At 41.4% G+C, this 142930-nt stretch overlaps 4 protein-coding genes and 1 long non-coding RNA gene across 6 annotated transcripts; 2 read left to right on the top strand and 3 right to left on the bottom strand.

Annotated features, from left to right (window-relative positions):
- Positions 1–9283: 9283 nt before the first annotated feature.
- LOC137295374 (uncharacterized) lies at positions 9284–14692 on the bottom strand. The gene is made up of 2 exons (XR_010957562.1): positions 14621–14692; positions 9284–10385 (listed from the first exon to the last, which is right to left on the bottom strand). It is a non-coding gene; the product is annotated as an uncharacterized lncRNA (long non-coding RNA).
- A 26307-nt stretch (positions 14693–40999) lies between these two features.
- Positions 41000–75114, bottom strand: LOC137293789 (beta-1,4-glucuronyltransferase 1-like). The gene is made up of 2 exons (XM_067824526.1): positions 73392–75114; positions 41000–42142 (listed from the first exon to the last, which is right to left on the bottom strand). The coding sequence occupies exons 1-2, from the start codon at positions 74463–74465 to the stop codon at positions 41948–41950; spliced, it is 1269 nt and encodes a 422-aa protein (XP_067680627.1). The 5' UTR covers positions 74466–75114; the 3' UTR covers positions 41000–41947.
- A 27-nt stretch (positions 75115–75141) lies between these two features.
- Positions 75142–94987, top strand: LOC137293788 (sushi domain-containing protein 4-like). The gene is made up of 11 exons (XM_067824525.1): positions 75142–75323; positions 76226–76323; positions 77900–78088; positions 78945–79024; positions 79807–79909; positions 81094–81315; positions 86330–86515; positions 86833–87045; positions 87813–88046; positions 88288–88944; positions 89521–94987. Exons 2-11 carry the CDS (start codon positions 76251–76253, stop codon positions 89598–89600), a joined length of 2037 nt encoding a protein of 678 aa, XP_067680626.1. The 5' UTR covers positions 75142–75323; positions 76226–76250; the 3' UTR covers positions 89601–94987.
- A 4817-nt stretch (positions 94988–99804) lies between these two features.
- LOC137294344 (dynein axonemal assembly factor 10-like) lies at positions 99805–108006 on the top strand. The gene is made up of 8 exons (XM_067825348.1): positions 99805–100173; positions 101078–101178; positions 102226–102356; positions 103223–103324; positions 104357–104472; positions 105025–105159; positions 105959–106056; positions 106946–108006. The coding sequence occupies exons 1-8, from the start codon at positions 100000–100002 to the stop codon at positions 107151–107153; spliced, it is 1065 nt and encodes a 354-aa protein (XP_067681449.1). The 5' UTR covers positions 99805–99999; the 3' UTR covers positions 107154–108006.
- Positions 108007–108101: 95 nt separating this feature from the next.
- On the bottom strand, positions 108102–118966 carry LOC137294343 (uncharacterized). 2 transcript variants are annotated; one of them, XM_067825345.1, is made up of 10 exons: positions 118802–118966; positions 116628–116792; positions 116048–116179; positions 115628–115759; positions 114062–114307; positions 113618–113791; positions 111539–111697; positions 110823–110992; positions 110127–110362; positions 108102–109599 (listed from the first exon to the last, which is right to left on the bottom strand). In XM_067825345.1, the coding sequence occupies exons 2-10, from the start codon at positions 116659–116661 to the stop codon at positions 109266–109268; spliced, it is 1617 nt and encodes a 538-aa protein (XP_067681446.1). In that variant the 5' UTR covers positions 116662–116792; positions 118802–118966; the 3' UTR covers positions 108102–109265. The 2 variants fall into 2 exon arrangements, with proteins under 2 accessions (XP_067681446.1, XP_067681448.1); XM_067825347.1 differs by lacking the exon at positions 116628–116792 and having other exon boundaries at positions 118802–118937.
- Between the last annotated feature and the right edge of the window lie 23964 nt (positions 118967–142930).

Here is a 142930-nt window from a genome sequence, read left to right as displayed (position 1 = left end):
TATTACATATCTACCATACACAACAGTGCCATAGATATTAGATACCTACCATACACAACAGTGCCATAGATATTAGATACCTACCGTAGACAACAGTGCCATAGATATTAGATATCTACCATACACAACAGTGCCATAGATATTAGATATCTACCATACACAACAGTGCCATAGATATTACATATCTACCATACACAACAGTGCCATAGATATTAGATACCTACCGTAGACAACAGTGTCATAGATATTACATATCTACCATACACAACATTGTCATAGATATTAGATATCTACCATACACAACAGTGCCATAGATATTAGATACCTACCGTAGACAACAGTGCCATAGATATTAGATACCTACCGTAGACAACAGTGTCATAGATATTAGATACCTACCATACACAACAGTGCCATAGATATTACATATCTACCATACACAACAGTGCCATAGATATTACATATCTACCATACACAACAGTGCCATAGATATTACATATCTACCATACACAACAGTGCCATAGATATTAGATATCTACCATACACAACAGTGCCATAGATATTACATATCTACCATACACAACAGTGCCATAGATATTAGATACCTACCGTAGACAACAGTGTCATAGATATTAGATATCTACCATACACAACAGTGTCATAGATATTACATATCTACCATACACAACAGTGCCATAGATAGTAGATACCTACCATACACAACAGTGCCATAGATATTACATATCTACCATACACAACAGTGCCATAGATATTAGATACCTACCGTAGACAACAGTGCCATAGATATTAGATACCTACCATACACAACAGTGTCATAGATATTAGATATCTACCGTAGACAACAGTGTCATAAATACTAGATACCTACCATACACAACAGTGCCATAGATATTACATATCTACCATACACAACAGTGTCATAGATATTAGATACCTACCGTAGACAACAGTGTCATAGATATTAGATATCTACCATACACAACAGTGCCATAGATATTACATATCTACCATACACAACTGTGCCATAGATATTAGATACCTACCGTAGACAACAGTGCCATAGATATTACATATCTACCATACACAACAGTGCCATAGATAGTAGATACCTACCATACACAACAGTGCCATAGATATTACATATCTACCATACACAACAGTGCCATAGATATTAGATACCTACCGTAGACAACAGTGCCATAGATATTAGATACCTACCATACACAACAGTGTCATAGATATTAGATATCTACCGTAGACAACAGTGTCATAGATACTAGATACCTACCATACACAACAGTGCCATAGATATTACATATCTACCATACACAACAGTGTCATAGATATTAGATACCTACCGTAGACAACAGTGTCATAGATATTAGATATCTACCATACACAACAGTGCCATAGATATTAGATATCTACCATACACAACTGTGCCATAGATATTAGATACCTACCGTAGACAACAGTGCCATAGATATTACATATCTACCATACACAACAGTGCCATAGATATTAGATACCTACCATACACAACAGTGCCATAGATATTAGATACCTACCGTAGACAACAGTGCCATAGATATTAGATATCTACCATACACAACAGTGCCATAGATATTAGATATCTACCATACACAACAGTGCCATAGATATTACATATCTACCATACACAACAGTGCCATAGATATTACATATCTACCATACACAACAGTGCCATAGATATTACATATCTACCATACACAACAGTGCCATAGATATTATATACCTACCATACACAACAGTGCCATAGATATTAGATACCTACCGTAGACAACAGTGTCATAGATATTAAATACCTATCATACACAAGAGTGTCGTAGATGTGAGCGAGACACTTGATATATACAGCAGTGTCGTAGATGTGGATGAGACACTTGATATATACAGCAGTGTCGTAGATGTGGATGAGACACTTGATATATACAGCAGTGTCGTAGAGGTGGGTGAGACACTGATATATACAGCTGTGTCGTAGATGTGGGTGAGACACTTGATACAAACAGCAGTGTCATAGATGTCAGATGCCTGCTGTCTACAACGGTGTCATAGATTCTCTCACTCTCTCTCTCTCTCTGTGTCTTTCTGTCTCTCTCTCTCTCTCAGACATATACATTCACCCGCAGACACATGGGCTACATACGCAGAGACACACTAGCAGGCACACATACACACGCACACAGCTGGAATCAGAACACTCCTATTATTTCAATGTAGTTTGTGTTCCTCGTCACACATTTCATTTCTTTATTTAACCAGCCAGCATGTCCTTTTTAATCCCGGTCTATGCACTGCCTGAATATTCAAATGTTTGAACCAATCACGATGTGCACACTGTGTCTCAGGTATTCCTACAACAAACAAACACTGGTTGTTACCGTGATAATTACGACAGTCCATCGTGACGTCATCGAAAGAAAAAGGTTGTTGTCAGTTGGCGTCGACCTAAGAGTGGCAATGTGCGTTGAGAATACCCGAGTAGAGAAGCACATACCTTCCTGAGGGAAAGAAGGGAAAGGGGAAAGGTACACACCTGCAATTAACTCTTAGCACCTTGGTACAACGGCTTTACGCGCACTTGTTGGGATTATGAGGGTGGCGGTAAGGCTGGGTATTGTTCTTAACGTTTTGAATTAATCAGGGTGACCCGGTAGTGCCGCACGGAGCTTGTAGTGATTTACTTCTCCCAAGGCAAAGTGTCCATTGTCATGAAGAATTTATAAATAGAGTGTTAAGAAACTATTTCCATAAAGTAATAACGAAGAAACTCAACTTGTTGGGCTTAAAACTAAACCGCCTTCTGGAAAGTTAGAGGTGCAAGGGTTCCCGACCCGAACACTCGAGTGCAAATCAGATTCTGATCTATGTATACTCGGGGTCATTAATGAAGGGTCAAAGTATTGGTAACACTATTTCTTAAAGGTTGTAAAATCTTTTTTGCTTGGAAATATATACCACTGAGTGTTTCTTAACAGTATGGAAAAACACACCAAGCCGTTGAAATGTCATTTTTACGTTCTTTAACGTCCGATATATTATGTTGTAAATATGGAAATCCACCTGCCACTATAAATGTCAATAATTTGAACGTGCAAGTCGCTCTATGCATGGGAAACGCTGGTCAAAACCTATGCATTGATACTTTTCTCTGTCGTTCACTGTTAAGGTACTTTGAAATCGCAGCTTAAAATGAGACGTTCTGGACACTTGCTGAAGAGGAGTCATGCCAGCGGCCTTTTGAAATCTGGTCAAAGTAGTCAGAGGCAGATTGCTGTACACCTTAATGTGAGTCAGAGTAGTTGTGGTAGAGATTTCAAGCCAGTGGGTGAGTGGAATGTACACGTCGACCAGGTCTCCTCAGAGTAACGGCAGAGTTGATACACACATGATTAACACTACGTTATGTAACAGATCCCTTAAAGGTTACATGCAACGTAAAACACATCTTTGCAGATTCTGATAAATTTCGTTATGCATTTACCGAAACAAATCATCAAAAATGCCAATTCAACCTGTAAAGTTGAAAAAAAACGCGATGAAAAAAAGCCCGCGAAATCAGAGTTCAAACAATTCACTTATTTTCCCCGCACTGGTGGAAAACGTGGAAACAACAGCTGTGCTACGCTGCGCTCATACCCGGAGTATGGGGTCGTGAGCAGTAGTCTAATCTTGGTTTTGTACACAAGTAAATGATCTACTCGTTACATAAGAAAGAAAATCATGTTGATTGTGATATGCAGACTCAGAGAAAAAGTCAATGTCTGGTTTACTGACACCTATATGTCTGTCTGCCTGTCTGGGAATGACAATATGCAATCATTGACCACGTGCAATTTGAAATTGGGTGCACAGCCACCGGCTCTGACTGGGTTTGGTATCGCGGCTGCCTCGTTTCGAGGGAGGTGAACCCAAGTAGAAAATATTTCACTTCTGATATGCTTTTAAACGCTTATAAGTTTGTTTATTTGGGGTTTTTTCTCGATCAGCAATTCATTTTATGCATCATGAATATAAGTGATAACCGCGTTTTAATTATGTCCGAGTTTTTGGTTGTGACCTTTAACAGATCTTCCGATTGAACACTTCAATTAACAGTGCAAGGACATCAAGAAGCACCATTCGTCGACGTCTAAGGGTAGCCGGACACCGCTGCTGTAGGCGACCTGCTGTTGGTCTACCAGTAACGCAAAATGACAGGCAGGCGGTTTTGATATGGACTAGACATCATGGCCGCTGAAATCAACGTCAGTGGTTTCGTGTGCTCTTCTCACATAAAAGCAGATTCAATTTATCCTTCCATGATGGTCGGCAGAAGATTTATCGTAGCAATGGAGCGCGAATCATAGAAGCAACTCTGGCGAGGGGCTGGTCATGGTTTAGGCAGGGATAACTCCTACTATACGTACTCCACGGCACGTGGTCAACGGTAATCTTACCGGACAGCGGACGATATTCTGGCTCCTATAGCTGGTACAATTCTTGCATAGCTTTTATTGTCCACCCTCTTTACTTGCAAGAACACTACGCTTGACCTCAAGGGTCCACGACTGTCACGGAATTCATTAGGCAGCAGGCTGTAGAGCGGACGGAATGCCCTGCAGGCTGTAGAGCGGACGGAATGCCCTGCAGGCTGTAGAGCGGACGGAATGCCCTGCAAGCTAACCAGACCTCATCCCATGCCAACGATGAAGTCGGTCACCCGTCACCAGTGGATCTCCCTGGACTCCGCAGAGCTCTAGTAGAGGAAGGGAATGCAATTCCGCAAGCTTTCTTCATGAACTTGATGAGCATGAGAACAAAGGGCACCTGTGTCCTGGACGCTCGATGAGGGTACACAGGATGATGAATGACTGAGTGCTTGTCATTTTATTAACATAATATTTCATTAAACATCATGATGGTACTCTTAGTTGTATCATTTCTGAGAAACGTTTCTTTACATATGTTATATTTCATTTGATCCTTTATTAATGGCGCCTAGTACACTCAACTTGTACTCGAACAGCAACACTGTATACGACTTGCACGCCAGCAATGTGATGTCTCACAGTCTACACAGTCACAGACAACATAGATCGGTTCACTGACACCATGGACCTTAACTCTGATACCACAAAGTCTTTGACGCGATGGACTAGAGATCTAACAGTACAGTTCTTGACACCATGGACCGGATCTCTGACACCGCACAGTCTCTGACACCATACATAGACCAGAGATCTGACACTATGGACCGGATCTCTGACACCACGGAACGGAGATCTGACACCACACAGTCGTTGTAGTCATGATCAGTGTATGGAGAAGCAATGGGACGACAGCACCTCTCAGGTTTAGTTGGATCAATAGTTTTCACTTCACAATCGATAAAAAGCAATCTCGTGTTTCTAAAGAAGTAGAATGAACACACTGTCTAATTCCCATAATTCCGAAAGCTATACAAACATTGATTTTATCTTGGGACCGTCTGTCCAGTAATGTCATAGTGCCCCAGCAATATGGGAGTAACAGCGATATGTACATTTTGTGACCGTACAGTATGTGATAGAGCCATGCATGGACAGTGCACCGTACAGTATGTGATAGAGCCATGCATGGACAGTGCACCGTACAGTATGTGATAGAGCCATGCATGGACAGTGCCCCGTACAGTATGTGATAGAGCCATGCATGGGCAGTGCACCGTACAGTATGTGATAGAGCCATGCATGGACAGTGCCCCGTACAGTATGTGATAGAGCCATGCATGGACAGTGCTCCGTACAGTATGTGATAGAGCCATGCATGGACAGTGCTCCGTACAGTATGTGATAGAGCCATGCATGGACAGTGCCCCGTACAGTATGTGATAGAGCCATGCATGGACAGTGCTCCGTACAGTATGTGATAGAGCCATGCATGGACAGTGCCCCGTACAGTATGTGATAGAGCCATGCATGGACAGTGCCCCGTACAGTATGTGATAGAGCCATGCATGGACAGTGCCCCGTACAGTATGTGATAGAGCCATGCATGGACAGTGCCCCGTACAGTATGTGATAGAGCCATGCATGGACAGTGCCCCGTACAGTATGTGATAGAGCCATGCATGGACAGTGCTCCGTACAGTATGTGATAGAGCCATGCATGGACAGTGCCCCGTACAGTATGTGATAGAGCCATGCATGGACAGTGCCCCGTACAGTATGTGATAGAGCCATGCATGGACAGTGCCCCGTACAGTATGTGATAGAGCCATGCATGGACAGTGCCCCGTACAGTATGTGATAGAGCCATGCATGGACAGTGCTCCGTACAGTATGTGATAGAGCCATGCATGGACAGTGCTCCGTACAGTATGTGATAGAGCCATGCATGGACAGTGCCCCGTACAGTATGTGATAGAGCCATGCATGGACAGTGCTCCGTACAGTATGTGATAGAGCCATGCATGGACAGTGCCCCGTACAGTATGTGATAGAGCCATGCATGGACAGTGCTCCGTACAGTATGTGATAGAGCCATGCATGGACAGTGCTCCGTACAGTATGTGATAGAGCCATGCATGGACAGTGCCCCGTACAGTATGTGATAGAGCCATGCATGGACAGTGCTCCGTACAGTATGTGATAGAGCCATGCATGGACAGTGCTCCGTACAGTATGTGATAGAGCCATGCATGGACAGTGCCCCGTACAGTATGTGATAGAGCCATGCATGGACAGTGCCCCGTACAGTATGTGATAGAGCCATGCATGGACAGTGCCCCGTACCGTCAGTGCTCATCATGGTCAGTGGCCTAGGCAGAATGTGACATATCCCCTGATACATACAGGTAGACGGCCGAGACATGTCCTGTCTGAGAGACACCCCATACTGTGTGTAGATCATTGGAAGCACTTCCTCTGTGTAGATTTGACGCGAAGATATCCAGGGTAGCATGCAAAGTGAACTGTAGCATGTGCTCGTGTATCCGGATTAATATCGGGGAACACAAAGTGATTTGGGACAGGAGAATTGCCCGTCCAGGTGTTTAGCTTGACGTAGCATGAAACATTTGAAACTAGTAAGGCTGGTTCATATTGCAATGATAGGGTTTTACCAGTCATTTGTGATTGGTGCACATGTAAAACAAACGGGAATTAATGAGCTGTAACAGACTCTGAAGGCAAAACGTAAAGAACGGCTGTGATGCCACGGGTACCAGTCAGTTTGCTAATGTAGGGAGGATCAACAACGGTTTGTTAGAACGAACAAACTCGGAACATGGCACCATATAGTACAATTTACCCATGTGAGTGGTTGTTTGAGGGTACAATTAAAACTGTCTTTTAAAGATATTAATCTGGCAAGGGCAAATTTAAACACCTGTTATGTTTATGAATATGGCGTTTAATGAGAAACTAGTTTACTATCAACTGTTTTAAACACAGCATTATTTCAGACGTTTATAGGGTCCTCCGCATTGTTTTCCGAACAAAATTTAAAATATTAACAGTTACCATTTTCTTCTACATACGTCTTTCGTATTTCCTCATGTGTATCTCATCTCCAACCTGTAGCAGAAGAGGTCGGGCGTGTCAACAAAAACGTTTTTCATTGATCCCATTTATCCGTATCCCATTTTATGAAAATTTAAAATTCAACTCAGTTGGCATCAGTGTTAAATCTATGATGAGGGTGGCGTCGTTTTGCGTATTTTAATCTTATATTTTGTAAATATAGATGAAGAAAGATTAAACTGAGCTGTGTGAGGGTACAAGATATTCAGTCTCATCTGATCAGGGCATAAAGTCCCACATATCATACTAAAATACGGATGGAAAACCTTTCTTATATTTCACGTCGGAATGACAATTCTGAAAGGAGATAGGAAACACAAAACACTATGGACAGCCTCATGAATTGCTACCATAATCAAATTTGTAGTTTGCACGATGCCTGAGTGTTCCTGGTGTTGACATAGTGGAGCAGTGACGGTTCCAAACACTGGCGCCACAGGACGTCGTTACGCCTGAAATCACACGCACATTCTTTTCAAGTACTCTCTAAAGATAACATTAAATTAAGATCTAGTAAATGCACTGCAAGTGATTATTTGTGGTATTTGGTGCGCTAGTAATCATCTGATCCATTAAAATATAATCGACAAACTAGAGTTAAACGTATTTATCACAACTAGATATATCCCCAAATTACAGTATCTGCCGTGGTGGCTTTCAATATGAACACTAATGCCTATAAAATGATATCTTGAATTCAGGAAATATGGATATTTTTACGAAAAAAACGACCTGGATTCATTGGCCGAGTCTACCGGGATTCCTAGCGGTTTTGTCGTTTATACCTGCATACACACAAACAGTAGTGAAGTCAGTTCTTCACTAAAACAGGAGATATTACTTCGCACTACAAGTATCCCCTTTGATTATCATATAAATTGCATAAGATGTTCTATACGGCCTTATGAGTCACTCAATTGATGTTTAAGCAATTATCCCAGTCATGTGCGTGAACTACGCCAGTGTAATCCCGGATGTGTGGACGTCCCCTACACCGACGTCGTCCACGTGTAGTGCCAGTATAAGGACTATGACTCACAATCACAAGAGTTCGTGCTTAGAAAACTGACAGTTTCGGGACTGTGATTGCGGCCATTTCTCACTGAACCGATCTCAGCCCCAGAAGGCTACACAGCTCAACACTTCATTGTTCTCACTTTTCACTAACAATATACCGCTTAAATATGTCCATAGCCCTATGACCGAACACCCAATACCATCATACAAGTGAATTTGGTGTCACGCATGGACGTGAAGGAAAGATGAGTTTTTTGTTGTTAACATCATTATTGTAAACCCCACACAGAACTGATGGAACTTGTCACATGGCTCAGTCAGTCAGGACTCTTCATGAGTATTCATGAAACTATTTTAAACTAGACGTTACCCAACAGCACGACTATACACTAAACCAGCAATTAGTCTCTGATTCCAGTATACTATTAATCTACTCTCACATATACTGCCCATTCTTGAACGTAACTGCAAATTAATACCTATAATTTTCACAGACTATGTTATTAGTTGCTATCAATATATGTTGTTTTTGCGAAGTTTTAAACATCTGTTGGTGCTGCGTCATTGCCAATTCAACTAAAATCTATTTTTGAGTTAAATTGCACCAGCTCATGACGTGTGTGAGAGTGATCATACCATAAAACGACAAAACACTTATATTTACCTCAGTCACTGTGTTTTATTCTCAGATCATCAGCACACATTCTGCTAATATACATTCTTTAAAAAACGAAATGCATAAGCCATTTTAGAAGAATTTACAGTGTAAGAACAATTATTCCATATAGTTTCAATGGTAAAAGATGAATATTCACACGTCTATAGACAAAGCGTTCCCCAACACAACAGCGGTTGTTGTTCTTTTCACAAGATGGCGTCAGTACTTTGTATGGCCACCGTTGGCAGCAATTACTGATGGATATATCGACGAAGTCGCTCTTGCGGAATTCTTCCCCATCTACCTGCACTGCGATGGCCTGTTCTGGAAGTGTCTGACGCATGTTTTGACGTTGACGTACACGTCGATAGAGTTCATTCCATACCTGTTCTATAGGGCTTACACCTTGTGACCGGTAAGCTTGGCCACTGCAAGAAATTGACGTTAGAATTGGCAAGCTAGCGGACCGTGACGCGTGCTGTGTGTGACGTAGCGTTGTCATGCCACCTTGTCTTTGTTACGCGCAAGAGACTGCGTTGATGTATCGATTTGCCGTCAAATTCCCATGAACCACCACAAAACCAGACCATGATGTGCTGGATATTTCACCCCACACCATGACACTTACTTCACCGTGTAGGTCGACCTAGCGAATGCAAATAGTGGCAGAACGTTCATTTCTTCGACGGTAAACGCGATCTCGCAAGTGAAGGAGAAATCGTGATTTCATTTAAATCTCTCAAAACCGGGCCTTCTTGGACAAAACCCTACTACAGATTCCTGACAGTTTGGTTGGAAATTCTTCCCAACCAATGGATGCGTTGTGAAGAATGATGACACATGTGAGCAACCCGGATGTAGCGGTCCTGGACTTGCATGGGTGATAACTCTTGGATGGATGCTTCTCGAGCGACCTTTGGCGGAACTGGTCTCCAGGAAACGACCCCAAAGGCGAGATTTGGCACTGTGATGAACGTTGAAATGCCCTGCCTCTGTCGACGCATATCTTTTGCCCATTTATAGTGTTCGATACCGCATGCTCTTCCGCTAACTTACACGGGCATTTTGCTTTGCATGATTGGCAAATATATCTCCAAACGCTTCTGAAACAAGTAATAGTATATTTGTATAGTATAGTCCAATATCCCCTCTCTCTCTCTCTCTCTCTCTTTCTATATATATATATATATATATATATATACCTTGTGTAAAGTCTTCCCAAAGAATAGGACATTCGTCTTATTTGTCTTTGATCTGAATCATGATCTTAACCAAAGTTTTACCATAATCGTGGCTTCGAGTAATCATGCAGGCTATTGACTTTTTAACATCTTTTTAATAACAAAAATAGTGATCGACTATTTCGGTATTATAAAAGTCTAAACCTTATGAAATACAAGAATATATGGATGTATGATTAACATAAACTTAACTTTAATCCTCTATTAAGACAGTAAGACATGTTTACATACGTGGGATCTGGAATATTAACCGGAAATCAAGTAAAAAACGTCAACAAGCACAGAATAAATGAACGAGTATAGTTCTACGCTACTTTCAGCAATATTCCAGCAATATCACGGCTTGGGACACTAGAAATGAGATTCACATGTGGAGAGTGGAGAATCGAACCCCAGTCTTCAGCGTGACGAACGAACGCTTTAACCACTAGGCTACCACAATACGATGATTACAGCGTGGATGACAAATATTTTTAGATTGTAAACTCTGTTGACCGCCGATTGTCTTCATCCCCTTTCAGAGCGTTACATGAGCGTTTTGTATGCTGTCTTCATAACGTGACTATTTAGGAGACAATTGCGAATCTCGCCTCCATCTTGACAATATCGTGACGAGACTTATAATAGGTATTGAGAAACTCCGCACTATGTTTGTTACGGGTGGTGGGCTGCATTATCCCCGCGTGATCTCTGACGTCACACCCACTACACATCCGGATCTCATTCTTGGACAAGTACTCAACAGTGTGCCGCTGTTCTAAACCTTCGCCTTGGATTCACCCTCTACTGATGGTGACTCGTTCATGTATTTGTACAAAAACTTTTGAAGCTAAAGGTTTACAAAGTTAGCAAGGTCTCATGAAAGCATGAGCTATGTAATACGTTCATAAGCGATATTTTCTTTTTAAAAACCGTGTCCACGTGCTGCCCCGAATATACAAGAGATAATGTGTAAGTGGTTATGTCGACACCGCCCTTCAATCCACACACTTCAGATTTCATAGGCTAAACACATCATGAACATTCTCGGCCTGCACAGGCACAGTAAACAACTACAGCAGATTTTCACATACCAGGGGGTTCTTAACCTTAACATACTATGTGTTTGTATTGAAAAATAGATGGGCGAAGTTGTAAACGTTTTAAGTTTTGTTTTGAACATACACAATAGTGCATCATGGTGTAGATAATTTTGCACATTGTCAAAAACACTTTGCTTTTTTTAAACTCTACGACATTCTTATCACAGATATTTCTTCCTAATTCTGTTATAATAATTAGACCTAACAAGCCACAAGAAAGAGGAAACTGGCATTGTCTCACACATACCCACCCTTCAAAGCACTTGGTATGGGTTAGGTCACGTGACCAAAGCTTTACAAGTCATCTGTATTTAATGACAGTACTTGTCACCATGAGATCGTAATTGGTGTTGGATTCAAACTAGCATCTCTTTAATTATCGGCGGATGTTGTGTGCGCAGTATACATGTTGTCACCTTTTGCGACACTATCAGCGGATAGGGTGACGCACTGAATACGTAGTTATTACACATGGCAGATAGGTACAATCTGAAATCGATTTATGTTACATTCATATAATAGCATCGCCTCCATACCACTCGGAGAGACAACGCCAAACCTCATTCATATTCCTTGAGGTGTGTCACATTCCCTACGCGCATGGTGAGTCGTTTGTGATTTAAAAGAGATAGAGAGTTGAGTACGGTCTTGCGCCTAAGTTGCCAGTGTTCGGATTAGAATGAGGAACTCCGGCGTGGCTAGTGAACTCTCTAACCACTACAGTCTGTAGGCAATGTTAGTGAGTGAGTAGCGGCCATGGTAACAGAGAACACCAGCAATGGACACCAGTCTGCCTATATGGGGAACTGAACTTGAGAATATTGAATCCATAAGCCTATATATATACCCAGTCTCCGAATTTTTGCCATCCAGTCAAGCTACCTATGGATGAAAGTTATTAGCCAACAAATAATTCATTAGCGCGGAATTTTTAATGTTGACACGGGTTCTATCATGTCTTTGATTTTGATCAGGGAATAAATATTGCATGATTTAAAAGTGTTATAAATTAACAAGTCGGAGAGAGTGATATAGTTACAAAATTCCTCCTCCCCCACCCCCCAGTGACAGTGGATATTTACTAGCCCGACTGGAGTTTTAAGCCAAAGGCTAGCGGACCAGTGCACACTGTATATACCATTATACAGTAAGCTCCCCGTGTGTGACGTTGCCTGTCTCCACCGGTGTAGTCTAGTGGTCGTTGTGTAGCGATATGTTCACAGCATGCTGTGCAAGTGCCAAGCCAGTGATATCACACGCATGCATGGCGATCGAGTTAGGCCCGTTATGACATGTATTTCTCCCGCCATGTGTCAATATCACGCCGATAGCAATCACTGAGTGCAGCCAGGAACCTGTAGGTGTTGGAGGGTACAGTCCTCCACCTACCCAAACATCCTCCCCATCTAATGGAACATTCTAGTATCAATGAATCTGTTTGGGACAAAAGTTTCTAGTACTAAATGTTGCTCAAGAATGTGAGTATCTTAAGTCAGGGCCGTAGGTACCCCCTAGAAGAATTTTACAGATTATTGTTGTACATCAGGTTATTGACGTAACACTCTGTTGAGTGTCACATTCCTCCTCAACGGCACAGAAATCCACGTCCTAATTAATGATTGAGCAGCCATCACACAGATGATTGGTACCAGAAATATTACAATAACCGTTAATAAATATATCCCAGGGCAATGACACAGAATACCCGGAATCCTATATACTGCAGGCATAGTGTGCAATACCTAATGGTAATTAACAAACAAAAGACTTCATTAAAAACAGAACGCATTCAATCCATAAGACTCCAAATTATTGAACAATCCTGAAGACATCTGTATGTTTCTGACTTTTAACAAATCTTCATGCAGCATTCGTGGACACGATAATCAGTTTATCATGGTTAAACATTGGGAGTGTCGATACTTAGCATACACGGAAAGACAAAAGCTTACTGTTATGAACTACAGTGAGTATTTATAAACTCATACAGTTTCTCAAGTCAGACAAGGATATGAAATTAACACATGGAGGAAGTCTGCCCATACAGGTATTGTGAATGTGACAGCCTTATCGCTTCTACAAAATCTTAATCATATATTGAAAACTAAAGGTATTGGTGGCAACGTGAAACATGCCGCCAGGTGGCAACCGCATATCACACCGAGATCAAATTATAGTCAAAGGGAGGCAACTGATGCTTGTTCTATTGCTCTACAGATAAACATGATTTATTGCTACTTGTAGGAGACCTGGTCAGATAACATATCGGTGTTCAATCGAGATTGTTTAAACGCAGCTCGGGACAAACGATCACACAAAAAATTTACACGTTAATGAAAGATAAAATTGAATAAAACATGGAAAATACAACTGTTACAACAAATCAACCGACCCTGACAACGCAGTATCGATCAATTATTTGCTACCGGCAACAGTGCTACATGTAAAATGATTTTCATTGCTTTGTACATTTAACTATCAGACAGATTGCTATGTACTTGTCAAGGACAACTGGTAGATCTTATACTGTGAAATGGAAAAGCTAGAGGTATTATAATATAACTGCAGAAGTTTAGGTAATAGCTTCAAAAGGAAAAGGTATTTAACTTTGTAAAAAAGAAGAAAGGCAATAAAACTGTTTACAAGATGTGCACTTTACATCTAAGCAACTCAACCTAATAAAACAACAATGGGGTGACAGTGAATGTTGGGTAACACAGCTGCACCTCCAGTGCTTGAGAGTATATATCTCCAAACTCGATGAGGGTGGTAACTATGCGGCTTTAAAAATCTTAGTAGATGAAATTACACATGCAATTATTAATATATATAGACCAAATAACGATGCACCTGAATTCTACGATGAGAACACAAAATTGTTATGAACTTTGACAGTGATGAAATACGCCTTTGTGGCGATTGGAATCTGGTGATACACTAACGGTTAGACACATAGAATTCGAAGTATGAAAACAGTACAAGAGCTAGGAAAAAGGTACTGGAACTTATTGATACCTTTGATCTCAAGGATCCATGGCGAGAAGCACACTTCGAGTTTCGAGTACAAAAGATACTATACACATGTCGTCAACCAAACCGCTGAAACAGGCTAGACTAGATTTTTTCTTGATATCGCATGACTGGTTGCTATAAGTCAACAACGTTAACATTTTACCCAGTATAAACTCGGATCACTCAATAATAGAACTGTCACTCTCTACTTCCGGTTTACTTCGTGGAGCAGGCTTTTGGACATTTAATAACTTAATCTCTTACAGAACAGGATATACGTCGATCTTATAAAGAAAACTATTAAAACAATGCTCAATGATTATGTAGTAGCAGATGAAAACAGTCCTTCCATGTACTCCATTAAAGATCGGTTACTGTGGGAGACTTTACGTCTGACGATTCTAGGTACAACAATCTACTTTTCTTGTACACCCCCCCCCCCCCCCCCCCCAAAAAAAAAAAAAAAAAAAAAATACGCGCTAAAATATCGTTAGAGCATGAGTTAGAAAATCTTGAGGAAAGTTTAGATCTATCAAACAATCATGCTGAAAAACAAACCATACTGGAAAAATTAATAGTTAAACACGATTTGGACGATATTACAGATATTGAGATTACATGTACATGAATGGCGATAAGGTCAAAGCAAAATGGATTGAACACGGTGAAAAACAAAGCAAATATTTCCTCAAACTCGAGTCCAGACATTTTCTAGACAAGGCGACCACAGAAGTAGTAAAATCTGACTGAACAATAATTACATGCAATACAACACGAAACTAAACTTTTATGTGAAAAATTATATGCAGCCCAAAACAATAGTCAGGTAAACTTGATTGACCACTTCAAGGATGTTGATGTACCTAGACTAACAAAAGCAGAATCTGAGTGAGAGTCTTGAAGGAGAATTAACATTATCCGAAATGTCGATGGCATTACGAGCAATGAAATACGAAAAACGTCCTGGTCCTCATGGCTTTACTGTGGAATTTCAAAAATCTTCTGGAAAGATCTGTCCCTTTTCTGCTAAAATTACTAAATTACGGATGTAATAAAGGTAACTTGTCAATAACTCCAAAGCAAGGTCTCATAACGTGTATCCCTAAAGGAAATAAAGCAAAGACATTCCAGTACCCTTACTGAACATTTCGCATACAACTGGTTCAGCAGCAATAGCTAACTGATTTAAAATAGTTTTGCCGATTATTAGTAATGAAAATCAAAAAGGCTTTATTAAAGGGAGATTCATAGGTGAGGTTTCTCGATTGATTTATGATCTAAAGGAACACACAGTGACCTATCAGATACCAGGACTTTTATCAGTAGGCTTGAAAAAGCAAATTATTTGATACGGATACTATCGTTTTTAAACTTTGGTTCACGCATTATCAAATGGATTTAGACTTTATCTAATGATATAGAATCTAGGATTATGGTCAATGGTGCTGCTACAGAACCTTTAACTATTTGACGTGGGAGTCGCACTTGTTTATCTTTTGTGTGGAAACATTAGGTATAATGCTACGTAACAATGCTAAAATTACAGAACTAAATATGGGTAACATGAAATATATTCTGTCGCAATTTGCTGATAACAATACTCTTACCTTACAAACATGCCTCTATTCTGTTCCGAATGTCTTGCAAATATTTGCTCGCTTTCCTGGTTGAAAGGTGAACGTTGACATGACAAAACTTATTTTGATTGGTTCAAAAAAAGAGATCACGTTACAAACTTGATTGGTCTCAAACAGATTTTAGTCTTCTAGGAATTATCTTTAATAGTGATCTTGAAACCATGATAATTATAAGGACAAAACTGCAAAAATCGAAAAACAAATGAATATTTGGTCAACGCGTCCCTTATCTCCTTTTGGGAGAGATACTATTTTAAACCCTCCTTTTCTTTCACAGTTAATCATATATTCTCAGCCCTTCCCAATCCACCAAAACCACTCCTCGAGAAATTACAGAAAGCATGTTTTAGATTCATATGGAATATTAAGCTGCATAAAGGCAAAAAGAAACATAACCACTTTAAACCTAGAACTTAAATCGATAGATAGACTTACTACCTCAAATAATAAATGGGCCTATATTATTCTGAACAAAATACCTAAACCATATTCCATCTGGTCTGGTAACTCAAAGCAAATTAAAGAAATGTGTATTCCTAATTTATCCAACATATTTTGGAAAGATGTTTTTACTGTCTGTAAAGTCTTTCATGCAAAATATGAATCAAAACTTTTATCAGAAAAACAAATTGAAAGTCAAACTATCATTAGTAACTCCTACATAACTATTGATGACAAATCGATAATGTATGAAAACTGGAAGACTAGAGTTGTAGTTTTTGTTAATGATATTATACATGAGGAAGGTGGGTTATTAACATTAACAGTTTTAAAAAAGTATCAACTAAAAACCAGTTTTCTAACCTTTGGAGGAATCAAAGCAGCAGTAAGGTCACACGCACACAAACATAAAATTTACGAATTTTCAGAACCGCAGCCAAATCCCATCTTTCCCATCAATTATCAATTACCAAACATGAAATAATTCTGGGGGAAATTAACTTTTATATAGTACTCTTTTCAATTCATCCTTCATCGCGCTACCAATACTATTCCAAATGGGAACGTATTTCAGACAGACACTCCACTGACAAAGAATGGATGATTTACAACATTATCCCAAATAGATGTACTACAAGTACCGATCATAGGTGGATGCAATATAGGATTATCCACAACATTTTACCAACAAAATCTGGAAACCATTTGCCGGATATCAATTTTATTAAATAGGAAATTAAGTGTTATGATGCTACCAAATATCTCCATTTATCTAGTGGTACTGAACAAATGGTTTTTTTTCAATTCTGGTCAACGTTACACTTGTCGTTAGGCTAGATGTATATCAATCTTTAATTCTGTGTACGTTTTACATGTTGTGTAATTCAGATGAATCGCACTGTGCTCTTTAGCAGCCTGCTTGTCTGATCCTGTAATGTATGCCTGTAAACATTGTCGAAAAAAATGACTAGGTACCACACTCAGGCGGACACCCCCGAGAAGGCAAACACGTGCGTAACCTAACGTAGTTTAGGCTGCAGTCAGAAATTGAGATTCTCGACAAAAATCAGCGGTAGGTCCGCGAATCTAACGAACAGGTATTTCGATTAAACTTGCTCAAGTGCCACCGATCCTTATGCAACTGATGTATTTCTATTAATGGTTTCACTTTGGAAGTTTATTATCTATTTCTAGTGTAACAGATTAGACTGCCATGCCTTGTGAGCTAAATACTGGTGAACAGATAGGAACAACAATCCAACAGTACAGATGATAAAAATCTTGCCCGAATGACATCTTCTGAAGAGTGGGCTATGGTCTAAGGGAGATAACCCCCGCTTCCCCTCTAACATCACGTATATTTCGGAAAAGTATTTATCATGTTAAACGTCACAAAAACTCTCACATTTTAATTAACATTTCAGTACCTAAATATTAGTTTTACACTCACTTATTCTAGACATCTCCAACTTGGTTAATTACTGGAGATCGCTGCCATCGTTTGATTTCACTCCCACAAAAAGGCGACGCTATGTCAGTGTTACATTGAGCGCCTGGAACCTTACTTCGGTCGGCCAGGTCGTCTGGCTGCAACCTCCTTTACCAAATTTAAGGCGAGAAAGCGATGGCCCACATCAGCCACTATACTTCGAAGCCAAAAGCAAGCGTGCCTACACGGCATGCGTTCCGGATAGTGAAGCGCTAGTAAAATATACGCATTGCCGCACACATCTACACTTGCCGCATCTGCAGTAGGAGGGCATGCTGAGAAAGAGGGAACGAGGGCGGACATCCACGAATATAAGCAGGGGTGGATACAGCTTTCTGAGACAGTGGTGTACGTACGTGATTTCACGACTGTCAATGGTTCTCTAATAAACTTTCAGGACAAAATTTGGGTGTGTGCACCGTGCCATGTGGTGGTATTAGCTGATGGGCACGTTTGCGGTCACAAACAAATGATGTCGTTATATTTTCCATCTATAGGTAACTCAGATCACGGCACTGTCAGTAGATGGATTAGATGATTACAAAGTAGTGCGGCCTTAGGAAATGCACGTTCAAACTGACAGATGCGTGTTGCCGCGTAACTGATAATATATACTTGGGCGCCTGGTGCTGCAAACATGTCTACATACCTCGGCACCTAGTGTTGGATGGAGGTCAGTATACCCGGACATGTGGAGTTGGTTGGAGGTCTGCATACCTGGGTACCTGATGTTGGATGGGAAGCATGTATACCTGGGCACCTGTTTTGAAGTAGGTGTGTATACCTTAGTACATCATGTTGGATGGTGCTGAAAGCAGGTCTCTATACCTGGGTACGTGGTGTTGAAAGCGGGTCAGTATTCCTGGTTACCTGATGTTGGATGGAGGTCAGTATTCCTGGGTACCCGGTGCTGAAAGGAGATCTGTATACCTGGGTACCTGGTGTTGAAACTAGATCTGTATACCTGGGTAGCTGGTATTGAAAGGAGGTTTGTATGTTGAAACTTTATAGGCTTTCCTTACTGGTTTTACTGTTTTATTAGCGAGGTAATATGTGTATGTTTCTCTTTCTATTAATCTGGGCTTTTCGGTGTGTTTTGTTTCTGTACATTTGGAAAAATTTCTTTGGTAGGCTTGTTACACACGCTAATAGCTACAGGCGCTATTAGTTTAGCATTGTTACAGGTATCAATAGTTTAGCATGGTTACACGTGTCAATGGTTGGCCATGGCCACAGGTATCAATAGTTTAGCATGGTTACACGTGTCAATGGTTGGCCATGGCCACAGGTATCAATAGTTTAGCATGGTTACACGTGTCAGTGGTTGGCCATGGCCACAGGTATCAATAGTTTAGCATGGTTACACGTGTCAATGGTTGGCCATGGCCACAGGTATCAATAGTTTAGCATGGTTACACGTGTCAGTGGTTGGCCATGGCCACAGGTATCAATAGTTTAGCATGGTTACACGTGTCAGTGGTTGGCCATGGCCACAGGTATCAATAGTTTAGCATGGTTACACGTGTCAGTAGTTGGCCATGGCCACAGGTATCAATAGTTTAGCATGGTTACACGTGTCAGTGGTTGGCCATGGCCACAGGCGCCAATAGTTAGCATGGTTACACGTGTCAATGGTTGGCCATGGCCACAGGCGCCAATAGTTTAGCATGGTTACACGTGTCAGTGGTTGGCCATGGCCACAGGCGCCAATAGTTTAGCATGGTTACACGTGTCAATGGTTGAGCACGTCTACAGTAACCAAGGGTTTAGCATGGCTACAAGTGTCAGTAGTATAGCACGGCTGTACTCCCCAGTGGTTTAGCACGTCCACAGTAGCAAAAGGGTGAGCACGTCTACAGTAGCCAATGGTTGACCTCGTCTACAGTAGCCAGTGGTTAGGCACGTCCACAGTAGCTAATGGTTGAGCATGGTAACAGTCTGGCATGGTAACAACTGCCAATAGTCTACCATGGTTACAGGTGCCAGTACATCGGAGCGGCTACGCGAATTTTCAGTACGGGCTCACGTTCTCTTCCATCCCGACATCCGAAGGGATATTAGGAAATCTGCAACAACAGGATGTCGATTTCATATCAGACGTTGTTCCTTTCATACTTCCCTGATCAATATTCAGTAAAAGTAATTAAGTCAAACAGTAGTAGATTGGCGATGTCGGGATGAAGCAGTACTTGGTCCTCGTGCTCTGCACAATACATCACAGAGTTGGTTTGGCTAGCAGGCAGGCAATTTGCCGGCGCGACAATCTCTCCAAATACACGCGCCTCGGATTTTACAGCAAAACGTTGGCAAATCGTGTTGGTGTCGCCATCAGAAACAGATTGTGTTTGCAGATTTAATGTCGATGAAAATGAAAATAGCCACGAGTCTTTCATCAGGGACTTCTAACATGTGTCACTTACACTAATCTGTTTAGGACGGGAAGGAATATCAATATGGCGATTCCGTCTAAATAGATCAGTCGCGGGCAGGCGAGGGTCACTGCAGTTTTCTGTCTTACCTTATGTGTTTGAGAAGATCAGTTAACTATTACAGATCTGCAGTAAATTCAGCTTCTGTGTTCAACCGACATGTCCCGGTCACTTGCAGTAAATTGTGATCGCGTGTGACCAACTCCTGCTTTGATATCTTATTGTCCAGGCAGGAGAAGTAAAGAATGCCCTCTCCTGTCACTGATGTGGACACCCGTGCAAATACACGTTACAACTGATCTTAGGTGCCCATGCTTGTCGTAAGAGGCAGCTAACGAGATCAGGTGGTCAGGTTCAATCCTGACTTGGTTGATCGTATACCAGTTGCCATTTGTCATCGTATCCCAACTGTCTGAACCGATGCTCATGCTGCTGATCACTGGTTTGTCTAGACCAGACCGCCTTCATATTGCAGGACTACTGCTGAATAAAACTAAACTCACTCACTCACCACGCTGTGGCCTCACCTCTACTGCTCTGTGTGTCATGTAATAGATTGAGATCTTGGTCAATTCTAAAATTCTGTGCCATCATGCCGACATGCTCTTTCTGGAAGTGTAATTTGAATACCAGGAATCAAATGTAAATGGCTGGAGAAACAGAATGTTGCGTTATTCATCGTCTCCAGCTAAGGTTTTACTACCTGAACAACACTGAAAATAATGGAGAAATATAGGCACGATATTTAATAAGGGACACCTGAGGACAACGAGAATATCACGTCTCGGCTTCGGCCATATAAATCCCATCAGGTGTAACGTTGGTGAGGTAGCATAGTGGTTAAAGCGTTCGCTCGTCAAGCCGAAGACCCGGGTTCGATTCTCCACATAGGTACAACGTATGAAGCCAATTTCGGGTGTTCCCCGTGGTGTGTTTGCTGAAATATTGCTAAAATAGGCATAAAACCAGTCAGTCGTCAGTGTAAAAGGCAAAATGTCCATGGCAATTATAAATGATTGGATCACTGAAAATCAGTAATGACCCCAGGTGTTCACGAAACATGTCTTGCTTTCCCTTCCAGAATCTCACAACTTGATAAAGCACAGGTGTCTCGGCCATACTGATGTCATGTTGCTCAAAGCGTCCTAAATAATGTTAAGGCTATCCACATTTATGAATGAGTGAGGTTAGTTTTAAGCCGCACTCAGCAATATTCCAACTATATAGCGACAGTCTGTAAAGAAGTCCGGACATTCCATTGATCAACATCATGAGTATCGGGCTGCGCCATTGGGAACCGATGACATCCGGTTAGTCGCCTCTTATGACAAGCATGGCTTACTGAACATCAGCGGTCTACATTTCTGCGATAGGCCAAATCAGCTTCCAACCTTTCACACCCTCTACAATAATATACAAACATGCAGAAATGGTAGCATATGCAAACCATCTCACATAGGTAAATAAACACAAGTACATCTAAATGTAGACTTATGACGCTCTCTGTACCCAACAGTGACACTGCACTGCTGGCAATGGATTCGATTTACGTAAATCTAAAATAATTCTTGGAAGGAAGGAAATTTTAATCTTTTAAGTGTAAGGTTTTCCGTTTGTAATGTCCATTTTATAGAGAGCTATTTAGCGTATTTATCCGAAATTCAATATGGTAAATGACTTTGGAAATTCAATTCCGATTTAACATGACCTCTTCGATTTCTCCTGGACTTTGACATTAAGCATTGACTTAGCTTTGTAATGTCAGTCCGCAAAAACTCGGCATTGCGTGTGGCATGCAAACAAATTGATTATACCAAATCTGGATGCGTCAACACAGACCGAATCAAACGTTATCGTTGGCAGGTGTTTTTGTGAGAAGAGTGACAGGTGGTTGCTCGTGCAGCGCGAGTTTGTAATCGCTGTCACATTTATCACGGACTCCACAAGACTGATTAGACTTGCGTATCTTGGAGCGGGCGGTCCAACCCTGTGGAAGAATGGTGACAAGTAGTGTTCTCGTAAATACACACCGTTCTAACGCTAAACGTTAGGTACAAATTAAGCCGCTCTCCTACCCAGAGTTCCATGCGACCAGCCAGCCCAGTATCTCTGCCACAGGCCAGAAAGATGTGACAATTCCTCACATTTTACACAGTCCATTTAATATTATGTACACAAATTCTTAACGTCTTTATTTTTTATGAGTCTACATTTCTAATTAAACATCGTTGGAAAAATGGTTCACTAACTATCCTAAAACTTGTAACACTATTTCGATTTGCGCAGCGATCCTTTGTTTACATGGGTTGTACGGCTCCACGTGCTGTCACCGAAGCTTTATGGAGAGCAAACGATGCACCCTATTTGAATTACTGTCGCAATTGTTGTCGAATATTTACGTAACAGTGTAAACCAATATGAAAACCTTGCCAAATCGCATGCGTTATGCCAGCCTCGGCCTATATATGAATCTGCGCGTTTGTTTACAAACAAGAGAAAAGTCCGGTCACGTGATTTGCAAATTTGCCCGTGGCAGTGATGTTATGCTATGTCATCGCTGCGCCGGAGTGTGGCACCGGAAGTAAGTAGGTTTTTATCACAGATACAGGAGCGGCTAGGATCAAGTTTTCTTTTGAATTGTGCATTTGATGACAAAAGCACCAAGATTGGTCATCATATAAAAGGACACGTCTCAAATAATTTCAGATATGGAGGCATCTCAAATTTTGTATCTTGTGCACATGTGCACCACATAAACGTTGACATACTATTTTCAGTGTTTTCCATGCAATCGTTAGTGTTGCCATCATCACACACCTATAATTTTCATAAATAGTGATATGCACGTTCGTGAAGAGACAGGAAATACATAATTTTAGAAAAAAATGCAAATCCATACCACCAACTCGTGCAGTTTTGTAAGTCATCAAGAACCAAAGCTATCGAAATGCAGAGTCTTCCAAGCTTGTTGAGCTTGATACTATTCTGAGGCAAGTCCTCGAGCTCCTGGGCCTCACCATGTCTAGATCCACCACCAGTGCGATGATATCACACATCAAAGATTCATAGTCCGACAAAGAATGTATGCTTTTGTCTATAGTTAACCAGTAGAAGTACCAGGAGTCTATCTTTGACCAGATCTCCTCAGCATCCGGGGAACTCACCTTTCTACGTAGACAAGGAAGTACTGGCCAAACTGTGACTTTCTGGAAGAACCCTTTCATCATGAGGAATAGATATACCGGTGTTCCGGTGAACACGCCGCCATTGTTCCACTCTGGGTTCCATAGTTACAGTACGCAGAAACCCTACAGCTCAAATATGCGGTAGTCACTTTAATCCATGAAAACAATATAAGTTATACCTCAAAGGGACTCGATCCGGGGCTCTGCTCCCCAGTTGCCTTTGGCTCCAGACTGATATGAAGAGCTTTTAAAATGATCACTTACTGAAGACAGAGAAGTTCCGAATTCTCTACCTTCAACATCTGAAGCAGATGATAAGACAGAGTAGCCTTCTGGCAAGCACAGATTTATCGGATGCATACCTGCACATGCCAATCCACCCAGAGTCCATGGAGTATCTAAGATTCCTGTTCAACCATCAAAAATACCCGTGGAGGAATCGACAGTTTGGCATTTTCATGGCACATGGTTATTCACACGTGCAACCAAGTCGATCGCGAGCTTCCTGCAAAACAGAGTAATTAGATCTACCTTTTGCCTAGACAACGGCATTAAATCACTTCATCAAGTCGTTATACTCAAACGTCAGTTGAAGTGCATCCAACGATTGCTGCCCAACGTCAGCCAAATCACTCATGAAGAGGAGCAGACTGCAACTATGGCGCATCCAAAGATTTCTAACCTCGCCCCTGGACAGCAGGACTTCTGACCACAAATACCACATCACAGGATCTACAGTGGCCCACGGTGAAATTAACGGTCTGTGCAAGGACCTTCTGAGCGAGCCAAGTTTCAACCTGCATCTGTACGTAGACGCGTCTCTACACGTTTGGGGAACACAGGCGTAACCTTAGGTCTGTGGTCTCCAAACGATTATGTTCTTCACGTCAACCACCGAGGTTAGACAGTTATCCGAACAATTAACCACTGGACCTCTCGACTGTCCAGTCAGTCACTGATGACAGAACAGCTAACTCATCCAGCTAGCAGGTAATCTGGCTCTAAAGCTTCCAGACTTCTATGACTTCCTTCTCATTTATCCTCACATGAAGCAGTAGCATCAATACCTGGGTGTCTTCGACCTGCACGCAAGGAGCATATGAAGAAGGCCTTGACCAGGCGCAGCTATTCCAGCAGAGCAGGGCTGACTTGCACAAAGCGATCTTAGCGCTACAATGATTGTAACTCCTATTCTTCAACATAGGCTTAAGACAGTCGTGGCGCTAAGATTGCTTTGTGCAAGTAGGCCCAGGAGTCTCCCTGTCTTAATACAGATCTACCAGAAGCCTGTATGATGATAGAAGAGTCTTGACCATTTTGCATAACAGGAACGAGACAGCAGACATACAACATTAGACCCTCAAAGAGTCTCAAAACTGGTCTCAATTTTAGCATGCATCACCTTGGTGAAGACTACAAGCTCACTCAGAAAGTCAGACACCCATTGTATAAACTCCATCATCACCAGATTAGATAGAAGATCTCAATGCATCAGTGCATCTTAGTCTGCGTTTGGAATTTATCAGCCAGACCTGTTTCACATCCCACCCTTATCTTCAATACTTGGCGTTGAAGATAAGGGAGAAGTATCACTGTGGTCAGAGTCCTTCGCATCTATCTACGAAGAACAAGCACCAGACGTTAGAAGTTAAGACATGCTATTCACCCCGCTCATTGAGAGAAGTATCCAAAACAATTATACCCTTCTGAATGAGATCAGTGATACCTCGAGCATACGAAGATGCAGGCTTAAAACCTCCCTTAGGTTCCAACTCACACAAAGGAAGAGCACTATATGGCATTTGCTCCTTCCCATAGAATCATGGAAGGATGTTAACTTTTTTTAAGTTGAATCATTTGTATATGATATTAAAACTCAACAAAAATATTAAAAAAATTACACTAGTTTCAACGTCAATAATTTGAACGTTTTTGGAAAACGGGTTTGAAATAACGACTATTCAATTCTCTTGTCATTAAAGATGCTATAACATACAGATCCTGGTTGTCATCGAATCGGTTCCCCCAGAAATGCGATTACAATGTCCATGATGAAAAACTGTGAGTCACAGCTTCATGACATCATGTCAATATCGGGCGTTCACAACTGCGATACAATGTCTCCTCATGGATTGGATGATGCGTCTGAACACAGCTTGGGGAATGCGCCGCCATATTTGTACCAACATGGCACCAAGCTCCTGCAAGTTCTGTGGAGGGTTCCTTACTTAACGGAGCCGCCTGCCTAACACATCCAACACATGCTCTATGGGGGTTGAGGTCGGGTGATCTTGAGGGCCACTCCATGATATTGATGCCAGCGTTCCTGAGGAAATTCGTTGTTAAATTGGCCGTATGAGGTCTGGCGTTATCCTGTTGGAATGTCAGACCTTGGCCATGAGCTGCCATGAATGGTAAAAGATCTGGAACGAGCACCTGATCCCTGTATGCTGCCGCATTAAGGTTTCCCTGGATGAGTCGGGATCGAGCATGACCATTGATATCACCCCAAACCATAACGCAATCGCCCCCAAATCGATCCACTTTCTGTACGCAACACTTGGCATTGCGTTCTCTTCGTCTTATCCAAGCTCTAACCCTTCCATCAGCAAAGGTTAATGTGAACCTTGATGCATCACTAAACACAACCCTATTCCAATCTCGCTGGGTCCATCTCGTGCCCAGAGAAGACGTTGGCGCCGATGGAAACGGGTTAGAATTGGTCCTCGATATGGTCGCCATGCATGAAGACGAGCAGAGCGGAGGCGATTTCGAATGGTTTGGGAAGTCACTCGACCTCCAAACAATACATTCCCAGTGGATATGGCAGTGACAAACCGATTACGCAAAGGACGTAAGACAATCTGTCGGTCTCCTGCGGGTGACGCACACGTGGTCGACCAGGACAGGGGCAGTCAGCTGTGGTGCCAGTTTGATGGATACATGTGTGGAGATTATGGATGGTCTGTCGACTGCATCCCATAACCCTCGCAACATCAGTGACGGACGTTCCAGTATTCAGCATGCCAATGGCATGTTCACGCTGAATGTTGACAGTCGTGGCATTGCAAACCATTAAACTGTTTTTCTGAGATGACACTCTACTCTGCTACCGTGAGATCGTGACTTGTGGCACGTGGAAACGTGATTTCAACGTGCAGTGCTCTCAAGTGCTACGAAGGCCCGTCCATTAGAATGAATGTGTGACGTAATGCCCTTGACAATGCATTTAACCATAATCACAACAATAACTGTTTGAACAAAGGTTTCAAAACACGATTTGACAAATGATAAGTGTCAAGTTTTTATTTTTGCTGGGTTTATTTGCGAAGACAAACTCAATTTATTAGTCCAGGGAGAGAATCTCAAAAGGGGCCTAGAAACAGGATTTCGTAGAATTATTTCATATTACCCAGAATTCAAAATAGCTGCGAAGATGTCCGCCATTGCAGTTTTACTACTTATACATAGCAGAGGACTAAGTTTGTAAACAAGTAAGTATGTAAACAAACAATACATTTGATGTCATATGTTTTCACGGCCGATAACTGTGTCTAAGCTCTGGCTGTACAGGATCGTCAACGGCACAAGAAGTCAGAATTGTTGGTAAAAACACACCACTACCAGGACATTGGGACAAATCAGCGGTCGTCTCAACAAGTCTAGTCTTGTCGTACATATGAACGAACGATGGAGTTCTGTTGGTCCGGCCATGCTACCTGTTGGTAGGCCCGAGGCACACCAAGGTACATTTGTAGTTCTTAAGACGTTCTGACCTGTCTTAACAATAACTGTAAAATAAGATTGAACGGGATAGAAGGTGTAATGATAATATAAATTACGATGCTCGTTTGATCATAAATATTTGTCAGTATGTCATCTGTGCCCAATCCCCAGACAGTTGGTATTACCTGGGCTGGGAGGGATTGCACCTTCACCCCATGTGAACAACGTTTTCAAGCAGTTTCAACCCGTCCTTAGTCAGTTTATATCCGTTCTGAATTAGACGCACCACGATCTTAACATGCACATGTCCTAGTTTGATATCAGTTTCAAAATGGAAACATCGACATCACCATGCCTCCACAGAAAAATGAGGGTGGACCAAGAAAGAAATCGTATTTAATGAATGGGGTGTGGTGGCTGATTTGGGCCATCGCTTTCTCGCCTTAAATTTTGGAGGCGAGAAAGCGAGAAAGCGATAGCACGAGACGAGAAAGCGATATCATTGTGCGAGAAAGCGATAGCGCGAGAAAGCGAAAAAGCGATATTACCCACAATTCAGTCTTGTCTGGGCATGAATGACCGCAAACTGGAGCTTAATCACCATTCGTAGTTTCTCAATAGTATAAAATGGTTTTCAGTAATGTTCTTGGCATTGTTTGACTTGACATTTAGAGAAATTTAAGATAGATGTAGACTTTCCTTTAGCATACTATTTGAATGTGAAATACGGGACATATTCATTTTGTGAAGTGACTGAAGGAATTACATATTTTATGCCATCACTGAACTAGAATTGTCTTAACCAACTTAATGACATCAACCAATTATTATTTCTGGACTGGGGAGTAATGACAAATAAGGCATTGTGATAGCACTAGCGCAACCTAAAACGATGTATTCAACCACATCCAAACATTCATCCTAAAATAAAATCACTGCAACATCCCCATTAAGTGAGTGAGATTCGATTTACGTCGCTCTTAGCAATAATAAAAAGAGCTGGAATCATTTATGTTTTTCATGGTTATAAAAAATTACAGCTGTACTTTCTTTGATTTCTTCAAGATGATAAAATTTATTAACTGACGATCTTCACCTTTATGAACTCTACCTAAATCGCTCCTATCCAAGAAACGAAGAGGTACGTTTGACGGTAAAGCACCTTAACTTGGTACCTAAATGTAGAAACAGAACCATTCCACAGTCAGTGGTCTAACCTAGGCAAAAGGATGCAGTCCAACGTTCGTCCAGTCAAACCTGAAAATATACAGTATACACCACGCAGTTAAACGCTGGGCTAACTAACCATAGTGAACTTCGAGAGTTGGTGTGCTGAGCAGTGGGGGCAGTTCTATGGATATGCAGCTTTAATTATTATAATATAAGCAACGTTTTGGTGTAGACACTGTTATCAAGCACGTGATGTCCAATACTGTAGGAAACGCTTAAGTGAGTGAGATTCGATCGATTTATGTCGCTCTTAGCAAACATCCAACCAACTGGAACCATTAACAATGATGCATGATGAAGCCAAGTGTCATACCCATGGCAACCCATGCTTGCCATAAAAGCCAACTATGCGTGTCGTACGAGGCGACTAACGGGATTGGGTCAGGCTCGCTGACTTGGTTGACACATGTCATCGATTCCTAATTGCGCAGATCGATGCTCATGTTATTGGTCACTGGATTGTCAGGTCTAGACTCGATTATTTACAGACCGCGGCCATATAGCTGGAATATTGCTGAGTGAGGCGTAAAACTAAACTCACTCACTCACTCATATCGTAATGCACACAGTGTTGACATAGTAAGACTTGTGTGAGACCTACATAAACGCACAACGAGTAGAACTTGATTAGAATCCATTGCGTTCTTTCAGAACCGAGTAGAAATGTACTACAAACTTCTGAAGAACAATTCATTTGGTTTTTAGAATATTTGCATGGAATACCAAAGTAACTAAGAACATAATGTGGTCGAGTTTCGTCTGGTTGCGAACGGAGTTGACCTGGTGGAAACTGTGTACAAATGTATTGCATCTGATGTCCAACTATATTATGTCCGCACACATCCTCATTAAGTTTTAAGTACGGCGATTCCGTTCGTCATATGGCAGTCTGTGTTATCACTCTGTCCCATTTTAAAACATGTAGAACATTAGACAATGGGAATTGTCTTACTAAAGTCATCTGAAACTCACCAACGACATTCACACAATTAGGTGACAATCAGGATTTTGTCGGTCATTATATCTTGTGGACAGTTTGAATATAAAACCATCCCAAATGAAACCTTCATTACACCTGGCAGCGTCTTATTAACACACTTTGGAAACAGGTCAAAATACTTCAGTGTAATATCAATCAGAGAAAGTCAGAGAATGTTAGAGATTGTGTACGCATACAACGCGGCCATCAAATCCCAACGTCCAGAATAGCTGAGAGAGTGAGTGACGCTTTTTGACAATTAGTGAAGGTTGGATCTCCCCAAATGTTTGCTTTAAAGCCATTGTTAAGGATTCTCACGTTTAGTCAAGTCCTATATTATTATGTCCTCATTTTGTGCAGTTGCTCCAGTCTACCAAATATGCCCTTCCCTGAAACAAGACACAAGAAAGGTCATTAAAACATCGGAATTTCACTAGAATATCTTCAAATTTGAAGGGAATAAATCGGAATTTGATTCAGTTATATAAAACATGTATTAATTTATTTGTTCTATTGTCTGCAACCAGATCTTAATACACGCATAGGCAATGTACGATTATTCAAAACCAGATTTAATCCATAAATGTACAATCTACGATCATCTAGAATCTAATCTTAATAAACAGATGTACAATCTACGATTATGTAAAACCATATCTAAATCCACAAATGTTTAAACTACAATGTACGATGACTGGAAGATGCAGACACAGTATGACAGCTGATTCATATGGTGGATGATTTGGGCCATCGCTTTCTCGCCTTAAATTTTTTCAGGCGAGAAAGCGATATCACAAGACGAGAAAGCGATAACGCGAGACGAGAAAGCGATAACACGAGACGAGAAGTCTAGTCTATGATCCACTGTCATGAGTTCCTTCGAGCCATTGATAAATGAATCCACCTTTACTTTGAGACTGAAAATCAACATTCTCTCTTATAACTGGTCTCGCAGCGTCATATTCGATTACTGGTGATAAGTGAGTTCACTAATCATTATGAGTACGTGGCATGTGAACGAACTCAGGCGTGTGAGACGACCCCCGGACAGCCTCTGCTGACCTTTAATCCTAATCTGCTTATAGCCAATGAAGGTGCCGGCAAAAAGAGAATAAACCAATCTAACAATAACTCCAGAAACCAAGAGTGTTTTTTGTTAAAATAAATGAGTATTTTGAAAGCCTGTGAAAAGTTTAACAAGGCCTGGATTAATTCCTGGTTTACATTTCTCTAATGTCATTTCCCTTGTTAAATGCCACCATTGTTATCTCATCACTCATGCCTGGATGAACAATGAATGGATTCCATTTGCCCATCCACCCTGCCAGTTTAGCGCTAATTAACAATCGACTTCCCTTGTTATCTTATCACGGTTGTTTCAAATGTTCGTGTATAGTTTTCCGTTTCATAGTTTCTTCATACACATAATGAAAGCAATAAAAATATACTCTGTAACATCGTGTACCACAAATACAGAAGGTTTAAGTTTTTTACTAGGAATTTTATGCTCTATCCTTAAGCTATACCTTTCCGTTACGCCATAAAGAAGAGTATCAGGAAATGAGATAATACCCCGCAAAGCCTTAACAGCCAGTACCTTCTATACTCCCCACTTTACCGGGAACAAGATCGGGGTTACATTAGTCTTCAGCAACTTGTTGTAAGAGGTGACAAACGGGATCATGTAGTCAGGCTCGCTGACACATGTCATCGTAACCCAATCACGTAGATCGATGCTCATGATGTTGATCACTGGATTGTCTTATCCAGACTTGATTATTTGCAGACCACTGCCAACCCTGTGAATATCATCTGTTGCTGTTATTATATTCGAATAGTTTTGACATAAATTGACCAAATTATAAATACTAGGATAATACAGGTAGACCATTACATATATTGAACGAGTTTCAAGTCCTCGTCTGACAACGAAAATGTTACAGACTGAAAAAAAGTTAATTAGATACACGCGTCACCATTCAGCTTATCAAATGCTACGCGACCACGACAGCTGTACCCTTTGAGATATATACATGTAATAAATTTACATGTATACCGAGAATAAATTTACATGTATACCGAGATAGGTAACACAGTGTATTTATAAGTTACGACGCTGTCAGATATGGCAAACGGAATGTTTTACACATCAACTTTCGACATATAAACACCATTCAAACTGTCTCAATAATATATTCATAACATACTCTAAGCGATGATATGTATGATATCAGATAAACGTGATACAGAGCAAAGAGTTGTTATTTCCATGGGCACTTGGCTTCGTCATGCATCATTGTTAATGGTTCCAGTTGGTTGGATTATTGCTAAGAGCGACATAAATCTGTCGAATCTCACTCACTTAAGCGTTTCCTGCAGTATTGTACATCACGTGCTTGATAACAGTGTCTACATCAAACGTTGCTTATATTATAATAAAGAAGCTGCATATCCACAGAACTGTCCCCACTGCTCAGCACACCAACTGCTAAATACCTCTCGAAGTTCACTATGGTTAGTTAGCCCAGCGTTTAACTGCGTAGTGTATACTGTATATTTTCAGGTTTGACTGGACGAACGTTGGACTGCATCCTTTTGCCTAGGTTAGACCACTGACTGTGGAATGGTTCTGTTTCTACATTTAGGTACCAAGTTAAGGTGCTTTTCTGTCAAACGCACCTCTTCGTTTCTTGGATAGGAGCGATTTAGGTAGAGTTCATAAAGGTGAAGATCGTCAATTAATAAATGTTATCATCTTGAAGAAATCAAAGAAAGTACAGCTGTAATTTTTTATAACCATGAAAAACATAAATGATTATTGCTAAGAGCGACGTAAATCGAATCTCACTCACTTAATGGGGATGTTGCAGTGATTTTATTTTAGGATGAATGTTTGGATGTGGTTGAATACATCGTTTTAGGTTGCGCTAGTGCTATCACAATGCCTTATTTGTCATTACCCCCCTCCTCACTAATAATAATTGGTTGATGTCATTAAGTTGGTTAAGACAATTCTAGTTCAGTGATGGCATAAAATATGTAATTCCTTCAGTCACTTCACAAAATGAATATGTCCCGTATTTCACATTCAAATAGTATGCCAAAGGAAAGTCTACATCTATCTTAAATTTCTCTAAATGTCAAGTCAAACAATGCCAAGAGCATTACTGAAAACCATTTTATACTATTGAGAAACTACGAATGGCGATTAAACTCCAGTTCATTCATGCTCAGACAGGACTGAATTGTGGGTAATATCGCTTTTTCGCTTTCTCGCGCTATCGTTTTCTCGCTCTATCGCTTTCTCGCACAATGATATCGCTTTCTTGTCTTGTGCTATCGCTTTCTCGTCTCGCGTTATCGCTTTATCGTCTTGTGTTCTCGCTTTCTCGTCTCGTGTTATCGCTATGGCCCAAATCAACCACCATATATTCAGCAAATGTACATGCAGCTGAAAACATAGCCAAGAGGTATTCTAAACACTTACTAGTAAATATAACATCTTATCATCTGGAAAAATAGCTGGCTAGGAGCAAGAATTAGCTCTGAAACGTGGTATAAAGAATAAAAAAGTACTGTTATCCATAAAACGTGTCATGTGTTTAAAGTTATATTGTTGGGGGTGTTTTTTTGAATATCGCAAAACTGGGAGTATATCATATGTACTTTGTAAATCACCTAGGTGTCAGTATTGTGGTTTCAAATGCATATTCCTCTAACGTCAAATTCATCCATATCGAGAGATTTAATTCATTCAAAAGGTACTATCCTGCTTGTCTTTCAAGGATGCATGTCGCATCACAACACATCTTTAGAACTAGTTTGCACGAGCAAAGGATGAACAAACCCACCACTGACCATGATGGGCTAAAACACTTTGACCAGTGTCCACCATAGCAGCATATCTTGATAATGACATGCATGCAGTGACTGATGTGGTTTTGGTGTTCCAGTGGTGTAGTGGTAGATGTAGCTGTGTCGTAATTAGAGGTGGCTGTGTTGCGTCCCATGTTGTGTCGGTGGCTGTGGTGTCTATATGTAGTGGTGCATGTGGTGGTGGTGCCCCATACATTGGTGGATGTTGTGGTGTACCCATGTAATGCCGGTGGTGGTGCGCCATGTATTGGTGAATGTGATGGTGGTGTCTCATGTTGAGATGATTTCTCACTTTAAACAAAAAGTAAACCAGACATAGTGAAATTAATATTTCGAATCCACGCAATTTTATCTTGACAATTGAAAATTTAAGTCTTAGAATTTTATTCAACTTAGGATAAAACTTAGGATTTAACAAACGATCATAGATTCAAATCGTTATTACTGGTTTGTATTGCCAGGGGGTAAGCACAGCAGTTAGAACGGTGAAACAAGAGCACGTGCGGTACGTGATGAGCGTAAACTTAGACCAACCCAACTTCTTCTCGGCGGTTAATTTAATGTGCATACCCCCTTGTAATACAAACAAAGAAAGTGATCGTTTGTTATACACCTTTCATCCTAAGTTCAATAACATACTGAGAATTAAAGGTTGAATTGGCAAGGGAAAATTATATGAATTTGCAATCTTAAGTTCACTTTTTCCGAATTACTTTTTTGTTTAAAGAGACATTCATCGGTACGTTTTCACGACAAACTGACTGTAATCGCAGTATAACACGAGTGAGTCACGAATGCAATGAGCTGTGATAAGGGGGTCTTCTCGTTTATCCACCACCTATTGTTCTAGGTGGACAAGTCACTGAAGCGGAATAATCCTCAAGACAATAGATGTCCCTGAAATTTTGTTCCCTGTGAAATAAGATCCCCCCCTTGAATGTAGTAGTAAAAAAGTAAGTCTTTCTACATTTTTTTTTATTTCAAAAATACATACAATATAAAAAATAACAATACATTCAATATCTATGACAATCCTCAATAGCCTGTTAAATGGGATACTGCATCCCAATATGCATATACATCCATATGGCCAGCCAAGAATTGCTGTTTGATGTTACATAATCTGTTTGTTAAATTGACATATTTAACTTTCTTGCGAGGAGGTTTGGCACCTCCTCTTAATTGCATACATGATGCCTCTACGTAAGATTGTTCTTTTTTCAAGAATTCAATAATCTTGAAGATATTGGGATGGTTTTCTAAACAGGAAAGCTTCCTGTGCCAGCCCTCCACCCAGTACGATGTCATATAGTCTGTAAACTGTTCCACCCCAGGAGGTGCATCTTCCAGGGCCTGCCACCACACATCACTCACACAGTCCACTGGTACTCACGCTAAATCAGAAAACATTTCTCTGTGCTAACACTTGATTGATTGATGTGTTTTCAATAGCTTTAACCCTTTGTTTCGGGTTCGGCGACTGGGATTAGGTTGCGTAAGGAGGCTGGTTTGCCCTTTGTCGTTTCCAGCTGCACACGGACTGAAGCCCGCTTGGAGTCTGAGCACCGACTCACAATGATGTGCAATATTCGTCGTGGGGACAGAAAGTCTTGAAATCCTGTAGAAGTAGGACGACTTCAAGGATTCTCAGGAAGGGCGAAAGAGGACCAGTCAGGCAGGTGTTTCCAACTCTATTTGGAAGAAAATATGCGTCTTCATGAATATTTGTTTAATATACAGTGCGCACTCATTCTCTCATAGTATACTGCCATTTAGGTATAGATACTGGTTTCTGCATGTAAACGGAGTGGTAGTGTAGCCTAGTTGTTCAAGTGTTGGTACGCCATGCTCAGTGTCAGTGTTTGAGTCCCCACTTAAATACTATGTCTCACGCCCACTTCTGAGACCCCTCGTTGGAAGATTGCCAAAGTGGCATAAAACAACAATTACTCGCTGTTGTTTAACCAATCTACATCCGCGAGAAATGTGATTCCTGATGCTTATGCATGATTCATTTCTTTCAGACGCAGGAACCCTGGCACATTCTGGATTTGGTGTTGTGTCCCTCTAAACCCTTCCACCTGGCTGGACTTTAAGTACACTGGCTTTCCGAGTGACCGATGGGATGAGCTTTTGTCTCATGGTGGCTCCATCGTACGTCCGCTCTCCGCCGACCGTACATGGAGTAGGTTCGATGCTAGGGCCTGATTGTACAGTCAGGATGGTTGTTATAGCAACCCAGCTAGTTTAGGGTTGGCACACTCTGTGGCCCCAGTCTTTTCAGCATCCCAAGTAGGCCCAATGCTGACTGCACTTGACTGGTAGATTTAGGTGGTAGTGTAGATAGGGCCCCCTTCGTGCATGCCCTGTACGATGCTATCTATAGATGGCATAACTTAGTGTTAACCCACCATTCCGTCCTTCAGTAGGTAGTTCGAGACAAAGCAAGTCCCGGATGGTCACTTTGAGAGTCAGTGTACTGGTCGACTGCGCGGCCACCTGCTGGTAAAGTATTTCAATATTTCAGTTTAATATTTAGATTAAAGTTTGTTTTTCACGTCCTGACATATTTGTTTTGCATTTACATCTATGGGGGTCATCCAACAACCGAATGGTTAAGGCGTTCGCTCATGCCGCTCCAAACAACCCTAATTCGATTTCATATTATCTGAAAGATGTGTGAAGCATATATTTGTTGTTTCTCACCGCGATATAGCTGGAATATTGCTAAAATCGGTATAAAAACAGCACTCGTGCAGTCTTAATATGTGTTGGAAGTATAACTGAATACTATTTACCTTTATTAGTAGAACCGTCGCACACGGAAGCAACTGTGTTTTTTCAAACGATGTTTTAAAGAAAACATGAAATGCCTCCTTTTTTACCATGCCGTCTACTGCAAAGTCACAACTTGAGTTTCATGTTTGAGCTGTTTTGTCGTGGAGGCATATATTTTGCATTAATACACTCAGTACCAGTGATGTAAAATATGTTTCCCTTTGTTATCAGGAGCGTGGATGCCATCATCCTGGGTGCGGAAATGGGCCCTTAAGTCCCCCAGAGGCAGGACGACTGCCAAGAAGATATTCCATGGACAGAAGATTCTTCTGGAACGGGATGTGTGTGTGTTTCTGTTCGTACATGTTATGACAATGAACTATGCGTGTCTACTACTGTAAACCCTCCAGTAGAATAGGTAGCGTTGCATACGTTGAGGGAACACGGTTCCAGAGTTGTTGTTTTTTTCTCAAAAAAGTTTTTTATCTCTGGTTTTACGTGTCGGGCTTCAGTTACCTTTGGCCTAGTTCAAATCTCAAATTTGAACAAGGTCAGTTTAGACACACATTCTGCGGCAACAATGCTGGTGTTTGAGGATTTGGTACTGTGCCACGTTAGGATTGATGACATTAAAAAACGTAATCCGCCCAGCTGGTCCAATTGCACTTGTTTGTTTTGTTGTTTTGTTTTTGAAAGTTGTGAACTCGAGAAGAACGGGTTTTGTCCATGGAAATCGGATGTGCCCGACTTTATCGCCGTGTAGTGCTTGTTTTTGCCATACACTGCCATACACTGCCATACACTACCATACACTACCATACACTGCCATACACAGAAACACATGAAGAAACAAGTCAAATAAAATGCATCAGTACACGGGCGTATTATAATATCTACATATAAGTTCAATGTATGTACCAGACAATCCAGTGATGTCTGTAGATGAGACAAGACAGTAAATAAAAAGCTCCCACCAACATCCAGCAGTCTAGAATATCACACTGAGCAAGTAAACAACCAAGTACATGTTTGGAAACAGTATCTGCAGCCAGTCATTCACCAGTTGACCATGGTTGGAGCATTTGTGATCGCCATCTTATCCCTTTTCTGGTCTTCTGATGTCGAGAGATTCTGCTCCCCGTGGATTGGTTGAACTGCCAGCAGAGGGATCTATGTCAGTGCAGATGAACTGATTTATTGTGCACAGAGACATGTCTTTTTGTATGGCAGGTGATTGTTGCCCGAACAGCTTTAGCTTTTAGATGACTTCAATTCTGACATGATGTAACATATTATATGAAAGAAAGTGAAGATGTGAGTTAATTGTAAACTTCTGAATGTATCAAAAGTGATTAAGAGTTATCTGACAGACCACTTTGAATAGCTACAAGAGCTTAGACGCAGTTATCGACAGTGAAGCATAGTTCTCTAATACTTTGGATAATGTTATTTCATTAAATATTTTAGAAAGGTGAAGCTTTTATTAACCATACCACTGAAATTTAGGGTTTTTTTCTATATTGTGTTAAACATGCGACACCAAATTAATTGTTTGTTTACATATCAGTAACAAACACAGTCCTCTGCTATGTATAAGCCGTAAAACTACAATGGCGACCATCTCGAATTCTGGATAATATGAAATATTTCCATATAACATGCTGTCACTATAGAAGATAACAGGAAACAAAAACAGTTGATTCTAGTTACAAGAATAAAGTAAACTTTCAATAAATAAATCACCACCACACATTGCCATGAAAAGTCGGAGAATCGCTAAAATCCCCTGTCTCAAAGAATAAGCTGTAAGACATTATATTACCACGACATGACCATACAAAATTACTTGTTTTGTGCCCAAGCCACCACTCTAGAAGAGACAAGTGTCAAAAAACATCAAAAGTATCAACATTGGATGTAAATGGACACATTCGGTGTTAAGTTTTAAGTAAATTTAACTGCCGAGAAGGCAACACACGACAATTCAAGATGGCGGCCAAACACCCGTTTGTCCTGAAAGTTTATTACATGACCTATGCAACTGGGTGGTGGGGTGGGGGTGGTGAGTATGAAGTGTGCAAAGCGACCCACCCAACCCCAACCGCTTTCTCAGAAAGATGGGCAAACGATCTTGGTAGGACGTGGGATGTAATATCTCATTCAGTAGACAGCTGCATGCTTCAAACCAAGGTCCTACTCCTTGATAAATAACACGACACCAACTACCCGGACTGTACCTGTACAATAACCCGTACAGTTGATTTATTTACATGAACAACCATCGGCGCACGCGTACAGTTTGTCTGCATGTCTATCTGCACTGACAGATGCTAAAACCTTGAAACATTACCTGATTTAGCCCAAAAATGAACCATACGTGAAATGAATTCAGTTTTATTTAAATTATGTGGTAAATACGCCGAATGCGGTCGGCTTCTCTTATTCGTGCCGAATGACGTGTCGAGATATGCTTCATGTGTAAGCAACCTGTGTCATGACCAAATGAGATAGAGGTTACAAAATCCATCGCCATTCAGCTTGTAAAACATGTCCATTTCATAAACATTTACTTCTTGGAAACATGAAAATCTTACAACCTTTTGGCACGCACTCTCTAGCGGGATCTACTGTCTGTCGAGGAAATGATAGCTGATGCCAGCCAACGTTCGACTGAACATGGACAGGGCTTAACCCCTGTGATGATATACGTTCACCGACCCGTGAAGATCCGAGGTAGAATAAGCCTTCAGCAACCCACAAAAGGCGACTATGCTTGTCGTAAGAGGCGACCAACGGGATCGGATGGTCAGATTCGCGGACTTCGTTGACACGTCATCGATTCCCAATTGCCGAACATGCTGTTCATCACTGGATTGTCTAGTTCAGACTCGATTATTTACAGACTGCCGCCTGGAATATTGGGGAGTGCGGCGTAAAACTAAACTCAGTCATTACATACGTCCATTAGATCAACCAAGGGCTACAAATGTCGCACAAGACCGTTTCATCAGAACAAATGGGTTATGGAACTGTTTACAATGTGCACTCACTCACTCACGCACGCATGTATGCTTAATTAGACAAAATGGAAAAAAATACCACGAAAAGTTAGGTAGACCTTTTTCGTTATTTGTCATTGTATATAAAGATAATGATTTTTTCGGGTTGCAGTATTTGGAGTTCCAAACCGGAACGAACGTTATTGCGAAACATTTTATTGCTCATTGGAAATCTCTTACTGATTTCAATAATCTGTATTTCATCACAATCGGATATAATCAATGTTGAAAAATATGCCATGGGCAGAGTTCACTGGCCAGCTAGCGGAATATGCCTAACGGCTGACGCTAATATAACAGAAACTGTTTTCGCTATTAAGATATAAAAACCAGGATATATGTTTCTGATGACCTTATCTTTTACCCGGTCACTTAATTCAGTTTTCTAATTATTCTCCTATGGGTGATGATGGATCCTGAATGTGAATGTCGTGGGTGATGATGCATGGATACTGAATGTGAATGTCGTGGGTGATGATGGATCCTGTGAATGTCGTGGGTGATGATGGATCCTGTGAATGTCGTGGGTGATGATGCTTGGATACTGAATGTGAATGTCGTGGGTGATGATGCATGGATCCTGAATGTGACTGTCTTGGGTGATGATGGATCCTGAATGTGAATGTCGTGGGTGATGATGCATGGATACTGAATGTGACTGTCTTGGGTGATGATGGGCACTGAATGTGACTGTCGTGGGTGATGATGGATACTGAATGTGACTGTCACGGGTGATGATGCATTGTTACTGAATGTTACCGAATGTGACTGTCGTGGGTGATGATAGGCATTGAATGCCACAGTCGTGGGTGATTATGCTTTATCACTGAACGTGACTGTCTTGGGTGATGACGGACACTGAATGTGACTGTCGTGCATCACGAAGTAACCATAAGGGTGCGACGTAAAATCTTGACTCAATCCACAGTGACGCCCAGCACCCTGCGCGTCCGTTACTGTACCCAGTCTCGTTCGCTCTGGTCCGACATCATCCACTTGACCAGGGCGGCTAAAGGGAGGTGGGGTAGCTTAGTAATTAAAGCGTTCGCTCGTCATGCTAGATGCCTGAGTTCGGTTCCCCTCATGGGTACAATGTGTGAAGCCCGGCAGTGTTATTGCTGGAATATTGCTAGAAGCCGCGTGAAAACTCACTCACCCCAGGGCGGCTTAACGGTTTCAACAACAACCTAAGTTGTTTCTTCTTTAATCAATCTGCCAGTTACTGCAGAAATAATCACTGATAATATAACCATCTTTAACAGGATGTTTTCTCGTTGGACCTCCATTTCTGGGGACGTGTAAATACATCCACCTAAATGCTCTTTTTTTATCTAATTGAACAATATTAGCGAGTCCCGGGACTACCAAGTTTCATATAGGTAGTGCATACTCGGCCGGTTCACCCCGGAACTGTCAAGTTTCATACAGGTGTTGTATACTCAGTCAGGTCACCCCGGAACTACTACATTCATGTAGGCGGTGTATACTAAGCCGTTCCACAACCCTATCTCGGCGATACTACTTGTCACCCCAAACAAGCGACACACCACAAGTAATATTGTGATACGTTTATGCAGAAAATACATCAGTTATACACAACATGGATAGAAGGCAAAATGGATACAAAACATATCTGCTAAACAGATTTCCTTGAGGAGAATACACTTACCCCAGACTGAAATAATTCCAGTGAATACAACACAACGTACAAACTCCCCCATTAACCCCAAGTGTAAAATAGTCGCAACAGTCGGCCATGTATAGAAAGGTGGAAAGCCCTGTAGCAACCGTTGACATGCCCATGGGGAGTATGTAGTGACATACAGTCAGGTTGAAGGAATGTTGAAGCAATGGCGTCGCCCGCTCCATCTGCACTGCCGTCATACACTCGGTAGGTCGAACTCTGGAACCAAACAGTCATTTCTACTGAATCTCTGCCACGTTCTTCCAAACACAATATGCCATTAGTCATTGTTTCCTGCTCCTGTAGTTACATACCGGGTAACTGAAATCTTGTCTCAAATCACTTACACTGTCCGCATGGCAAACCATAAATCGTCCGCGTCAACAGTTTACCAAAATACATAAAATAAGCACATACGCTCGTGAATATCTCAATATGACAAAGTTCTCCTCCCTGACATCCTCATACATCTTCCTTCTTTTCTGATCTGTTTTGATTGGTGAAGTGCACTGAGTTCTGACAATGGTTTTTGACGGAATGCAAAAACCGATGACCTAATACCACCTACCAGATGTACATCTATTTGAATAATTACGTTGATTGTAACGCACGTTCGGTAAACATATATTGCACTGATATCATCATTTTGTCATACAACCCCTCTGTAACCTTGCTGGGCGTAACCATGAAACGCAAGTTGGAGACAGCAAGAGACCTTGGCTCCACGATGTAGCACCCACACTTCGCTGAAAGTTGTGGAACATGAACGGCTTGTTGACACCCTCCACAAGAAAATACAACACACACAACCGTCACATCATAAACATGTCCTGGTGGAGTTCGGGTACCTAACTTTCAGTTCATCCTTAAACTTTCTGAACAGGATTTTGTTCTTGGCCAGTTCATTGTTCTTCGAGGCATGGAACTCCCCTCTCCTCTTGAAGCCACTGTGGGCAAGGAATGCATTGTTGAGCACGACGAACTGGTAGCCAGACACATGCAACTCGCACACCTGCAACAGAAACACATCACAGATCACAACGTAGGTTGTTGTTAAAACGATTTGTAACTCGCTAAAAGTAGCAAGAAACAAAACTATATACACTCACATTTACACACTGTTCTTGTTCAAGGTCTGCCTAAATGTAAATACATCTTCAAATTACCACAGCTCTGAACGCCAAAACGATCATCGTCGATCATCATCGGGAAGTAAAACAATATGTAAGATCATAACTGAATAATCCTGAACGCCGAGGTTAACGCTAGTCCAGTTCCATAATAGCCACCAGTCGACGAACTGTTCCCGCGTACTTTCATAATGTATATTTTATTTCAAGACATAGTTTGGTTATTGGCGTTAGTTTCAAAAGCCTTTGGCGATTTTATAACGTTTATTCCTCCTAAAATGGTGTTTGCAATGACAGAGGGAACCACTTTATTGCTCCATTTCCTCAGAACTTACTTCACATCACGGAGTACCAGTCGCAAACATTCGGTTTGGGGACATCGATACCTGCTAAGACCTCGAACATAATGTAAGTGTCTTGCCTCTGGGTCATACAATTAGGAACTTAGATGCACTTCCGAAGTAATGACATTAATTGTATTTTGGAAGAGCAGATGGCCTTGCAATAGGAAGTTCCGTGCCTCTGGCTATTTCAGTACGAACGCCATAAGAACTTCCTGTTTAAAGACCAGTGTCTCATTCATGAGATCTGAATATTCAAGTTTATATTGTTTACATTTCTAAGGATAGAAGTACCACCTTATGCCAGCCTTATTATATACACGTGGAAAAATATGATTTATGATTTTAACCCCGATATCTTAATATCATAATCATGTTTCGGGGATTACTCATACTTTCGGGTGACTCGTGCATTAATTTAAGATTTCAGATAAGCACGTACTATGACCTGAGGCGAGCGTCACGTGCAATACGGGTACCCGTCATTAAGCAAATATCATGTTTCAGTAAATTATTATTACAGCTAGATAACTTGGAAATTCTTTTGATGTCGTTGTTGCTAAGCACACATGGGGCAACTGCTCAACGCTGGCAAGTTACTGGAATGCGGAATGTTGGCATATCATTATGGGCTATTGCAGTTGATGCTGATCAGCCGACTGGCCAGAAAACATGAGCAAACTCCTGACGCTGAGAACCGTCAGCGTTCAATTAAAAACGGGTGACAGTTCCGATGGAGGATACAGCCGTTCTCAGAATCACAAAACTCTATATTTTCATGTCAAGTGGCGTTTTAAGACAGGGTGGGTTCCACATCGTCGTATGTCCAACAGAACAGTCCGACATCGCCCATAAAGGTGCGGGCATAGAGCCAGACGGCCTGTCACACGTCCGTTGTTATCCCCAAAGCAGCAGGACTACCATGGTGTCAAGGTCGACATCGTGCACGTGCCGGTGGTGATTTCTAACGTCCGCAGAATACGCCAGCGAGATCCTATTCAATCAAAATCTTAATACACTGGAACAAGCCCTATACTGGGAATGAAAGCCTCCGCGTCAGTCAAGATACAGTCAGTGAGGGTCAGGGGTGTTAATCCAGTTGGCAAAGGTCACATCAGATATTGACACTGTTCTCGGTTATTGATACTTTCGTGATTTCTTGATGCTTTTATCTAGAAAATGACTGCAGCTTATCGTTCTTACTGCATTTAGTATACACATATCCAGGGAGGTCTGGATATGTTGCTTTGCTTTAACACTAACATATCGATACTATTCAAAATATGGGGTATGCGGAAAGCGTGTGTGTGTCCGTCCCTCGTCAAATTATGCTACTTCATTCACCATTCTGTGTTCACTGTGACTAGACTGAACAACGTTATCCCGTGAAATATTCAAATTAATGGAACAAACGATTTCTGTCCATATAGGATTCACGTTTTCAAGCGCCCAGAAGGTGGAACTCAAGAGCGTGATCATGCATGTATGAGTGAGTAAAAATCTGACATAATATCGGCAGCATCCCTGCCATGCATAGTACATGTGTGAAATACTCCATTAATTATTAAACATTGTGCTATATATCAATATACATGTGTGAAATACTCCATTAAATATTAAACATTGTGCTATATATCAATATCGCGGTATTCAGTACCTACTCTTGATACAAGACGCGATCTGATGATTTCTATCATATATGGGCAGGCGACTCCATGATTCACTGTCAGAGGAACCGCTCCAAGCAAACGTTCGTAGCACCATCAGTGCCATCTATACACAAGATGGGAGATTGGATTCAATTTTCATCCCATACGAGCGCACATAAAACCAATTAGCGTCGTTTTCCTTGCGTATGTAATGTCAACACTATTACATTAGAGGAAAGAAACAGAAAGGTTTAGATGTAATATCATTGGCGTAAAAAGTAAGCTCGGTGATATAACAATGTTATGTGACATACAGACTTGAGCCAAAAGGTCAACAGTAAACGGCTTTTCAACCCCCGCAGGAATATCTATCACGTCCGGTAGAAACTTCACAAAATAGTCCACAACCTTAAGCTCTTCCTTCTTATGTGCTAATTAATCAATCAGTCCATCTTCTCTCCCCATTCGAACACCTCAAAGAGAATTGCAGAAGTCTGATGTATACGTCCCGCCCCAATCACACAGATGGCGAGACACAAAGACTGGTCGGGCAGCAGCACTGCACTAATTTGACTGAAATGCGTAACCTGTCACTTCAAACAACGAGTATTTTCCGAAATAAGAATATTTGCTAAGGCCCTTGGGTTAAACACAACTTTCCCAATGCTTTCACGAGTTCAGCAATTATCACTGGTAAGAAAGCTTCGTAGCTCAAGGAAACTACGTAACAGAGCTAGAATCAATAGTTGGAGGTACGGTGATTGTCCACATCCACTGTTGTTAAAAGCTCAGATTTGAAAACGCTTACACTCAGAACAGGTCTCGTACTGAATCCGTTGAGAAACCTTGAACGCCGTATGTCTACTATGACACGTGTCCAGCTGTCCTCTCACAGCAATTAACCAATAAGCGATGTTATTTGTCAGTCGCATGTCATGGCCGTTTACAAACCTCCGATTCTTTAACATTACACTAAGGTTACCTAAGTCTAACATAACCTTAGTGCAGTGTTAAAGAATGGGAGACAAGGTTAACATTAGCAAAGGTTGCTTTGTGAAAGGAGCCCCTGCACCGGTTGTATAGGGCCATCTCCTATTCTCGCGGGTTTCCTATTCTCGCGGTAAAGACATTTTCTGCCGAGATCGCCGATGCGTGATACTTAGCGGTTGTTTACATCCTTGACTGGTAGCTAGGAAGTGGCCCAAGTCTGTGAATTATCAAAATGTTGCAATGCAACTAATATTCGTGAGTTTTAACCAACTTGGAAAAATCGTAACTTTTCACCGCCCTTTACGACAAGATTCCTCTTCCTTACACCTAATAACGTTACTTTCTCGTTATGCCGCGAGAATGGAAGACGCCTCGAAAAATCGGCGGCGGACGACTATGTTTTTCATAGTGAGAAAGCTCAAGTGAGAAAATACATCTGATGGATCAAGCAGTTGAGAGATGCAGATGTTAGAGGGGGAATCTCTTCATTTAAAAACAAGCATACATATGAAAAGAACTGTTAGTATTATTTTTTCAGCCAATATCCGTAAGTACCGAGAGAATAGGAGACGCCAGTATATGACACTGTTCTTACAGATAGCTGTCTACTCGTGTCTTGCTCTGTCCTGCGCCAACAGCATTAAAGCACAACTGTGGATCTTGTAGACTAAGGCGTAGTCTCTGAATATATATAATTTTGACAGTAACAAAAAAAACCCATTTTAATTGAAAAGGAGGGATGCCGGACATTCCTGAACCTGAAGAAATCTAGACTGAGACTGAGGCAGACTATGGATCTTGTTGTGCAACCTTTGACCCCAACTGGGGCACGATGACACACATTTGGCCAGGTGTAACATTGCTAGCATCCGATCCTCATTACCAACTCTTATGAAGTGGCGAGAGTGATTTACTCTGCCTGGTCTCTTGACGTGAGGCACCATCGGAGAGATCATGCAATTCCCGGACACATACAGCAGAGCGTAAATATGTTTCCTTAACTACACATGATTCTATGTCCAACTCACATGTCGCGGCGACATGGAAACAACATGCAACACGCCAGGCCTTCATTCTTGGCAACTACCTCTTCATTGGTTTAACTTCAGTTTCTAAATAACCCAATCATTGTGACCAAAGATATTCTAAATGTCAGCCTTTAATTTGTTCTGGAAATACGTTGTACGAAATGTCAAACAGTATTATAAACGCATACCACTTCCATGTGCTATCGACATGATAAAACAGCGTGAAACCAGCGCGGCGGTCGGTCGGTCGGTCGGTCGTAAAATACGGTCTGCAAGCGTGTTCGAGAAGGACATCCGATGTGGTGGTGAGGCAACAGTAATGTACGATTCGTCCTCCACTATTGAAATTGTCCATGAGTCTTTGTACGGTCCAGTTTTAACGCCCAGTGTTGATGGATACAACACATCAATCCCTGATCAGAAATCCAGCTGGCACTATCACGTCAGTGCGTCTGATTCAGTGTCAACAACGATTCCTGGCAGTCTGGAAGTCAACTTGTCATGTATCTAACGAGGTTAGGAATTAAAGGGCAAAGGACGTTTTAAGGCTTAGAAAGAGACTCCGAAAAGGGTGACCTATACAGCGAAGGGACCGTCTGGTCACACACGGGTTGCCTTCAGTGTGCAGTATGGTCCCTACCTTAAAGAAAGTCATTTATAACCCAATGGAATATTAATCAGATAACAGTCATGACCATTCCTTCACACCATCAAGTCTGGGTTTTATCCGATAAGGTCAACCGAATCCATGGTTAACAGTCCACAGGAGCAAGCCGTGGATGTTGACTGCAGTATGAGCAGACTGAGTGGATGAGGTGTAGCTGTGAAGGTAAGTTGGTTAGGGTGGCTAGACCAATCATCTATGTGAACAGTGGCAGCAAGTACTGCTTCTTGTTACTTAACCTGCCATTCAGAAGAGCACTTCGGTCCGGGACGACCGCCAAATTTGATTTCCCAGATTAAACATCGCAAATTGCAAACAGTGCGTATGTCTAAACCGGAGTATCTCCAATAGTACATGCATCACAAGTGAAACGACAACCTGGAACTTACATATCACAGATTTGCATCTAACGTAAACGAATTTCAATTTCAACAAGCGTGAGATCCGCATATGTTCCGCAAGTGAGTTTAAGGCACAAAAGTGGTCTGTGTCCTAGGGTTTGATAGTCAACGACACTTCCACAACATCACCTATGACGGCGACCATGAGGTAGTCATGTTTGGACCACACAAACTACAGATCGATATAACGTACAACGACCAATGCCGACCGAATTTGATACTGCGTATTCAGCTGAACCACCCGTATCCTGATCACTAGATCCATCCATGCCTGTGGACTATGACATGCTCACTGAATATATAAAATACTGACAAAACAAACATCTAAAGTGAAAAGAAGCCCAAGAGATCCAGGAAGCCCACATAAAATAACATTCTTGTCTCTCATCATTTTAAAAACAAATGTGGGTCACGCGGGTGGATATTATTATTACATTTTAGTTTATGTCCAAACCCCCTTGATTTGTTAGTAAATGCATAGCTTTTCTCCGATGGAAAATCGAACCTTAGAAGTTTGAAAAATTCATGCGCATTTTGAGGGTCAAAGTTGCATTTTCTATAGCATAAAACATAAAATAATCCTAAGGTCGGGTCGAACATTTGGGTCGGGTGGTAATGAGAAACAAGTTTTAAAGGTATCTGGGGAAACTCTAGACTTGCAATATTTAGGAATTCTGCATTGCAGTAAGCGCTTTGGTAAAGGTAAATTGTAGGGTTCAAGGGCAGTGCGACATGTTAGGTCGCCCCTATAAACAGAGGTTGCTATGCACATACAACAACAGCAGCCATAAAGGTACTCCCCCTTCAAAAGACACATTGAAACATAACGTTCTTAACATACAGAAAGAGGAATGTGTTGACCACCAATTCAGTAGGAGTATTAATATTCATTGAAATACCCTGCACTGTGTGACACTATTGTGCATGTCTGTTCCAGAAATATGCCGAGGGCTTCTGGTTCAAGTAAATGACTGCTGTCTAATGGGTAAACGCCCGGTTTTGAAGAGACACATGCATATTCGGTACGCCAAAGTGTAGCTTGTGTCCAAACAGCGGGATAAAATACAAAAAAGAACTCATTTTCCGTCTAGAATGATTTCCGATCATCTTGAGGCGTCGAGCCAGCGCGTTTGGAAAACAGGAATGAAATGTGCAAGTTACCACTATCGCTGGTCCCTCGGGGGATGGTGGTGCTACAATCTAGGGTACGACTGCCCTTGCATATTAACACTACAGGTGAGATGCCGTGCATGGGATGTAGGCATAGTAAGATGCTTGACTGAAGACGTGTGGTGCCTGGATGTTGTGTATCCATGGATGTAACACTGCGGTACAGTTGAAGGACACTCCAAATGTCATAGCGTGGGCTATGTCAGCAGGCCAACAAAGGATCGCCTTCATGTTTACTGTTGTATGTGGTTGTACAGAGTATGAGCACTACAGAGGTTCTATAAGGTCAACGGTAGCTCCAGCACATGGTGATTGATGCCACACATTCGGTGTACCTATGTTGATTTAACGCCGCACTCAGCAATATTCTAGCTCAATGGTGGTGGTCTTAATACACAGTTCCGCCAAAACTGCTATATTGACTTGTCATTATAAAATGTTGTGGCTAAACGCCAAATATTTGTTATAGAGACACTGACAGACATATCGAGTCTGCTGTATCCTGTAACACTGGAATATTGCTGGAACAGTGTGAGAGTAAGGGTATTGTAAACAGTACATTCTAAACATTGGCATTGTAAACAGTATGTCTGTAGTCACTGGGGAAATTATCCTGATACAGGATTATCGTATCTAAGCAAAGTCACGTAAACCTGGGTCAGTGATAAAGTATCGTGTGATTAGTGTCAGCAGTACCAACACCTACCCAGACACCTATACCAACACCTATCTTTCAACAACACCGACACCTCCATCGGCACGTGTCACCTATACACCTATGCAATCACGAACCCAACACACCTTTATACAACACCACGACATGTATACCAAAATTACCAGGACGCCTCTGTCAACATTTATCCTGGCATATGTATGAACATTTACCCTGGCACCTGAACCAACATTTATTGACACCTGAACCAACATTTACCCTGGTACATGTGCCAACAATTACTGACACCTGTACCTACATTTACCCTGACGCCCGTGTCTATAAATGTCAATGGTGTTGTTTAAATAGGTGTTGGGTTCGATGACTGTATAGGTGTCGTGGTACACATTTACCAACATTTACTGACACCAATAACAACTGCCAGTTCGTCTTATCCCAACACATTCCCCTGCACATACTAGAGTACAAAACGAGGTCGTCTTCACGTGTAATATATGAACAGCTCATCAAATAATTTCAACTGTTTATGTCAACGGAGTGCTTCCTACACGCCAAGAAGACAATTTTAAGCCAAAAATGCCAAGCTATCTGCAATAATCGAACCACCACTCACCAAGAATCAACATCAATCAATATGTAGCACAAAGACTTTGTTAGAGATATTGGATGCCAAATGCATAATTCACAGACAGTCGTATACAAAGGGTCGGTTATCCGACGTTATTGACACAGGTAGTTGTATTTCTGTACACTGGATATCCCATTATACTATAGGGCAGCGATCTGTAGACCAATTGTCAACGGGTAGTGTATGGTCGACTGGGGAATTAGCTCGGAATCAAGATGAAATTTACGTTGACAAAGACGAAGGAAAGGTTGAGTTCAAACCTCTTTAGTTGGTTACACACGTCATGGCAAACAAGTACACATAGATGAGGTGAGCGGTGTTTCCTGCCCGTGGCGTTTCTTACGAGTGGCACACTCCTCCTCGTGGTCGTCCCTACACAAAGAGTCAACAATGGACAGATAGAGAAACAATTCGTTGATGAGATGACAGACACAGCCAAGGAGGATGGCCAATAAAGGTCATAAATGTCATATGCAGTAATTAGTGGAAGAAACCAAAAGGAACAGGGTGGCTGACAAGGCAATGTACACTGCGGTAGTGATAAAGATTAAGGATTAAATAATAAAAAATAAGTCTCATGTGGCTAGGCTACGCAGCTTTTGGTTTTTAGAAATATTTGGACGACATCTGCCCTGATTTAGACAGTATAACACAATCACACTTGACCCATCGTACACTGATACTGGGAGGCGGGGTTCCTGCTGGTGCCCTTCTTACGTTGAACGAACTTCTTTTCTGCGATCACCCATCAAAGCACAAAGGGAATCAAAGAAAAAAATAAGAAACAATTTCTGAGCAGGCGACCAGAATATCAGCGCCTGAAGTTGTCAAAGCTCGTCACGTACAATCTGAAGCGGTCCAACAAAACATACTCATACGTCGCTACAGTTTTGTAGTTGTCTGTTTTAACGCACAGCTCAGAATTCACCCACCAGTGACGGCGGACTGTATAGAAATGAGTGATGGGTTGCTTTTGTTTAACACCGGACGCTGCAATATTTCAGATACATCGCGGCGGTCAGACAAATCAATCTAGTGATCTACATCTACAGCATCGATTTGTTCAACTGGGATACAATTGATTGATTGAGTTTGGTGTTACGCCGCCTTTAGCAATATTACAGCAATATCAGGCAGGGGAACCCCAGACACTGGCTTCACACACTGTACCCATGCATGTAGGGAATCGGACCCGGGTCTTCATCGTTACGAGCGAATGCGTTATCCACTTGGCTACCTCGCCGCCACCCCTGGGATACGTTGACAACCAAGCCATCGAGTCTGACCACCCGATACCGTTAGTCACCTTTACAGCAAGACGAAGAATAAATATTAACCCGGATCTTCATGAGCTGTATGTAACTGATATGGACCAGACAAACCGGTGACACATTCTGACCAACTCCCCATGCCATCAGGGTGAAGCTGCACGTTTTCAAAGATGTCAGCAAGATTTATCAAGATAACGCAACCGGGCCGTCAGTACGGACAGGGTTCGAGGAAAGAGCAAAGATACCACGTCAGACACACCTCGCCACTTGAAACAGAAAGGCGATTCCTTGTTGAAGATGGCTGCATGTGTGTTGTTATTTATAAAGTAAGAACAAACCACTCATGCCCTTATAAATAACACTTACAGTAATGGAAAACGGGTGAATATCATTTTTGCTAGCATTATAGGACCACGTGGTCAGGGGTAGGGAAATGACATTTGTCAACGACATTTGTAAATTTATTTTCCTCAAGAACAACATATCCATGTCAAATTTAATCAATGACGGACATCTGTTATTCCTCAAGCGAATTTTAACCCGGTGATTAGAACTCCACGGCAATAACCAGGACGATGACGTCACGACCTTTGTCGTTATACAACTATTAAGGTGTCTTAAGGTGGGTGAGAAGACAAGCTGGAGTGGGAGCTCTTTTCCGCCCTATGTTAGTCAGTCTCCTTCCGTGTGAAACACATGCTGGACGCCTTTGATCTTGGGGAGTTCTCCTTTCAGTCACGTCGTGTTTCGTCACCTACTGTCCTTGATGTTTGCGACATGGATATTAAAGTCCCTGCGTGTTTAAGTAACAGCCTCCTAATTTGTTTTCTGTCGACCAGCGTTTGACCATTATACTCCACATCTACAAATGAGTAGTTGCTACTGAATACAGTAGGTTGACGTGGGTGGTGAGTAAACCGGGTTTCACGCGGCTTTGGATCGTATATAGGAACAATTAATAAACCCGTTTAAATTGGAAAGGAAAAGGAACCCCTAGGGAAAACCTAGACTTGCTTCATTTAGGGAGGTAGGATTGGAGGGACTGCTAGGTAGTAAGACAAATAAAGTGGTCCAGGTACTGTAAGACAGGGAAGGTGTGAGGGGTGGGAGATTTTAACGAGAACATTCAAGAACTATGCTTAAAAACTGTGATTAAAAAAAGACTGCTCGCCACAAAAATACACTGTTTGGTCTCTACGATCCTTGCATAGGTATTTTGCTGATGTTTAAATCTATTTTCGTTGCTTTTATCGTCTGTTTGTTTCCCTAGCTTGTGCACGGCGCTCTAGCGATGGGGAGTTTACAGCAGCCCAGCGCCAGATGGGAGACAGATGCAGCCCCCTGCCATTACCCCAGTATATTAGTAGAATCAATCATCAGTGAACACCCCTCCCATCAATGTTTATAAAGCCGTGTATGTGAAATGATGACATTCGGATGTCAGGTTCTTCGCCCCAGTCTGCCCTTGGAATCCAAGGAAATTACATGATAAAGAATAGCACTTGTGTCCCCCTAAACCAACACAAGTTAATGAATAACGCCAGTGTCTATGACAGGCAGGCGGTGGTGGATTACCTGTTAATTCCACAGCCTCCTGATTGTTGAGATAATGTACGCCCTTGAGTCCAATCATAGCCGTTGCAGTAGACGCTGACCCATTACGAGCGGGATGTATTATACTAAGGAAGTTAACAAAGTAAGAAGATTCTGTGCAGCCCCCATTATCCGTTGTAGTCCATCTTCATTGTGTCATGATACACATCTTTGGCCAACTCGAAACCATCGCTTCGTTTTAGAAGTGACGTAACCGTCCCTATATTGCATACATTGTCGACTATTAAAAGTCGCGCCTTTCTACATGGCTCGAGTGAGTGAGTGAGATGTGCTTCTGACAGTATTCCCGAGACAGACTGTAACTACTTGTCAGCATGACGGGGAAGGAAACCCAAAGCGACGTGCCACAATGAAACCAACGACTACGGGAATGTAACTGATGAACCTTAAACATTACCTAGGTGAATCAGGACTCGAACCCATGAATATAGGTTTATGACGTTCCTAAGGGATGCAACTACGGACGTTATAGAAGACTGGGCCATCAATGCCCACTCATGCGATTCCAAACTATGTCATTGTAACCAATTGGTTTATGATGTTTATCCTAACAGATGGTAGGCATAACACACTGGGAATTGTCGGCTGGCTTAGTGGTACTTGGCGACTTCAGTACCAGGAACACACCTTAGTCTCTTGGTATGGTGAACAAAACAAGATGGGCCGAGTTTTGACGAATGCATGTCATTAAACTTAACATTCGTGCTGTAACTATCATCTCAATCACGATAGTTGATGCACAGCAGATGTACTTTCTTTAATGACACTGACACCGTCACCGGGCTGCCATTCCTGTATCTAGACAACAGGCAGCCTGCGGTGTTATATGTTACATGTTACAACAGGCAGCGCGCGATGTTATATGTCATATGTTACAGCAGGCAGCTTGCGGTGTTATACGTTACATGTCATATGTTACATCATGTAACTTGCGGTGGTATATGTTACATGTCATATGTTACAACAGGCAGCTTGTGGTGATATATGTTACATGTCATATGTTACAACAGGCAGGTACGTATTGCGCTCTTACTTAAGAGGAAAAACGTACAGTCACCAGTATTGTTCGTAACATGTTGTTCACATGGTCTCCGGAATGGTTACTGAAGACATTAAGAGGCAGCATCCTACAGTTGCAATCAAGCCACGTCTCGCAGGTAACTTTTATATATACACATATCCATAAAACCTAGTAACCATCATATGCAGCGAAAATAACCGTAGCCATGGTAACCGTATACATTTGACTGGAACCGTTCATGGTTTATGTGGAAAGTTCCTTTTCTCCTAGATCAATTCGACCATATATCGCCATCGACTTTCACAAACATAAATGAGATTCACATACAGTATGTATATTAAAACGTGTATTTCAATCTATACCCCTGACTGTGGCTATGTTGCCTTACCTCTACCAATATAGATTGTTCCACAGCATCCCGCTACCCGACAGCAGGCAGCTGAAATGGGGAACTAATGCTCTGTCAAATCTCAAAATGGAAAACGACTATTACTTTTAACTAACATTTCATAATTATCAAAAACTGAGGTCCACTTTCACCCGTTTTAGAGCCTTCTGGACAAATGCAACGGAAAACACCAGCCTGCGCAACGACATTCTCCAACTCCATCGTCAGTAAAAGGTACTTCGTCGATCCACAGAGGGATGCTACACCCCAGCTCCCTGAGACTTCAATATGGCAAGAGCCATAACATGCCTCATGTCCCAGATGTCCAAAGGGTGTTCCTGAGAACTACGGGGAAGCTATCTCACCTCCTGTAGTTCATGTGCCACCAGAGAAAATCTCTAATTTACCCCCTTTCAGAACTAATGCGCGAGTGATTCTGACAGCCAATCAAACCCAGTGAAAACACTCGCTGATGTATGTGGAAGCTTTTGAAGAGTGTGAAATGGCAGATATTTACACTGCCAACCGACTGGAGTAAAAGCAAGTAGCGAGGTGCCTCCGGTTGGGTTCATGACATGCCGCGGTCCTCCTCTCTGCTATTTCGCCACAAAGCCATTCATTTCCAGGGATCACACTGCCAAAGGTTACAATAAATGTCCATAAAATTTCATCCACCTATTTATCGTGCTATGGCATCCCGTGCTCCCATACCGAGGGATGGTCGCCGATTGCTTTATGTCAAAGCTAATGTTACAGCATTTGACTGCTTCCTGAGACAGATTAGACAAGTCATTATTCCTGAACTACCGATGCCCTGTAGTTAGCTCAGATCACGGGACAAGAGACTGGCGTTTATTTGTAGGACTTCCGTAGAACAAGGACCACTGAGCTATTAACGAGAACACGCCGGACACGTTGACGTCGCAGGTCTCGACGAACAGCAAGACCAGAGGAGTAGGACCTAATTTCCTTTGATCAAACAGAATCATTTGGTGCACCGTTTCGGAAGGAAGACTGTATAGGTGGTTATGTCGGTTTTAATGTTCATGTGGAGGAAACTAGGGCAGCAAGCCTGGTACAGTGGTGCTCCAGTGAACTCCCTATTGTTATATCGAGACAAGGGCGCTCGGGGGTTTACAATGTAAGTTCTACGTTTGTGAATACGGCGTTGTCGTTGTCCATGTTGTTAATCACCGGTTTGCCTGATCAAGAGTACACTTTAGACACTGTAGCATGAAACAACACTCATTCAGAGACTCATTGGTGGCTGCCAGTGCCGGCTCTATAAAACTGGTAGTGTATCAATGTAAAAATACAACTGCGAACAGACGTAATACTCGCAGATGATGTGCCTTATCCCATTTGCTCCTGGATTCAGAAACTGTCCCCTGAGTAGGTTGTACACTGCTCCTATAATCTTATATGTCTCAACAGAGTGGCAGGAGAGCATTGTCTTTGACAGCAAACAAGACGGGGTCGACGAACATTTAACATTACTGTAGAAACATCAGTGAGCTTTCTTCCTATCCAACCAACTAACGTCCAACTTGAATCGGGTTGAACAGCGGCACTTACTGAGTGTTGGTGAGATGTTTACTCACACTAGTCCGGGAAGGTCGTCATTACTACCTTTTAAGCTGCTTACTCCGACAGTGGACAGAAATCATTTCCAACACCACGGTGTCTGCAGCATTGAAGCTACCAAAGCAATTCCAAATCCAGGGGCATTACACAGACATCAGATAACTCGGCCCAAACTCCAAGCACCTTGACAATATAGTGGGTCATTATATAGCAGGCCTCGCACTAAACCAAACACGTACAAAACGCAAACACTTTGTAACAGAATATAAATAATTCTGATAGTAACAAATAAAACAAAAAAAAATAATTAGCAATTAAAATCCAGAAGGAGACCCAGTGTGGTGGGCAATTCCTGAACCAGAGTAAATCTAGACTTGCTTCATTTAAGGCTTCAGCATTGCAGAAAAGGCTTGGCAGTAGGGAAAATAATGTGGTCCAGGGACTGCGAGACGTACTAGTCTGGGACGTTTACCCCTTTGAGAAACCAAGTCTGTATTACTAAGGTAAGCAGCTCTGCACTTCTGGCCCCGTTTCATCGCTGGCACAAATATCCACTGAAATCATATCAGTTCATATTCACGCCGCCTTTCAATGATTTAAATCCCATGATATCTGGCGTAATTGACCTTCAGTTCGCGCCGCGTGTTTGTCTTGAACAATCTCTATATATTTGACTACTTCTATTATCATGCGCTGAAAGGAACATATCACAAACACCACTGCCACAAGCCACACTATATAGGCATATGTTAGCCTGTCTCAGTCCCTGAACCACACTATTATTCCTACAGCCTAGCCCTCCCTGCTGTGCTAAGGCTCTAAATAAAGCAAGTCTAGATTTCCCAGGTTCTGAACTGTGGTCGGCCTTCGCCTCCTTTTCAATTTTAATAGGTTTGTTTGTTAAATCAAACTTATATATTCCGAAACTAAGCATTAATCTACCCATACGTTAGCACGTACATTGCGCCGATTGACAAGTTTGACATTAGCATTGTTCTGTGGCCACTACTGTCGAGGTGAATGCTACAAGACGTTAACACCGCATACTGTCTGCGAACATATATACAACCGCTGTAGCTTGACCCTTGTCAAGGATCGCAAGCCAGTGTTACGTCTCTAATCGGTGGAGAAGTAAAGTCCACATGTGCAGTGTTTCCGAAGACTTCGGTCGAACGGGTTCTTCTTAACGTGCGACATCGATTGACATTTCGTTTCAGAAATAAACTTATCAAAACTACAAATCAAAATAAAATAAAAATTAATTCGTAAGGCGTTCAGAATAATTCTCAAATTTCTTCCAGCGGAGGTAATTTGAATTTGTCCAATCATTCTAGACGTGTATTGACGTTTTACCATATTCTCTTGGATCTGGGCAGAGACTTCATGTAACATAACTGTTGAAGGAATTGGGCACCAATACGTCACCAATCGTGTTCGCTGGCGAATATGGGCGTGGCAAAGCACATCAATTTCATGTGTACACTGAAGTCGAAGTCAGGAGTTCGTTAATCCACATATACCTCCGAAAGTAGTAGGCCGCCATGCATTACGTATTACGTACATAAAGGCACTCCCGCTCTTTGGATACTTTAACCAAACGATTACTGGTTCTACAACAACCGACAGCCCACTGCAAATACATAATTAGAACGTTCGATGTGCCCCGCATAATAATCATGGACTAGTGCCCTTGGGCTATAGTTCTCACTGCAGTTTGAAACATATGTAAATCGAAACATCAATATTTCTGTAAATACATAAAGCATGAACGAGGTATTTGCCTGACATGGAAGACAAAAGTCTGTTATGGATTCGGCATCACCATTTCCCATCACTCAGGAGGTATTAAGAGGGAGCTCATCTGGGATTCTTTGACGGCGGGTATTCAGGCCGGAGCTTAACTCGCTATGTCAACGATCGAAATACACGTCCGCTACACGGCCTTGGGCACGACATCTAAACTACAGAACAAAGCCTTAATCGACAGGCCATCAATATATAATAATGTTTGAATCCCTGTGGATTATGTGCAAATATCAGCCATATGTGATAGTTGCGGAAAACGCTTACAAACGGCGTACTGGTCGCCCCTGCTGATTGTCCAATAAGTCGCGTTAATGTAGAGGCGGGGACAGCGTCAAACTTATGCACAAAATTATTGTCGGTCTGCTCCCTATGTGTAAGAATATATATGAGTTCCACTCCTTGCATTCAGTGATATCTGACCAAATATAAGAATAACAAGACTGTATCGACAAACAGATCAGTACAGGAATCTATTGCATGTATTTGAGATTCTGCTGCGTTCGCGACATAACATTGCTAGACGTCAGAATCCAGTATAATACGTACATACCAAACAATCCTTCAATACGTCATTTACCAGGTTTAGACACAACAGATGTCTCTGACCTCCTGATAAATGCATTTATCTGTTATGATGGTAAACATAATGAGAATGATTATTTATCCTATCTTATATCTCTTACTACAAGTCGGGTATTTGCCAGTTCGGTAGAATTTCTGAAACAAGTGGGGCCGTATGAGGTGATAACAGTATATGCGCTTAAACATATTGAATGTCCCATGTGGAGAGGTCCCTGCGGACTTGACCATTGTAACGCAGCCATGAAATATTGACGCCATCTTGTTGTGTGGTGAACAACCTTTAGTGCGAGATCAAGAGGATTAAACAATAGACTGGTTCTATTTGACACTGTAGTAGGAACAGCGGCCTTATAACGAAAATGGAACTTAAGATGTCGATTTCTTTGACTTTAGAACTTCTCCCATGGAAGAGATTTTGTTAAAATATCGATTCTTGTTTTAAACATGAACAAGCGCGGATGAGAGTTGAATGCATGGGGTGTGTAGTTCCGATTGCAGATGCGGACCACGTAATTGACTTCTAGTGTCTATGGCCTGTGTAACACACGCCAGTGCTACCACTAGCTAGTTCCAGGATTGAGGTTCGCTTCCAGTACGTTGTAATCAATCAGCTTCACTGAGACCCTGTTTGACTAATATTACGGAAGAGCAAACCGGTGAAATTTTATTCATCTCATTTTTATTAAGTTCCGCGCTTCAGATTGCATCATGATAACAGAGGAGGTAATTTAAAATATCACCACAAGGTTCAGTTATGCTGGGGAAAAGACCCCTGAAACTCCTACTTCTTTAGATATCGTCCACCAATAACCACGTTGGAAATATCAGACCTCAGTTGCGTGATGTGGCGAAAGTAAAATACTAAATATCAAAGCACCCTGGGTAGTTCCGCAATGAAACTATTGAGAAATACTTTGAAATTTCGTAACGATGAAGTGAACAAGCACATGCCTCGTATTCAGGTGAGAAAGCAAAATATAAACAAGAAAGAACATCCTAAGAAAACATTGTTATCATCAATACCCACCAATACCATACAAGGTTAGGCTCATGGGACACAATGTCTTCATAATCAATACAGCACCGCCTTTTTATCCACGAGGTTTCAGAGACACATTGAACTTTAAAGAAATCCATATTTGCATGTCCCCATCTAAAAATAGTGGTGCAAAAATCGTCCCCTGGGGAGCTGTGTACTAAGAAGACGCCATGACTCTCCAGGAATATTCAATAGACTTCAGACAATGCAACATTGTGACTTCTCAGACACGTTGAAAGCTAGCCACTGATGCAACTGAGTTATTGCTGTATCGGCACTGTCCTGCATATCATTCTCGCCCTGGATAACACGACAACACTACAGGCTGCTGCACTGATACCGTCCTCTACGGCAAGACTTGACTATACACTGAGGAATAGTTCCAACAGTTAGTATCATGAAGTTGTTTGCCGTAAACAGGAAGACTGATAATGTGTGTGTTATACGTCAAAACTACGAACAAGCTTTCAAGCTGTAGAGAGCACCATTCTTCTCTACACCATCATACTTTTCTGTAGTTCTATATTTCTGTACAATGGTACAGACTTGAGACATGGAAGACATAACAGTCCATGTAAAGTGATGCATAATTTACACAGCACGTATACAGGTACTTTAAGGCAGAGACTTAAGGCATGGATGGCATAACAGGCGATGTTTTTAATCACATATTCGTGTTGAGATGATATGCGTATATTGAATTTAGCCACAGTAGGAAATGGACTATATTTCAACAGGATATATCTCTGGCGGAGAATAAAATAAACTTCACAGGTCAGCAGAAAATGATATTCTGTCTCCACGAGTCAAGAATACATGACTATACAAAGTCTTTCACTCTTCTGGATATCTACATACCTGCCAGTTTCAATGGCTAATTTATAGGAACTGCAGTTGAAATGAGCAAGGGCAATTCGTATGTATTTACGGTTGTAGCAGAAAGATACAACTCAGTCTACCTGTTGTCCTCCCAAATGTAGCCAAAACCATGATTACAGAGTAGATATCGTATTTAGAGACAATCAGGTTGTCTTCTCATTATTCGTCAATTGTAAACTGTTTTAGGATATCGGTAATCTGGCATAGTGATAAACTAACAGAGATTATAAACTAACAGAGATTATAAACTGTGATATAGAGAGGGTATATGGTGCCAGTTCATTAGACGTTGCTATTTCATACACAATTACAGGCCAGAACATGGACTGATTCAATTTCTTTACAGCAGATAATCCCCAAACTTCAACACCATACACCATTATTGGAAGGGTATTAGGGCCGAATATATAAGATCAAAGGCAAAGGATCAGTCTGAGAAAAGGAGCGTAAGAAGAAAACAGAGGCCGTTTTGTCTGTAAAACAATACTATCTATGTGCCTTGGCTAGGATATACGTTTTGAAGAAACTACACCCAGATATCTGTATGAAGGGAGGCATTGCAACTGGCAATCCTAATAACACCACTTTTCGTGTTTAGATAGAACACCGCTACCTTCAGATACAACTTTAGTCTGATCCATATTAACAGTTGAAATTAGTTGTCACAATATGTTTTCTAGAGTATCAATCTTCTTTTGTAATACATATATAAACAGACTGAACAATAATGGGTTTAGAATACAATCCTGTTCAAACTTATTTCCACAACAAAAGAATTCTAAACAACTATTATCAAACTTTACACGATTTGTATTCAAAGCCCCACAAAGCTTAGATCTAATATACGAATCGAACGCCTTAGACAAGTGTACAAATAAAAGCATATATTTCATCCCTCATCCTAGACAGATAACGTTGTATGATAAATTTGTAAAATAAAACTTTCATCAACTGTCGACCATCCACCCCGAAATCCTGCCCGAGTCTCAACCCTATCAGAAGCATCTGAACAGTACAGGAGCATCCCCTTTATAACCGATATATTCAATTTACTGAAAACACTTAAAATTGGGATACCCTTAGTTCCCTGGAGAATGAACATAAACTTTTCCCTAAAAAATAATAACCTGAGACAATGAGAACTACTGATCAGGAACTAGGGAAGAAAGTTGCATCGGACATAGCGTTGAACAGCACCGTATAAGATGGTACAAATAAATCACTTGCACATTTCGACATCTTTGCTATTAGTTGGTCATTATACTTTTATATACCTTACATACACGCACAGAGCCCATTTAACATCGTTGCTTGACATTATTTCTTGACCGACTGTTGAAACATCATTCCGTAATGTAATTATAGATGAGAGAAAAGTGATTATGATGTTACTCATGGCGGAACACCTCATAAAACTATGGCAAAGCGGAAATTGATCGATTACATTACAATATTATAAGGTCTCAACATATGCAGTGAAATGGAACATACTGATACTCAGCACTCTCCGTCAGTACAAACTGACATTAACTTTCAATCAGATTCGCCATATAAACGCTATTTAATGTCTTTTTAAGCCATCCAACCTTGGACATAGCGGACGTTTCTGGTTTGACCAGGATATCAAGTAAGCAGTCAGGTAACCTGCTTTAATCACGCATTAAACAAGGCCACACCCACCTTAGTATGGCAAATAATGGTGGTGGCGATGATGACATAAGATATTCTGTTGTACAGAGCGGCCACCGGCTTGCAGTTCATACCAACTTGAAGGCTTTGCAGAGAAGACACAATGTCAGCGATCAGGCGCTGGCTGAGTGCTGAGAGACGCTGTGTGCTGCCTGATTCTGAGTGTGTGGGTTCGAATCCCGGATGGGATTCAACCAATCAAAAGTACTTGAATCTGTACTTTATTGAGAAAGTGTAACAACAAATAAAACATGTTACATTTGACCACTTTTTAAATGGTATTGTGTATTCATTGCCTCCTAAATGTTTGTCGGACGTCCATACATACGTCTGTTCCAAATAGTACTGTTCCATTTTCTGTTCATCCATTCGTGTACAAAGCTGAGACCTTACATGGATCATACTATAGATAAGTTTTCTTGGGGTCAGTTGGTAAACTGGCTGATAAGGTGGGGTGATAGTGATCACTGGATTGTCTGCACAAGACACGATCACACACAGGTGGCCGCAAAACAAACCATAACTGATGTATTCATATAATTGTCATCAGTATTGTCTACCACGTCAAATGGACTCTGTGTCTGCAGATAATCTTGAGACTGACTGTCCTCTGTCGTTGGCGTTATGAATTGCCTTCCACGATCTTCAAAGTCAAATTCAGTTTCTATGGCAATCGAATAAAGGCAATCATAGACGTGTGGGAAGCTGAATCCAATATAGACGCCTCAAAGAAGCAGTTCTGAATTTGGCAAACGAGACTATCTGTTAAGAGTTAGACATTATGTCGATCTGCAGTTCTAAAAGAGAAGATCTGAAACATATGGACCCTAACGTGGATCAAATAAACGTGGACAACAGCTGCCAAAGTAATGAGTTGTGAGACGAGCACACACACAAAAAAAACACACAAAAAAAAAACCCCGAAAAGCAGCACACATCTCATGGTGTTACTCACATGACTCCATGCTGGAAAATATTTGTAAAGGATGGGCCGAATGGATGTTGAGATACAGTAAGTACACAAAGTATATAAATTAAAACAGGCTTTGTGCCCGAATAAGATGCAGTGGAAATCTAGCATCGCACTGCTACCATAATATGCCCTGCCCCCATTTTCCTTAACAAGGAGCTGGTGATGTGATGGGCTGAAACACCACCACAACCTTCGTGAACACGTTTGAAACCTATCAGATTCACCAACGTTGAAAAACGAATATGCCACAATCGGAAAACCTTCTATACTGACCGCAAGTCAAATTCAAGGACAGATTCCAGAAACATTTTGAATATTGAACAGTCTCGATTGGGGATTATTTAAAAAAAATAAAAGCTAATTCGAACAAGACCATCCTAAACTAGGATCATCTTGGCAAATTACTCAAGCTATTATGTCGACAGCCCTGGTTTTTGTCTTAAGCTTCCATGATGAGAATCAATGGTGGCCTTAAGTGCTGTCAGGATAATGACTTTCTTGCTTGGCCATCAATCTTGTAATCCTGCACTTTTGTTGTCCTGTATGTCCTATCAAGGATACCCTTTGCTCGAGTTATGGATTGCCATACTGTCTCCTTAGATCGTTTTCATCTTTGCTTTGTTCATCAACATCTTTAAACATTCCTTTACCTTGTAACTGAGTAGTAAATGAGGAGCTAATGAATTTGCTCAAGTCAAGGAAATTGAATTGTTTTCTTTCACTGAGATTCCTAATTGGTGTTGTGATGGACAGAACTAGGGATGCTTTCAGACCAACTACTACAGCGCCATGTTAGAACCCTGTGGGAGGGATGGAGGACAACAAAGCTGGATTCGGGGTTATGCCGGAACACACTGGTCCCCATACACCGTGGATGTTAAGTAAGAACAACAATAGGAGGTCCATTAACAGGCATTACATTACATTTGTGACATCATTTCATTGTCTGCTCCCGCCATTCGTTTTCTGGAACGGAGCGATGTGTACCAGTTTCAAATTAAAAACATCATTTTGTCATTTTGACATTTACTTTTGGTAACAGAAATATTCCCAATACTTTGCATGTAACATCCTGGTAACTGTCCATTCTTTAAAAATAATGTGCCTCGGCTCTAATGTTTTTCAGGAATGGAGAGTTACCCAGACATTACCCTATACGTTATTATATTCATGTTTGCGACAGTTTGCGATAGCCAAACTGGCTCATTTTATAGCGTGGTGTCTTTGGTGTGCTAAGGCTCGTTCACAACCAGACAGTTATCGTGTTGGCGCGGGTTTTGCTTGGGATTACTTCTCTGACAGGCATTTTACACGATGTGAAGTACAGTACAGACAAACTTTATGGATAACACTCACGAAATAAAGAGGCTGTTATACATAAAGAGTGTCTATATTATGTGGGAGTTTTTTTTCTATTCTTCCCAAGTTAAACAAATTGAATTGGTCTATCCTGAGCGGATCCAGGAACTTTGAAAGGAGGGAGCTTGGAGGGTTGGGGGAGGTTGAACCTTCTGAACCCCCATTGGCTCCGCCAACACCTTCAGTGTGATCATACGTCATTATTCTCAAAAGGGAGACCTCTTGGAAACACACAGAGAGAGAGAGAGAGAGAGAGAGAGAGAGAGAGAGAGAGAGAGAGAGAGAGAGAGAGAGAGAGAGAGAGAGAGAGAGAGAGAGAGAGAGAGAGAGAGAGAGAGAGAGAGAGAGAGAGAGAGAGAGACTGGATTCGCCAATGACCATACAACAGAAATAAAAACAGTTTGGCTACTATTACCATGGTCAGCACAACACTGGTACAGACAATGTCCACACATTACCAAATGTCCTGTCGCAGGCGTGAAGGGCATCATTGTCCGTGTACACATCAAATAAGTACCAATTCCACGGAGGTGGGGGTCCATGCTGATTGAACACACCGACAGGCAGTTTGGGTGTTAAGTTCCGAGACGGCCGCCAGATACCTACCACCTGCTAGCCTACTCGTATCCGTGAAGAGGAAATTTCACCTTTATCTGATAATGGCCTCACGAAATCTGCTTCTCGGTCTTGATAGTGATTGCCACTCTACTCCTGATCTGATTCCAATAAGTATAAATAATTACCGGAGCCTGGTCTGCCACTTGGCTGGACTCAACGGACGCAAGGGAGTAATTACCTGTGTCAGCCAATCACACGCACACAGAGCCTCCTATTTCCACTATAACACCTCAATGACCTATGGCTGGTCATATCGTCTCGCCTCATCACATCCAGGGTCTAACCCACATTTCCTCATTTCCGAATTTATCAGAGGCAGACAGAGTAGTGACGGTTGAGAGAGCAAATGAACCAGTCAGCAGAAGACATCAGCGCCGTCATTCCACGTTCTGTCCATATACTTGAGCCAATGTTGCCATCTGATCCCCAACGGAGACCTGTCTCATGATGGTAGAAACATGTGCTCCATAGTCTGTTATGGCTCTTGTGCGTGTGACACAGTATTAGTATTTTATTCACTCCGTTAGCCTGGCTTAGGTATCTCGATAAGCATAGACTTGTCTACGATAGTCAGATGAGAAACAACACGTACAATTACAGTGAATGGCGAGGAATCTATAACAATACACACCAAGTCTGCGATAATGTAAGTGTTACTCACATCGCCGTGAAGGGTCTGTCTCACAGTTCTTAACAACATTATTTTCCCTACTGCCTAGCGCTCCCTACAATGTTAAAGCTCTAAATGAAGCAAGACTAGACTTCCCCAAGTTCCCTATCTCAGTGGGGTTCCTTTTCAATTAAAATGAGATTATTTGTTGTCAAAATGAGACTGAGAATAGGTCTAATGTATCGCTTGTGAGTTGTCTGATCATTCGAGAGAACAAGAAATCATTTGCATGGTTACTGAAACATCACTTGGTGAAACATCACTTGGAGAAAAAACGGCGTCCTTTAATGACACTATTAAAGAAATGATTTTGCCTCATCTTCAAAACCGGTTTAACTTAAGTCTCACCAATGAATGTTCCCTTAACCGTAAATAATTTATCAGTTATAACACAACATCCAAAGTCTCGTGTATCAACAAGGCATTTGAAATTCGGTAAATTAAGTAACCTAGTTAAGTATCAAACAACAATTAAATATATTTCGTTTGACCTTCGATCAAATTTTCAACAAAAGTTAGTACCATCATAAATTGTAAGATCCTGCAAAAAATCAGAAAATCACCTTATGCAGCCTCTTCCGCCACAAGGACTGTTTACTAGCTGAGCTTTCACGGGAATAGCTGACTGGACAAATGCCACATATCACGGTCTTAATCTCCACCTCATATTTAACAAATCACTACATGATTCGTCAAGTGTACGTATTAATGCAACAATATCATTTCATGTAATAACCGGTAACAAACACACAAGGCAATGGATAGTGAATACAGGTCAGGAAACCCCTTGAAGACCCGGAGTCGAGTTCTTCAGAAATATCTAAGTTGAAAAAAGGTCCAAGTGTCATGGGGACCTTGAAGATAACGTCAAGGTCACCCAAATCAACTGGTGTGCAATTCCCAAATGAAGGTTGTCACCAAATTTGAATACATAAGATACAACAGTTCATTAGATATCGCGTTAACAACACTCTAGACGTGATCCACCCTGTCCATTCTACAGCTATTAATCAAATGTATTCCATAGCAATCCAACATTTCAGTCTCTGTTTACCTTTGTATCGCGTAGTAAGTTGTCATGTTTCGCTTTTGAGGTTAACGTTAGGCGAATCCTAGCTATGAAAATATCACTCAACCATTCTTTTAAAGTTACCAATAACACGTTTTTCAACGTTGATTTAAGTTACTATGCAAACATTTCGCAAATAAATTACGGAACGCGTCCTCGTTAGACAGTTTATATACTCTATATCACTGGTATTCGAACGTATCATATATATCATTTCGCTTTGAATCACACTGGAATTGTTTAGCAATAATCCTTTGCTGTAATGGTAGAGCAAGTCTGGATTATCAATAATATTTGTAAGCTAACAAATGAAAGAAAATAATTGTAATTGTAATGGCTCTGCCTGCCCATCCTTTACCCATTACAAAATATAATCATAACCGTACATGTAGACCACGGAAACGAAACTAGATTATCATATGATTCCGAAGCGGTTTTGGTAATACTATTAGGAACTTGCAAAAGTATATTGCCCGATTTGACTTTCAGATGACATTGCATGGTGGGGATGTTTCAGAGGGAATAACTCAGAAAAGCAAACACATACACGCTCAACTTCTTCACTTAACTCCCTGTGTGCTTTACGCTACGTTGCATCTACATTACCCGCCACAAAAGCACCTATGCCGACGGGTAATGCTGTACGTACCACAACAGCAATGAGAGGGCAGTTCTCGCCACTGCCTCATCTAATTTGGCAAATCCCTTGCTATTCTGTGGCCCAACTGCTGAACTTTGTATTTCACAATCAGCAGCCACTTCCATCTGCTGTTGGCCATCTCCTTCTACAGGCATGCTCCTTAATTGCACGTATAGTATCCCCAGCTTCTGAGAGCCTTGAGTGTTGGTTCAAATTTGCCAAGCCTCGTCTTCAGAGCATGGTTCTTAGAAGTCCAGATTGAATGTGTAGCGTTGAATGACCAGCAACAGCACTGATCCTAACTCTACAGCTTCTGATAAAGACTGAAGAGGCAGGTACAGGCATTATCTCAAGAGGACGTCATTAGAGGAGTCGAGGAACACACGTCCTCTTCAGAACCAGAAACGTTCAATAGTGTTAATCAGACTTTCTCAGATCGTAAATAGTGATTTGCAAGGTTTCAGTGAAAACGACGAAATACTTAAAAGGCGGTCTGTAAATGATCTCGTTTGAAAATCCAGTGACTTCCATCATGAGCATCTATCTACGCAACCGGGATCTGTTGACGTGCATCAACCAAGTCTGTTGGTCTGACCACTCGAACCACTCTGTAGACGCTTTTGACACGAATGGGTGCTAAAGAACAAATCTAAAACGGATTGTCACGGGTCTATATATATTTTCATCCCCGATGCCGGTTCAGGGAGAAGCTTCGTCCACTGATGATACTTATTTTCTCGTGTCAGTTCCCGCTAGCTTCTGCTCTCAATTAATATTACAAGTGATTTCCACGCTCTGTGGATTAGCGTTTGTTTATTAATACTTCTTCGTATTTAATCGCGTTAAGTGGCTCCCTCTAAAATTGAAATAACGACGAACAGAAAGTAGGTGGATAGTAAATGAAATTGTCAAATTTATAATTCATGACGCACCATCTAATCTTCGATAAGGCATACGTTCTTCAACATTGTTCTTCATAATGCAGTATTAGCGGTCCAGCACTAATGTAGCTACAGTTAATTATCTGAGGGGAGTTGTGGTTCGACACAGCAGGTGTCTGCCAACAAGTGACAGACATTCTGGAACATCCATGGCAGACCATGTCATGCACATTTGCTGTGCAATTGTGTTCCCGTCTTTATCCTTTATAGAGAGAGGCACCTAGTGTCCCCGTGCTAATTGGCGAGTCACACTGGTTGCAGCATGAGATCTTGGTTATTGTGTGTCATTATACCACTACCGGATTGATGCTTCACAGCCTGCCGTGACTGACTCGGATACTGCTGACTACGCCATAAAAGGCGTTAATGTTGTTGACCGAAATCTTCCCACAGATAACTATGAACAAGTAATATGAACAGCACAAACGTATTTAACAGCATACCAAGGAAAGCTATGTATGCACATACCAAATTATTTTGCAACTTTCTACTTTACCACAAGAGATTTAGCGAAGTTGACGATGCAAGTGCCTCTGCATACAGTGCTGTCTATTAAGATGAGGACAAGAGTCCACGCGAGATAATCCCATTACACAGTCAGGACATGTTCATTAGCCAGAGCACAACCATACAATCAGTCGTAATTGCCTACCAATACGCTGCATGCATCAAAGGTTCCCTGGGAACATCTGCTGATAGGGTATTTGATTGTCTCCAGCATTCGAGGACTTCTGCCCTCCAGGTGACCCTGCGTTCCGGGAGGTTGGACACAGGGGGTAAACAGATGGTAATGATGTTATGACGTGCTTCTGGAGAAAGTTGTGATCAAAGATGTGAACTGGATGCAGATATTTGAAGTGAACTTCAGTCAGCGTCCTTGATGCTACGTACGTACATCGCTGTAACCCAATCGGCTGTTTTCTTGAGAATAAATGCGCATAAACAAGTCAAGAAAAACAACTGGATAACAAAGTGCTCATTACTTATAGTTATCTTGTCAGTTTACGCACCAACTGTATATCAAAAAGGTCTGTATTATTTGCCATCATGTATACATAACATGAAGTAATATGATCGTTATTGGTATATGTATGGCAATGTCAGTTTATGCAGCAAACTTGGCAGCATATGAAGAACAGATGCAGATAAGAAACGTATCTAAGCTTCTTGTCATCAGACACTAGACAGGTCCCACGAGAGTACACACAAGCTGAATAGCCAAACATATGGTATCATTACACACTCTGAGTAATAACATGAGAGTGAAAAGTCAAAACGTCTGCATAGGGATATGCCAGAGATGAACTGCACGCGTTAATTATGTGGTATTCAAAAATTCCTCACGACGTGCTGATACAGAAGAACACTGTGTCAATACGACACATTATATTGATTACAGGTCTGTAAGTCTTATCACAGTTACCCCTCACTCGCACAGTTGCTACCCTGCTTCCTCATCCTCACTACTTACATGTCACGAATGGCGACACTCCACTCGGTGAATGGACTTAAGGAGTACAAAGATGTTATGGCCTTTGTGTGATAAAACTGTTATCGTCAAGCTTTAATTCTCGATGCATGCAATTTAGCCCCATTATACTTTCTTCTTGATTCTACTTAGTCGTCTAGGTGCATCATAGTCTTCGTGTGTGTCACTGTCTTTCATTTTATTTTGAACCTATGGTACTATGCGCGACTAATGGTTTCTTTGTGAAGGCCATCTTCCACAACTCTTTTTGCTTTTGCCAATACACTTTGTGGATTTCTCGTGCGAACTGGCCTCGTTATGAGCATCTAGAAATACAGTCGGCCTCGTCGTGTGCATCTACAGATGCAGTCCCCTTAACGTACGAACACAGTGATCCTGTACTATGTATATTCTTGTACTCCGTGTAACGTTACTCCTCTTCACAAGTCCTAATGTCTGTCTGCCTAGGACTAGGTGTACAACATGTTTTTACCAAGTCTACTACCCTGAAAACTCAGAAAAACGGTCAAAACGGTTGATGTGGTAAGACATGCTAAGAAGAGATTGGTGTGAGACTAACATTACAGAATCTGTTTGATTTAAATCGATTTCGATATGGTCCTTACACGACCAGAGTACAGGGCGGACTTGCAACCTCAATGTGCCACTGAGCACCCAGGAATAATTCCGGGCACACACTCGACAATTTGCCGAGCCCGGGAAGTCTTGACAAAAAGTGGCCCCAAGTCACATAACCTCGGGGTAATAGATCGTGCCTATTGGGTAACTTGGGTGACTTTTAGAAAGAGAAACTTAAGGCTTAATTAATCAATTCCAATTGCTGCGCAGAATGAAATCCATTGATTTGTGGGTTTCTTCCTCATTACTGGCCCGGCGTCGGTTGAAGTAGCAAACATGGTCTATTCATTATACAGTCTCCATCGAGTCCAGATGGCAACGTGGGCTCAAGCAAGGTCTTGTTGGGTCTAAACGACTCGCTGGACGGCCGAGACTTCAGTCAACGACTTAATAGAGCATTGGGGCATCAATCATATCGGATCAATCTCAGCGGCACAAGTAGAAACAAACTTGAGACTGACAAATGGTTTCCTGGGCAAAGAGCAAAGCAACGTCTCCTTCTGAAATGTGGCTGTGGCTAGGAAACAGCAGAATATTGAAAATAAAAACCAAAACACCTGGAATTATTTCCCTCATATGTAGCCGTACAAGCACGCATATTTGGCATCTAGTATACATCATGATGTCTTAATGCTAGTCCTCTGCTAGCCAACCATACTGACGTTAAACAGATACGCAGACTAGTTTAGACTAGTGTTCAGCCCACAGAACCAGCCCGTTTCCCCTCTCTTGGCAGATGCTCACTCCACTCCTCAACGAAGGCGGTATTTACGTCTTAAACTGATACTAATAGACAATACCATTGATGCTGGCACGGTGTAACTACCATATGAATAATAGAAGTGATATGCAACCTTGTACAATTCGCATCTAAATCGCAGAAATTATCTCCGCACGAATTATAGTTCAAGCTTGTAAGATTTAAACGATGTTGGTAATGAATTCCATTATTCCGTGCTGTATTTGGAATAAGTCTCAAACCGTCATATCCAAGTCTCTGGATGAAATGTCACTAACTCTCACACATATGAAGTTATGATAAATTGAAAATTTACCATACGGGCTTAAGTTAGCAAAAGGCGAACATAGCAATCACTTACAAAGGCGTAGTATAGCGTCTGTTGCGCGAGTTGCGGAAGAGTGTTTATTGGTCTCTCTGTGAACAAGAGGTAAAACCAACACACGTATGGTGAACCGTCACGAAGCAACACGAAGCGCACACAGGGGCACAACAAGACAAATTAATATTGTTATCGATTTTACATGAAATGTCGACCAACACCAGAAACTCACACTCGTCCATTACCAGAGAGGCATCTTTGTTGTTAATTCACTGTCATGCTGCCGTGCTTACTTTCACTAAGTGCGCTTTGATTGCATAAAACGCTGAAGGAGTGCATGAGTGAGTGAACGTTTTACATCGTTTATCGTCATGGAACCAGAACGAAATGGGCTTCGACTACTATGCACATTTAGAAATCGAACCAGGACTGACTCAACAACAGCATGCTCAAACTACTCGACTACCCGGTCCCGCAGATTAGTGTGTAAGTTTAGTTTTGCGCTCCACTCAGCAATATTCCAGCTACACACACACGCACGGGCGCGCACACACATGGCGATGGTTTGTATACAAATGAGTCTGGATAAGACGATCGAGTGATCAACAGCCTGAGCATCGATCTGCGCAATGGGAACAGATGACATGTGTCAGCCAAGTCCATGAGCCTGACCACCCGATCCCGGGTGTAGGAACGACAAAGCACATTTTCATCTGCGACTGGCTACGAATCGCACGAGTCATACCTAATATATCACTCTCTTTTTTTTCAAGTACGTTTACTACATTTGATAATAAAAAACAAAAGTCGGTAAGGGTTTCGGAAATCTTACTTCGATATTCACTTATACATAACACTTTGACATAAATGTACTTGAATGAGAGAGATATTGCTGTCAATTTTCAAATGCCTGTATATCATGCAATGCGTATTGGAAACACATGTATTTCATATGGGACGATTCCATGATATACATAAACTGAAAGGGTGGACCTGGAAAAAAAAACATGCTAAAAGGAGGATACTTTGTTACTCGTGGATGCGCCGGAAATGATGTTTTGCCTCAATAGGCTGAGCATGTCATATTTCACAAAGTAAGCTGAAGAATATGTGTGTATTTCATACAATATCGGCTACTTTCTTCAATAGCACATGTCCAAGCCGTATTTTAGACGTTTTGTCGTTGCCTTGTCTACGGATACTCTAAGAACGACCCATGCACAGGATAGATATGTGCACAAATATATACTTGTATATTTCTCTGTTTTGGACTATTGCAAATCTGTGTCTCTGTATCGTGCCCGTTGGGATAAGTGTTAGATTTTTTCTTCAACACACCATGCATTTCATAAGAGGCGACTAACGGTATGGAGTGGTCAGGCTTGCTGACTTGGTTGACACATGTCATCGCATCGCAGTTGAGTTCATGCTGTCGAACTCACGGTTTTCTAGAGACTGCCGCGAGTAAGCTGGAATATTGCTGCGTGCGGTGTCAAAAAACCAAACCAAACAAATATTTGTGTTGTCGGGCTGAGCATGTTTTGCAAGACACTCATAAAGGATGTCATTGCTGTCAGTATCCCGAGACATGGTCTGAAAACCTGCATCCATGAGTGCAAGCAGTCGTCCCCGATGTCAGATTACAATGACACAATGATCGCGCATCCTAAGCATATGGAGTGAGTATGGTTTTACGTCGCTTTCACTTTCGCGATATCCTGGTGTGTGTTTTTTGTTGTGTTTAACCTCTAGGCTACCCCATTGCCGTGTGGTTCAATTGTAAAGACGTTCCATAGTAATTTCTTTCCACAAGCATGGAATACTTGTTGGAGGGATTAAAGGACTGTCACAGGTGACAGCAAATCCCGTTGTGGTCTCTGCCTGACCTTTCGTGCATATGGTCTGTATTGATTAGCTCCAGCACAAATTAATCTTCAAGAATGATGTGCCCCTCGCGGACATTTAACTGCATTACAATATACATTCGAGGCGGAAAGAGTATTAATTATCCACAACATACACAAAAAATGTCCGTCACACATGGCACCTTCGCGTGGGGCGGCTCAATAAGTAATATGATTAGAACAGCTGGTTCCATCAGCTACTGAACAAAAGATGCATTGTGTGATAGGCATATGTCTTGTTTCCATAAGCCCGTGTGCACGGATAACGTCTGGGGCGGGTGTAAAGTTGTGAATAACCAGCTGGTATTTTATGAAATCTCATAAATGTAAGTCATAGTTCAAGCGACAAAAGTTATAAGTGTATATACGCACCTGACTAATCCGGTTGAAGCCATACTGTTTGAAGCGCTCGTCGTAAAGCGGCATGCCTTTAGCTGCGATGTAGAAAGGTTCCCAAGAGTATTTCCAGTTTACATGATAAGCCACCTGCAGTTGTTTTGATGGTGTCAAAGACAACCATTTGGGATAGTTCGTGAAAGCCTGACACGGGCTGCAAGGGTCAATGTAGAAGGGTCTCACCTCGGCTCGTTCCAGTGCACCTACTAACTCAGGCTTAGTGTCAGGAACTTTGACACCCTCCTCCACTTCAAATACTGGCACTACAAAAGCTGTTCCCTTAGTTTCATTCGCCCGCGCTTTTAGAACTGTGCGCCATAAATAGAGGAAGTCCCCATGAAGATTTTCCGATGGAATCATATCAATGTCGACCATTAACACCATGGAAGTTTCAGAGTTTTTTATTGCCAGGTTCCTGAGTAGATTCTGTGGGTATTCTATGCCCTCTATTGCATAGTTTGAGGCCGTCTCTCCAGATACTGGCATGCCTTTCTCACACGAATTCACCGATTTCCAGCCCCCACCTAAAGACCGAGGGGCACGTTCCAGTGGATACACCAAGTGAAAAGACGTTTTTTGACGAATTTTTTCTCCGCATGAATAAAGTTTCACAATGTGGTTAAGTGCAGTTTCAATGTCATTGTCAAAGGTGAACACGGTCACAGAAATCGGACCATCCCACACTTGTGAAAGATGAGACAAATGATATAAATGATTTGATGAACACTGTGTGGCAATGGCCAAATCGTCTACATTCTGGCCTGAACCGTGACCCTCTGGCGTGAGGAGGTTCGCTATGAGGTGATACGTACCACTGTAATCCAATCTGTGAGAGTTACGAACCTTTTCTTCCATGTCGTCGGCAATTTCTGGTAGAGTCTTTAAGTTTAACTGCCGATCAACAGGTCCTTTATGTCGGTTCAAAGCCTCTTTTGCCTCCAGTCGTGTCAATAACGACATGTGAAACACTTGCAGCACTATCACGAGGAATACAAGGAATATAATAAATTTTCCTAACCGAGACCTTTGGAACATCGCAAACATAGCCATTGTCTTAGGTTCCTGGTCTTCAGTGTAATTGTCCTGTTCTGCTCGGGTGGCATTTGCATCAATCACTTACCATAAGGTTGTAGTCTTATACACATAAGAGGTCTGAGGTCCTGTGAAACACTTGCGCCGACAGAAACTCATGAAACAACATAAAGAACTGACTAGCGATTCCTTCGGAAAATATAAATCGCCATCAACTGTTTCGTATAGATCTATCGTCTGCTAGCGAAGCAAAGGGACAGGTGACACTAGTACTCTGTCTGCCCTGTAAGATACCGACCAAGTAAGCTCCATTGAGTATCATCACTCGGGGTAATCCAAATAACTACATGCTTTCCCAACAACACAGATTTTTGCAAGATACCAGAGTAAGTTGTGGAAACGATCACCAACAATCTCCTCGAACGCGATAGTGGCAGAGCTCCGAATCCCACTCCCGTCTCGCTTCGACTAACGCATCATTCCCGTCAGTGTACGGAATCGTCTACTACTGCCCAATCACAATTCATCTACAGATACACAACACACGTGGAAATTGTCCTTGATGCACCGCACTCGGACACACCGCGTTCTAACGATGATTGTTTTGCTTCTGTGTGATATGTCCGGATCCAGCATTGAAATTTATTTTGATCCAAGCCCAATATCCGGACATGCGTACAAGAGGTTTCATGACGTCACGTGAAGTAACATGGCTGCCGAACAGAGGTTTTGTTGACATTGCATGAAGTGATTGACATTTGTAGTTATATTCTGCTGATTAACCACTTTGCTCAACTTGCCACTGTTCCGACATAGGACGGGTCGAGAATAATCAAGTGGCAGTGGTAACATGCATTTTGTGGCGTCTTCGAGAAGGTAATATGTGTGTTTATGATGGTCGTGTCATCTTGACTGTCTCAGTGTCTGTTGTCTAGCCTATATTTGAGGATTCCTAAATTAAGACATTTACGATGTCGTAACTGGTATATTTCTTACATTCACCTGGTTTCTATACTGACCTTTTTGTTAATTTGCACGTGATGAAAATAACAGGTCTTCTATCACGTTGGTCTTGTCATATTACACTAAAGGTAGTTTCAGTTGCTTGCATGTAAATGTTCAGATTTACAATGTCATCAACGTATGTGTGTTTGTACTTCTGTTTTTGGATAGTTGGAAATAATACACTTAAGACAAAAATATCTGCGATGTGTTGTTACTAATTTGTAGTGTTACTGTCTTAGGATCTGGCAACTAGGACGAACTGGATGTTTTAGTGTGCTCATGTTTTGTAGGAATATTCTTCATTACAGGTAACCTGTCAAAACCACTTTTGGGAACACTGTGGAGCATTAACATCTCTGTTTTTGTTGAATGTAGAATAATCTTTAATGGTTGTGATTATGGTGTGTAAACATGGTAACCTCTGCCTATTTATCAGATCATGTTTTACCCTCAGACTGCTAGGTAACGTATTGAGGTTAGGTGAGCGACTAAACATGCCAAATCACCATCCATCATCTGGTGTTATTGGAGTTATTTTTGGATCTGCTTACTACACCCTTTCTTTCAAAGCTGAACTTGCTTATTCAATGTCTATTTTTTTGTGGTACACATACATAATTAGTGGAAGAAGGGGTTCATGGACATTGCTCTATTCCCTTCATTTATTGTAAGAAAAAGCCTGGGTTTCTACGTGTACTTCAAATGAATGTAGTCATCACGACTGACTGTTTCTTGCATGTTGCTCTTTACGTGAATTATTTCTTCCTTTTCAGTTGATGATTTGTACAACCTGTAAATATGTGGGCAGTATATTTCCTTCTTGGTGTTCTACTATTTAGGATTCCAGAGTGTCATTCCAAGTTTAAATCAGGTTGGTAATACTGTCTTCATTGTACATATGTTTTTTTAATGAACTAGACTTGCCCTGTTTCACTTGGTCTATACTCTTCTAAATGCTACTTGCTGATCAGTTTGCTAATCAAGTAACATAGAGACTCTCCCTTCATCATCACCACCTCTGAAAGGAATATATATTTTCTCAGATTTGGTTACTGTGGTGAGGATAATGTGCAAATCCAGTCCTAAGATAATAAAACTATGGAAGGATCATTACTGCTAGACACATATTAGATGATCCTGCGTACTAAACGCATTTGTGACAAAAGAGGCGGTACAACAAATTGGGCGAGTACACTTGGCTGCTACAGGTAGCTTGACGATTGTGCACGTGCTATACATGCTAACCGTGACATGAAATCAACACCGCATATTCCTTCGAATTATAAGACTGCAATTTCAGGCATAAGATACTGATATTCCACGCTAACCTTTAGTTAAGACGAGGACAATTAGATGATTGGGGCATTGACAAGCATTTTAGATATTCAACAATTTTGTTAAACTCGGGAAAATGTCATTTGCTTCGTGAAATGGATCGGTGGTCCTAAACATATTTGCTCAGTATATTGTGGTGATTCAATTCGTTGGGATTTTACCTGTTCCCAAATCAAGTGTCCTATAATAATTCATGCGTGAAACGCATGGGGAAAATGAACTTCTTGATATTTACCAGACCACCTGTCTCCCTCTAGTTTCAAATGGATCGTTCTGTGGGGTGTTCCCAAGTATGCAAATTGGGGTCATTTGTCAGGTTGTGGATCATCTTATATGTGTTTACCAGTACTATTATATCCCATGAGAACAATTTCTTAAGAATTGTTTGAGTGGCATTCTTCTTTATTTACATGTGATCAACTTATTTATATACGGATGATCAACTTATTATTTTAACCTTGTTGAAATAAAGACGGTTATCATCCGTAAAGTTGTGTCATCTCTATACTAGCAACTTCTAGAATGCCACTGTTAAAATATATACCAGCAACTTATAGATTGCTGCTCATACAAATCAGTGTTAAAATAAAGAAGTTGATCATCTGTAAAGTTGTGTCATCTATACACCAGCAGCTTCTGGAATGCCAGTCAAACAAATCTTAAGAAAGTGTTCTCATGGGATATAAACATATTTTAACACTTAGAATATGGAAGTTGATCGTCCATAAAGTTGTATCATCTCTAATTTCTTAATCGCCTTAGATATATTTGGAAGAGAGACTTGGTCAAATCTAACAGACTAACAGGGGTGATCTGATGTTTGATGTCTGTTTAGTGTTACATAGTTTTAGAGTGAAAGATGCCATGCAACAGTACTTCCTTATTTAAGCCCTTAAATACTCTTGATAACAAAGGATCATATGTGCTATTTTTTATGTAACAATCAGAGTCACAGTTGCACAGTCAAGTGATGTTAATAAAAGAAGCAGCACTGCAGATAATTTGTCTCAGGATCAGTATGCATTTGTTACACATTTACACGTTTCAGGTTATAACCTAATGTAATGGTAAGATAGGCAGTGGTTGATATTATGACTTATACCATGCTTCAGTAGTACAGTGTCCTGAGTTGGTGTCCTTCCTGAATGGCGAGGTCAAGCAGGACATGTACAATGGACAAAGGAAGTTCAAGTGCAACCCAGGCTACAAGATGGTAGGCGAGGCCAAGCAGGTGTGTGGGGAAACAGGGCAGTGGCAGCCTCCTTCAGGGCCTGTTTGTGTGCAGGCTGCCGTACAGTCAGGTAAATGTTTGGCTACACTCAACCTCAGGATACTTTTATAAACCAGTCACATCAAACTAAATACTTGCACTACATTTGCTTACAAATAAATGGGCAGACACCCGCTTTTTCACAGTTTATTGTCATTGAGAGTTTCAGTGGTCATTTAATAAACTTTCCAGACAATAAAGCGGGATGCGCACTCTTTCATCCCCGTTGGATCTGCCTATGATACAGATGTAGACAGTTAATTGAATGGAACACATTATGTTTCGTTATCATGTTTTCATCTCAGACATGTGCAACATATTTGTGCATGAGCATTTCAGTAAATTATGTGGAAAGTGTGAGTGTCAAAGTCTGCACTCGTGATTTCTTTAAAACAAATGTGACCTACTCATATCTGCCAGCCTTGAAAAGGATTACTGTTTTCAGCATGTTTAGGACTTGTATATTTTACATACAAATTTGAATCTGCCGCTGCTATTCTGTGTGTAACACTACCATCATATCCATACGTCAAATATGATTTGATGAACGGTGTTTGATGCAGTGTCGTGACACTTCTTCCATGAAGGAGGTCAGTTCTGGCCTGTATGTTTATAAAGAAGGGTAGAAATGGGTTAAAAAAACACAAGCACTTATTTGGATCACAATTTTGACGCTTATATTGCAGTCAGAAACCTTTGTGTCATTACAAAATATTTAATTCTGTTTCTGATTGTATTTACTTCACTTTGCTTTGTTGTGTATTAGTAAACAAGATTTGAAATATATTTCTTAGTCATGTATTCATCCATAAGTGAGATCTGTAGCTGAACCTCCCAAATTAACTTGTGCCTTAGAATTATATATAAAAACCTTTGTTACTGTACAGGTCAGTGCGTATTTGGTGGAAAACATTACAACCATGGAGAAGTGTTTAGTCCCAGGATCTGTGTAACCTGCACTTGCAATGTAAGTAGACCGCATAATCTCCAGGGAGCAGCATTTAACAAGGGGAACACTGATCAACAAGGTGGGGACATTGTTCAAAAAGGGAGATAAATGATAAACAAGGGGAACACTGATCAACAAGGGAGCACACAGTTAAACAAGGGAGCACACTGATCAACAAGGGGGAACACTGACCACTATAAGGGAACACTGATCAACCAGGGGAACACTGATCAGTATAGGAGAACACTGATCAACCAAGGGAAGACTGATCAACAAGGGGAACACTGATCAACAAGGGAGCACACAGTTTAACAAGGGAGCACACTGATCAACAAGGGGGAACACTGACCACTATAGGGGAACACTGATCAACCAGGGGAACACTGATCAGTATAGGAGAACACTGATCAACCAAGGGAAGACTGATCAACAAGGGGAACACTGATCAACAAGGGGAACACTGATCAACAAACAGCAGAAAATTGGTATCCAGTGCAATAAGTTCCGTGACCATTAACCTTCTAGTGCTGCAGGTAGCTTGGGCTGTTTAGGGTGACAATAGTCACATTGTGCCTGCACTTTGAAAAACACACAATAGCGCATAAACATGCACTTATTTTTGTTATTTACTAGGCATGGTAGGCTGATTTTGCTTGATGCTATTAGCATGGTTAAGGGTGGGGGGAAATTTTCACATTTGTTTACCTCTGCATGTAGAAGTCATTCAAGTGCTTTTACATTGATGTTTATAGACATAGATATTCTTGGACATAAATGTGTGTGGCATTTTGACCTTTCAGCATGGGCAGCTGATATGTGAGAGACAGGATGTATGCCCACAGCTTACCTGCCCCAAGACTAGCCAGATGCAGGTGCCTGGAACGTGCTGTCCTGTTTGTAAAGGTGAGCTTTACGTAATAGTGTTTCACACGGTCAGTCGATATTTCAACAGTGAAGGTGACCTTAACCAAACCTGTTCTCTCAATGTATGGATGGCCTTGTGGACATCTTGCACAGGTTAGACTTCTACCAGTGTATGAAATAAGACCTGTCCAGCAGGCTAGATTTTTGACAGACAGTCAAATTTTTAAGCTAGCCAGCCCAATGGTGAGGTAAAAAATTCGAACAAACCTGTAGAGGTTGATGATTCTTTGAAGAGAGTCTTCCTTGGGGTACTTATTTTTGTGTCCATTGAAAATTCCTATGACAGTTGTAACTATGAATGAAATATTTACAAAAATATGTACTTGCATTATTGGACTTGTCCACCAAGAACGGTTAACTCTAGGCATTCTCCTCATACCTCACTTTCCATGCTGAATGTGATCAGACAGAATATAGGGAGATGGGGGCCTTTCCCCAAGGAGGACTTTCTTCAAAGAATCATGAACTTCTACAGGTTTATTAAATTCTTTTTCATAGAATCCCCCAATCTAAAAATAGATGAAATTTGCACTTACCCAATCACATGTCCATAATCCATCAGATGGGCAAGGCCACAACTATGCACAGGGATCGGACAGAAGTTATGCATATAAGTACTACATAATTAATTTAGGGAAAAATACCCATTGACCTCCCAATTCGGAAGCGGACAATAGGTAAACACACCAAATAGCTTCATAGCCAAGGATACCAATGGAATGAAGGTATGACAGGTGCACTGAAATTTGCCATTGCGAAAGGAAGTGCAGGGTGAAAAATCATAATCACATCTGAGTATCAGTGTCTGGTCAGGTTAAGTCCATTTTGGGCTGGTAACATTTTGAAGTTATGAGCCCTAATGTTTGGCTGAGTTTAGGGCTTACTTCATACACTAGTACACAGACCATTTATTATCTGCTTTGTTCGATTAAATTGTTTTGTTGAAGTCATTTAAATGATGACACAGATTTTGTTTTGATGTGGAAACTAATGGAACATGCTCTACTTCTTTTGTAGCCACAATAAGGGGACATAACTCCAGTTCTTGTACAGATCATGTAGGGGGATAACTTGACTTAGGCATCATATTTAATGGAGTATTTGATTAAAGTTTTTGGAAACAGTTCTTGTGTATGACATGCCATGTTCTCTATGATTCCCAGAGCATGCACGCATTGGCCGTTGTCAGCCTCCACACTTCCTTAACGCGAAGATTCGCTTTGACTCTTGGACCCCTGTCAACCAGTCCCAGAAGGCGACAGTAGTGTGTGATCCTGGTTATACTACCATCACTGATGGTTATAAGGAGAGTTTCCGCATCACCTGCAGCAACATCGGGCTATGGATCATGGAGGATGGGATAACTCCGCTGCCACAGTGCTTAAGTCAGTTGCTTCAACCTGCTGTAAACTGTAGCAGATTTTGACTTGACCTTCCTCTGGAGGGTGTAATGAGTGAGCGAGTGACTGAGTGAGTGAATTTAGGTTTATGCCGCACTCGGCAATATTACAGGTGTAAATAATAGAGTCAGGACCAGACAATTCAGTTGTCAACATCATGAGCATCAATCTATGTGATTGGGAACCAATAAGTGCCGTCCCGTATCCCGTTAGTCCCCTCTTACAACAAGCATGGGTTACGGAAGACAATTCTAACCAGATCTTAAGGGTTGGAGCATGTAATGGGATTATTTTGATATAAACTTGCTATGTACCCTGACACACCTCCTTTATGACTGGACCTGAAGATCATTATCACTTTTGGTATAGCATGTAGCACCTGCAAAACGGTTACGGAAGTATGGTCGTTACTCTGGAGGTGTGGCTGTTTATGTTCGAAAGGTGTTTGCGAAGGTTCTTCAAAGGATATATCCCAGCTGGGAAAATAGCGTCTTTTTCCACTTTAAGAGTAATTTCATTGTAGGATTCCTTTATGTACATCCAGAAGGATCCCCACTGTATGTTGACCCAGATTCTAATGGCATTGATGAGCTTGATGAGAAAATAGCTGCCATAAGAGCAGATTATGGTGATGATATTCCTATAATACTTCTAGGCGATTTCAATTCGACGACGGGCACAAACGATGATTATTTGTTGGAAGATAATAGTGATTTGAACTTCTTACCATTATCAGATTTGTATCGTGCCGACAACTTCAGGGAGACTAGAGCAACACAAGACACTACAGTAAATATGTATGGTCTGGCTCTTCTAGAAGTATGCAAGGTATGGGGTATACATGTAGTTAATGGTAGGAAAAAAACCGACGAGGCTGGGTCTATTACATGTATTACACACAATGGCTCAAGCCTTGTTGATTTTATATTGGCATCCACCAATTGTTTCTACTTAATTCAGGATATGTTTGTCCACTCGCGGTCAGACTCTGACCACCTTCCTATATCGTGCATTATACAGGTATGCGTCGAGTACTGTAGCGAAAATCCGCAAGTGGTCAGTGATCGTCATGTAGAGTGTGTAAAACTTGTAAAGTTCAGGTGGAATAATGGTGGTTTAGACACCTTCAATGAGTCTGTAGCGTCTAATACAGCACATTCTATATTAGATGAGTTCCTTGATCTAGTCCATTCTGATATCAATGGAAACTTGTTGAGTTTCTACACTGTGTAGGTAGTCACTTTAAATGTCGTGATGATCAGATCCTGAAAGCAAAGAATATGCAACCAAAATGGTTCGATGAAGAATGCGAAGGTTCTAAAATATGGCTTTTACTGGCTTAATATGTTCCGCAAATACAGATCAAAGGAAAATTTAAACAGATACATTGAAGCAAAGAGACTCTTTCGCCTCCTATGCACAAATAAAAGTAGAATGTTTAACAGTGGTATTGCTGATGAGATTCAGAGTGCCGCTGTAAGTGGTGACTGTAAGAAATTCTGGCATAAGATAAAATCTCTACTGAACACTTGTAATGAAAGTAACACAATTACAACAGACAAGTGGGTGACATATTTTAAGAGTCTGTTAAACCCGGCATGTCGGGAAACAAATGTTGAGTTCAATGAGAATGTTGAAGAATTTTTGACACAGCATGATTACTGTGCGGAATGTAACAATACTGACTTTCTATCTGAACCAATTACAGGAACAGAAATAGATAACGCGATCAAAGCGTTACAATCTGGTAAATCCCCAGGTATTGATGGTACACCACCCGCATTCTTTAAACTTGCCCAATGTTTACTTCCCTACCTAGAAATATTGTTTAATGCTGTTCTAGATTGTGGCATTTTCCCTGATAGCTGGAATATTGGCTTGATCATTCCACTCTATAAAAATGGAAGTACTCAGGAACCAAATAACTGTCATGGAATCTCTCAGTTAAATGTAATGGGAAAAATATTCACTTCTATCCTCGAAACCTGAATCCGTATCTGGCTAGATCTGAACGAAATATTACATGAATGTCAAGCTGGATTTAGACCTGACTACTCAACAGTTCATAATATGTTTGTTCTGCAAGCATTATGCCAAAAGTATTTAAGAAAAACGAAACATCGGTTTTACGCAGCTTTCATAGACTTTCGGAAGGCTTTTGATTATGTAGACAGAAACAAGCTTCTATATGCTCTTATCTCCAAAGGTATACATGGGAAAATAATACGAATTTTAGAAAGTATGTATGATAAGGTATCTGCTTTTGTGAAAATAGGTAATGTGCGCTCAGACGTATTTTCGACATCATCGGGACTACGGCAAGGATGCATTCTAAGTCCTATTCTACTCATTTTCTCTATTAATGAATTAGTTGATGAAATGAATACATGTGGCCTATGAGGAATATTCGTGAAAAATGGAATGAGTGGTATACTTTTACTGTTATTCGCAGACGTCAATCTTTTCAATGACACAGTAATAGGTCTACACAGAAAACTGGATACGTTAAATTCATTCTGTATCAAATGGGGTCTAGAGGTTAACTTGGATAAATCCAGCATTATTGTTTTCAGGAATGGTGGTTACCTTCGTAATAACGAAAAATGGTTTTATGACGGTACAAGCATGAATGTTTTACCTTATTATAAATATCTTGGCATTGTCTTTACATCGAAATTGTACTGGTCTAAAGCATGTGAAACAGTAGCTTTACAAGCTAGGAAGGCTTCATTTCCTATTTTTTCTCTATTCAAGACATATCAAAGTATATCTTTGTCTGTGGCATCCACTATATTCGATAGCAAAATTGCACCAATTTTACTTTATGGTGCAGAAATATGGGGTTTTACTTATCGTGCAAACATTAAAAAATGCACAGCTATTATTTCAAAAGATACCTTCGTGTTAGCAAAAATGTATCGTCAAATATTGAACTCGGTGAAACGGGTAGAAGCCACCTTTGTGTGCAGTATTTCACCCGTTGTATAAAATACTGGTGTGGACTCCTGAATATGGAAAGTTATCGCATCCCAAAGGCATGCTATGTACTGCTAAAAAGATACAACGACAGTGGTGGTCACAATTGGGTATCCTATGTACGTTTACTTTTATTTCATTCTGGATTTTCTTTTGTGTGGTTATGGCAAGATTGTGGTGAGGTAACAAGTTTTATAAATGTTTTTAAACAGAGATGTAAAAATATAGATTTCCAGAATTGGTATGCAAAAATCACTTCTTCTTCATTCTTAAATCATTACTCATCATATAAATCTGTACTTGAACCTGGAAAATATATATCAGAGTTTTGTTATGAAAAAGATCTTTTACGTGTTTTATTTAAATTCAGATGCATGAGTCATAAACTTAAAATTCAACACCGTCGCTATAATAGGATAAACTCTGATTCCATTAAATGTGATAAATGTAACTGTAATTTAATACAAGATGAGTATCATTTCTTGCTCGTATGTCCATTTTACTCACAACAACGTTCTATGTACATTCCTGATTTTTATATTATATCCCCAATCAGATCAAAGTTTACTCAGCTGCTTGCAACAAAGAACGTAAAACTACTAAAAAATATTGCAATTTACCTGAAACTATGTCTACTCGTATGAGCTTGTTCACCTGTCCATGTGCTATATTATGCTCATTTAATTGTACTCTTGGTCATGTGGCCATAAATACCAAATAAAGCTCTTCCATATGTGAGCATTATGAACAGATGAAGCTATGAATGATTTCAGTGTTGCTGTGTATTGAAATAATCTTAAAGCAATCCATTGCATATGTTGGAGTGTTTGTCATCAGGTATGGTTATGTCTGACTGGAGCATCAGGCAAAGGGTATTAAAAATCCTTATGCTTGCAGGCATTATTATCTTTGATGCAGTCAGCTGTATGAGTCTGTCTGACAGCTGCCTGTTACATCATCTGCTTTCTGTGTGTCATGTATGTCTGGGTGACTATTGAAGGGGAGACAACTATTGCAATAGCGATAGTCTACAGCAACAGACCATTGTGGCCAACTATTGCAATAGTGATAGTCTACAGCAACATACCATTGTGGCCAACTATTACAATAGCGATAGTCTACAGCAACATACCATTGTGGCCAACTATTGCAATAGTGATAGTCTACAGCAACATACCATTGTGGCCAACTATTGCAATAGCAATAGTCTACAGCAACATGCCATTGTGGCCAACTATTGCAATAGCGATAGTCTACAGCAACATGCCATTGTGGCCAACTATTGCAATAGCGATAGTCTACAGCAACATGCCATTGTGGCCAACTATTGCAATAGCGATAGTCTACAGCAGCATACCATTGTGGCCAACTATTGCAGTAGTTCTTTTTCTCCTTGAATTGTCTCATTTGAAGTCAGTTCCCAAATGAATGTATAGTTCATATGAGATTAAAACAAGTCTAAGTAGTTTCTATCTCTTTTAATAACTGAAAAGAAACTTGAAACACAGATCAAGTAAACAGTCAAAGTTTGTTGAAGAGGTAGTCTGTCGTACAGACCCTGAAGTATATATATCCAAGAAAGACCACGCAAGTCTAGAAAATGTGGCAAGTCTTAGCTTTCAGCTTTCTGTCCTTAGCTTCCTGAAAATGAAGAAAGCTTCAGGGCTCCATTTCATTATATTATTTTTTTTTACTATGAACATTTTTTTTCAGTAAAATATGTTCATTTCAGATACTAGTTGTTAGTCTATTGAAGAGGTAACGGGCAAATATTTCTGGTATTCTGCACTCCACGTTTATTTAATTCTGTAGTCAATTACTAAACTACCAATGTTCACCCATACTCTCAATGCATTGATAGTTTTTTCTTTTTGATTATTTGCTATTGGAGACTCAACAATTCCAATACATCAATAGATCAATGCAACGTCACAGCATTATTGTATTGTGCGTGAATGGCCCTTCATCTGTGTTCCATGTGTTGTATATTATGTGTGAACGGTTTCATGTTTTGGGTTCTCAGTGAAGCGATGTCCCTTGGCCCCAACAGTGCCCCATGCTGTGTATCGGTATCGGTCCTACCCTCCTGTTGTGGGTGAGGGCTCTCAGATCCTCTACATCTGCAACGCAGGCTATGAGTTTGTGGACCCCAGTGCCACCAACCTGACCTGTCATCGGGGTGCATGGATTGGACCTATCCCTCGATGTGGTAAATAGTCATTTCTAGAACAGCCCTCAAATTGTTTTATCTGGTCTGGAAGTTAAGCTCATGTTCATGATTTAGTAAACAGGCCACTTACAATGAATATGGAATGTTTCTGATTGTGGTGCCAGGTAACATTCAATCCATCTCGCTCTCCTGTTGTGTTGAGCAAGGCATACCAGTATCCACCGGGTCCCAGGGGCCCCACATCACTGATCATAAACTTGTTGTCATGTTGTAAATGTTAACAAGACATTCATACATAAAGATGTGTCATGTATTCATGCTTTAAGTCACTGTGCTGATATCTGTTATTGTTTCAGTTAAGATGCAGACTTGTCAATCCCCTCCTGACATAAATGCTGGCTACTTCACAAACTCACTGACCACAAAGAACATCTTTGGCAGCTACTACATTGGGTCAAAGGTGACCTACAAGTGCCATGATGGCTTCCAACTGATGGGTTATGAGGTCCTTGAGTGCCTCAGCTCCAGTACCTGGTCCAGTATCCCTCCTCGGTGTCTCCCAGCAGGAGGTCAGTCATCTAGCCTTACCTCCACCTCCACCTCCACCTCCACCACCAACACACACACACACACACACCAATACACCACTCTGTGTCTCCGCTCCGGTACCTGGTCCAGTATCCCTCCTCAGTGTCTCCCAGCAGGAAGTCAGTCATCTAGCCTTACCTCCATCTCCACCACCAACACACACACACACACACACACACACCAATACACCACTCTGTGTCTCCGCTCTGGTACCTGGTCCAGTATCCCTCCTCAGTGTCTCCCAGCAGGATGTCAGTCATCTAGCCTTACCTCCACCTCCACCTCCACCTCCACCACCAACACACACACACACCAATACACCACTCTGTGTCTCCGTTCCGGTACCTGGTCCAGTATCCCTCATTGGTGTCTCCCAGCAGGATGTCAGTCATCTAGCCTTACCTCCACCTCCACCTCCACCACCAACACACACACACACACACCAATACACCACTCTGTGTTTCCTGATCCAGCACCTGGTCCAGTATCCCTACTTGATGCCCAGTGTCCTACAACACCGTGACAGAGGTCAGTCACACTTAGTCTGCTCTCTGTCTTTACCCCGCCACACACAAGCCCCCCATCTCAGTGTTCTTCCTTCTCTCCCCCCGGTACACCGACATAGGCCAGTCACTCTTTCTTAGTTCGCCCTCTGTCTTTCATAATCAAAATAACGTTTTCCACTCATTTGATTATCATTGTTTGTCATAATATACAAATTGTCATCATGTGTTTCATTTTCTCGCAGAGACTAGTTTCTACTGTCAAAATATCCGGAATATAAATTATGGTCACTGCAAGTGTCATCAGGAGACCAGCTCTGACCTTCAGCTGTGCCAGCCATTCTACCGTGGGGTGGAAGTGGAGTGTGGATGTAACACGGGCTACCACTTGGAGGGCGTGGCGCTCCTCACCTGTGTCCAGAGCACCTCCAACCCACTGATTGGCAGCTGGGACCATGAGATGCCCTACTGTGTTCCAGGTACACAGGCTGTCACTTTTAGCTTACTTGCTTAGATTGTTGTTACATTGGCACACAAACCATTGCAATTTAGTCGGTAGCAGATGCCTTATTTTCAAGGATACAATGTAATGAATATAAGTATGCAGTGTTTAATGTTCTGGAATTGTGTTAAGACACTTTATCTAACCTTTTTTCTTTTTTCATTGATCATGTTATCTGATATGATCAGGCAATGATTGTGATACTGTTTTTGACACAGTTGAACCTGGTGATGTGGGGACAGTGGACACATATTCAACAGGAGACATCACTGACATGCGGAGTCACGTAAGCACCCTGGTCATTGTGATAGCCACTGCCTGCAGTGTCTTGGGAGTTTTGCTATTGATCATGGTCATTGTTGTGTTTCGACGCCGCAAGCCACGCCCTCACTTGTTCCATCCTGGCACTACCCCACTCCCGTACTCCCGTGTACACAGCGACTCCATAGATGAGCATGACAGGTTGGCACTAATGGCATATGCTGATGCGACCCGAGTCCACCTCCCAACGTACGATGAGGCGACGTCAGGGCACTGCAGGCCAAGCGTTAATCACCCGCCACCACAGCTGCCACAAACAAACCCCACCACTGAATTCAGACCACTTCCTAGCATTCCACCGACCCTGCGCACCAACACTGCTGTTGCCGGGGACAACACCAACCGACATTCAACAGTGACAACAAGCACCATCAACAGAGATGGAACATCGGAGATATTTGGATCTCTAGATACAGTCAACGTCAGCATGAGTGATGCCTCAACCTCTGTCACCGTTGACACGTATGACAGTGGTACCTCCATGAGATCTATAGCATCGCAAGAGGCGACTGCTGGCAGCTTCACTGCATCAGATGATAACCTGGCAAATGAGGGTAGGTTACATACAGATGTCAGCTATACAGAAGACATGCTCCTTCAGTCAGTGAATCATGTCTGCATTGTATGATGATATATAACCTCAACCAGCTTAGTTTTATTATTTGTCTGATTTAGAAGGACAAGAATTTGCCCTGATCATTATATTCATGGCATGAATCTGTAAATTCCATGATGTTCTTTTCAATAACTGCCCTCAATTATAACTGATTTTTTTAGTTTTGTTTAAGTTTCTTAATGGAGGGTAGGGTTTGCTTCCAGGCTTTCTTCATGACAAAACTTAGCATCTACATTGTTCAACAACTTGACAACTTGATTTGGTGCTTTTTGCTTCTTTAGATCTATTTACTAATGTTATTTTTGTTTACAACCACATTATGATGTGTATAGTTACAGCTTGAACGTATTATCAAGAGTAGGTAGGGGAAGGCAGACATGTTTTGATGAGTGAAAACACATTCCAGTAAACCACATCATCACATTGTGTTGTATTGCACACACTGAAACAATGAATTGGCCACTGTGATTGACTGAGTATAGGTATACACTGTGCATGTGTGATTGTGTTCCAGATGTACCGCTGCTGGAGAATGCTGGGGAGAACAACACTGACACATCCAGTGACATCCTGCAGGAGCAGAAGGAAGAGTAGTTGCCAGGGCAACCTGTAGTGTGTCTGAGATGTACATAGCCTCACTCTGAGTGACAGCTGGGCGAGTGTGTGTAACAGCAGACAGATGCTGTTGTGTGTGAAATGTACAAGACTGTGAGACACTTGACACAGCTCATTGTGAAATATACAACATACAAATAAACAACAGACTTGTGTATGGTAGGTTAAACGGGTGATAACAGAACTACTTTGTTTACCATTTGTTTACCACAGTGAAGAAGCACATGTGGTTTGATTCTGTATTTACACTTCGCCAAGGTGTCTGTTGCATTTGACATATTCCTTAGGCCATCAGCTTGTGTTATTACGTGCTGCGATGTATTGACTCAGGACTAGGAGGGAGGTGGTTATGCCACAGCTTCATGATACACCATAAGGTGAAGGTTACAGGAACAGTTATATTGCTTGTGTTACACTGAAGTTATACATGAAAGTAGGAGGTCATTCATAGAACTGACTTTATATCCTTCAGCTAATATAAGTAGTTCTTTTCTGAAATGCATGTCATCAGGATTTGTAGGTTTACAAACGGTAATTTGTTATACAAGGTAAGCATAATGTTCAGGTAGATCATGGTGTGTTTCCCAGAGGATGAGTGATCTCAAAAATAAGATGACCTCCTGCATTCAGCATACTTCGGCTATCTCTCTGCATGGTAGTTAGAAGAACAAAAGATTTATCTTGGATATGCAGTGAGGTAGCGCAAACATTTATAAGATTACTATCAGTGTTTGTAATGGGAGAAAGGTAACTAACTGTAACCAAACAGCACCTCCTGATAACATGTCTGGGCATTGGGGCATCAGTACACTGTCCACTAATTTTCACTTACTGTTTTCCGCCACGAAAATATGTGTTTATTGATTTTGTTCATGATGATATCCATCATCTGTTAGTGAATCAACCAATATGTGAAAAAGCACAAATTCATCAGTCACACCAATCCTATAAATATAAATAATAAAATATATATATATAATATATATATATTTATAAATCTTATAAATATGTGATGGGCATTTTTGCAACTGACGTATTGTGTTACCTTGACAGTGTATGTGTATGTATGCAAGATTAATCATGCTATCAGAATCAAATCGTTAAGTGAGAAAACAGTTGAGTATCCACATAGATCTGTCTGTGCAAATAGTACATCATCTACAATGATGACTTGGGAAGTGAGTAGCCTAGTGGTTAGAGTGTTCGCTCATCACACTGAAGATTGGGCCCCACTCCCCACATGGGTACAATGTGTGAAGCCCATTCCTGCCATCCCCAGCCTAGATACTGCTGGAATATTGGTAAAAGCAGTGTAACCTAAACTCACTCACTCACTCACTACAATGATGAATGGAGGGCAAGGCAACTATGCCAACTATGGCTGTATTGCTGGACCATGTGGACTGCAGAATATCATATCCATGGACCGACCAATTAATATGGGTTACCATTATGGCTTTTAGATTCCATTTTCCCAGCCTGCAGAGTCAGGTAGAATCCATGAAGAAGTCATTTGAGGCACACTAAGTAAACTTTTCCTTTTGTCCCCATACCTCTTTAAGTGATGATCTGACAAACCAGATCACCTCATGTAACTTGCCAGTTGGACAAGGTTTGACCTGTCCATGGCTGATAGTTAAATCATTTGGCTTCCTTCTATTTACACCTCAGTTCAGGTAATTGATCTTCATCTAACAATACAAACTCTTGACAACAGAAAACTCTAAATTTTCATACAGCCCACTGTTCGCAGTGAACATGGTATAGATGTGATCAGACTCAACATGGTGTATAAAACATCCATTGTGATGTATAACAATGCAGCTTCTCTCCTGTATGGGAACTGCTTGACAAGGTCATCCTATTTTGCCAAGATACAGAAAGCAGATATACTGCTCGCAATCTCTGCTCACTGATTCATACTGAGAATTTAGAAACATTGAATGGTTGATTCCACTGGATGCTGCCATCAGAGATGTGTTGTATGGTGGTAATATCCATGTGCCAGGGCCGACTTCCTCCTGTCTTTGAGAGAGGGGACCGTCTGGGAGGTTGTGGCACCAGTCACGCAAGGATAAAATACCAGTTGACACTGGGTTCAGCACGCCTTACCCAGCTGTTGGAGCAGTTGTATAATCAGTCTGAGATCTGTAGAGATGCTGATGATGATGGTGATGATGATGATACACCTTATTTATCTTTGTGGGATCTTTTCTCTATGATATTCTGTTATTCACTGAAACAGGTGGCATATTGCAATAAGTTTGGCCTTAAGGAAACAATGATTGGTGAGAATGTCTCCCTATTACTGAATACCATACATCTGTTGACATCAGCAGCTTGCTGGCATGTTCACTGCAGAATACTGGTAATCAGAAACCTTCTGAAGCACAATTTTGTTACATTCCTGTTTTTGTTTGTGTCAATTCTTAGGTTATTCGGCCAGTGCTTGTTATTTTGATAAGATACTGACTTACTTCCCTCAGTTATCTTGGTGTCTGGGACTAGCTGGGAATAGGAGGTAGGGTAGGGACAGGTACCTTGGGCTGGATGTGTTCCTGGAGACCCACAGGACTACGCAGATAGTTTGTTAGTTATTGGATGTTTAATGACAGTAACAATGTTACACCACAGCTCGCATTCTTCCTGACCATGCTCCTCTTCCTTCTGACTTTCAAAGCTTGAGCAGTGTTCAGTCAACTTCAGTGTATGTATGAACAGATAATTTTATGGGCATAAATGGTTCCCCATGGCTATTATAAAATAAAGATCTGATGGTATGGTAGGGTTGAGAGTCTTATCTTCATACAATGGGTCCGACAGACGATTCTTATCTCGGTACTTAGTGTTGTATTATTCTTTCATATTTTTTCAGGTGAATCATAACCCTGAATCATTTGTTTTAAAGTTTCACATATCAAAAATGTGATGTAGAAGTTCAGAAACACAGCATGTGGATATTTACATGATGTTCATTACAGACAAACATGAGTGGTGGAACTATTTTTTGAATTAATACTTTCAAGAATCCTGGTGAATGACAAGAACCAGAAGTGTGGTTTGGATAAGATACTTAGTTATGAATTTATTAAAATGTATATCCTCCTTTCTTTATTCCTTTGGATGTGTAGATTAATTGATACAGATTTTTAGGAATATTTGTCACACAAAGAATGAATACTCTGACGATGAACCAACAGACATCTGTGAACCCTTGAAATGATTCTGGATTCTAGAGCTTCCGAATTCAAATTGGAGTAGATGTTTGTTTTCTCTGTATCTTAGTTGTGAAGTATTTGAATTGTAAGTCATTTCACTTATCTTGAGTGCTAAGTAAACTATATTCAATTGTTTACTTAAAGCAAATGTTTACTTGATATTTTTCATATGCACTAGCATATAGTCAATAACATTTAGTTCTTTGAGATAAAATGAGGGACCATTGTAAGGATGCTCTCTGTATAATCGATAATGTTCATTTAAGATGTTTCATCATGACTGATTAGATTATGTGGTATCAGATCTGTTTGAAGTAATATAGGTATTACATGTCGCGATTGTAAAGTCTTGTGAGTGATCTATTTCTTACTCACCTTTGTCTGGTGAGTATTTTTTTTTTTTAACAATATAAAATGTAAATGTTACCCCAGGCAGGTAACTGTCACCCTGTAACCTGTCAGTGACTGTTACCTGTGGTCCTCTGCCTGGGAGGGCCCCTCCCTTGTGAAGTGTTCTGAATTGACCATTTATTGTAGGCAGTATGGCTGGTTCCATGCTGTAAACAGTCATCAGATGGTACATGCAGCAGTAGGCTCGCAATGAGAACAGGTGAAGGAAGTGTTTTCTGCTGTATACAGCCATGTTACTCAACTGATGTTAGTTTTTGTTACAGCTCATGGTACATTGTTTTGTGTATTTTAGGATTTTTACAGGCCAGTATCTCTATTGTTAAAAGTTAACATCGAAATAGATATATCTACTTTAATATTTCACAGATCACCTGGAGTAAAACCAGATGCTTTGAATGTATGGTATGAAGCTGATAGTTTGAACTACACAAGTTATCAATTCCTCTTCGTGTTATCTCTTGAAAAGCATCTTACATTGTGCTTGTCGTCTCAAATTGTATAAATGCAATTAGTTTTGGCATAAGCACTAGTTAACTAAGTTGGCGTGTCATTTTTCAGGGAGATAAATCACCATCTTTGAAATCAAATTAGAAATGAGTATCTACAATATCCCACCAGTCTCCAGTGCTATTGTGTTCTCCACTTGAGTGTACTTGTATTGTATAATGTTGTTAGTTAAGTGTAGTACATGGGTCCACATGTGAGTCTTGTTTGACCATCCATATACTAGTCTTTATGTGGATATATCATGGCCTTTCATGTCTACTTTGTCACTTGATTTGTGTAAATGCTATATTTTGTCTCTAGTACGTTTACAGGAGGAATTTGTGTGTAGTTGTTTCAACTTTTATACTTCATTATTTAATGTACAATATAGTTTAAGAAGAAATTTTGTATTTCTAGAAAATCTGATGTTGAAATAAATGTTAAAGATTTTCTAAAGGGTGCTGAGGATATTGTTAGGTACCAGCCTCTCACATTTGAAAAGGTTTTTGTTGTGCTAAGTCTAGACCTGCTCAGGACACATGTCTTCCACATGGCCACAGTTACACATTGTAATACTGTAGCTTGCTGTATAATTAATCAGGATCATGTATAGCCAATACATTCTGTTGTCCTGTAGTCCGATACACCCTGTACACTACTATCTATGGCTGTACAATTTCACAGTATGTAAACCTCTTTGTTTTAGTTTTAGGTAATATTAATTTTTCGAAATGAAATATGAACTGATTTAATGTGATATATTTACAAATTTCTGCTGTAAGATTAAAATGAGAGAGCTCTCATTCGTTGTAGCAGAATTCCAAATGTGTCATAAATTCTAGAATTTGTTACTGAGTGAAACAAAGGCACCTCTGTGATAGGTTCACGAACGTTTTTGTACAGGTTGCTTTGTCCAGCAAAGGAGTACAGTGAAATGCTACTTTCCTTCATACACTTTTTACTCCACATTTCTCAGCCACTAATTATTATTCTCATATTTCCTCTCTGTGTGTATTTCACCTGTTGTATGTGCAGTCTCTGGTCTACCTGACGGGCGTGTCCCCTCTGACGGGAGAGGTGTCCTGTCTACCCTTTGTTATGCAAATGTTGTCAAGCTTGACTGACGTGCATTTTTACCATTCTAGCCAACCCCCAGCAATACATTCTAATGGTTGTTGAGCATTGTAGTGCACCTTATAGTGTCGATTTCCTCATTTATATATGTAAAATAAATTATGTCATTTTTATAAAGTTATTAGTTGTTCGTGGTAAGTAGTAGTGTACGTTTTCAAAAGATAATGCTTAAAACATGCCAAGTCTTCAAGCCATATGATATATCCCATCTTCTTTACCAGTTTCGGGGCGGTGGGTAGTGGTTAACTCGTCCGCTCGACTCACCGAATACCAGGGTCGATTCCCCTCATGGTCAATGTGTGTGAAGCCCATTTCCGGTGTTCCCCGTCGTGATGTTGCTGGAATATTGCTAAAAGCGGCGTAAAACCATACTCTCACTCACCCACTTTTCCGTTTTTCACCTTCCATGCAAGAAGGGCAACGCTTCGTATGACATACTATGATACATACGTCTATCAGTGTATTAAATACGCTACTCGGCCAAACAGCAGGACCGGTAACTTCAAAATGTTATCAGCCCAAAATGGATTAACCAGACCAAACAATCTAAAGGAAATGACTCAATTTTTAGTTGGCAATGAACATCCTAATGATACGTGTCACTGTTTTATGGGAAACACTTTGAGCTAGCTTGCCATACGATAGGTCAATGTTAAAACAGTAACCGTCAAGTCTAAACGTAACGTTTACTTTTGAAAATAGTTTGTAAGATATGGTTATTTACTCAGATGCGGATATGCTGAATTTACTCGGATGTATGGGACATGTTTTCTGAATTTTTTACCAGACCATCTAGCTGGCAAGCTGTAAAGGTAGACCGTCCGTCAGAAATCATGCCTGTCTTGGGTGGTCAGTCGGGCCTTTCATACACTGCCTCTATCAAACTTATAACACCTCTATAAGCTTCCAATGATATATATTACGTTGATGTTAATGATATGATAGACAGCCTCTAGCAGTTAAAACAAACAAAATGAACCATTCTGCCAAACATCCCAACCAGAAAACAGAAGTATATTCTCTACGACGGTGAACTTCGTTCTTATGTATCTCCAGAGCAGAACGCTAAACAATAAACCATGGTATATGTTCAGGTTGGCACATGACAAACGCGCTGCATTTTGCTCATGCTGGACCAGCTGTTGATGAAAGATTCATGCAAAATAATTTTACTGAAGCCTCGTCACGACAGTAATTGTATGCATAGCACCCGATGAGAGAGCGTCGCAACAATTTCAGTCGAAATAAGAACTCGACTGTACATGTACATATTTTCACTTTATTTTGTCGGTCTTGTTGGGACATGATTTCGGTCTAACTGCCATAAGCGTAACACAACTTCCTATTGTTAGTAAAACCCAAATACCCGCCACTGGTACACATATTATAGATGTAGGTGTGTATGTGTGAGAACAAAACCAGACTCAAAGCATGAGAAGTCACTTGAGTACAAATCACAATTTTCAAAAACCCCGAGTAGCCTAGTTCTTTCTCCACCAGTAGACCTGAGTCACCATACCGTTTTACGTATAATGTACGAAGTATGCAAAGACATATAACCATGCCACTTTGGGTACTTCGTTGAATTGTTTCATAGTCATGCACTTACTATGTGGCTAAAGTAAAGGCAAACTTCATGTGGATAACAACGTATTTCATTTTGAGAGCGCGACGTTTCGATACAGATTCTTCTACCGATGCATTTCATGCTTGAATTCCTGTCATTCCTGCTTGAATACAGAGAAGTTGTTATTCATAAAGTTTGTTCTATATTGTATATGTAACTCCCAGCTTCTAAAATGCCACTCCAAGAAGATGAAATAACGGCAGTATTAAAAGCCACATGCAACGGAATACATAACTTAGCTTATTCTGATACCTTTCAGTATGGACTTACAGCAACAAATCATCAAATATGCAAATTCTTCGAACAAAGTTGAAAAGTAACGCGATGAAAAAGAATCTCTGCGAAATCGAAGTTCAAACGATTCCCGAATATTCACTCCTGCGCTGGGGTGAAAAGTGTTTTCAACAGCTGGTTAAACCGGGAAGGCGACTCGTAAAAACACAGCAATTGATGCGTCTGTTTTATTGACCCCTGTATGCCTGCTTACCTGACTGCTAATGACAACATGCAATACACTACTTCAATCATTGGCCACATGCAGTTTGAACTGAACACCTATCAGGCTATACACCATAAACAAAATGATTTGATTTATGTCTCGTGCACGTGAGTTCTGTCTCTGTCATGTTATGTAATTGCACAGACAGGCAGGTGTGATACGTATACACATTACAGGTTAGTATATCTGTGGGTTGCAAACAAACCGCATCCATTTTTCTCGGATCACTGGATAGGACGGAAAAAGTGCAAACTCAGATTGTCAGTCTCAAGACGAAAGGCAGTTTCCAGCCACGCAGTAGTTCACCATCTCAGTATTTGCTGATTGGATGGAACGTAAATGTGGAGAGCATGTATTTGCAAAACCCAACATCTCTTTATACGTTCTTTGTTCGGTCTCCCGTGTGCTTGGTTTAGAGAGAAGTACTATAGACCCAGTCCAAAATATGCACTTTTGATTCGCGATACTACGCTTATTGATTATTTGTGTTTTTTTCACAACCAGCAATGTATATTATATGTCATCAATAAGTGATATTTGTGTTTTAATTATATTTTTTGGTTGCATGTGACCTTTAAATTTTAACGGACTCGCACTTCTCAACCGCGACCCGTATACCGTATATACACACATACGGTATACCGTCCTTCCACTCATATACACAATGAATGATGAAACTCAGCAATCTGAATTGCTTGTCTCACTGGACGTGTGCAGCCCCATCACTCTGCTATAACGGTACACATCAATATTCAGCTGAAAACAATCCAACTTGAAAGAGGTGAGCACAACATTAGTATGATGATTCGGCTTGTTCGAAAAGATTTGTTCACCTCTGTGGCTAATGATTACTTCATTCTCAAAATCTTTTCCATATGAATTCTATGTGTAAAGATTAACAACAAGTGGCGTTTTGTGTTTGATTCAACACACGCCTAATTAATCAACACATTCCTGTACTTGTCTGGCGGATAATAATCATCTGCAAGGAATCTAGGGCTTACTAGCTTCACAACGATATAATATTAGGACTAACAATATATCTTAGCCACTGAATAACAACAGCAGTAAGAATCGGGTCTATAACCAGTGCTTCATAACAATAGTATTTATAATCATTTAGCAATACCTGGAAACTATCGCCATCCAAAGTAGTCCATCAATAATGTTAATGAAGCAGCTATAGCAATCATAATCATGTAATTAACCAGCTTTGTGAAAATATAGCCACCAGAAACGTGTACTTAATCAGTATTGAAAAGCCATACTGGCTAGCAAAGCGGTGGTTACAAAATTACTCCACGGTTCTTTACCAAACAGAATTAATTTTAAAACTGAAGTAGCTATACACCGATATGCACAACCCGTTCACTGCCGCCGATCGTGTTTTTATATAACGCCTCGGAAGGGAATCGTGGCTGAATAAATAGATGTTTTCTCACAACTGTTTGTCTGTAACTTTGTCATGCCATTCGTGGAATAATGCAAGGGCGGATACCGCTTTTTGAGGAGGAATATAGGTGAGATCAAAATCAGATCATGTAAGACGATATGAAAGCCGTCGATTTATTTACTTGCTGTCAAATACGTGGTAATTACATAGGTGCTGACGAATGGTAATATTTATAACCGTACTCATAACATAATGATAAACATGATGATTATGTGTAGTCAGGGTCAGAACATACTTCTCATGATCATTTGTATTTTGAAACTAGTTGGGAAACTCTTAGTGAACATAGGAGAATTAGAAAATTTTGCTTGTTTTATAAGATTCTTCACAAAATTGGACCATCTTACCTTCAGGAATTATTACCTACATACCTACATATTACCTTTAAACCTCTTCCTTCCATTTAGGGACCGTTCATATTTTCAGGGGGGGGGGGGGGTGTCATTCATTTGTTTTCACGTGTTTTGTTCATAGTCCCAAGTATTGAAGGTTGGTTGAGGGCGCTACCAGATTTATACAGAAAAAATATAGAAATCCTCATTCACACCCCTCCCCCCACCCCCCCGAGATTGAAACTTAAAATAAATGTAGTCCCATATTTCTTTTCGTCTGGTACAAGGAAATTGAACATTATACACACAAAACTAAGGTACTATACAAGTCCGCTAAGGTACGATTTATTCGGAATCAATTTAAGATCAGATGCTTCTTGTACTTGTGGTTGTTCTTGTGAAAACTCATGGCGTTAACATTTCGAATGTCCTTTACATACAACGCAGCGTAAAGATTTGTTTGTAAATGTAAATACTGTCGTTAAACATCGCATACACATTAATTTAGATTTATTGTCGTTTGGTCATGTTTGGTTTTCTACATGAAAACGAATTATTATTTGAACATGTACATAGATATATTAAGCTAACTGAAAGATTTTTGTAGTTTATTCTTGTATATATCATTGCCACAGATCCCTGTTGTCAGTGTTTTCATATTGTTAATATGACATATGCAACTTCTGGGCGAGAGCGTTCCTAAGTTAGATAATTTATGCCCAGTCCATGTCATTTTCGAATAAAATATGTTTAAAACGAAACACATACACGCATCGCCTATGTATGGCCTCTCTCTGGAATTGCATTAAACTTCATTTATGTGTGAATTTGAAGCCGGTGGATAATCTAAATGAAAACATTAAGAATATTATTGATTATTATTCAAAATCACATTATAACAGAGGACTCTACATGTGTGTGGTGGATATATTACTGTTTAGAGTCTGTGGTGTGGATAAGTCTGATGTGTCCGGATACATAGTCGTGCAAGGAAAGACAATGAAGGCTCCCTGTGAGCTCCTTGTGCGGTTCACAAGCCCTCTAAAGGGGTCGCCCCACTGTTGGTCTGAGTTATTCACGTGATGTAGAGAGTAGCGGCCATTCTCGAATCATCTGCTAAGTCAAGTTTTGACATGTGAATGGGGATTATAAACCCAAACAGTTACTGATGTTTACCCACGTGTAGACCAGAAGTATCCAGACTCAACAGAAAGCGCCATGGACAAACCACAGATTATTGCTCATATTCAGAAGCCTTTGGACTACACACTTTTCGATGCCAAATGGATTCCTTGTTCTGCTAAGTTCGTGGTACTAGGGGGATTTGCAAGAGGAACGGGAGCAATACAGGTGTATGAAGTTTCCCATGGCGATGTCAGTCTGGTTCAGAAGGTAAGATCTAGTGTCACAACATCAGTTAGAACCAGGGAGCCTATATAGAGAGCCTATATGTTGTAGGTTATCCCTGGTTCGAACATGGCAAGCTTGCAGACTCTGAGTACACACGCGGTACGTATTGAGAGCAATATCTTGACATATATGCATGTTTGTAAATATGGATAATAGATATATGCTGCATTTTTCGCTCTAGATTGTGTTCATAGTTCATAATTTACTTAATTAACACAAGTTAACACAACTAGAATAATTTGCGCAAGTTCATTCGATCATTAAAGGCGGCTATGCTTGTTGTAAGAGGCGACTAATGGACGGGGTAGGACATGAAGCATCTTTCGGATGACTTTGACATTTTAAATGTAACATCCTCAAAGCACTGCTGTGCCATGGATAACTGAGCTAATTGCTTGTCAGTAGCAAACAAGAGATGCCCCTCTCCCTGACCTGACAGACTGATACAGGTCTTGTTATTACACTATTTACACTATTTTACAATGACTTTTCATTTCGGCCCTTTTTACTACAACCCTAAATTAGGAGGCAGCATCCAACAGGAGTTGTGAATATTCATCATGTGTTTTCTCTTCAATTTCAAATTATCCTAGGTCCTTTAGTGATTTATTCATCTGGTATACATTCCTTTCTCATAGTCAAATGTAAGTGTAGAATATGTCTGTTACCTTCACTTCAAGAAAATAGCAATGGAATGTGTAAACACAGACACATGCACATACACACACTCTCTATCTCCCTCTTGAACAGTAAGGATCCATGGTAACACTAACAAACACACATACTCACATGCACACACACACACACATACTCATCCTCTCTCTCCCAGAAGTAACCTTGATAAATGATTTATCATTTGCATCATGGATTTTGTCAATTTTCCCAGGTTGAAAAGTCTAAAACATTTAAATGTTCTACATTTGGAGCATCAACACTGCAGCAGCGTTACCTTGCAACAGGTGATTTTGATGGAAAGATGCAGATATGGTAAGTAATTGCTGCATGTATCTTATGATATTTGTACCATGTCACCATACATGGTAATTAGATAGGTGCTGACGAATGGTTATATCTATAACCATACTCATAATATAATGATAAACATGATGATTATGTGTATTCGGGGTCATTAAAACAGATACTTATTTCTCATGAAATGAGTTCAAGGATACAGTTGTTGAAGAGCCATCTGTATTGTTTTCATTTGTCCTCATTTTGAACATGCGTGTGAATTGTGGGATGTTTGTACAGCTGAACAAACTAACTCCCTAGAACAGTTACAGTTAGGTAGTAATCTTATGACATATGTACCATGTCACCATACAGCTTTCTATTTTGTGTGGTAAGCTCTGAAATATTAGCATGATTAGCACATATTATAAAAATATGATCAATGGGAAAGTTATGCAGAGCCATATATGGACTAGTAGCCTTAGAGACAGCAGTATGTCTTGGTTTCTGTGAGTGGTTACTTTTCAAACAATACTTATTGCAATATCCTTTCTGATAAACTGTATATTGGGTAAAGAGCATATGGAGTTTTTGTGATCCTCTCTTTGGTTGAAATCAAAATCTGCACAGAATGGTATTCACGACAAATGTTTCTTTCATTATTCAATGACAAAATGGCATACTGTTATACTATAAATTGTATAAAAAGGAAATGGAATCCCTGACAATGCAACTTCATTTTGAGATTGCTGTTATCAGAATCATGACATATGTTTAGGGACTTGATATTACCATGCACAATTTGTTTCACTCACTGTGTAACACGTAAGTTCCCAATTTATCGCAATATGTATTGCAATACGGGTACCTGAAACACAATGTATTGCGGTACAATTTACTTGCCGATAAACAGCCCTACTGTTGATTGAGTGATATGTGTAATTCTAGTCATTTTCATAATTATTGCCCCTGTTTCTTGGGGTCTTTTAATTATGATCCTATTCTGTTATAGTTAACTAAACACAATATCACCACACTATATTTGTTGTTTCAGTTTATGATTTTAGTTATCTAATGTTTCAGGAATCTTGATTCTATGGAACTACCGGTATATTCAGTGAAGGGGCATAAGGAGATCATCAATTGTATTGATGGCGTGGGAGGCCTGGGCATAGGAGAAGGTGCACCAGAGATTGTCACCGGCAGTCGAGATGGTATGCCAACATACAGTGGACATTGCTCTTATATTCTAATGGTGTTAATACTGTTAGATCATCTTTAGTTACAGGCAATATCTGGCATGTTTGGATGGTTCTCATGCATTTTTTTTCATTTTGTCATTTTATTAACAAATTTAGAACACCGATGAGCATGGGGACTTTGTTGTAAACAAATAAAAACACATTGTTGTGGTAAAGTTTGACTGGAACCGCAATTAATGGTGATATTGATACATAGAAAATCAATCATTAATGTTTGTAAACCCAAAGTCACTGTGTTCTGTAGTCTGATTGGTTGAAAGTATGATCAAATGGTATTACCTTCTTGGAAATTGCAAGAGTATTCGTTGCATGATTGTTTTGTTGCGTTGTCAGTAGCGGTCACATCATTCAAGACATATTGTCACGTAGTGGGAATGAGGTCACTAATGTGCAGTTCCAGGTGCTACCATGGGGACTGGCTGAAACAACTAGCTAATGACACTTCTCTGATGTACCTGTACTCAGTGTCAGTGAGTGCAGACAGTAAAACCCATATGGGCCTTTGGTGTACCTTTGTTTTTAGAATGTTGATAAACATCATGTGTTGGCCAGTTTCAGGGTGTTAATGAGTATTTGTGTGTTGTGAAGATTCAGAATGTTTTTTTTTCACGATTTAGAACGAGGAATAATGGGCCAGTGAATCTTGAACATATGGAACATCACGTTTTAGTGTTGAACTTTAGGGACCTGTGAACCTTGAACATCTTCTAGTGCTTGTGAACCTTGAGTATATAGTAGGACCTGTCAATATGTTATGGGATCTGCCACCTTTGTTCATCTTGTTGTAGTCTTTGTGAAACTTGTGTACTTTGTTTTAGGGTCTGTGAAAGTTTGGGATTCCCGTCAGAAGAATGACCCAGTGGCAACAATGGAGCCTGGGGAAGGAGAGACTAAGAGAGACTGTTGGAGTGTGGCGTTCGGTAAGTGGAGTTGTCTCCCTTGTACCATGCTGCTGTCACCTGTGACAGGCACAAATCAACATTCCAGTTATAACTGCAAATAATCACACTGAATCAGACAATCCAGTTTTCAAACATATATTTGTCAATCAATAAGATTTTCTTAATTATTGCAATTACCCCAATCTTTCTCATCTTTCTGTACTTGTCTTTTATCTTGTATAATGAATGTAAATAATATTATGTAAATACTACGGAGAAGGTGTTCTAAGTTGTAAAACGTGTACCCAATCCTTTCCTCATGAATAAAATATGTTTAAAACCAAATCCAGTGATCAACAGCATGAACATCGATCTCACTCAGTGGGGATACAATGATATGCATCAATCAAATCAGCGAGTCTGACCACCCCTATTGTACAGAGAAAGACTTGTTTCAAGCTTTATAAACCAGGATCTGATGTTTCATGGTTTTCAGTAAATCATATGACATTACCTCTCCATTGCTGCCTAAGGTATTTGGTAGTGGACCCAAGTATTCACTGGAATGACACAGATGTCATTTGCACATTTCTTAATTGTCAGGGGCGGTAGTGTAGTGTTTAGTGGTTAAGGCATTCGGTCGTCACGCCAAAGACATGGGTTCGATTCCCCACATGGGTGCAATGTGTGAGGCCTGTTTTCTGGTGTCCCCTGCCGTGATATTGCTGGAATATTGCTAAAAGCAGCGTAAAACTTAACTTCACTCACTCACTCACTCACTCACTCACTCACTCACTCACTCACTCACTCACTCACTCACTCACTCACTCACTCACTCACTCACTCACTCACTCACTCACTCACTCTTAATTGTCAGAATGAAGAAATGAGGCTTTGTTTCTTGTTGTGAATCATTGCAGGCACTGTAATGATGGGCAGATGTGACAGAACAACACATGCAGAACTTGCAAGAAGAAATCTCATTTTAATCATAAAACCCTGGCCACATTGATATGTTGCCATGCTTTTATGTGCATGCTGCTTTACGAATGCTGTGTTGTGTGTGTTTAGGTAACGCATACAACAACCAGGAGAGATGTGTGTGTGCTGGATATGACAATGGAGATGTCAAGCTGTTCGACCTGAGGACAATGACACTCAGATGGGAAACAAACATCAAAAATGGAGTGAGTGTTTAAGTGAGGAAAATTTTCTCTGTTGTTACAACACCAGAAGCCCTGCCAGCTGTGGTAACACATACAATATTGAAACACCATGAGCTCTTGACCATGAGGTGTTGTGAATCTACTTTCCCAGAGTCTTGTGAAGCTACCATCCAGTAGTGGGCCTGGTCAGTCATTCACGTTAACACTTTAACTGGTAACTAGGAATGCCAGGTGATGTTTGATTCATCTGCCTATTTTGCCAGCATGTGAAACTTGTATTGAAATACCGCCAATGTAGATATGAGATAAGTCAAAGTTGCAGATTTGACTAGAATTGATACGGGTATACGTGTGATAGGCAGTCAGCATGTTAATGCCTGTCACTGACACTTGATGCATGTACACCATAAGCATAATTACCAATAAATCATCAGGTTACTTATTTTGTGTATATTAGATTATATTGATGGTGTATTTATTATAAACCCTGTTTGCTTAAGAGTCATCTAGATTGATGTGCATACACAATGATGTTACCCTTATAAAGACTGTGCATGTGGTATGTGTGGTCAGGTTTGTGGTCTGGAGTTTGACCGGAAGGACATCAACATGAACAAGCTGGCAGCTACCACCCTGGAGGCCAAGTTCCATGTGTTTGATATGAGGACGCAGCATCCCAAGAAGGGCTTCACAGGTTTATCAGAGAAAGTAAGTACAGAGTGGTGTGTAAGAGGAAGTAAGTGCAGCATGTAGTGTCAGAGGAAGTAAGTGCAGGATGGAGTGTCAGAGGAAGTAAGTGCAGGATGGAGTGTCAGAGGAAGTAAATGCAGGATGGAGTGTCAGAGGAAGTAAGTGCAGCATGTAGTGTCAGAGGAAGTAAGTGCAGGATGGAGTGTCAGAGGAAGTAAGTGCAGGATGGAGTGTCAGAGGAAGTAAGTGCAGCATGTAGTGTCAGAGGAAGTAAGTGCAGGATGGAGTGTCAGAGGAAGTAAGTGCAGGATGGAGTGTCAGAGGAAGTAAGTGCAGGATGGAGTGTCAGAGGAAGTAAGTGCAGCATGTAGTGTCAGAGGAAGTAAGTGCAGCATGTAGTGTCAGAGGAAGTAAGTGCAGGATGGAGTGTTAGAGCAAGTTGGTGAGGACTGAGTGGTGTAGTGTCAGAGGTGTGGAGAGGAAGTACATACAGCATGGTGTGTGAGAGATAGTCCTGAGTTGTGTGTGAGAGGTAGTACAGGGTGGTGTGTGAGAGATAGTCCTGAGTTGTGTGTGAGAGGTAGTACAGGGTGGTGTGTGAGAGGTAGTCCAGAGTTGTGTGTGAGAGGTAGTACAGGGTGTTGTGTGAGAGATAGTCCAGAGTTGTTTGTGAGAGAGGTAGTACAGGGTGGTGTGTGAGAGGAAGTAGAGGTTGTTGTGTGAGAGGAAGTAGAGGACGTGTGGATATTTAGTATTACACACCATTTGGGGGTATGTTTCTCCCAACTACTGAATGTTGACATGTTTGTTGTTACAGGCACACAAGTCAACAGTCTGGCTAGCACGGCATCTGCCCCAGAACCGAGACATCTTCATGACAGGTGGAGGCAATGGCTCCCTGAACTTATGGAAATAGTGAGTAGACTATAGAACAGTATAATAAATGCCAATGTCGTGAGTGAGTGAGTGAGTAAGTATAATTTTATGCCACTTCTAGTAGCAATGTTCCAGCAATATCGTGTCTGGGGACATAAGAAAGGGGTTTTACACATTTTGCCCACATGAGGAATTGAACCCGAACAAACTCCTGAACCACAAAGTTACCCCACCATCTGCCACTGTCATGAGTAGACCATAGAACAGTATAGAGCATACCACTGTCATGAGTAGACCATAGAACAGTATTGTGCATAATACTGTCGTAAGTATACCATAGAACAGTATAGTGCGTAATACTGTCATGAGTAGACCATAGAACAGTGTAGTGCATAATACTGTCATGAATAGACCATAGAACAGTATAGTGCATAATACTGTCATGAGTAGACCATAGAACAGTGTAGTGTGTAATACTGTCATGAGTAGACCATAGAACAGTGTAGTGCGTAATACTGTCATGAGTAGACCATAGAACAGTGTAGTGCATAATACTGTCATGAGTAGACCATAGAATAGTATAGTGTGTAATACTGTCATGAGTAGACCATAGAATATTGTTGTCATTTTAGTATATGAAGAAGTATTTTATTTGTATTTACAATGTCAAACTGTATCTCTAAATTGTTTATGAATCCCTTGTGCTTGTTACACCTGAATGGTAATAGACTGCACACTGCAAACTGAAATTAAAATTAAAATTGATGTTGTCGTTACCATTTGTTTGACAGAGATCATCGTCATTATACTCGACATAACATGTGTAACACTGTGGTTGTGCCAGTCAGTGTCATGTGTAAGGTTTGGGCACCTAGTGTCTTCTGTCCATTAAGGCTTCATGTCAAATCCCTGCTGTTGTTGTCTCTAGCTCCTACCCTGACAAGCGTGTAGTAGAAGACAGTGATGGTGTCGCCACGGGTGTAGTTGGCTCTGTCAACTTGTTGCAGAACGTCACAATGTCCACTCAGCCAATCAGCAGCTTTGACTGGAGCCCAGACAAGGCAGGACTTTGTGTTTGTACGTCATTTGACCAGAATCTCAGAGTGTTGATTGTTACCAAGCTCAACAGAGTGTAACAGTGGCATGAAGTGCCTGTTCATCCTGTCAAGAGACATTTCACAGAATGGTGCATGCAATTAAATCACACAACATACAGTGTATTTAGTCTCATTAAAAGCACATCCTGAACTTTAATACACTACCTCCCATCATCAAGATATAAATGGACTTCCCCTGAGGTCATGTCAAGTGAACACTGGTTAAACACTGATTGCCAGTCTAAGGGAAGGATCTAGAAGCAATCAGCTTTGTAAAACTTCATTGTTATTGTTATCTCATTTAATTGTCACCTTTACTAGGAAATTTTGAGAAAAATAAAAAAAGCAGTGTCACAGATTAGAAATACACTGTCGATAGTACACTCTTCGTTTACTTGTACTGAGAACAAAAAAGTCTGATAGATTGTGTTCACCTGACATTCATCCTCTGGAGTTTGTTCACTCCACACAGACAGGTGTTATATGAGTAAACGATTTCATTTAACCGAGCTGATAGTGTATTCCATGTGGTCACACAGGTGTCATTTGAGTGTAAATGTTTAGCACCTACCCGCCTACCCATTCATCATCAACAATCGGGCCAGTCTTATATGTATCCTTTGGGGACTGTTGATAAACTTGATCAATTTCTTGTGTAAATATTTCATAGAATGGTAACAGCATTATTTAAAGGTGTGAATTTTCCATTTAGTAATTTGCATATTTTCACACATTTTGTTTTTGATATGTATGTACTTTGTTCACATTCCAATGACATTGATGAAGGAAATTCCCCTATAGATGTTTGTCCGTCCAGCAAGATCACAGACTTGTGATCCTTATGAGTTATCTTGTTCTACATCCAAAGTAATCATAAATCATGCATCCAGTTGGTTTTTTTGTCATTTTTTAATCTAGAAGACGGAATAGCAATCAATTCAGTTTAAGACATTGGATGACCAACTGGTGTCAAGACAGAACACAAGGTGATAATGAATAATTATTTTATTACTTGATGACATTCATAATATGAAAACTAAAAAATACCATTGCAACAAGTAGAAGCAGTTACATATATTAGTGAAACATTTTTGTGCCCATCGTCTTGACCATGTCAATAACATCAAATTTATGGACGTAACCTATCTGACATTGAAAGTAAGTGTTATTGCACAAGTTGGAAGCAGTTATGGTTGTTATGGTCACTCCAGTTCATCATTACACTCAGCAGTGTTCATTACATCCTTCCATTTCATGAACACATTTCTAATACATTAACAGTTGAAATGTGGAAAATGTTCACTAGGCAACAGCAAGAATGGAAACCACCTCACAATACATATTCAGCAGTAATAAGCAGATGCCACCAAGCAGAGTTCATAGTGCTTCAGTTGAGAAACCAACAGGAATATCATCTTTTATAACTCTAAGTATTAAAAACCTCACTTTCTTACTCATGCATTGTACCTGATACTGGAAGTTGCACTGCAATAAGAATTTTCTCAGCACTGTACCATACTAACAGTATCCAGTAAATGTAAGTTAGTGTCTACTACAGATGGGTCAGTATGTTACATACATTCATTCACTCTCACAATATGTTTTCAAAGATGAGAATGTATATTTTGAATTTTTGAAAATCTTTGGAGAATTTCTTTATCAAAGGGAGTTCAGCCAGGCCACCTGTAAACATCTGACATCATGAGCATATTCATATGTAATTATTGATGGATTGTCAGTGTGTGAAGGCAGCCAGTTTCAGAGATACAGTATGCATGGATGAAGTAATGTATCTGAGTGTGCCAGATCTCCATGGCACACAGACACTCATGGTAAATATATCACAGACTTGAGATCAACATTTCAGCTCTGTACTCACAGATTATCACATAGTTAATACTGAATAGTCACATCATTAGGTCAGTCACTTTGTCAGACCACATCACCAGGTCAGTCACTTTGTCAGACCACATCGGTAGATCAGTCGCCTTGTCAGACCACATCACCAGGTCAGTCACTTTGTCAGGAAACATCACCAGGTCAGGCACAGAATACACCCAATTACAGGGACTAGCGTCTGGATTGTCTCCAAAATGACTTGAGAGTGTGTGACTGTTACCCGTATTGCTCCATGCTCTCCCAGACCTGGTCCTACAGAGATGTATGTGTGCTGTGCATGATGATGATCCGTCCCGTCAGGGTCAGCATCAGAGACAGGATGAGGAGGCCATGGCTGCTGGGGCTGATGTTCTGGACACTGGACACTGCTGATGTGCGCTCACATAACTGCAGCCCACGTCTCACCTGCCCGTTACAGCAGGTGTCCTCCTGGCTGAAGTAGGGCACATGTCCGCAGCAGGCATCCCCATCATACGACTTGTATGTCTGGTTTGCACAACATATCTGATGAGGGACATTCTCCTGGGTACAGATTAGGCAGGGATTGTGTCCGCTGTAGAGCTTATAGGCCTGGGTCCGGCAGCATCTGGAGACATCACCATCATCAGTCAGTAAAGTTGCTTATCATTACAGCAAGTGCTATGTTAGTTCTTTTTATGAACATGAGTGGTTTTATGTCTGTTGGGAGAGTACTTCAGTCATATAAAAGTGCATTTTATAGACAATTACTTCTTTCAAAGCCTACAAGCATGATTGCCAGGGATTTGAACCCACGGTCTGCAGGGGCTGACCTCACTATTGGAAGCTGCCCTTTTCTGCTAATTGTGATCACCCCTGCAGAAAGTGTAAGACTGTCATCTGTGTGAAGGCAACAGACTATGAATGGGCAGACACATTCTACTCAACAGTATACTGATTCATGGTGTGCATGGTGAGATGTCACAAGGTGTTACAAATGACCAGCTACTGAATGAATAGTGCAGGCTGTTCACATGGGTTCACATAGCCCTCTGGAACATATGCTGCATGATGGATGATGAAAATGCATCTTGATGCTCAGTCTGAATTGTGTAGAAGTACAGTATCTTCTATGGAATGGCAAAGATCTCTTACTCTGCCTCATGGGATGAGACATTGTGGACGTGACCCTGGCAGCACATCTGGCTGGCCTCACTGTAGACCGTCTGCTTCTGACCCCAGCGACAACAGCCAAGAGTGTCTCCTGGAGGGAAGTGATGGACTTCACCGCCACAACACACAGCTTCATCAGGGAGATAGTGAGCACCTTCACACGTGTCATCCAAATGACTGATCCTGGTCTCAATTTCTCCAGTATAGGGGTTGCATGACTGTAACATATAAAGACTGTTAGTAGAGCTATTACTGTACACAGAGGATGACCATTTCTAAGAAAGCTCCTATATCTGTTTAAGAATATTTTAATATCAATGAAGGGAGGGGAGGAGGTGCTCTTCCATGTTGTGGAGTTGTGTTTTACCAGGCATAGCTAGATTGCAAAGCCATATGGATTCTGATGGGCAACAGCCCTGTTGAACACAAAGCCATATGGATTCTGATGGGCAACAGCCATATTGAACACAAAGCCATATGGATTCTGATGGGCAACAGCCATATTGAACACAAAGCCATACTGATACTCATGGATTCTCTACTGAACACAAAGCCACATAGGTGAGATTCAGTTCTAATGAACATAAGGTTCAATGCATTCCAGGGGATGACAGTCCAACGCTTGCCATCAAGAAAACAATGTAGGGTGTCTGGTGGTACTTGCAAGACACCATGTACCATTAGCGTGCTGTTGTATGTCCTGATGGTGGAGTCTTTCCTGCAGCAACTGTCATCTTGTGTTGATTGTTTGTTGACTGGTGTTGTTCCAAAACAGCACAGCTGGTGACTGGCAACTGGAAAACCACCACAGCAGACCTGACCCTTCTTTAGTGGTTGACTGGGACTGCCTGCAGCAGAGAGGACACATGATACTGCATTTTCCACTCCATTCAATGATGTTACGAAAAACATGCTGTAGGATAAAGTGTCAAGTATGCCATATATTGTTAAAAACCCTTTCATCTGATTTCTAGCTGGTTACTGACCGACAACACTACCTCCAGCTGTAACTTGTAAAGGTGGCTTTTCCTGTCCTTTAGCAACAATGTTGGTTTTAGTAATGGGAAAAGATCATTCAGTGTTGAACAACAGACGCTCTTGGCTGACACGAGTCTGTTTCACTGTCCCTGAACGACATTATTTTTACCTAATGCCTAGAATTCCCTCCCTGCCTCTCTCCCTGCAATGCTAAATGAAGCAAGTCTATTATTATTATTATCAAAATCATACATATTCAGGGACTAAGCATTAGTCTCAGCTGACACCAGCTTACACCATGTTTCTTCCTTAATCTGATTGCTGGGAAAATTACAATATATTCCATGCACATCTGTGCTGGCCTTTGGTATGATGGCCAGATTGTGTGTTACCGACGGCTCAATGAAGCTACATACCTGAGCAGCAGTAGTGAGTCACTGTGTTGAAGGGTGTGTTGCCACAGCAGCTGTGTGTGGAGGGGTTATATGTCTGATTTCCACAGCACTTGTCCTGGGGGGAGGTCTTGGCCACTGCTTGCCCCATGCAGCATAACTGACGCCCAGTGTCTACAAAACCTGGGATAACACATGGATCCATATACTGGAGATGTCAAGTGTGACCATGTGACCATACTGGTTATATCAACTGTCACAAGACCATACTTGAGATGTCATCTCTCATGTGACCATACTAGATATATCAACTGCCATGTGACCATACTGGAGATGTCAACTGTTATGTGACCATACAGATGTCAAATGTCATGTGACCATAGTGGAGATGTCAAGTGTGACCATGTGACCTTAGTGGAGATGTCAACTGTCATGTGACCATACTGGAGATGTCAACTTATCACGTGATCATACATGAGATGTCAGCTGCCATGTGGCCATACTGGAGATGTCAACTGTCATGTGACCATAGTGGAAATGTCAACTGTCATGTGACTATAGTGGATGTGTCAACTGTCACGTGACCATACATGAGATGTCAGCTGCCCTGTGGCCATACTGGAGGTGTCAACTGTCATATGATCATAATATCAACCATCACATGCCACATCACAGTTGAGATATTACCTGCCAGGTGATGATGACTGAGATGTTAACTGCTATCTGACAGTACTACAGTGTTCCCAGAAATTATTGAGAAAATCTTTGTTTTTTTTCTAATGATGCTAAGATTGGAAAAAGGGCTTTCACTGTGCACTAAGCATACTAAATAAGGGAGACAACTCTTGAAGGCTTAGAAGGCAGCTCATTACGTCAAGAGTTATCTCCCTTGTCTGAGCAGACGGCTTCCTGTTTTGACATGGCAGAATTTACAGCAAGAGAGAAAAGAAAGCTCATTCTAGATGATTTTGAAAGGGGTGAGGCTGATGCTAAAGTGTTAGCTTGTAGACATGGTATTCCTCTGTCTACAGTATACAGAACTTTGAAGAATATTCATACAGGAACCGGGATAGAGCACAAAGCAGGGGCAGGTCGGTCTAGGAAATTCAGTGTTGTGGATCGCCGAAGACTTGGGCAGATTGTGAGTAGGGGCAAATTGAAAAGTGTTGAGAACATCAGAAATGAAATGATTAGCAGAGGAAGTCCTCAGGTATGCAATGAAACAGTTAGGCAGGAATTACAGAGACTTAATTGGGTGAAAAAACGTGGAATTCCCTTGCCGTTGATGAAAGATGCACAAAAGGAAAAACGTATAAACTGGTGTCGGGCTCATGAAAATCAAGATTGGGATGATGTTTTCTTTTCGGATGAAAGTTCTGTTTGGCTTTTCCCTAACTGTGTGAAAATTTGGACCAAATATACTGTCAAACTTACCTACCAGCGACCAAAACATAGCCCGAAGTTTCACATGTGGGGTGGCATATCGGCTCGCGGAGTGACGCCATTGTGTGTTTTCACGGGAAACTTGACAAAAGAAAGATACGTTGACATTCTAAATGGTCACCTTCTTCCGACAGCACAAACATTGTATGAAGATGATTGGATTTTCCAGCATGATAATGACCCAAAACACACTGCGCGCTACACAAAACAGTGGTTGTCGGGCGAAAATGTTCAAGTTTTAGACTGGCCCAGTTACAGCCCAGACCTAAACCCAATTGAGAATGTGGGGGGGGAGTCATGAAGGACAGAATAAACCAAAAGGGACTGAGAAATATTGAAGATATGAAGGGCGAGGTGGTCCAATATTGGGATACCCTGTCACACGATTACCTACAAACTTTGATAGGTAGTGTGCCTAGGCGTATTCAGGCATGCATTGCTGAGCGAGGAGGTCTAACAAAGTACTAAAACAAGACTGAGACTGTAAAAGGATGATGTTTTAACATGTTTATGTAAGTAAAACGCCAGAAGTTAATAAACGTAATGAGTTACATGACGCAACATGATTCTCAATAATTTCTGGGAATACTATATATACTGAGATTAGTCTCAGGGGTAAGGTCTCCTGTGCTCTGACAGCTGACACAGCAGTATACACACCTTGCCCACAGCATGCTTGCCGCTGGTCCCTGTCCACCACGGTGCCAACTAGACTTGTGCCGGGACAGCACTGCTGTTTTGTTGCGTTGTAGACTGTCTGGCCACAGCACTGTACATTAGGGTTTAACTCGCCGATGTTGAGTGGGTTGAGGTGAGGAACATCATGCACCTTGTCTGATGTACGTGGATAAATGTATTTAATATGGATATATCTTTAACTGACTCAAAGTGTATTATCTTGTAAATTCAACACAGAAAGATTTATTCCTGTACAGTTTACGCTACATTCGAGAACAGGAAAACGATGGAAAACATATTTTCTTAGTTACTAGCGATAATAGTTTCGAAACAAATTTTTACTCCTGTATTTGAAGAAACAACGTGAATAATGTCAAGTTCCTTTTTCGTTATTTCCTCTGATGAACCTTAGAAACGGGCACTTACCATGACAACACTTGTGAGTGCGGAGATTGATGATTTGTGTACCACACACTTGTCGCATTATATACACAGGGACTTCCTTGCCTTTCAGCCGGTTGCACTCTTGAACCCTCACGTCTATCACCTTGATACCACAGCAGCTGAAGTGTGGACCATGCGCGTGTTTGGTCACCTGGTCTGGGTTGTCCTCGTCATAGCAGCACAGGGTGTCATGTCTGTTGACCAGCTGACCCCCACAGCACTGTATGTCTGGAGAAGAAAATACTCACCTCATCACACTGGCCAATGACATTATGAAAGTGCCTTCTCACTCTTACATATTACACCCTGCTGGTTTACATATCATCACACTGTCTTACATGTCATCACACTGGCTTACACATCATTGCACTGGCTTACACATCATCGCACTGTCTTACACATCATCGAACTGTTTTACATATCATCGCACTGGCTTACACATCATCGAACTGGCTTACACATCATCGCACTGGCTTAGACATCATCACACAGGCTTACACATCGCACTGGCTTACACATCATCGCACTGGCTTACACATCATCACAATGGCTTACACATCATCGAACTGGCTTACATATCATCGCACTGGCTTACACATCATCGCACTGGCTTACACATCATCGAACTGGCTTACACATCATCACACAGGCTTACACATCGCACTGGCTTACACATCATCGCACTGGCTTACACATCATCACACTGGCTTACATATCATCGCACTGGCTTACACATCATCGCACTGGCTTACACATCATCACACTGGCTTACATATCATCGCACTGGCTTACATATCATCGCACTGGCTTACACATCATCACACTGGCTTACATATCATCGCACTGGCTTACACATCATCGCACTGGCTTACACATCATAGCACTGGCTTACATATCATCACTGCACTGCTTTGGTATAGTATGGTCTATAGAGGGTCAGTACCCTAACCGGGTGCAGGGAGTAGAGTGGTTGATGAAATGATAAAAAAGAACTGTCTAGACAGAAAGACTTGCTACAATCATTCTTCTGTCAAAAGCGACTTATTTCATTTTATGAACATGGACAGGTTTCATTTTTTTCCTTACAATGCATTTATGTCACATTTATGTTAATCAATTATATCAGGCGGTGGGGTAGTCTTATGTTAAAGTGTTCGCTACACCACAAGGGTACACTTTGTGAAACTTATACTTCTGGAACATTGTCAAAAATGGCGTAAAAATAAACGCAACAAAATTCACTCACTCACTCCACAAATCACGAAAACAATTATCAAAGTATGAATTAAAACACAGTACAGTAGATAGGAAAACTAGTACATCTCAGTGTCAAGTGTGTTTATAGTGTCCACTATTTCCTATCACCTTAAGGGCGGTGAGGTAGCCTAGTGGTTAAAGCGTTCGCGCTTCCCGTGTAAGACCCAGGTTCGATTCCTTACATGGGTACAGTGTGTGCCCCCCGCCGTAGTATTGCAGAAATACTGTCAAATGCAACGTAAAACTAAACTCACTCTCTCACTCCTATCGCCACAGCTAGCAAATACGTACCCTCATTGAGAACAACCGCTTTGTTGTTACAGCAGGTGCGCTCGACGCGTTGGCCAGACACCTCGATATACCTCGGCATTACCATGCCCTCACAACAGATGCTGTGCAGTGGGTAGTAGACGTGATTTGAGACTGGAACAGCGAGAAAGTCAGTCCTGGGGTGAAGTCCTTCTTTGCCGAGGTATTGAACTTGTTTGCCATTTTACTAGATAGACCGCTACGTATCTTTTCACTCATTAATGGTAATTTTAATCAGTTCTCATTCAGCCTCACTTCACATCTGCGGTCTTAACATTGAGTTTGTACAGCTTTTCTTTAACATGAATCATCAATACAGTAAACAAACACCCAAACCAGTTCACGGCATGGAGGAAATACTAGATATTTGTGAAGGAATACAAGAGCGTTGCAAACTCTTACCTGAACCATAACAGCACGCCCTGCCTTTAATAGGTTCCGGGGTGCCGCGACAACACATCTTACCAGGTGGAGCCATGGTCCATGTGCCATTGATGTAGCATTCCGGGATGCCCTTCCCAGCAACACCAGGTGCTGAAACACATTGATGTCGTCATATAGATGCTGCAGTAGCGATGGCGTTTGGTCAGAGTAACTTAAAATAGTCGCATCTTCGCACTCTAGTTTGAACTTCACTTGCTGAAACAGTCCTAAGGTTCAAAGCTTTTAAGGAAGGCACACACCTCCAAGTTGGCAGAAGGTGTCGTTGCATGTAGGTCCTACAGATGCCTACAGCCCGGTACGTTTCTGTAGAGAGGAACGTATGCCATTACGATTCCATTCCTCACAGATATATTTTTGATCGAAACTGGCATACTGTTGTATTAAATCTTAAATTATTTCGCGGTGCACAGTGTCACTCTCAAGCCGTAACATAATCGGTTTCCTTGGTTACGGAATATGGACCTGTCCGCCGTGTAGGATAGTGGGTATTCTGTATTTTGACTTTGTTTAGGGTACTTTTCTGTATGCTGGAACGTACCTGAGGTACACATCTTCTTTCCGCTGTCGACCATGTGGTCTTGAGCTGGCTGACGTGAGTTTGTGCCCTGGCGACACGCTCATGTTATCGTCCACGGTGTAGGGTCACGACGGCAGGCCCAAACTCACTTCATTCCCTCGCCCGAAGAATTATTCCCGATAGAGTCTTTGAATGACATTTAAAAGTGATGTTCATAAAGGCAAGATCTTTATGGATGTCAACTTCTTTATTGTGATGGGTAAGACTATACACGCCTGATGTGGGAGTAAGACTATACACGTCTGATGTGGGAGTAAGAATATACTCTGAAACGTCATGTCCATGACAATAACGAAGTTGACAGCCTTCTTGCCTTTAGTATTCCTGAAGTTTACAACATAACTCCCTGATCAACAGTGTTTTCAGCAACAACAATAATAACGACGAGTTTGTTATTCATCGTCATGGAATTCAATTGTTGATTCATCAAATATTAACCCACAACATGTCACCCGAGCAGGTGGGCTCGCCATACTTGAGTCACTATGGGTACCTGTACGTACCAAAAGACGTTAAAATATGGTAGATCACGTTAGATCGATGCTTATAATGTCAGCCACTGGATTGTTGGGTCCAAACATTGTACAGTCCGCCCTAATATATTTCGTCGTCAAACACCTAACACAATGTTCCAATTCTATGCCCAAGGGAGTAGGTAAAAGGGGTTGTTTGCGTAGACTGTGTCATGCAAGTAGAGATCACGAACACCGAGTAGACTTCTGTAGTAAACAAATGTGTGTTGCGTCATTGAGGAGAAGTCATTTTGATTCCTGGAAAAGACTCTGTCTTCAGCCACCCATGCTTGTCAGAGATGACTAACAGGATCGGGTAGTTGACACATGATACATATGCGTACATCAATGACGTTGATCTCTGGATTGTCTAGTCCAGACTCGATGATTTTCAAACCGACCCCATATATCTGGAATACTGCCTAGTGCGGCATTAAACAGCAACATATGACCTTGACAGGATATTGTTTATATGACACATTCCGTACTCGCACATGTGCGTTTACTATGTGATAATGCGATAATTGATCATGTGATATACGTGTTATGATGGGTGAGTAATCATTGGTGTTGTTTCCATAGACTTACATGTTGATTAACCGTTGCAAGAATAATTTTCATAACTTGAGTAGAAGTCATTTTAGTTTGATATTTTGCAAACATTTTGGAAGTCATTTTCAGCTACGAGTACATAAATGTCTTTCACATCTGATTAAGCACCATATATAAGTACAACTTTTAATCTGATCCATAGACACTCACGTTAAACCTGATTGGTATGTCTACTATATGTTGTTTAAATAGTTGCAGTTTACTTAAAAACTACTGGAAATTTGAATGGAAATTATGTGTATGTATCTGGGAAGATTTCCCTGAGTATTGAATGCAATTCGACCGAAACTTAATATATGAAAATTATTCCTGCAACAGTTAATGAATATGCAAGTATATAGGAATTAATTTGGAACTTGGAACACGATCCGGCGACGGTGGCATTCCAACAGACATTAGACAAAGGTACATAAAATGCTACCCGCCCTTCCACCCGGCATGAAAGGGAGGGACAGGCTGTGTCTTAGTTATCTATCTTTGCGGCGTGATATCCATGCGTGTTATAAAAGGCGGCTAGCGGGAATGGGTAGTCACCTTCGTTGACTTGGTGTACGCATGTCATCGTACCCCGGTGGCGTAAATCGATGCTCATGCTGTTGATCACTGGGTTGTCTGGTCCAGACTCGATTATTTACAATATTTATTTATTCACTGGAATATTGCAGTGAAGTGCGCCGTAAAACTATATTGAATCATTCGCTGTAACTAATTCGGCGACAAGTCCGGAGGTCAACGATCTGCTCCATGATCTGATGGACAATGCATCACCAAATCATTTACAATCTCCTTGCTATTAATAATTGGATTAAGTACATACATCATATGTTTTTCACATATCAGTCCTGCTAATGCAGATCGGAAGGTGGATCCGAACTGTTGAAAACTATTCCTGAGTACGTACTGGCATTAATCAATTCGGACTGCCTAGGGCACAGACGTCTCCCCTAGAAGTTAGTTTACACTGAAGCCATTGAAAGGGAAACTGACAGTCATCTTTAAATGCTTACTTACCCAAAGTGTACATCAGCGTTAACACCAATACTATACAGACAGCATAGCTAAAACTATGCTTTAGAGCAAGCATGGCTTTATCAGCATAAATCGTCGTGTAACTGTTCACGACTTACAAAGTGACTTTGTGTCAGTTACCACATCACCGGGAAACCCACCTCGTCTGAAATAGCCTTGACATAATATTTCCTGTCGAAATCCCGATTATTTTCCTTGCCTAGAATTGTTTACTCACAAAGTAAGTAATAAGCGACGACACCAGGGAACAGTGGCGAGGTGACATGATGGGTGCATGCGTCATTTATCTATCAGTATAACTGACGATGACGGAACCCTTGTATTAGCTGGAGCAGATCCTACCCACAATCGTCACACCACACCACGGGTCAACTATCACAGCCGGCCATTGCTGTGTCAAGTGACACTTACTTAACTCCATTAACAGCGGCAAAGGTTAACAAAATCTCATAACGGCTGTCCCGATCACAGTTCCATCTCAGTTTTATGAAATACAGTAACTGTAATGAAATTGAAGCATACTGGATGTATATATGCAGTTATTTTAAAGGTTTTCAAGAAAAGTTTTATCGTAAATATGAACATTGATTTGAATTTACGTAATGAGTAACGCCGCATATATGGTGATAAAAGAGATAGTAAGAAAGATGGTTTATCTTTAGACGCGTATAAGATTTTCATTGCAGAGGTCCACTGATCAGCCTTTTCACTTATTTTCCGTTGCATTTGAACATGTTGATCATGTCTTGAAAACTTACAAGCCTTAAACACATAACTTGCAAGTCGTTTGAACACATAACTTAAAACCGAAGTTAAATATGTTTTAATCAAATTTGACTCTAAACATACCTTACAAATTTGAAATCTCAATGAACATCTCCATTAGTCATAAGGTATCTGGAGATGCATTATAATAACTATGGGTGTGCACGATATGAAAATCGTACAATTCAATTAAAATGGATAATTTCCAACATTCAAACAAATCTACTTAACGAGTGACAACCTCATCGTAACACAACCTCCAAATGTTGGTAGCAGGCCTTGCCTACTTTCTGTAAGGGTTTTGGAAACCACGGACATATAGTTCATTAGGGTACACCCGAGGGTGAGAGAGAAGTATTCAAAATTAGAATTCAACTGGCTTGAACATTAGCAAACTATAATCTTTTAATACAGATACAGATAAGGATAATATGTATGTATTCAGAATAAGAAGTTGTTTATCCATAAAGTTTGTCCTTTTCTGACTCTCCGACTTCTAAATGTATACACTCAAAGACTGATGTACTGAGGTTGGTTTTACTTTTAGCAATACTCCGGCAACATCACGGTCGGGGCCACCAGAAAAATGGTACATTCAAAGAAATACTATTGATTCAGTCAGTCGTAACAATAAACGCAAAGCCCCAAAGCAGTAATATCAGTTTAACTTTATTATTGGTAAAGTGCATGCCTTTTATAACAAACTACTACTGGATTACTCTATAAGATACGTCAGCCATACTCACCCAAAACAGAGGCGAACAGTGCAAAGTAGACCCACATAGTATGACTGGAGGCGTAGTGAGCTTGGTATGATGTAACAGACGACGTCGTGCACGCCCAACCCTTCTTCTTTCGGTGATGGCAATGCGACTTCAGAGCGAAGAATTCGTATGTATTGATTGCGCAAGGACAGCAGAATCAATGCTCAGAATGGAAATTCCCTCCCTACTTAGTTCTGGGGTTTGTACATTTCACTTTCTGTTGTGACGTAAGTAATATATATACTGTATGTATACGCGGTAAAAACAGAAACCAAGGTACTTTACTACATGCGGAGGACTGTTACAGCGACTCAAACAATCAGCAAGGTGCCATCCTCAGTTCTCACTAAAAATAACCTACGCTTTTTCAAAGATACTTCTTACTATTCCACATCTCTTTGAATCATCTTATAGAGAAGGGGGTGTGCCTGGTGCCGCGTGGAATGTCATGCCAAAGGTGCAAAGAGGGCTAGCACATCCTGGTAACGGAGTTATAAGAGCTTTAAGACTGCGCAAAAACTATACTACAAACTAAAAGTATGGGAACGCCTGCACTAGACTGTTGTCTTTGGGTGTTTGAAAGGAACATGATGCTGGTGTGTCTCACCACCTCTGATTTTCGCTGGTTTTGACAGTGTTTCGTTTCACTCAAATTCAAATAATACTGAATCAGCTGCTTCATTGCATGTTCAAACATGTCGTTCAAAGTGCCCGTTAAGCACACAAAATGTAATATTTACTTACTTATTCATGACCTCTCCACGTTTACATTTATATACTGAAAGCCATTAAAAACGTAATTGTCCTGGAACTCACAAAGCTTCTATTTTGGAGATTTTTTACCTGCGATACAAGGAATTGTGAAACTGAATTACGTTGAGAAAATGCCACGCTTGACACAAGACGACAAGAATCAGGTTCACGCTATGGTTAGCGGTGTTATGGTTAGCGGCGTTTCTTCAGATGTGATGATTGTCTGGCACTGTAATGTGCATCCATACACCGTTGGCCAACTCAGACAACGTTTTCAGGCCACCGGAAGTGATGCATTTGTCCGCACCCTGGCCCTCCACCTTTGACGACAGTTGTCCGCACCCTGGCGCTCCACCTTTGACGACAGTTCGACAGGACCGCAATATCCGAGTCTCACGCTTCCGAAATCGGTCCAAACCATCTACTGATATTGCAAAGAGGACAACTGGGATTAGGCTACGTCATGTCTGCGCCAAAACGATGCGAAGATGCCTTAACGCAGGTTTAACGTACCCTTTGCAGACGGACGTCAACGTCGAGAAAAACTGTTTTTGAACATGGTCATTTTGGAAGGTGTCGTGCCATGACCAAAGACAAGTGCTGAATTGACACCGACCCTTCAACATCACTGTTGACCATCTCAAAGCTGTTTCTGAGAAATCTGTGTCTTCCAATGCCCCCGAAGACTGTCTTGTAGTGCACGGTGGACACATACGATATTGACTGCAAGTGACCCCTCCTTTATTTGATGTCGTTGTTGCATCACTGGCGTTGTTGTTGACTGGACATTTTCCGATTAAGTTATCAACAGATGTTTATTTAAAACATATGTCAGTCACTGGTGTTGACATTTCTGTGAGTAAAGGAAGTATGAATATGAATGTCAAATTGCGTATTTAATGGCTCTCAGTATACATGACTATTAAAGTTTAGAGTGTTCCCATGCTTTTTGTTTGTAGTATACATCTATATGAAACCTTTTTGTTTGTAGTATACATCTCTAGGAAACGTTTTTGTTTGTAGTATACATCTCTAGGAAACCTTTTTGTTTGTAGTATACATCTATAGGAAACCTTTTTGTTTGTAGTATACATCTATAGGAAACCTTTTTGTTTGTAGTATACATCTATAGGAAACCTTGTAAAACGTTGTTAATACTGTGGCTGTACGTTGTGTTGACTCAGACGAAAGTTAGGAATGTTACGACTGATGTCTGGTCCAGTGCGGTCAATGATACTGGGCGTCACGTTCCTCCGTGTAATCAGTTGTAAACAAGTAGTACATCACGGGATTTGAGTAGTCTGATTCAACACTACTTGTTCAGGTATACATTTACTGGTATGAGGAAAAACGACCGAGTGAGAACAATTGTGGACATTTACCCAAAGCATGTAGCACGCCCATAATAACGGGGAGTCGAGGTGACCCTTGGATACAAACCCCAGACCTGCGAGCTGCTGTGACCTCTGGGCTAGTTGTCAAGTGACCCCCGTCAAAAGTCCAAGCTTGTCCATACACCGACAGCAACATCACCTGTGTAGCAGATACAGAATATCATACAAATAAGTCTATCTGAAGCAAGTGTAGGAATAATATTGTAGTACCGGGGCGAGAGCGCGAGTAAGTACATAAATTCCTGTCCAACCTGTAAATAATTAGTACGACACCTGCGAGTTTAATAATTTCTCTATTTTCCATCTTTCTTAATTCCTTAGAGCCCCCCTTCAGCATAATGCAACAAACACCTACGGTTAGGAAAAAACAAAGTTTGTCCAATACGTCAACAATCTCCAGTTACGCCGTCATTTCTATTGCAACGAAAAGACGACCAATAAGTCCTTCGGGTGAACTAAACAATCCACTGGTGAGTTAAACAATGCACGCGTGCACATGAAGGCATATTTGCAAAGGTGCACACATGGCTTCAATGAAATACAGGCATTAATCATTCGTACATATATAGCTGTCAGTTACATGGTGTGGTATACTGACATCAACACCCCAGACTCATCACATTAAGATAACAGCTAATGCAGTTTTTGATAAAGTCTTATCTGTTTTGCTTTCAGAACAGGGTAATGTATTCAGCCGGACGCATTAATACCAGCACAAAGAGTAAACAAACCGATAAGATTAAAAATTTCACATGTGTTGGCCATTGCCAGAGGTTGCAGCGTCATTCAGAAAACAACAGTTACATGTGTTATGATTCGGGGTAGTACCCGAAACAACTGGTTAACTGGGTATGGCTTGTGAACGACGCCCTCCCAGATCACGATGGTAGAATTTCTACTTTCCGTCGTCAGATTCATGGCAAATACTCACAGTTCGCTTTAGTCATTAGTTACTACAGATTTTGAAGATCAGATCTTAAATTCTATCGGCTAGGATTTACATAATCACTCTGTCACAAGTGAACAGAATGTAATAGATTTCTGTAGTATCCAAGCTGTATTCACGTATATACTGTGGACGAAGTTATTTCCATATCCAAAAGTGAAACTCGAAGCAGTCCAAAAATAATGCTGAAATTCTACAAAAAATATGTTTTGAAAATGATAAATGCTTAGGTAGTTAGAAAAGTAGTATAAAACAGCAACTTTAGAATCCCGACATACGTTGTCGTTATTTGATTCAGTGATCGCTTCTCTGCGCGATGTAAGAAGACATGTGAAACAACGTTTCTGTACATGGCTAGACCAACGTTGGAGAACAAAACAGGGTTATGGAGACGAGTCTCAGTGAATGTAGACAACAGCTTCCAACATTCATATGTTTTGCTGGGTTTTTTTCATTTGTTTCCAGTGTATCGATGTGTGTGCGTGCGAGTTTGTGTATTTTAAAATTTTAAGCATGTGATAATGTATCATGGTTCTTTTGGTCGGACATTGCATTTTCTTCTTTTTACGCAGATTGTAACGTATCACGCAACAAATTTGGCTCGAACTTATAATACGAATGTAGATTTTATAGGCAACTAAGAAGGAAAAGCAAAGGTAGTTATTAACAGATGACACGTGATGTATACTGTGTCCACATCATCAAAACGCCAGCTCACAAGGAAGGAGCCACCCAGCTGACGTGGCAGCTTACAGCCAGACATCTCCATTGTCTTCTGGGTACCAGTGTGCACCATGTATTTTGGTCTTGTAGTCATCATTCCTCCTGTATATATTCTGGTTATTCCTTAGCGTTGACTAATGCCACAATGTCTTGTTTGTTTGTTGTTTCACTGCCGCACTTAGCAATATTCCGGCATTATGGCGTCAGTCAATAATCGATTCTGGGACAGACGAATCATGCGAGAAGACACAATTACTCAAATGTGATCTTGCAAACAGACACATGAACACACAGATACATAACGATACGGTCGTGAACACATATATACATCATAACACAGTCGCGAATACAGAGATACATCATGATACAGTCGCGAACACATAGATACATCATGATACAGTCAGGATACACACAGATACATCATGATACAGTCGCCACAGAATACACGCCACGACTCATCCTTAAACACTGGGATACTACATGATACACGCCACGAACCATCCTTATACACTGTGATACTTCAGGATACGCGGCACAACACATCCTTATACACTGTGATACTTCAGGATACACGCCACGACTCATCCTTATACACTGGGATACTACAGGATACGCGGCACAACTCATCCTTATACACTGTGATACTTCAGGATACACGCCACGACCCATCCTTATACACTGGGATACTTCAGGATACGCGGCACAACTCATCCTTATACACTGTGATACTTCAGGACACACACCACGACCCATCCTTATACACTGGGATACTACAGAATACACGCCACGACACATCCTTATACAGTGGAATACTACGGGATACACGCCATCACCCATCCTTATACACTGTGATACTTCAGGATACACGGCAAGACTCATCCTTATACACTGGAATACATTACGATACATTCATTTAAAAGTTACCCGTGAAGGTCCGCGTGATCAGGAGGTCAGACTCGCAGACTTGGTTGACACTTGTCATCGGTGTTCAACTGCACCCCTGACGACGCGGGTTACAATTTATCTTTTTTGTCGTAAGAGGTGACTAACGGGATCGGGTGGCCAGACTCGCTGACTTGGTTGACACATGTCGTGTAGATCGATGCTCATGATGTTAATCACTGAAGTGTTTGGTCCAGACTCGATTATTTAGCTGGAATATTGCTCAGTGTGGTGTAAAACTAAACTCACTCACTCATTTAAAAGTACAACTGACACGCCTAGTGACCACGACGAAAGCATGCTGTCATTCAGATAGGAGTCACGTGTGACAGTGTATATCATCGTCCAAAGTCCTTCACACCGGAAGGTTCTGGGTATGACTCACTGTCAGTGGGTAGGGCAAGGGGAGAAGTGACTTCCTCGCAGTGCACCCATGTTTGCAACATACTTACCTTGTTCTGCACTGTCTATGTAAATTTACATGATTCAGGTTTTGATCACATCCTTGCTTTGGCCTGGCTCCCAAACCGGCAGTATTTGGACTCCAACTCAAGTGTAGAATAATAGTCAAGTCAAGATTGCTTCTGCTGTAACGAACCATTTTCCTGGGCTCAACTTTTTAACTGTAAAGAAAACTTTAGATCTCTAAATGTATTCCTGAAACCAAATCTCAGTCTGTATAAGTTATAACTCATGGAGAACTAGACCACACCAACAATAACCATGGAGGGGCAAATGTCACGGCGACCGCTGTCAGTCAGACCGCTGGTGATGCAGTGAGGGTGTTGGGCATTGCGCGGTGGGGGGAGTCTGTCGCATTAGTTCCGTGAAAAAAACTGGTCACATGCATATACATGCCAACCCATATTCTATATTCCTCGGGGTTTGCCTGGACATTTCCTCTCCTAGGGAATATGAAATAGGTTTTCCCAGCAATTCCTGGAATTCTGGAAAGTTGGAATTTACAGAGTCGGGGGAAATGGGGTTAATCGATGTCGATGAATAAGGCAGGGGGAGGGGGTGGGGGAGATGTAATTGGGAGGGACGGGTGCGCTTTTCAGTTAGAGAGAGAGAGAGAGAGAGAGAGAGAGAGAGAGAGAGAGAGGTTGGGGGACGGGGGGTGGGAGACAGTTATGGTTTGAGGATGGGCTTTGGTAATGGTGAGGAATAGTGTTATTGGTGGATTTTGAGAGAGATTATGATACGAGGGATGGGGAGTGACGATTGTAGGGAAGAGAGCTTTTGACACGAGGGAGGGTAGACTAACAACTAGTCATTGAAATGAACATAGTTCACTGAAAAAAGATCATAGTAAGAAAATATACTATAATAAAATGGACTGGGACTTCCTTCATTTCCCAGAATCTAGGGGACTTGGCACATTTTCTAGACTTGCGTGGACCTTCTTGGATATATTTGCTTTAGGTTCTGTACGACAGACAAGAGGGAAAGGTTCTGTACGACAGACAAGAGGGAAAGGTGTGGTGATGGTGATAGAGCGAGCTATGATTTGACGGAGGATTGTGGTGACGATGTGGTGTGATTGTGTGGTGATTGTCGGAGAGAGAGTTATGCTTTGAGAGAAAGGTGTGGTGATGGTGGGGAGAGAGTTATGGTATGAGAGAAAGGTGTGGTTATGGCTGGGGAGAGAGTTATGGTATTATGGAGGGATGTGGTGATGATGGGGGAGAGTTATGGTATGAGCGGTGATGGTGAGTTATGGTATGAGCGAGGGATGTGGTAATGGTGAGTGTGGGAGTTGTGGTATGAGGGTGTGGGACGGGGGTGAGGTGATAGTGACAGAGCGAGCTATGTTATGACGGAGGGTTGTGGTGATGTTTGGAGAGATAGTTATGGTATGAGGGAGTGAGTGAGTGAGTGAGTGAGAGAGTTAAGTTTTACGCCGCTTTTAGCAATATTCCAGCAATATCACGGCGGGGGACACCAGAAAATGGGCTTCACACACTGTACCCATGTGGGGAATCGAACCCGGGTCTTCGGCGTGACGAGCGAACGCCTTAACCACTACACACTACCTCATCGCTCCGTGGTATGAGGGAGGTTGGGGGCGATGGTTAAATATGAAGGAGGGGTGTGGTGAACGTAAGATTTCAATGCGGCGTATTGTCATTTATAGAGGTGTTTGTAGATTCTATAGAGGCGGTAATGACCAGCATTTGTATTTATATTGATGACAAACTAGTCATGTTCGGTGTCGATGTTACCCAGTCCACCATGTTACTGGGTTTCATCTGTGTTTAACATTGGCCTTAGTCAGTAATAACACTCGATATGAAGATTACATACACAAAGAACTTAAGCACCCATGGTATATCTCACGATTGATGAGTCGTAACCCTTTTGGTCATATCTGGGACATGGTTGGTCATCGTGTGCAACAAAGGGATCCTCCTGTATAGTTCCAGCTGCTGGCTGTCATACAGTCACATGGAATTTACACTCGGTATTGCTCTTGAATCGTGTAAGACACGCAAAATGACATTTTCAATGTTCACATTCAACTATAAATTCAACGTTAAACAGCTTGTATAGTCATGGGTCCGTATGAAAATCAGCTATGTTGTCGTTTTCTTAAATGAGCAATTATAATCATATAATCAGCAGTGATTCGGATCATTTTGCCGTGTTTTGTGAGTCAAAAGATCATACGGGTAAGAAAAACTCATATTTTGTCCATCGTTGTCACCACGGGTAGTTTTATGTAGGTCGCAAACCTGTCGTTGAAAAATAAAGGGGGTACTTAATAAAGTTCTTTTTGTGTAATAAACATGATCTTTAAATACGAGTGGGGTGTAAAAAAGTAGTGAGCCTAACTATATTCTCGAAGTTTCCATTTTATTGTGAAGGGATCATTAATGTTCAGAATGGTATTGCATGTATTCCTGTCATAATCAACAGTGAAAGATTTGGATTGCTTGATTTAGCTTTAGACAGGGGATGTTTTTAAGGACACACCCACTTTGATCTTTTACAAACATTGTGTCCAGATATTCAAGCTGGCACGCTTTATATTGTATTAGGAGCTGACACTTGAGTTACCATTCAGTATTTAGCTTACACCCTTGGCATCATGTATGAATAGTGAAAACATTAGAACTTAATCAGTCAGTCATGGCCTTATGAAACCATCTGGAAGGGGGTAGGTAGTCTCTCCAAGACAAGCAGTTTCAGTAAACATAAAAGGGGTAGTCACTTAAACAAGTGTTCGTAGTTTCAAATTGCTTTCTTATGCACGTTAATATTTATGTTTGACCTCTACCTACCTCAAACACACAAAATATTCTTTGCATGTTTTGTTTCCTGAAGTTTGTGATGCATTTATTGCAGATTTTGCGTTTTTGGGGGTACCAAGATAAAAAATCAAACAAAATAGGGATCGTGAGTCTGGAACATAGCAAACCAATTTGCTTGAGGTTAACAGATATTATGTAGAAAAATGAAACATGAAGACATCTGCCTTTTTATCATTGTCCTAATGAGGATCACCATTTCTTTACATCCCGGCGAATAACCTTATCAGCTATGGTGTGTAGGGCATGTTCGAACAGAGTTAATGTCAAGAGTACAAACGTTTTGATGGGGACAATATATATTCGTTTTAACGGACAAATCAGAAATTTGTTGCGATGAAATGTGGTGATACAAAACATTCTTTAAGTGACCAACATATATATGCATGATGGGCTGTACCGCGCTCAGACTAGTGGGGCGGAATTCAAGGGGAAGTCCCCCGCGTTTCCGCTCTCATGGCGGAAATAGGTCCAGGTAATAAAATCCCATATTTGTCTATATATAACACCCAGTGCAATAGAGATATCGTGTATAATGATCAATGGCCTGACCCTATAGATAGAACAGACCTTATCGTTTTACTAGAGTACATATTTTCGTATGCATTTGTTATGGTTCTTCGCATAGCACTATTAACTAGTAACTCCACGTATACAACCCCGGTGACCTCAATCTATTGTCTCTTCAGGTTCTCCTATTGCCGAGCATCCTCAACAGGCGTTTCGTGGGCATTTTCTACAGAGGAACTGTCCTTGAGTTTGCATTATTTTACTTGTTCGAGTTTTGAGGATTAACTTAGTCTTGCTATTACTGAAACGATCGTGAAAATGAAGGGCTGTCGTACCAGTTGCCCTATGGTTTGTTTGTCATGCAGACTGAATTTGTTTAGCTATTGTAATTAGTTAAAATTCGGTGAACATCATTTCCTGCATGCGAATACCGATCATGTGATTCACAATGAGAACCAGGTATACTAAACCGTAATACTACCCGGCTACGTCCTCATCTACCTGTAATGCACCCAGCAATCTAAGTGGTATTTCTAAGACTAAACTCTGAAGTCCTATACAAGGGTATTGTTTGAATTCAAACCTGTTAAGTGGAACATACACACTTTGAATTTGAACATAACAGGCACAAAACAACAGCAATGACTAGACGGTATTTTCTTTATTACATACCGACCTTTTAGGGACGGGGGTATAAAAAGACATAGAACGGCCACGCTGTTGATAAGACAATGACAATGAGGTACTCAGCAATATTCCAGCTATATGGCGGCGGTCTGCAAATAGTCTAGTTTGGACCAGACAATCCAGTGATCAACAGCATGATCATCGATCTGCACAATTGTGAACCGATGACATGTGTCATCCAAGTCAGCGAGCCTGACCAGCTCATCCTGTTTAATCGCCTCTTACGCCATGCATAGTCGCCTTTTATGACAAGCATGGGTTGCTGAAGGTCTATTCTACCCCGGACCTTCACTGGTCAGGTATAGAAGAGACCTTACTCCATTGGTAGAATACGTATCATTAAAAACCTTATTTTACCTTCTCTACACCATATCTTTACCATGCTACCAAATCTAAGAAGTGATGCCATTCAAAATCTACAGAAAACAACAACATGTTTTAGATTTATTGGGATAGGAAAATCGATCGTACAAATATGGCGTTCTGTAAAAGGCAGGATACTGTAGTTGTACATGGGAGTTATGTATAAGTCAGGGTACTGTAGTGGTTCAGGGGTGTCTTGTAAAGGGCAGGGTACTGTAGTTGTACTGGGAAGTGCTGTAAAAGCATGGTACTGCAGAGGTACGGGGAAGTGCTGTAAAATGCTGGGCACTGTAGTGGTACAGGGGAGTTCTGTAAAAGGCAGGGCACTGTAGTGGTACAGGGAAGTGCTGTAAAGGGCAGGGTGCTGTAGTGGTACGGGGGAGGGTTGTAAAATGCTGGGCACTGTAGTGGTACAGGGGAGTTCTGTAAAAGGCAGGGCACTGTAGTGGTACAGGGAAGTGCTGTAAAGGGCAGGGTACTGTAGTGGTACTGGGAAGTGCTGTAAAAGCATGGTACTGCAGAGGTACGGGGAAGTGCTGTAAAATGCAGGGTACTTTAGTTGTACAGGAGAGTTCTGTAAAAGGCAGGGTACTGTAGCTGTACAGGGGAGTGCTGTAAAAGGCAGGGTACTGTAGTGGTACAGGGAAGTGCTGTAAAAGGCAGGGTACTGTAGTGGTACAGGGGAGTTCTGTAAAAAGGCATGGTACTGTAGTGGTACAGGGAAGTTCTGTAAAAGGCAGGGTACTGTAGTGGTACAGGGAAGTGCTGTAAAAGGCAGGATACTGTAGTGGTACAGGGGAGTTCTGTAAAAAGGCATGACAATGTAGTGGTTCAGGGGATTGCTGTAAAGGGCAGGGTACTGTAGTGGTACAGGGAAGTGCTGTAAAAGGCAGGGTACTGTAGTGGTACAGGGAAGTGCTGTAAAAGGCATGGTACTGCAGAGGTACGGGGAAGTGCTGTAAAATGCAGGGTACTGTAGTTGTACAGGGGAGTTCTGTAAAAGGCAGGGTACTGTAGGTGTACAGGGGATTGCTGTAAAAGGCAGGGTACTGTAGTGGTACAGGGAAGTGCTGTAAAAGGCAGGGTACTGTAGTGGTACAGGGAAGTGCTGTAAAGGGCAGGGTACTGTAGTGGTACAGGGAAGTGCTGTAAAAGCATGGTACTGCAGAGGTACGGGGAAGTGCTGTAAAATGCTGGGCATTGTAGTGGTACAGGGGAGTTCTGTAAAAGGCAGGGTACTGTAGTGGTACAGGGACGTGTTCTAAAATGCTGGGTACTGTAGTGGCACAGGGAAGTGCTGTAAAAGGCAGGGTACTGTAGTGGTACAGGGAAGTGCTGTAAAGGGCAGGGTACTGTAGTGGTACAGGGAAGTGCTGTAAAAGCATGGTACTGCAGAGGTACAGGGAAGTGCTGTAAAATGCTGGGCATTGTAGTGGTACAGGGGAGTTCTGTAAAAGGCAGGGTACTGTAGTGGTACAGGGACGTGTTCTAAAATGCTGGGTACTGTAGTGGCACAGGGAAGTGCTGTAAAAGGCAGGGTACTGTAGTGGTACAGGGAAGTGCTGTAAAGGGCAGGGTACTGTAGTGGTACTGGGAAGTGCTGTAAAAGCATGGTACTGCAGAGGTACGGGGAAGTGCTGTAAAATGCAGGGTACTGTAGTTGTACAGGGGAGTTCTGTAAAAGGCAGGGTACTGTAGGTGTACAGGGGAGTGCTGTAAAAGGCAGGGTACTGTAGTGGTACAGGGACGTGTTCTAAAATGGTGGGTACTGTAGTGGCACAGGGAAGTGCTGTAAAAGGCAGGGTACTGTAGTGGTACAGGGAAGTGCTGTAAAGGGCAGGGTACTGTAGTGGTACAGGGAAGTGCTGTAAAAGCATGGTACTGCAGAGGTACGGGGAAGTGCTGTAAAATGCTGGGCATTGTAGTGGTACAGGGGAGTTCTGTAAAAGGCAGGGCACTGTAGTGGTACAGGGAAGTGCTGTAAAGGGCAGGGTGCTGTAGTGGTACGGGGGAGGGCTGTAAAATGCTGGGCACTGTAGTGGTACAGGGAAGTGCTGTAAAGGGCAGGGCACTGTAGTGGTACTGGGAAGTGCTGTAAAAGCATGGTACTGCAGAGGTACGGGGAAGTGCTGTAAAATGCTGGGCACTGTAGTGGTACAGGGGAGTTCTGTAAAAAGGCATGGTACTGTAGTGGTACGGGGAAGTTCTGTAAAAGGCAGGGTACTGTAGTGGTACAGGGAAGTGCTGTAAAAGGCAGGATACTGTAGTGGTACAGGGGAGTTCTGTAAAAAGGCATGGCAATGTAGTGGTTCAGGGGATTGCTGTAAAGGGCAGGGTACTGTAGTGGTACAGGGAAGTGCTGTAAAATGCAGGGTACTGTAGCTGTAGAGGGAAGTGCTGTAAAAGGCATGGTACTGCAGAGGTACGGGGAAGTGCTGTAAAATGCAGGGTACTGTAGTTGTACAGGGGAGTTCTGTAGTTGTACAGGGGAGTTCTGTAAAAGGCAGGGTACTGTAGTGGTACAGGGGATTGCTGTAAAAGGCAGGGTACTGTAGTGGTACAGGGACGTGTTCTAAAATGCTGGGTACTGTAGTGGTACAGGGAAGTGCTGTAAAAGGCAGGATACTGTAGTGGTACAGGGAAGTGCTGTAAAGGGCAGGGTACTGTAGTGGTACAGGGAAGTGCTGTAAAAGGCAGGGTACTGTAGTGGTACAGGGAAGTGCTGTAAAGGGCAGGGTACTGTAGTGGTACTGGGAAGTGCTGTAAAAGCATGGTACTGCAGAGGTACGGGGAAGTGCTGTAAAATGCTGGGTACTTTAGTGGTACAGGGGAGTTCTGTAAAAGGCAGGGTAATGTAGTGGTTCAGGGGAGTGCTGAAAAAGGCAGGGTACTGTAGTGGTACAGGGAAGTGCTGTAAAAGGCAGGGTACTGTAGTGGTACAGGGGAGTTCTGTAAAAAGGCATGGTACTGTAGTGGTACAGGGAAGTTCTGTAAAAGGCAGGGTACTGTAGTGGTACAGGGGAGTTCTGTAAAAGGCAGGGTACTGTAGGTGTACAGGGGATTGCTGTAAAAGGCAGGGTACTGTAGTGGTACAGGGACGTGTTCTAAAATGCTGGATACTGTAGTGGCACAGGGAAGTGCTGTAAAAGGCAGGGTACTGTAGTGGTACAGGGAAGTGCTGTAAAGGGCAGGGTACTGTAGTGGTACAGGGGAGTTCTGTAAAAAGGCAGGGTACTGTAGTGGTACAGGGGAGTTATGTAAAAGGCAGGGTACTGTAGTGGTACAGGGGAGCTCTGTAAAAGGCAGGGTACTGTAGTGGTACAGGGACGTGTTCTAAAATGCAGGGTACTGTAGTGGTACAGGGAAGTGCTGTAAAATGCAGGGTACTGTAGTGGTACAGGGAAGTGCTGTAAAGGGCAGGGTACTGTAGTTGTACAGGGGAGTTCTGTAAAAGGCAGGGTACTGTAGTGGTACAGGGAAGTGCTGTAAAAGGCAGGGTACTGTAGTGGTACAGGGAAGTGCTGTAAAAGCATGGTACTGCAGAGGTACGGCGAAGTGCTGTTAATTGCTGGGTACTGGGGAGGTACAGAGGAATGCAGTAAAGCTGAATAAAAGGCAGCATTCTGCATAGAAGTGTTTAGACATAGTTTGTTCCCTCTTGCTCCTACGTAAATGTTAGAAACTTTTTTATCATTTCAGTTCACACACACATATATATATATATATGGGTGTCATATAAAATCGTTAAGAATACAAAGAACACAGATGACGTGTCAGGTTTAAAATAGTTTGATAGTCACTCAATCTCCATGCGGGACAGGGAAAGGCACATTGGTCACATCCGCATTCTCGACTCGCTTCCCATGTCCTTGTTACACTCAGGGAGCAGCCCGAACACTAATATTTAAGTATGTATCGTAAGTATAGATACAATGTTGTTCACATATAGATACAATGTTGTTCACATGTGTGTGGCATGAAAGTCGGGACAATGGATGGAAACTCCCCTGTGATAACAAAAATGTTCCATTTAATGTCATATGCCGGTAAATTGGCATGGCAACAGATCTGGTTCGTGTTCGCACTTCAGCGCATGCACCGTCATTGCTCGGGTGGTTGGTCCAAACTTGCACTGCAACAGACACCGCAGGGGCTGCTTGGAAATACAGGATACACCCAAGCGGGCACGACTATCTAAGGGCGTTCATTTAGTAAAACGTCTCTGAACTACAGCGATGCTTAACACATATCTAATGGAGATTACATAGACGGTTATGAACGCTTTAATGTTTTCTGAATTTAGTTTCGAAAAGTTTGAGACTGAACATTTTGAGTGTGACAAACATAAACAGCCAGTTCTCACCACTAGAGTTTTCATCATCAAATTCTGCATAGTCTTCATCACCAGATTCTGTATAGCCTTCATCACAAGATTTTTATAGAATAGAATTTTCATAGAAGAGGCCATCAAATCCATGCAGTACCATCAATTCAATGTTGTACCAAGAGGCCATCAATTCAATGTAGTACCAAGTGGCCATCAATTCAATGTAGTTCCGAGAGGCACTCAATTCAATGTAGTTCCAAGTGGCCATCAATTCAATGTTGTACCAAGAGGCCATCAGATCAATGTAGTAACAAGAGGACATCAGATCCACGTAGTAACATCGGGCCATGTAGTAATAAAACATTTATCAAAACAAATGAAGGAATGTAGAAATATTTTATCATGAACTCATGTGGATATTGGTACATATGCTAGTCAGTCTGACCGCGCACATGTCTGTCATCTTTAGACAGTGTCAACCTGAATGGGTAGAATGACAAAATGAAATTATATCTTAGAAATATGTTTCTGCCTACCAGATACAGCCTAATCCATACAGATAAATTGGAATGTGATCGCCACTCATGTCAACATCATTCAGAGCCTCTTTGAAGATGTTATATGATATTCAAGCTTCGAAAACATTTACCCATATTACAATGAAGATGGCTGCCCGAACATAATCAGATTTCACGGTGACAATAGTGGGTAATTTCAGATGACACGGGCGACATTAAAAGAGGCAACAATTTCGTTTTCGTGGTGTTTTGCAACGAAGTTCTTGACACATTCATTCACATATGTTATGTCCAAGATACTAGCAATCTCTGGAATCTGAGATCTGAGAGAATCACTGCGTGAAATGAGCCTTGTAAAGTGAAGATTTCACAACTGTTGAATTCAATTTATCGAATCGGGCAATCCACAAACCAGTATGCCTTTGTCATATATTCTTGTAGACAGCTTGTCTTTCTGAAAGGTTCCAACAGTCAGCATCTCCGTTACCTGAAACCAATATACCAGTACAACAGCCTTTGTTGTCAACATCTCAACTACTGAGGTACAGTTGAGCATGTTCTGTCCACCCAGATTTCAAGCAATGCGATTCTTGCTCAAAAGTTGTTTCAAATTGATGAGGGTTAAAAAATGCTACGACACATCGAAGCTTTCCAATTTCGTGTGTTTATGGCAAGTGCCGCCATTGGGACATGATACGCCTGCATTCTTGAGAACGCTTGGGATATTTGACAGTGACTCCTAAACACATTGACGATGAGGCACAGTTACTACTGCCTCTTGACGTAAGAAATTAACAACTCCACGAACATGACGTGACTCAGCGTGACTCATTGAAATGTAGTGCCATGTCTAGGTTTTCCATTCAGACGTTTGAAGAGGTGTTCATGAACTCCCGCAAACTCCTACTCACTCCAAGATACCCCGTTGTGTATATGTAGTGTGTCTGGTGTAAAAATAAACCAGCTTGGAATCAGTTAGTAATAAATCGACTTTCGTCCGAGCAGTGGACATTCCCTATGCCGTCAAATGCGGTCGTGGACATTCCCTATGCCGTCAAATGCGGTCACGTCGATCTTGACAGCTAGCTAAGTCGTGCTGCGTTGTGTTCTGGAAATACAGCTGGTGTCCGATATGTCGTCTTTAACCATACCCGTATGATACGAATATAAATGTCTATATGTTGGTTGATGAGAGGTGAAAATCGTAGCTGCTACAATGTGTTTTTTGCATTGGTATCGATGAATTCAGCAATGAGGGTTAGGGTGACTCTGGCTTCATTTTCCTCGTCTTCAACGTCGTCTGCTTCTTCTTAATATATTTGTTGTTGCTGTTGTTGCTGCTGCCGCTGCGTTTGTTGTTAAGCAGCATGGGCTTCCCTCTACAAGATATATAGGGCACGAACCATTCAAATCTCAGTGAAAATACTTCACTGATAACATTTTGAGTACAAAGTATTACACATATTCATTAAGCACGGCTTGGCATGTTATTGGCATGCATGAAGCAGAGGTGTCCTACTAACTTGAGTATCAACCACATGTATATTAGTAAACCAAATCCTGATACGTCTGGAAAGACTCCGTTCCATGGCCCAAGTAAAAGACCTGAGCCGGTGTAAGATTGAAACCATACCCGGCGGGTAATTTTTCAGCACTACAATATTACCAAGACTCACTTTTCAACGACAGGGACTTTTTTCATCAAATAATAACCACCCGACTGCTATTGAAAATTAACGCGGGTCACCTATTGAAAAGATACTCGGGTTGAATACATCTTTACTTGACCTTTCAATATTTAAAGTACGTTCACAGTGTCATTTATCAAACGGTTTGTTTCCAGTATGTGACTCGGTTTAACTTTCAATAGCCGTTGGGTGAATATTCAGTGTTGAAGAAAGATCCCTGGCGTTAAAAAGTGAGTCTGGGTATTAATTCAATGTTAAAAAAGTACCTGCCGGATACCTTTTTTAAGGCGTGTATGTTTTCAGTCTGACATCGGCCATGGGAAATGGGTCTGGAGGCGACGGCTGGTTCCTGCACCAGGTCACGTCGTCCTACCATCACGGTGCCTATGACACGTGACGTCAGCGTCATCATCCAGTAGTGGATATCGCCGTACAATGATCACATTTTGATAACCATCACTTAGCCTGTCGTCCGATATACATGGACGGTCAAAGCCTATACAAAAACATGTAGTACATTTTGTATTTTAGTAATAGGTGGTACTGAATTAATCGTCATGTGTATATGCTGACTGTGCCGTAGACAACATACATTTCCGAAATATTATAATGTTATTATAAATATAATTAACTGTTAAAACTCCCTTCCCCGGGTTGGGGTAATTTGCAGGGAAAATCCACAGAAGTTTTGTTATCAGCACAAGCTGTGAAACCGTGACCTATTTAGAAAGCATACTGATACCCTGTACACGTCACGACCCTGTATACGTCACGTCACGTTTGTAGAGTGCGACTAACGCACGTTATCATGCAGCACCAAGCCTGTATGATCAGCTCTGTACTATGACACCGCAGAGGTCATAGCTTTTCGTGGTAAAACCATGGAGTATATTTTATAACAAATGTGTGCGTGAGCTGTAAACCGGTAGGGCTAAACTAACGCTTAGTCTCTGAATGTGTATAATTTGAATTGTAATAAACAAACCCATTTAAATTGAAAATGAACCCCAAAGAGACCAGAGATTCACATGAAATCTGGACTTCCTTCATGGTGTTTACCCATAACGCAGACCTTCCAAAATGCAGATAAAACTAGTACACTAATTAACTGGGCTGTGCTGGTCACCCCTGATTTACGAATAACTTGGTCCTGTGCCCTAATGTAAGAGATTACCTCTGTGTTACGTCTCTGTATAGTAGTGCAGCACAACAACAGTGTCTGCCGTAAAGCACTGATCCATTCATAAATCTGCCGGCGATGTACTTGAGGAATAGAAGCTGTGTTTAGAGGAACAAATTAACTACCTTGGGAAACGTTCTCACTAACACCAGGAAACGTTCTCACTAACACCAGGAAACGTTCTCACTAACACCAGGAAACGTTCTCACTAACACCAGTACTTCCTCCTTTTGTGTGTATGTAGCCACACACACACGCATTCTCTCTCTCTCTCTCTCTCTCACATACACACACATACTTCTACACACACACATACATACATGTATGCATGCATGCCTTTGAAACGTATTTTAATATGACTAAATTACGCTCTGGTTGGGCTTATAAAAGTAGAACAGGCCTTGTCCAAGAAAGGTACCTCACAAGTTTTCTTAGACGGCTGCGTATATGCTAAAACCAGGTGAAAAAGGAAAGTGTGTACTGGAGGTGTGTGGTGAGATCATGCAGTAACAGAACACTCAGTCAGACTAACAGAGCACTCAGTCAGACAAACAGAGCACTCAGTGGCACGTCACGCTACATCCTCTCTGTTCTGACGAAGCCCTTAAAACATTGCAGTCTGCAAACAAGATTTGCATGGACGGAACATTCTCTTTCTGCCCTCCTCTGTGGATGTGTACATAATTCACGCAATGCTAGGTTCTACCATGTACCCATCTGGTCTACACTTTCCTTCCTGATCGCCAGAGAACAATCTACATAAGACTCTTCAACCTCCTCAGACACTCATCCGATCTTAAACTCCATCTGAGATCAAGACAGACTTTGAACTTGCTGCCATTCAGGCTGCTGAGAATGTGTTTCCACAAACTGAAGTAAAAGGGTGTCTTTTCCATTTCAGTCAGGCAATAATGTCGCCCTGGGACTGTGAGGCAGAGTGTGGTAGGGCTTGCATACCCGAGACGTATATCTTTGATATACAATGTATAAATTTACCAGAACTAGGTGGATGTTTCTGCTGGTAGATTTAAGTCCCCGGGTTTCAACATCACACCATGTGTCAGTGATGCTGTCTCGGCACCAACAGAAATGTTTGGGAATCAAACTACCCCGAGTGTCGTGCAAAACAAACATATTTCTTTAAAATTTCTCTGTGCTTATGCACTTGTTGCGGATCCACACAATGTGTGAAGCCCGTTTCAGATTAACCCATCCGTGATGTTCCTGGAATTGTGCTAAATGCGGCGTAAAACTCAATCCACTTATTCTATTGTCACATCGCAGATCCGGGTTCGAATCCCCACATGGGTATAATGTGTAGAGCCCATTTCGGGTGTCCCTCGCAGTGCTATGGATATCGTCACTCTTTGCGCTGATAAGGAGTCGGATCTCCGCACATCTGGCATAATTAAAATGCTTATCAGTTGGCTGTAGTATTAAATAGGTGTGGAATGTCTTGTCAAGGCTCGATTGTCTTCCAGCCAGCTGTTGGGGTAGGAGTAGTTTATGAAGAACAAGAAACATTCTTAGCGACTGTGTCATCACTGGTTTCGGTGATTCGTGTTTGTACTTTTCAAGGTTATTTTGCCTTAAATGCACAATGGAGTTAGTTCCGGGAGTGACTCATAACTCTCTGGCGTTGGCGTACGTATTACGTTAATGGGGAATCGAATCCTGGACGTACATGTTTCCTCAACCCCAGGTTTCACATAACGTACAGCAAGTAAATATATGAAATCTTTGAATTGGAATGCATAAGAAAAGCCGGGTTTATGGATGTCAACTTCTTTCGTCATTGTTAACAACACGACGTTTCGTAGTGTATGCTTTCATGAGGTGAATAGCAGACAGTGCCAAGGGGGTATATACACAGACATGGGGCATTACAAGATGTTTAAAATATGTTTAACAACGTTAAGGAATGAAAATATTATACAGACATGAGGTCAGTAATGCACTAAAACAACATAGTAATTGACTTGATGGCACATAACATAAACAAGAAGAGACCAGTGATACACTAAAACATGAGAAGGCCAGAGGTATACTAAAATAACATGGCAATGACGAGTAGAGAATACAATGATACTCTGATACAAACAGAGGAAGGGAGGTCATACAAATAAGGGGCGGCCAGTGGACTGCTGAAGTGGCGATATGCATGGGTGAAGACCATAGGATGAGAAGTGTGTGTTTATATAAACTGTGTCCCAAGCACTTGGTAAATGGATTCCTTGATCACGGTTGGTGGCTGGCTGTTGTCTGTGTATGTCTTTGACTTCCTGAAGCTTCCTTTGGCATCAGTTGTTGGTGGTGGACAAGACATGGGTGGCTTTCCATTTGATGGTAGGGCCCTTGTTCTTGAGGACATGTTCTGATATGGCTGACCTCTGGGGATAGGTGTTCATCGAGTCTTATGTTGATAGGTCGTAGCGTTTACCCGATGTACGTTTGTCCACAACTACACGGAATCTGGTAGATGCAACCTCTTGGGTTGGGGCTTGAAGTGCAGGATCCTCTGCCGTTGCCTATGGGAAGATTCTTGAGGGTCTTACCACATGAAAATGTGACGTCAATGGTGTCTTGGTTCTTGATGAAGCAAGAGATATTGTTGCTGATGGGTCCAATGTAGGGTACAGTTAGGGATGGTGCAAGCTTGGGGATGGTTTCGGTAGTGTTGAGAGTCTTGGTGGCAAGATCCAAAGGGTATCCATTGAGAGACGTGGATGTGTCCTTTAGATGTTGTAGTTCGTGGCTGAGGGCGTCTGGATGACAGATGGACTTGGCACGTCTAGTGAGGGTAGCTACAATGGCTTGCTTGACCTGGGAGATGATGACAGAAGTAAACATCCATAAATCTTAAATTTCTTCAGTAAATTGAGGTTTTGATAAATAGTCATCGCTTCCATTGAAATAACCAGGCGAGAGAGTCAAGGAAGCACGTACAAAAATCATTTGAGTGGCATTTAGAAGATGGATCAGTGGGGAAGGATAACAAGACAATGTATATGGATGAACATGTTCTTTGTTACAGTGACAGCGACGTTTCGGTGTAAGGTGTCCTGTCGTAGATAACTTGTCAAAAATGATGGTGTGGTGTTTCCATGAACTTGATATTGTTTGGCAATTTCGTTTTGTGCCATGTTTGTAGGCAGTGGACATCAAGCGATGACTTTCCTTAACCGTTTTATGAGCATCGCATAGCTAGGTACATAAAGAGTTTGCTTCACGTTCCAAAGAAGTGAACACCACTTAAAAGTCAAGTTTTTCGTGAAGCGCGATAGGCGGCAAGCTGTATATTTTACACAGAATTCGGGGCTTGTCCAATTGTCATAGTAAAATCATGTGTAGGCCCGTCCTTTCTTAAATTATGGTAGCTACGCCCCTGGCAGCTCGCATGAACATTCATCCGAATATCACAGTGTTGTGTCTTATGAATATGTGTTGTGAGATACATGTATCATTTCACCCCCAATTGATTAAAACTGAGTTCATATTTCCTTTGAAACTAAGTGCATCCTTTGCACCAACTTGTCCCTGCCCCAAACGCAGACCCCTGACGTACACCCGCTGGTCTTGAAACTGCGATAGCGAGCACTGACGTCAGCTTTCTGGAAACGCCCGACCTTGACCGATTAATTGAGGCTGAAAACATGTGCCCTTCAGGAGTGTGTGTGGCGGGTGTATGAGCACAATAACCCATCCGCCTCAGTCTTAACTGTAAGTCTCGCTCTACAAAATGACCTCATTGCGGAACCCGGTATTATCCACTGTTGGTGTAGGTACGTGTGAAGTAGGATTGTGACACATTTTACTCTCATTTCACTTCCGACAAAGGTCTAGCATTGCTGCAGAGACGCTTAATTTTTCAGTCAAGGTAATACTAGTCTAACATGAGGACTATTATGATCACAAAATACTTCTCAACACCCCGAGTCGAATTCTGGTCGAATGGGTACAAGAAGCAATCGTCTCCTGGCTGTAACAAAAGAACCAGGAGATGTTTGTTTCTTTCCTGTTACGCGAAAGCTCGTAGTGCAAATTCGACCAGAACTGATCTGTGTGTGTGTGTGCGTGCGTGCGTGCGTGGCAAGCGAACGCTTTAACCAATAGGCTATCCCACCGCTGGGATCCAACTAACTAAAACCAATGTGTATTGTTCTAACTTCATGTGCTTAATGATTCCGTTGATTATATAACAAATCAGCACCAGAACCGTGGGAATTTCGGATTAGCATGCATCGCAAGCCGGCTGCATGTGTTAGCTATGAACGTCTTAACGGAGCGGGTGTTTAACTTTGGCGACATGGTCATATGTCACCGGACCAGATGGCATGAACCGTTGTATGGTTTCTCCTTCCGACTGTGAAAAAAACAATTCCAATAATCACGAGTGCAAACTGCATTAAATATATACGCTACATGCTATTCTGGTTCAGGAAATAACCTCCCGTTTACTCTAACTGAAAATGAAAGTAACGTCTACTTAATGTCTATGGTCTTCGTCTCTTGAAATAAAATGACGTAATACCGCTATGAATAATTTAAAATAAGTCCCCGTTAGTCACCTTTTTGTCGAAGCATGATTTGTAAGAGACCCGGACATTCACCGGTCATGCGGGCTGGGATAATACCAACAGTAATGGCATGAACTTCAAAGTCGCTTTAAGATTTCAAGAAATATTCATATTGCTATTAACAAATATCATTTAATTCAGTTACAATCGGACGGAGGACAGCCAGTCAGAGGTCTGCCAACATCATATTTAGGAGTATGTGTTGTGTACGCACATTACAAGCACAAACCAGGGATAATCTACGTATATGGTCTCCCCGCACAAACTAAAAGAATACAGAGCAGTTGCAGCATTTCAAGTAGTAGTGACTAAGTTCATTTTAAGCATAACTGTTTACAACCCATGTTTGGTATGACTTTCATTTTGACATACGTATGTACATGTATACTGAATGTAGGGGCTTTGACACTGACCAAAAGGGACCTCCCACTGGAGGGTGGCTACAGCTGTCTAGATGCACAAAAATTCACCAAACTTCTGCAGCAGCCAGTTTAAATATCTTGAAAATATCATTTACCCTTTTTCATAATGAATGAATAACATGAAGCATATGCAACAAACAGAGAAAGTGAAATACATGTCTAACACATCTTCTATTCTTGATCATTAAGGCAAAATCCACTTTTCAGAGTAACATATGTGCTGGATGTACATGACAATGGG

Source organism: Haliotis asinina, chromosome 8, assembly GCF_037392515.1.
Source record: "Haliotis asinina isolate JCU_RB_2024 chromosome 8, JCU_Hal_asi_v2, whole genome shotgun sequence".
NCBI classification, from domain to species: Eukaryota; Metazoa; Mollusca; class Gastropoda; order Lepetellida; family Haliotidae; genus Haliotis; species Haliotis asinina.
This window is presented reverse-complemented; position numbering and strand designations above follow the sequence as displayed.

Coding starts and splice junctions, on each gene's coding strand:
- LOC137293789 (XM_067824526.1), bottom strand. CDS start 74,465: ATGGCTATGTTTGCGATGTTCCAAAGGTCTCGGTTAGGAAAATTTATT. Junction 42,143..73,391: donor GCTTCAACCGGATTAGTCAG/GTGCGTATATAC, acceptor TTTCTGTTGCAG/GTGTGCGAGTTGCATGTGTC.
- LOC137294343 (XM_067825347.1), bottom strand. CDS start 118,874: ATGCTTGCTCTAAAGCATAGTTTTAGCTATGCTGTCTGTATAGTATTG. Junction 110,993..111,538: donor GACTCACTACTGCTGCTCAG/GTATGTAGCTTC, acceptor TCTCTGCTGCAG/GCAGTCCCAGTCAACCACTA. Junction 109,600..110,126: donor GTCTCATCCCATGAGGCAGA/GTAAGAGATCTT, acceptor TGATGTCTCCAG/ATGCTGCCGGACCCAGGCCT.
- LOC137293788 (XM_067824525.1), top strand. CDS start 76,251: ATGTGGGCAGTATATTTCCTTCTTGGTGTTCTACTATTTAGGATTCCA. Junction 86,516..86,832: donor TGGACCTATCCCTCGATGTG/GTAAATAGTCAT, acceptor TTATTGTTTCAG/TTAAGATGCAGACTTGTCAA. Junction 87,046..87,812: donor TCGGTGTCTCCCAGCAGGAG/GTCAGTCATCTA, acceptor ATTTTCTCGCAG/AGACTAGTTTCTACTGTCAA.
- LOC137294344 (XM_067825348.1), top strand. CDS start 100,000: ATGGACAAACCACAGATTATTGCTCATATTCAGAAGCCTTTGGACTAC. Junction 100,174..101,077: donor ATGTCAGTCTGGTTCAGAAG/GTAAGATCTAGT, acceptor CAATTTTCCCAG/GTTGAAAAGTCTAAAACATT. Junction 101,179..102,225: donor GATGGAAAGATGCAGATATG/GTAAGTAATTGC, acceptor CTAATGTTTCAG/GAATCTTGATTCTATGGAAC.